The sequence below is a fragment of the Lactuca sativa genome, chromosome 9 (genome assembly GCF_002870075.4).
Source record: "Lactuca sativa cultivar Salinas chromosome 9, Lsat_Salinas_v11, whole genome shotgun sequence".
Classification (NCBI taxonomy): Eukaryota; Viridiplantae; Streptophyta; class Magnoliopsida; order Asterales; family Asteraceae; genus Lactuca; species Lactuca sativa.
The window spans coordinates 144,857,544-145,001,722 of record NC_056631.2 but is presented as its reverse complement, the minus strand read 5'-3'; the positions used below and the strand labels follow the sequence as shown (position 1 = coordinate 145,001,722).

Below are 144,179 nucleotides of genomic sequence, written 5' to 3'. Positions count from 1 at the left end.
TTAGCCGTTGCTGCATTTCATGACTATGAAATATGGAAAATGGATGTCAAAGCCGCTTTCTTTAATGGAAAGTTGGCTGAAGATGTTTACATGGTTTAGCCAAAGGGTTTTGTCAGTACAGAGTACCCTAATAGAGTGTGTAAGCTTGAGAAATCCATATATGGATTGAAACAAGCACCTCGCAGATGGAATCTTTGTTTTGATAAGAAAGTCAAAGAGTTTGGCTTTCCAAGATGCGAAAATGAATCTTGTGTATATGTCAAGGCTAGTGGGAGTATAGTTAGCTTTTTGGTATTGTATGTGGATCACATACTACTCATAGGAAATGACATCCCAAACTTTCAGGAAGTAAAGTCCTGGCTTGGGAAGTGTTTTGCTATGAAGGACCTTGGAGAAGCTACCTATATCCTAGGGATAAGGATTTTGAGAAACAGGAGTAAAAGACTAATTGGACTTAGTCAAAGCACCTATGTGGACAAAGTTTTGAAAAGGTTCAACATGCACAACTCCAAGGAAGGTGAGTTACCTATCCAGTGTAATGCCAGACTGAGTAAAACTCAGAGTCCGAGTACAGAGGCTGAGATAGCTAAGATGAGTCGAGTACCATATGCTTCCGCTGTAGGCTCGATCATGTATGCTATGACTTGTACTCGTCATGATGTTGCCTTTGCTTTGAGCATGGTTAGCAGATATCAGGGGAATCCTGGAAAGGCTCACTAGACAGCGGTAAAGAATATTCTCAAGTACCTGCAAAGGACTAAGGACTGGGTCCTTACCCTTGGCGGGAGTGATGACTTGAAAGTAGCAGGGTATAGTGATGCTAGCTTTCAGACTGACAGGGATAATTTCCGCTCTCAGTCAGGCTGGGTCTTTACCCTAAATGGAGGGGCAATTACTTGGAAAAGTTCCAAGCAAGATACAGTGGCAGATTCCACTTGTGAATCATAGTATATAGCAGCAAGCGAGGCAGCAAAGGAGTCTATATGGCTAAAGAACTTCATCAGAGACCTTGGAGTTGTACCAGCTATAAAGGAGCCAATGGAGATTTTCTGTGACAGCAATAGTGCGGTTGCCTTATCCAAGGAACCAAGAGATCATGGAAGATCCAGGCACATTGACAAAAAATATCACTTCATCAGACATCGAATAGAAGAAGGAATCCTTGTGGCAAAGAGGGTATCATCGGATGAGAACCCGGCAGATCCCCTCACGAAGGGACTGAGTAGGGTTAAGCATCTTCAGAATGCTAGGAGCATAGGGCTAAGAGATGATGTTAGTTTTTAGAAGTGCGATAATTTTGAAATTTGTAAAGTGTAATTGACATTTGATGATAAATAAAAGCTGTTATTTATGAGTAAAGTGTTGCTATCTCTTGTCACTCGTTTACTATTATTTCCTTTTGCATCTTTTGACTTCCAGAATAATTATGTTATGGTATATATCATATTATTCAAACTCTCCACAGTCGGTCATTTGTTGGAAGTAGATATAAATCAAGACTGTCATGGGTTGGCTTGTAGAGGTCTAAGATGTTAGACAAAGCAGGGCTACAACACTCATGAGTGCTCATAATGTAACATCCCAAAAATACAGACCAAAAATTTCATTTTTAAATACGTCATTATAAACCAACAGTGTAATAAAACATTCGTAATATCATGTCATGTAAAAACTAAAGTAGAAATAATCAAATGTGTTATCATAAAATAATATCAGAGTGTAATCCCAAAGATCTCATGTGTGGAAAACCATAGTGTGATGCGCTGCGATCAAGCCGGCTCCTTTCCTTTAAACACGAAGTACCTGAAACCAAAGCTGAAAACCGTAAGCACGAAGCTTAGTGAGTTCCCCCATCATACCACATACCACACAATCATGTAACATACATATACTGTCAGGCATATCTGGGTGCCCGACCTACCCCTTCGGTCCTCTCGACCGGATACTGTCTAGCATATCTGGGTGCTAGCCTCCCCTTCGGTCCTCTCGACCGGATACTGCCTAGCATACCTGGGTGCTGGGCTCCCCTTCGGTCCTCTCGACCGGATACTGCCTAGCATATCTGGGTGTTGGCCTCCCCTTCGGTATCTTTCAACCGGTAACCGGGGACTATTTCACCCCTAACACTACCACATAAAAGCATAACATAAACACATAAGTCATATACTGCCTAGCATATCTGGGTGCTGGCCTACCCCTTCGGTCCTATCGACCGGTAAGTGGGGGCTATTTCACCCCTACTACTACCACATAATATCATATCACATATATCATAATTTGTCTAGCATAGTTGGGTACTAATCTACCCCTTTGGCCCTTATCGACCGGTAACCGGGGACTATTTCACCCCCTACTACCACTATCACATAACATCATATCATGCTAGCACATAAACATAACATGTAGTAGCAAACATAGACAATTATCACAAAGACACTCATCTAACAACTCCTACTGGTGGGCCGACATTGTGGCCGTAGACCCACCGCTACAGGAAGGTAACTTACCCCACACTGCTGAAGTCCCGAAGACACAATCCCACACTTGCCGAAGTCCGGTAGACTCGACCCCAGCTACTGGCTGACAGATTCCCGAACTGTCAACACCAAAATAACACCCAATTAATAATTGGGTCCCAATACATAACCATACATACATTCGTTGGGTAATTACTACATTACCCCTCGCTTGGCTTATTCAAGCCCAAGGCCTAATCCGTAGGACCAAAGTCAATTACGAATCAAAGCCAAACACATGGCCCAATTTTACAAATTGGGCCTAGGCCTATACATGGTCTCATTCTGAGGCCCAACATCATATACTCATTAAGGCCCAAACTATGGCCCATCTATGGCCCAATTTTCTAAATTGGGCCCAAGCCCTAGGCCCATTAAATTGCTCTAGACCATTTGCTTGATCTTGGATAGCCCATTTGATATCCCAATCATTAAGGCCCAACAAAAAGGCCCAACCATAAACCAAAATGAAATTAGGGTTTCACATAAAATGATGATTAGGGTTAAGTTTCCTACTTAACCCATTAAGCACTTAATCCATTAAGGACTTAATCCATTAAGTACCATATTGCTTAGATTAGTCTTTGCCAATGATTATTATTTAATATCTCCAGTTATTAAATAATTCCCGTGTGTCCCGATTAATTCCCCCTAATTAGGGTTTCCAACCCAATACTAGTCCATTAATTAATTTGTTGGGCTTTTAAATCAATTAGGGATTTATTGGGCCTATTAAGCCCACTAGAATATCATTAAGCCCATTAGGGTTTTATTAGGGTCCATTAAGGTTTTATTAAGCCCATTAAGTCTTATTGGGTCCAATAGAGTCCATTAAGCTTCATTGGGCCCATTAGGGTTTTAGTCCTTTGTCCAATAATCCAAACAAGTCTAAACACCATCAAAGCACACCGCCACCCGACACGGCGGCCGGTGGCGGCAGGAGGCGGCAGCCACCACCTCACGGTGGTGGTTTCGAATTCCTTTCTCATTATTCCTTTTTGAGTTACAATTACAATGAAAATACCAAAGAAAAACACACACTAACTAAACTAAACATACACACACAAACCACCTTGAGGTGGCCGACGGTGGTGCATAGCGGCAGCCACCACCCTATGGTGGTGGTGATGCCTTTTCGAGCAATCCAAAAAACACCCACATGCATCATCACACCTTCAGTTTGGAAAGGGAAGCCAACCACCCATTTGGTGGCGTATGGCGGCGACATCGGTGATTTCACTTCGGCAGCCACCACCTCGTGGTGGTGGCGGTGGTTCCTTTGGGTTCCCAGTCGAACAGCCTCCCCCACACCCAAATCTTGAAGCGACATTACACCCACCTGAACTCACGAAAAACTATAGCAACGACTCATGGTGGCAGCCCGACTGGTCTCGGTGGTTTTGGCTAGAGCGAGTCGCCGGCGAAGGGGAAATAGCGAAGAACGGTGATGGCGATTTCCCGGAAGCTTGGCGGTACCGGTGATGTGGTTGAGGATGGAACCGCAGAGAAGAAGCGATCGAAGCTGCCACACACCCGATGGAACAGCCCAACAACGTCAACAACCGAGCGGCGATCGATCGATGGCGGCTCCATTTTCATCGGAAAGGCGCGACGACAAATGCAACATCGGGACTGGATGGTTGAATGCTCCCGTTGACGGCAACGCCATAGAATGGACTCAATCGTCTCTTGGCGGCCATGGGTGGTCGGAAGTAGGCGAAACCGATGATGGCGGCTGGAGGATACCCGTCGGCTGTGAATAAGAACTAGGTTTAGGGTTTTTAGCTTGGTAACGGGTGAAGTAAGGTTATACCTGGTGCTACTAAACATCCTGTCATATTAACAAAAACAGTCCCTCCTCATGACATTTCCTTTCAAAATAAGGCCCATATTTACCATTTAAACCCTCAGCATCAAAATCCATTACAAATTAAGTCCCATAAATTACCAAACAGCCCCCATCTCCTAAAATCTTTATAATTCAGCTCCCTATGTTACCCCTTTTTACCCCAATATCTTAATTATGACATATTCAGCCCTTCCACCTCTTTCACATTCAAATTAAATCCAAATAATTACCACGGAGCCCCTGTCTTCATAAATATTTACAAACTGAGTCCAGAATTCACACTTTTAACCCCCAACTTCTAAAATTATGACAATTAGCTCCTCGAGATCATCCTTTTATATATAATTATTTATTTAGAGTTACAAGCCATTCATTAATTTATTTATCTATTTAATAGATAAACGGGGTTTTACAACTCTCCCCCACTTAAATTAGATTTCGTCCTTGAAATCATTCCTTACCAATCCTTACATACCAAGCCACTCTAGAAACATAGTCATCTTCCCGAGCACACCCTAGCCTTCCCAGGGTAGCTGTGACCAATCTTCGCAAGGCCCTAATATCCTCATATGAACGAACTCCTCGCAACGGGATCACATCTACTTCGTCTGAATCTACTATCTCGAGATGGTCTGATTGCCTGACAGACCACTCATACTGAATCACTATCGATGAATCTAGTATGTTCATCCTTCAACTGACTACTTAACTTCTGATAGCATGTGGTTCCCTCCATAAACCTAGATGGCAAATCGAATTACCTCTACAGATCACTTATTCTCGGCTAAGGCTCAGCTAATCCCATTATGGGTGACTTGTCACTCCCCAATAAACCAGCTATTCCGTGCGCATATGCAACTAAAACAAACATACTATCACTGCCCAAACGTTGAAACTGCTTGAACACTGAACTGCCTGAAGCAGTATATGCTGCTACATAGCTGCTTTACCAAAAGATACCGAGACCTCCTGGGTCTCAATTCGCTTGCCAATCCTCTGAAATACTGGGTTTACACCCGACTGCGGAGCCAAAGGACTCACTACTTAGTCGCCTCACACGACTTCTGAACGAAAACCTTCTCTGGAACTAGTTGCCACTAGTAATCATGACACAATGGCTCAAACAACTTCCTGATCTACCCGATCGGGTCCATGCATCGCATCCTGTCATCATCCAATCGAAGACTAAAAGTGATTGCTACCTAACCAATGGTAGTCTTCATCACCAACGACCTTAAGCAGTCCATTGCTTCCCTGATCTCATATTTGTTGTAGCGCTCCTACAGTCTTATCATTGGCTCAACCAGATCTAATCCATCTGGGTAATACCGAAATCCAATATGTGAATTTCCATATCCTCACTGCTGCACCCGAACTGGTGGGTACTACTGTTCCTTTCGCATTCTAACAACACGCTCATGTCATCTAACACTATCTGCCAACCTGGTGAATGCTACGGCTACACCCGCAGAATTATAACACCCCCATGATAACTGACTGCTAGTGAATGCTATGGCTACCCCCGTAGTCTTACAACACTTTCCATACTAACTGACCACTAGTGAATGCTACGGCTACCCCCGTAGTCTTACAACACTTTCCAAACTTTCTGACTGCTAGTGAATGCTACGGCTACCCCCGTAGTCTTATAACACTTTCCATACTAGGTTGAACACGCACTCGACCTAACACACAACTGGACTTGAGTCCTAACCGGAACTCAAATCTGGTTCCCGAAACCTGTTATCACGTGACCCCATTGTATTAGTACCACACCCAAGCTCATGATCAAAGCGTCATAGTAAACCACAAAATCATCTACACCCTCTGGTAGGGTGAGAATCAGTGCCTCGCACAACCACTGTCTGAGAGTCTCGAAGGATGCCTGCTACTCAGGCCCCCAACGAAAGGCCACCGATTTCTTGGTCAGGCGGGTCAAAGGAACCGTAATCTCGGAGAAGTACCGTACAAATCTCCGGTAATAACCTGCTAGACCTAGGAAACTCCGAATCTCAGATGGAGACCTCGAAATTTCCTACCGCATCACGGCCTCTATCTTGGCCGGATCGACTAGAATACCCTTCTGGTTGACAAGGTGCCCAAAAGATTGCACCTCGGGTAACCAGAACTGTAACAGCCCGGAATCTCAGGTATTGTTAAAATTATGTTTTTGGGGTGTCTTAAGAGGGGACTCGGCGAGTTGGAGCCTAGACTCGCCGAGTAGGATCGCAGACCTGGTCGCGGGTTCGCGACTGGACTCGACGAGTCCGGATATGGACTCGGCGATTCTGCGCTGTTTAGCGAAAACCCTAACCGTTCAGGTTTGGGACGTATAAAAGGGACTTATTGGCCGTCATTGTTCATTTTAGCCTTCTGAGAGGAACCCTAAATCGATTGTGTGCATCTAGAGCAAGGTTAAAGGCCATTGGTGATTTTGAAGGAGTTGTTGTGCAAGGAAGAGAAGGGCTTGGCTAAAGGAACAGCAAGGGAGTCACGTTCTGAGTATTGGGGACACATAGAGTACATCATCCAGGTAAGAATTTGAGTATACTCTGCTATGTTGATGTGTTTATGGAATTAGGGTTTATGGAACCCTTTTATGACTAGATTGAATGTTACCCTAGTACCCCAAACGATTGTAACCCTGTATTGGGACCTTTGGAGGTCCAGAATGTCCCATGCCTGTGCATTTCAGGAATTGATGAAGGTTTTGGATTGGAATCCTTATGCCTTAGGTCAATATGTAAATTATAAGTCTTGGGGTGTATCATGAGCACCGAAATGAGGACCTTACGTGATGGATCAGTCTAGGAAGGCCAGACCTATGAATGGCCGGAGCAGTTCTGACCTTAGAAAGCAGTTTGAGCGGTTGCATGGCATGGACTCGCCGAGTTCGATGAACAGACTCGGCGAGTAGCTTGAAGATTAACTGGAACTCGTCGAGTTGTTCTTCAGACTCGGCGAGTTGAGTCGGGGTGGCCCCGCGATTCTTCCAGGAGTAACTCGTCGGGTCAAGGAGGATACTCGACGAGTAGAAGGGGAATCTTAGAGAATTGGAGGACGTCTAGACTCGCCGAGTCGCCATGGCACTCGCCGAGTCCGGTCAAGTTGACCGTTGACCAGAGTTGACCTATGTGTGGCTTCTTAGGGGCAATTAAACTTAGAAGATAAAAGTGTTAATAAGAGATATATGATGTTATAGGGAGGTTGTAGCTCGGCGGATCGAGCACGAGTGATTTCAGGATTTGCTAGCTTTCAGTATTCACGAGGTGAGTCTTCTCACTATACTGTACCCGGAAGGGTTTGACTGTGTGACCGGAAGGTCGGATATGATATGTGATATACGTGCTATATGTGGTAAGTTAATTGTTATGCGTGCTATGTATGTTTTTATGGGCCGGAAGGCGATTATGTTATGGGCTGGAAGGTGTTGTGTTGTGGACCGGAAGGTCAGGGCCTGGAAAGGCGTATGTGCGTAAGTTGTATATTGGGGAACTCACTAAGCATTTATGCTTACAGTTGTTATGTATGTGTTTCAGGTACTAGCGAGGACCGTGGGAAGGCGCCGGCGTGATCTGTACACACTGAAGGATGTTTTTATGATCTTGGGATTCAGACAATTTGTATTGGACATGACACTTAAATTATTTATGCCTAGTTTTGAATGGAAATACTTTATTTTTAAAAATGGAAAATTTGTTTCAAAATTTGCGTTGTTACAATTGGTATCAGAGCCTTGGTTTGAGGGATTCGGGTGCACCTTCGGGCGTAACTGAACTCAAACCGAGGATTTGAGGAAAACTTTTACAAATAAAGGCATAAACTTTTATGAATGATTTTGTGGTAAACAAGAAAGGAGCAGTGTGTACGATCAGTCAGCGCCCGAACGGTAAAGATCCCCAAAATACCTTACAATATTATATGATATGAATTGTTATGCATGCTAGAAGACTAGGTATTCATGATAGGACTAGAGTGGCCTGAATTGTGATACCTTAGTCTAGGGATGTTTGCCGATATGAGATGCTTTGCTAGTGTACGAGTAGATAGTGCATAACAGAAGTAGAGTACTCACTGTCCGGGGTTTGGGGAGGAAGACTTGGGATGAATGCTGATGCGGTGTGGTCGGTAGTATTGGGCCCGTACTACCGAAGACACCGGGTCAGTGGGAGACGCAAGTAAGAATCCCTGAATATCGGAGACTGAGTAAGGTTGCGTTATCGAGTGCGATTATACTCGATGGAGTCTCTGATAGTTCTATGTTGTATTTCAGAGACATCATGGTTAGACCACGCCACGGAGCGAGTTCGAGCGGTGTGAGTGACGAGGAGATTCGTCAGATGATTCACGAGGAGGTAGCTGCGGCGATCCGGGCTGAGATCCCGGAGATGTTTGGGTCTATTAAGACCACCCTGATGGAGACGTTTGAGGAGCGGTACGCCGCATTGACTGAAGCTGCAGCCGCTGCAGCTACCGCAGTTGTGGCCGCTGCCAGGCCACAGGGGGGTGACTCGTTGCTGTTCCGGGAATTCAGCAACACGAAGCCACCTGAGTTCGATGGGACGCAGGATCCGATTGCTGCGATGAGGTGGATCGCTGATATTGAGGGGTGCTTCTACACTTGTTCATGTCCGGAGCACCTGAGGGTACGGTTCGCTTTGAACCAGCTCCGTCTGGGAGCGAAGGATTGGTGGAAGTTCGTGACGGCGAACTTCACTTTGGCAGAGATTTCAGCAGTGACATGGGAGGGGTTTACTGCTATGTTCAGGGACGAGTACGTTCCCCCGGTAGAGAGGGAACGATTGGTTCAGGAGTTCTTGACCCTCAAGCAGGGTACTGATTTTGTTGCGGTGATCACGCGGAAGTTTCATGAGAGGGCGATGTTCTGCCCCGAGCTGGTGTCCACTGATCAGGCTCGGATGAGCCAGTACTTGGGTGTGTTGAGGAGGCATATCCGGGAGTTTGTGTCAAACTCCACCTACCATACTTTTGCTGAGCTTCAGGCGAATGCCAGGAAGCGCGAGATCGAGTTGGAGACCCAGGCCAGGGAGGAGGCCGAGTCTCAGCGGGTGGACCGGCGACCGGCTCAGTCCCAGCCGGCAGCCAAGCGGATAAAGTCCGCCGATTCGAGGACAGGAGGTTCAAAGGGCTGCACTTGCGGAAAGTGCGGCAAGGTTCATGATGGGGCATGTCGATCTGGTGCTTGCTACAAGTGTGGCAAGGAGGGGCACATTGCTAGGGAGTGCCCCAAGGGGTTTACGGTTTGCTTTCATTGCAACCAGACAGGCCATCGGAAGGCCGAGTGCCCTCAGCTTCTTCAGGGATCTTCACCTGCTGCCAGAGCTACTGCGACTCGACCGGTGAAGGCCGAGGCCCCGAGGGCTCGGCGAAGAGCCTTTCAGCTGACTGCGGAGGAGGTCCGCGCTGCGCCCGATGTTGTGGCAGGTATGCTATAATTCACGTAATTATTTAATGTCGAGATGTTATGCTTATGTTATTATACGCGTAGGTACTTTCCTTGTGAACTCTGTGTCTGCCTTAGTGTTATTTGACTCGGGTGCGAGTAGGTCCTTTGCATCTTTGGCTTTTAGTCAGCATATCAGCATTAGTCGTGAGTCGTTGAGTCGGCCTCTGAGAGTTTCTATAGCTGACGAGAGAGTGGTTTGTGCCACGGAGGTTCTTTGGGGATGCGTGCTAGAGATTTTCGGGGTTGAGTTCCCGATTGACCTGATTCCTATTGCGATGGGTGACGTCTGTGTCATCGTGGGCATGGACTGGTTGAGCCGATTCGGCGCCGTCATCGACTGTGAGCGTCAGCTGGTGACTATACGAGACCATAGTGGGGGAGTTCTTTCGGTGTACGGCGAGGGTACCCGTTCGGGATCAACTTTTTGTTCGGCCGCTAGGGCGAGGCAGTGGCTACAGTAGGGCTGTAAGGGTTTTGTGGCGTATGTGATGGATACGCGGGAAGTTTCTGAGAGACCGAGGTCAGTGGAGGAGGTCCCAGTGGTGCGTGAGTTTCCAGATGTTTTCCCCGAGGAGCTGCCGGGAGTACCTCCTGTGAGGCAAGTAGAGTTTGGTATCGATCTGGTTCCGGGGGCCGCGCCTATTGCTAAGGTGCCTTATCGTCTTGCACCTTCAGAGATGCAAGAGTTGTCCTCGCAGCTCCAGGAGTTGCTGGGGAAGGGATTCATTCGGCCGAGCAGCTCGCCGTGGGGAGCACCTATTCTGTTCATCAAGAAGAAGGATGGTTCACACCGGATGTGCATTGATTACCGGGAGTTGAACAAGTTGACGGTCAAGAACCGTTACCCGTTACCGAGGATCGATGATTTATTCGATCAGTTGCAAGGAGCATCTTGGTTTTCCAAGATTGATCTGAGGTCAGGGTACCATCAGGTGAGAGTGCGGGATGAGGACGTCCAGAAGACAGCGTTTAGGACGCGATATGGGCATTATGAGTTTGTGGTGATGCCTTTCGGGCTCACCAATGCCCCGGCTGTGTTCATGGATCTCATGAACAGGGTATGCAGGCCTATGTTGGATCGGTCAGTGATTGTATTTATCGACGACATCCTAGTGTATTCGAGATCTAGAGAGCAGCATGAGGAGCATTTGAGGGAGGTCCTTGAGGTATTGAGGTAGGAGAAGCTTTATGCAAAGTTCTCCAAATGTGACTTCTGGGTGCGGGAGGTCCAATTTCTAGGACATGTTGTTAATCAGGAAGGGATATTGGTCGATCCGGCCAAGGTTGAGGCTGTGATGAGTTGGGAGGTGCTGAAGTCACCCTCTGAGATCAGCAGTTTCCTTGGGTTGGCAGGGTACTATCGGAGATTTATTAAGGATTTCTCCAAGATCGCAGTGCCGCTCACCAGATTGACCTGGAAGGGTGTTGCATTCTCATGGGGACCCGAGTAGCAGACCTCCTTTGAGACACTTCGCCAAAGGTTGTGCGAAGCCCCGATATTAGCTCTCCCGGAAGGGATGGAAGATTTTGTAGTATATTGCGATGCATCGATCTCGGGACTGGGTGCAGTGTTGATGCAGAGGGGTCATGTGATAGCTTATGCGTCGAGGCAGCTGAAGCCTCATGAGGCGAGATATCCCACGCATGATTTATAGTTGGGGGCAGTAGTGTTCGCTCTCAAGATTTGGCGTCACTACCTGTATGGGGTTCGATGTACGATATACACGGACCATAAGAGCTTGAAGTATTTGATGGATCAGCCCAACCTAAATATGCGTCAGAGGAGGTGGTTGGATGTGGTCAAGGATTATGATTGTGAGATCCTGTACCACCCGGGCAAGGCTAATGTGGTAGCCGATGCATTGAGCCGCAGGGCGGAGAGCACTCCATTGCGAGATGTATGTTTGAGACTGACTGTGATGACTCTAGTATTGGATGCTATTCGTGGGGCACAGGCCGAGGCTGTGAGACCAGAGATGCAGAAGAAAGAGCGGGTCGTTGGGTTAATTTCAGAGTTCGTTAAGGATGGACGAGGGCTTCTGACGTTTCAGGGTCGGATTTGGGTACCGTTCGTGGGTGATACGCGTATTACTTTGATGGAAGAGGCTCATAGATCGAAATTCTCGATCCATCCCGGTGCTACGAAGATGTATTTGGATTTGAGGAAAGAGTATTGGTGGCCCTGTATGAAGAGGGACGTCGCATGGTTCGTTGAAAGGTGTGTGACCTGCCGTAGGGTTAAGGCCGAGCACCAGAGACCGCATGGCAAGTTGCAGCTATTGGAGGTTCCCGAGTGGAAGTGGGAACAGATCACTATGGATTTCATTACCAAATTGCCGAGGACTGCCAAAGGAGTCGATGCCATTTGGGTGATTGTGGATAGGTTGACGAAGAGTGCACACTTCCTTGCCATCAGTGAGGGTTCTTCAGCGGAGAAGTTGGCGGAGATATATGTGAGAGAAGTGGTATCTCGGCATGGGGTGCCGACCTCGATTGTTTCAGACCGTGATGTGCGCTTCACTTCCAGGTTCTGGAAGAAATTCCATGAGGAGCTGGGTACTAAGTTGCATTTTAGTACCGCATACCATCCCCAGACAGACGGTCAGAGCGAGCGGACGATTCAGACGCTGGAGGACATGCTTCAAGCGTGTGTGTTAGACTTCGGGGGTAGCTGGGATGCGTATTTACCCTTGGCAGAGTTTTCCTACAACAACAGCCATCATTCGAGCATTGGTATGCCACCTTTTGAGTTGTTGTATGGTAGGAGGTGTCGGACCCCCATTTGCTGGGGGAGAAGTGGGACAGAGAGTGATGGGCAGCACGGAGATCGTGCTCCAGACGACAGAGCAGATTCAGCAAGTTAGACAGAGGTTATTGACCGCCCAGAGCCGAAAGAAGAGTTATGCAGACAGGCGCCGATCCGAGCTTGAGTTTCAAGTCGGCGACTTCGTTCTCCTGAAGGTCTCTCCTTGGAAAGGGGTGATTCGATTCAGGAAGAGGGGCAAGTTGGGGCCCCGGTATATTGGGCCATTTCGTGTGATTGCAAGGATAGGCCGGGTAGCCTATCGTTTGGAGTTGCCAGCGGAGTTGGGGCAAATCCACGACACTTTTCATGTGTCGCAATTGAGGAAGTGCATAGCCGATGAGTCGGCAGTGGTTCCATTAGAGGATATTCAGGTGGATGCGAGCCTGAATTATGTTGAGAGACCAGTGGCCATCAGGGATCGGAAGATCAAGGTTCTGAGGAACAAGGAGGTACCTCTGGTGTTTGTTCAGTGGCAACACCGGAAGGGATCGGAAATGACTTGGGAGCCGGAACGTGAGATGCGGGAGCAGCATCCGGAACTATTTTCAGAGTGAGACTTCGAGGGCGAAGTCTAATCCTAGTGGGGGAGAATTGTAACAGCCCGGAATCTCAGGTATTGTTAAAATTATGTTTTTGGGGTGTCTTAAGAGGGGACTCGGCGAGTTGGAGCCTAGACTCGCCGAGTAGGATCGCAGACCTGGTCGCGGGTTCGCGACTGGACTCGACGAGTCCGGATATGGACTCGGCGAGTCTGCGCTGTTTAGCGAAAACCCTCACCGTTCAGGTTTGGGACGTATAAAAGGGACTTATTGACCGTCATTGTTTATTTTAGCCTTCTGAGAGGAACCCTAAATCGATTGTGTGCATCTGGAGCAAGGTTAAAGGCCATTGGTGATTTTGAAGGAGTTGTTGTGCAAGGAAGAGAAGGGCTTGGCTAAAGGAACAGCAAGGGAGTCACGTTCTGAGTATTGGGGACACAGAGAGTACATCATCCAGGTAAGAATTCGAGTATACTCTGCTATGTTGATGTGTTTATGGAATTAGGGTTTATGGAACCCTTTTATGACTAGATTGAATGTTACCCTAGTCCCCCAAACGATTGTAACCCTGTATTGGGACCTTTGGAGGTCCAGAATGTCCCATGCCTGTGCATTTCAGGAATTGATGAAGGTTTTGGATTGGAATCCTTATGCCTTAGGTCAATATGTAAATTATAAGTCTTGGGGTGTATCATGAGCACCGAAATGAGGACCTTACGTGATGGATCAGTCTAGGAAGGCCAGACCTATGAATGGCCGGAGCAGTTCTGACCTTAGAAAGCAGTTTGAGCGGTTGCATGGCATGGACTCGCCGAGTCCGATGAACAGACTCGGCGAGTAGCTTGAAGATTAACTGGAACTCGTCGAGTTGTTCTTCAGACTCGGCGAGTTGAGTCGGGGTGGCCCCGCGATTCTTCCAGGAGTAACTCGTCGGGTCAAGGAGGATACTCGACGAGTAGAAGGGGAATCTTAGAGAATTGGAGGACGTCTAGACTCGCCGAGTCGCCATGGCACTCGCCGAGTCCGGTCAAGTTGACCGTTGACCAGAGTTGACCTATGTGTGGCTTCTTAGGGGCAGTTAAACTTAGAAGATAAAAGTGTTAATAAGAGATATATGATGTTATAGGGAGGTTGTAGCTCGGCGGATCGAGCACGAGTGATTTCAAGATTTGCTAGCTTTCAGTATTCATGAGGTGAGTCTTCTCACTATACTGTACCCGGAAGGGTTTGACTGTGTGACCGGAAGGTCGGATATGATATGTGATATACGTGCTATATGTGGTAAGTTAATTGTTATGCGTGCTATGTATGTTTTTATGGGCCGGAAGGCGATTATGTTATGGGCCGGAAGGTGTTGTGTTGTGGACCGGAAGGTCAGGGCCTGGAAAGGCGTATGTGCGTAAGTTGTATATTAGGGAAACTAAATAAGCATTTATGCTTACAGTTGTTATGTATGTGTTTCAGGTACTAGCGAGGACCGTGGGAAGGCGCCGGCGTGATCTGTACACACTGAAGGATGTTTTTATGATCTTGGGATTCAGACAATTTGTATTGGACATGACACTTAAATTATTTATGCCTAGTTTTGAATGGAAATACTTTATTTTTAAAAATGGAAAATTTGTTTGAAAATTTGCGTTGTTACAATAACTCACATTTGGAGGACATTATAAAGAGTCTCTCCCCCACTTAGATTCGACTAAGTCTTCACATTACTTGAGAATTGAAGGATTCCCAATCCTTCTCGCTCTCTAATATCCCACTGATGACAACTTGTGCCTGCGAATGCTTACGTTTAATCGCCGATTAAACCTTGAGATCTCCCATCCTTAGAAGTATCGATAAGTACTCTTGAAATCTGATCCAGTCTGACACCTCAATCCATTTAACATGCTATCAATTGAAGACCTTAATCTTCACTCTAGCTGACGAATCCTCGTTCCCACTGCCAATCTTGCAGTACCACCGAACTCTAATCGAACACAGCCCATGCGAAAACACAATTCTCTTGAACATCCAGTGACCAACCACTTATGCATCTAACACCCGTGACTAACACTACCCTCTTCCTGTCACCAGTTCTGTCCTAGCAACGGTAGTACCTTGAACTCCAAAGTTCATCCATAAACAATTACCGACCATCCTGAACAATGATAGAACCTCTGAGCGCTGACTTCATTAGAGAACAATCACTCCAACCCTGATCGAGTATCCTCTTAATAATACTCCTGCATAGATCCCGACAAAGATCCAAAATGATAATGGTATGCGCGGAACCCACTCCACAAGACGCATCCCTCTTTGGGTTCATCAAGGACCTTTCGGCATGCAAGATGGCATATACGGTCCTTGATAACTGAACACTTGCAGAAAACTTACTCGAGATCCGAATTATCCAAACTCACTCGCGATCCCAAAGCGATACGTATTCCCAATATCCATCTAATAAGATGACATACCCGCAACATCTGGAGGAATACTAATCACCTTCTGTTGACATGATCAACCCTGCTACCCTGAAGTAGCCTAAATCCTTGGAGCAACAAACTCCCTTGTGTACATTATCATACGCGCTGCTCTAACTCAGGCCCTGCTGGCCTTTCACCCGATGATCAGAAGTCATGGGTCTCTTCCCGGGACCCTCTACTATACCCGCCTAGCACAACCCTCTCTTTCTAGGGTGCTCCAAATCGATCTCACATCTACAACCTCTTGGAAATCATATCCTTCAGGGTCTGACACCCTGTCACGCTCACTATCTCGCTTGCCAATGGCTAAGCTGCAACAACTGGAACATCCTCTGTTCCCAAACTGGGTCACAAACTCTTTCCTGAAGCTTCTTAGATTCTCCAAGTCTCTTACTGATTCGAGTATGGATCCTGTGCTTTCAGTAGTACGGGCCCAATACTACCTTCCACACCTATCCATACTTTCCTCAGCAATCCTCCCGGATCCTCCAAGTCACTTCCTCAACTAGTACACCCAAGTGTAACTAAGCCTCACTACTAACTCACTGAACTATATCCTAGGTTTCCCTAGGTTCCCGAGCCCACCCAGTCCTCAGCTGCTAAAAGATTCCAAGTAATGTCAACTAGCTACCTCATGAATATAGCCACATACAACCGAGATCAGATAATCCTTCGAGTAATAGACCCATCCCTAGAATGGTTGGACTCAAACAAGAGCTGCGCAATAGGGTCAAATCTATCACTCTGAGATTATCCAGCCTGTGCCACATGTGACTTAGCATATTCACTTAATAGTTAGCTCACATTACTAAAAGTCCCACAAAGCACAAAGCAAGCATCATTCAGACAATGGAAACTCTAACAATCATATTTCAATCAAATCATTCTATCCTCTAATCAGGAATCTGTACATGCAATTCAAAGGCTCATACAATCAGGCATAACCTAAACAGGCTATCCTATCACTGACTGATCTGTACTAGCATGCAAGTCTACAAGCACATACAGTAGGCATATAAGGCATCCTCCTAGATCCTTAGCCCTAATCTAGCATGCAGTTCTCATAATCATATCATATCATACCATAACATAACATGTATGGCTATCTTGGGTAAAACTTACTTGAGCTCGGCTGATTGCACGCACCACACACTTTGTTCTTCTCAAACTTCTTTTCTCTTTTTAGATTTTTTTTTCAAGCTCTTTTTATAAAATGGTTTTACTTTAGAAAATTTCCATACCAAGCCCTTAGTTTGAGTTCAGACACACCCGAGAGTATGTCCGAATCCCTCAAACCATGGCTCAGATACCAACTTGTAACATCCCAAAAATACAGGCCAAAAATTTCATTTTTAAATACGTCATTATAAACCAACAGTGTAATAAAACATTCGTAATATCATGTCATGTCAAAACCAAAGTAGAAATAATCAAATGTGTTATCATAAAATAATATCAGAGTGTAATCGCAAAGATCTCATGTGGGGAAAACCATAGTGTGATGCGCTGCGATCAAGCCGGCTCCTTTCCTTTAAACACGAAGTACCTGAAACCAAAACTGAAAACCGTAAGCACGAAGCTTAGTGAGTTCCCCCCATCATACCACATACCATACAATCATATAACATACATATACTGTCAAACATATCAGGGTGCCCGACCTACCCCTTCGGTCCTCTCGACCGGATACTATCTAGCATATCTGGGTGCTAGCCTTCCCTTCGGTCCTCTCGACCGGATACTGCCTAGCATACCTGGGTGCTAGGCTCCCCTACGGTCCTCTCGACCGGATACTGCCTAGCATATCTGGGTGCTGGCCTCCCCTTCGGTATCTTTCAACCGGTAATCGGGGACTATTTCACCCCCTAACACTACCACATAAAAGCATAACATAAACACATAAGTCATATACTGCCTAGCATATCTGGGTGCTGGCCTACCCCTTCGGTCGTGTCGACCGGTAAGTGGGGACTATTTCACCCCTACTACTACCACATAATATCATATCACATATATCATAATCTGTCTAGCATAGTTGGGTACTAATCTACCCCTTCGGCCCTATCGACCGGTAACCGGGGACTATTTCACCCCCTACTACCACTATCACATAACATCATATCATGCTAGCACATAAACATAACATGTAGTAGCAAACATAGACAATTATCACAAAGACAATCATCTAACAACTCCTACTGGTGGCCCGACATTGTGGCCGTAGACCCACCGCTACTGGAAGGTAACTCACCTCACACTGCTGAAGTCCCGAAGACACAATCCCACACTTGCCAAAGTCCCGCAGACTCGACCCCAGCTGCTGGCTGATAGATTCCCGAACTGTCAACACCAAAATAACACCCAATTAATAATTGGGTCCCAATACATAACCATACATACATTCTTTGGGTAATTACTACATTACCCCTCGCTTGGCTTATTCAAGCCCAAGGCCCAATCCGTAGGCCCAAAGTCAATTAGGAATCAAAGCCAAACACATGGCCCAATTTTCCAAATTGGGCCTAGGCCTATACATGGTCTCATTCTGAGGCCCAACATCATATACTCATTAAGGCCCAAACTATGGCCCATCTATGGCCCAATTTTCTAAATTGGGACCAAGCCCTAGGCCCATTAAATTGCTCTAGACCATTTGCTTGATCTTGGATAGCCCATTTGATATCCCAATCATTAAGGCCCAATAGAAAGGCCCAACCATAAACCCAAATGAAATTAGGGTTTCACATAAAATGATGATTAGGGTTAAGTTTCCTACTTAACCCATTAAGCACTTAATCCATTAAGGACTTAATCCATTAAGTCCCATATTGCTTAGATTAGTCTTTGCCAATGATTATTATTTAATACCTCCAGTTATTAAATAATTCCCGTGTGTCCCGATTAATTCCCCCTAATTAGGGTTTCCAACCCAATACTAGTCCATTAATTAATTTGTTGGGCTTTTAAATCAATTAGGGATTTATTGGGCCTATTAAGCCCACTAGAATATCATTAAGCCCATTAGGGCTTTATTAGGGTCCATTAAGGTTTTATTAAGCCCATTAAGTCTTATTGGGTCCAATAGAGTCCATTAAGCTTCATTGGGCCCATTAGGGTTTTAGTCCTTTGTCTAATCATCCAAACAAGTCTAAACACCATCAAAGCACACCGCCACCCGACACGGCGGCCGGTGGCGGCAGGAGGCGGCAGCCACCACCTCACGGTGGTGGTTTCGAATTCCTTTCTCATTATTCCTTTTTGAGTTACAATTACAATGAAAATACCAAAGAAAAACACACACTAACTAAACTAAACATACACACACAAACCACCTTGAGGTGGCCGACGGTGGTGCATAGCGGCAGCCACCACCCTATGGTGGTGGTGATGCCTTTTCGAGCAATCCAAACAACACCCACATGCATCATCACACCTTCAGCTTGGAAAGGGAAGCCAGCCACCCATTTGGTGGCGTATGGCGGCGACATCGGTGATTTCACTTCGGCAGCCACCACCTCGTGGTGGTGGCGGTGGTTCCTTTGGGTTCCCAGTCGCAACATCGGGACTGGATGGTTGAATGCTCCCGTTGACGGCAACGCCATAGAATGGACTCAATCGTCGCTTGGCGGCCATGGGTGGTCGGAAGTAGGTGAAACCGATGATGGTGGCTGGAGGATACCCGACGGCTGTGAATAAGAACTAGGTTTAGGGTTTTTAGCTTGGTAACGGGTGAAGTAAGGTTATATACCTGGTGCTACTAAACATTCTGCCATATTGACAAAAACAGTCCCTCCTCATGACATTTCCTTTCAAAATAAGGCCCATATTTACCATTTAAACCCTCAGCATCAAAATCCATTAAAATTAAGTCCCATAAATTACCAAACAGCCCCCATCTCCTAAAATCTTTATAATTCAGCTCCGTATGTTACCCCTTTTTACCCTAATATCTTAATTATGACATATTCAGCCCTTCCACCTCTTTCACATTCAAATTAAATCTAAATAATTACCACGGAGCCCCTGTCTTCATAAATATTTACAAACTGAGTCCGGAATTCACACTTTTAACCCCCAACTTCTAAAATTATGACAATTAGCTCCTCGAGATCATCCTTTTATATATAATTATTTATTTAGAGTTACAAGCCATTCATTAATTTATTTATCTATTTAATAGATAAACGGGGTTTTACACATAAGTTCGGAGTATTGGATTCAACCCACGCTCACTGGTATCACTTCATGGAATTTATCTCGAGTTATCGTGAGACGGTAATATCATATAAGTCTTCAAACCTAGAGATATGATTTGTTGCCTATGAGTTGGTTATGCATTGAATACACGAAAACGCATTGGTAACTCGATGTTATAAATTGTGCCTTTGTGTGTAATTCAACAAGTAGTAGAGCAAACATATGAGTCGAAGTTTATTTGTTCCTTCTAGGATTAGAATCGATATCTGGGCCCCTCGATGATTTTGTTTTGACCTATGTATCGGGCCTGATCAAAACTAAATTGATGTGTTCAGTTAAGTTCTGTGTCAAACAAATCAGAAATCGAGAAACAAATGTTGGACCATAAGCAAGACCATGTTCCATGTATTTGTCCGGCTGATATCTAGAATAGAGGATTATATGATCACTTATCTAAAATGGCGCTTCATAGTTCAACAGAGTTTTAAGAGCTACGATTGTTGATCGGATCCTGAAGTCATACTTGCAACTATAGATATTAGACTTATCCAAGTGGGAGACTGTTGGATATGGTGTCTAAGTCCATAACTATATTTGGTATGTACTTGACCCGACCCGGCATGGTCCATTTGGGTTGCACTTCACCCGAACAATGTATGGATAATCTTTTGAGAATAGTATAAGTTATGATTTACTAATATATTATAAGTTCTAATATATTAATATAAAATCATATTATTTAATTAGTGTTGATCTATAATTAATTTAGAGATCAAAAGTATGACTAATTAAATATGGGATCTTGTAGTTATATAGTGTGGGCTAATGCTTATTTGGAATGAGCTAGGCTTGCATGGAAAGTCCATGGATACTCCATGGAGCTTTAACCCATGGACCTCATGGAAATGAAAAGACATGGGTATTAGGGCTTACATGAATGTAACCCTAATCCACCACGCTATATAAAGGAGGCTTTGGTTCTTGAAAAGTGACTAGTTGATGTGTGTAAACTAAGAGGGCCGATTTCAAGAAGGTCGTAACTATTCTCTCAAGTTTTCCAAGTTTGTGGTGATTTGTGACTTCCATTTGAGGCATCCACATTATTGGTGCTAGGCTCTCAAACTCCAAGAAATCAACTATTACTACAAGGTAAGTAATTCTACCAGCTTTATTTGATTCTAGTACCCCATGCCATGCTAGTTAGGATAAGAACCTTGGAAAAATAATTATTTGCATGTATCTTAGTCAAACATAGATCCAAGGTTTCTAGAGTTGCATGTACACCATAGGAGTGTTAGAATGTTCAAAACCCATCAGGAACAACATACACAAATTGACCAATAGTCAAATCAGCTGGAACTAGATATCTAAAACAAAAACATTAAATTATTACCATTTTGTGGGTCCCATCACATTCATATCTTTTTATATAAATGACACCATAAAAAGAAAATGTAAAAAATGTAGTGATGTAATCAAATCGATGAAAGTAGTTTGTTGTTTCTTTCATATAATCCTATATAAACTAATATAGATACAACAAATGGGAAAGGTCAACATTCACGTACTTATTTTTGTCTATGTCAGGAATGTCAGATTTTTTAGCTTTCTCAACAATCACCTGAAACCAAAATTTTACTCAAGAGCTAAGACACAAATAGAATAGCATAAAATTTGATTGATAAAGAAACAAAATGTCTTAATGAAACTCTATCTGGATACTTCTCTCTGATGCGAGAGAATTCCGATTTCCTCTTCTCTACATAAATAAAAAGGAGAAATTCAGGTTTAGCAATTGATCTTATTATCTAATTGCACATCTTGATGCAATAATCGTTTAGAAAACAGACATCGAAACACCCAATTAAACAAATATTATTATCTAGTGATCAAGAATGAAACAAGAAAACCGCAAAAGAAAAGGAAATTGTGATTGAAGGCACAATACCCAATGGGTGTTCAAGCTTGAACGAGCATTTAGCCATATCTGCACTCTGATTGCTTTCTGCAGATTTCAAACAATTGAAAAACATTACAACAAAACCCACAACAACTGAATTGAACGCTTAAAACACGATTAAAGAAGAAAACAAGGTTATCGCAGAAAAAAATACATGAAACATGACAGAGTTGCTTCTTTAAACCCAATGAAGAATGCAACGACAAGAAATTAAAATTGATGGGTTTACCTGTCAAAATTAAGAAAAGAACAGAGAGAATGATTAGTATAATCCAACTTTGTAAGGCTTCTTTAAAGGAGAAATTAAGTACAAGGAAAGGGGCGGGATTCTTGATTCCAACACAGAAGGAGATGAATTTTTTTTTGGGTTTTCCCAACTCTACACAGAATCTGTGCGTTGCTGATGAACAGATGAAGGGGTAGAAAGGGTCGACGACTAAAGAGTAGACGACGGACACTGTAGTGAGGATGGACGACGGACTCAAGGGCTTACGGCGACGGCGTGAAGGTCGTCTGATGGGGGCCGAAGGTCAATGAAAACGGGAGGGATACGATTGTGTGGGTGTCGATTGAAGAGGCAATAATGTTTTAAATAAAGTAATTTGCCTAAATTAAAGGGTAGATGATTTAATTAATTATTTGTTAAAATTAAATAATACTTGATCAATTTGTTTTTCCCTACATCCACACAATATTTGTTAATCCACATTTGAACATACCTCTCTCGCTGTCTCTCTCTGTCTCTCTCTCTCTCTCTCTCTCTCTCTCTATATATATATATATATATATATATATATATATATATATATATATATATATATATGTATATATATTTCCCTATTGTAATAAATCAATAGTTTTAATCTCCTTTTGCCAAGTGCCATTTTAATACAACTCCTCATTAATATGTCATGTGTCATGTAGATATATTAGGCAACTCATTTCAAAATTCAAATTTATATTTTTTTAATTATATGTTAAATTTGAAGCTCTAATAACTTAAAAAATTTGATATATTTCTTAATTAATAATTTATTTAAAATAACTGATTAACAATTATAAGTTTTAATTATAAAAGTTTAAATAATCTTATAACCATGGTTCTCATGAGTTATATATATATATATATATATATATATATATATATATATATATATATATATATATATATATATATATATATATATATTCTTTCATTGGAAGGTAATGATATTTTGTAAAATAAAAAATAAGTTTTTGTTAAATAAGGTTGTTGCCACTTTTTTTATCTTTATATATATATATATATATATATATATATATATATATATATATATATATATATATATATATATATATATATATATAAAAGTTTTTGTTAAATAAGGTTGTTGCCACTTTTTTTATCTTTATATATATATATATATATATATATATATATATATATATATATATATATATATATATATATATATATATATATTCTTTTATTGGAAGGTAATGAGATTTTGTAAAATAAACAAATAAGTTTTTGTTAAATAAGGTTATTGCCACTTTTTTCTCTTTAAATAAATGATTGGTTTATAAGACTAGCTGAATAGGCCAATACTAATAATAATAATAATAACAACAAGAGACATGTCACTTGTAGTGTTTGTTGACTTCATTTGCATCACAACATCATCTATATCTGCCAATTGAAACGGACGTCACAGTCCTTGTGGGCATCTTATAATCAACTATATTTTTCGCATTACATGAATTGAGATAGCGACAAGACTAATCTTTAAAGAAAAAGGTAGTAGATGATATGATACTCTAATCTTGATATAGAGTAAATTACAGTTTTGGACGTTTTGGTACATGTGATTTTTGCATCCTTCGCAGTTTTTATTAAACTTTTGAATATTTTACATTGCTCTCTATTTAAAAATAACATGCATGTTCCGTAAGGTTGATACCATCTAATATTCTCCGTTATATACGTATAAAATGATCAGTATACCTTATAAAGTGTTCATGCTATTTTACAATTTACATCAAATTCAAGGACCATGATGAAAACAATCGAAAATAGAATAAAAGACTTAAAGTAGCAACCATGATCACACTTTCATCAGTTTCTCTCCACCTGTACCCCCACCGATATCTGACATTGTGGTTATTAGACACATCCACCATCTCCTTCACACTAACACGCCAACTTGTCTCCTCCCATGTACCTCCCATGTACCGAAGGTAAAAGATTCATCTCGTTCCGGAGAAGAAATAGTTGGTCATGATATTCTTTTAAATGTTATTTTGTTTTTTGATCATGTTAGAAAAAAAAGACAGGAAAAGATGTATGGTTTTAATTTTAATAGTTCTCATATTTGTGAATTATTCAAGTAAAAACTTAAATTTTGATTTTGTTTAAATGTTCGGTAGTTTTTAGATGGTTTCAAGTTATTTATAACACAACACAATTTTGTTTTAATTTTATGGCTCATCTAAGCATTTTATTCCAATATTATTTTTTTGTTTTTTGTGGTATTAAGTTAGTTTCAATTTTAAGATAATTGTTGGTAATTATCATGAGGTTTTAATATGTTTAGAACAAGGGACAACTTTTTCGTAATTGTTATGATGGTGATGCTACTTGTGATTGGTTATTGGTGTTTGGTTTTCCATCGATAAGTTGGTGGTTGTGTGGTACCATTGGAGATGGTCTCATTTAATTTAAATTATTTGATTTTCTCGAGTTATCTACCTAATATTTTGATTTAATAAATAAAAGGAAATTATCTATTAAATGTAATATTAAAAAAAAAAAGATTACATAACATAACAATTATCTTACATACATATTTGATACATGTAAATCTTTTCTAATAAATAAGTGTTTTTTTTGTCACATGTCTTCTTCTCTTTTATTTTTGTCGCATGACCTTTTTTGGGGGTTTTTTTTTCATTCTTATTTTTCATTTATCATTTTTTTGAGGTTTTTCATTTTTTACATTAAATTTTCAGAATTTACGGTTCATATATGGAGTGTTCTCATTCTATTAATATAAGATTATCATTTTATTAATTTGAGAATAAATTCAAATAAATGTTACAAACTCATTGATTTATTTTTTTTTTTAAAATTATTTTACAAAATGTTTAATGTTTACACACTAATATTAAAATTTTTATGTTTAATAAACTCGTGTAATATACGGGTTTCACACAGTATGTAATATATCTTATATATGATATACCATTGTCTTTTTTTTTTTTAATTAATAAAGATCAGACAATATAACAATTATCTTACATATTTGATACATGTAAATATGTAATATATATATATATATATATATATATATATATATATATATATATATATATATATATATATATATATATATACTATTGTCTTTAGTTTAAATAATAATTTTATTTATAATGAACTGGTATTGTTAGATTAAATAAAAATAATGATTCGATAACTCAGCAAAACTAATATATTTCTACAAATTAAAACAATTAAAAAATCTATGATGAATCTATAACGTTGTCAATTTTGATATAGGTGTTACTTGTTTTGGAAGTGGTTAAATGTCTTTTGTTTTTTTTCCATGTTTGCGGAAAAATACATGCACTTGAGAAACGTCTACATGCCAGAAGGAAAAAAAATGCTCAAAAAATATTTTTGTAGAAAAACAAACAAGCCATAATGCAGCTTAATTCGATTGTAATGTTACCGGTTAATAATACATCTAAACAGAAAATAACATTCTGAAATTGAACGTGAACCCACCATAAAATGATAATTGAGACCTTTTAATCCTAAAATAAACTCATATATAATATCACGTGAACTTGTCTAAGTCCCACACACTGATATTTATTTAACTTTACATAATTAAGTGATAATTTGTTAATAATCGATGAATATATATATATATATATATATATATATATATATATATATATATATATATATATATATATATATATATATATATATATATATATAAATAAGTATGTTCAATCAAGAACATTTTTACTTGTCTAAGTCCCACACACTGATATTTATTTAACTTTACATAATTAAGTGATAATTTGTTAATAATCGATGAATATATATATATATATATATATATATATATATATATATATATATATATATATATATATATATATATATATAAAAGTATGTTCAATCAAGAACATTTTTTATTATGAGAACAAATTTTGACTATTAATTTTTAAATGTTGAAATTTTAATGATATGTTAAAAAAAATATTTTAATTTTATAAAAACATAATTACTACTTTATTTTTATTTTTATTGACATTCTCTCTATTCTTTCTCTCTCTACCTATCTCTCTCATCTTTCTCTCTCTATGTATCTCTCTCTTATTTCTCTCTTCTATTTCTCTCTCAGCATATCTTTCTCTCTCTACATATCTCTCTTCCGTTTCTCTCTTTACATATCTTTCTCTCTCTACACATCTTTCTGGGTAATTTGAACCAACATCACCATTGACGGAGCTTATCATTAACTATATCTCTCGCAAGTCTCAATCGACAGTGAAGTTGATCTCTACAAAGACGGTCTATGAGAGCTTCCAGGTAGTAATTTTTTATTCTATACACCTGCGTTTTTTCAACCTAAGTTGACTCGATTTCTCACGAAATTCATGAAATTAAGCTTATAATGAACGACTAATCGATGTCTAATACTTGATTTCACATCATATAAGACGTTCAACTTGAAAATTTCCTTTATGTTTTCATGTTGTTGATGAATTACGAACTTGCTTGTTCATTTGCTTGTTTTTGTGTTGTTTTTATTGAAAATTGTAAGCTCTATGGGCTAAATTGGAGTCTATTAGAGAGTTGATGGTCACTGTAGGATTTCAAACACACTAGGTGTTTATCATATTGTCTGAAAAGAACATAATAAGTGTGAAAGTGGCATTTTATGTGAAAATCCTTAACTTTAAACCCTCATTAAGCCAAGCAATAAGGCCTTTAGTTTAAATTGAATTTCACATCTCTATAGCCTAATAAGTAACCAAAAATCATGTTAAAAGTGATAAACTTAAGGCTTAACCATTAATTACTTAATAGAACACCAAAAGTGATCTATTTTCCCAAATCTGTCCTCCAACTTCTAAAATTCGTGCAGGTCAATAAGATCGTCTAAAAATCATGAGACTTAGTTTTCTAGAAATATTAGTGTGTCTAGTTTCTTCAAACTTTGAATCACATTTCGAAATTCCGACTCCTTGAGGGGTAAAATTGGCAATCTTCTCAGGCTCGTCCATGTTGTCACAGATTTCATGCATTGTCTTAGAAAAATCATAATAAATTCATCAGAACTTCAAATACTAAAATTCCAAAGCCTATAGTTAGATATGGATGTATAGTTTCCCACATATAAAGAAAACAATGTAATTTTTAGTAGATTGGTACAGTTTATTCCAAGAGTGTTGAGTGGTCCGGAAAGTGACAACTTAATGTTACTAACTTGTAATATTAAGATAAAATCAACCAAAAATCTTTAGAATGAGATATTTATATTTATGAATAGATGAAAGGGCTTACTTTACCAATGCTATTTTATTTAATGGGTTGAAAGAATTGGTTTTGCCATCCAGAAAGGGCTGGCGGAGCAGCTTGTTGCCCGTTTGCCTTCAATCGATATGTATTGAACTTTGAAATATATATATATATATATATATATATATATATATATATATCTTTATAGTTGTTCTCATGTATTTTATCTCATGTGATTATATGTATAATTGTATATGATTAAGTACATGAGCACAACTATTGAATCGAGAAGGAAAAAATGAATCTTGTCCACCTCAAATCATATGTGATTATATACATATAATCACATGTGACTAATTACACAAAATCAATTATTCAATCGAAACCACAAAAAAAATATTATCTACATAAATCATATCTGATTAAATACATATAATCACATGTGATTTTATGTATCCAATCATATATGATTTTTGTGGATAAGATTCATTGTCACATTCTCAATTTAGTAATTGTTCTTTGTCAACTGTAATCATATGTGATTAAATACGTATAATCACATGTGATTATATATATCTAATCACATATGATTTATATGGACAAAAAATAATGATGTCTATATAAATCATATGTGATTAGATACATGTAATCACATATGATTATATACACGAGAAAAACTATTGAATCAAGAACACAAAGATAAATATTGTCCACATATATCATATGTAATTAAACGCATATAATCACGTGTGATTATATGTATCTAATCACATAGAATTTATGTGGAAAATATTCATTTTTGCGTTCTCGATTAAGTTGTTGTTCTTGTGTATTTAATTACATGAGATTATGTGTATCTAATAAGATATGATTTATATGGACAATATTGATTTTCGCATTCTCGTTCAATAGTTGTTCTTGTATATTAGTTACATATGATTTCGATACACAAGATTCATTTTCATATTTTTGATTCAATAGTTTTTCTTTTTCCACATTATTCATATGTGATTAAATACATACAATTACATACGATTAAATACATAAGAAAAAATATTGTATCAAAAATGGGAAAACGAATATTATCAATATAAATCATATGTGATTTGATACATATAACCACATGTGATTAACTACATGAGTACAACTATTGAATTGAGAAATAAAAAATGAATCTTGTCCACATAAATCATATGTAATTAGGTACATATAATCACATGTGATTATATGTATTTAATCACATATGATTTTTGTGGACAATATTCATTTTTGCGTTTTTAATTCAATAGCTGGTCTCATGTATTTAATCACATACGATTTATGTGAAAAAGATTTGTTTTCACGTTCTTGATTCAATAAATCATATGTAAGGTAATATATATATATATATATATATATATATATATATATATATATATATATATATAATCACATGTTATTATATACACGAGAACAACTAGTGAATCAAGAACATTAAAACAAATTTATGTCCACATTAATCATAAGTGATTAAATACTTATAATCACATGTGATTAAATATATGAGAAAACTATTAAAATCAAAAGTCAAAAATGAATATAGTTCATTTAAATCATATGTGAGTGGATACATATAATCACATGTGATTATATGTATCTAATCACATAGAATTGAAAATATTCATTTTCGCGTTCTCGATTTAGTTGTTGTTCTTGTGTATTTAATTACATGAGATTATATGTATATAACCAGATATGATTTATATGAACAATATTCGTTTTCATAATATCGTTAAATAGTTGTTCTTATACATTTAGTCACATATGATTTATGTACACAAGATTCATTTCCGTGTTTTCGTTTCAATAGTTTTTCTTTTTCCACATTAATCATATGTGATTAAATAATTCTAATCATGTGTGATTATATGAATCTAATCACATATGATTTATGTGGACATAATTCATTTTTTCTTTGTCTATTCAATAGTTGTTCTCATGAATTTTATGACATGTGATTATATTTATAATTGTATGTGATTAAGTACATGAGCACACCTATTAAATCAAGAAGGCAAAAATGAATCTTCTCCACCTCAAATCATATGTGATTATATACATATAATCACATGTAATTAAATACACAAAATCAATTATTCAATCGAAACCGGAAAAATATATATTGTCTACATAAATCATATTTGATTAAATACATATAATCATATTTGATTAAATACATATAATCATATGTGATTATATGTATCCAATCAAATATGATTTATGAGGATAAGATTCATTGTTACATTCTCGATTCAGTAATTGTTTTTGTCAACTGTAGTCATATATGATTAAATACATATAATCACATGTGATTATATGTATCTAATCACATATGATTTATGTGGACAAAAAAATAAAGATGTTTATACAAATCATATGTGATTAGATACATATTATCACATATGATTAGATACAAGAGAACAACTATTGAATCGAGAACAAAAAGATAATGATTGTCCATATATATCATATGTGATTGAACGTATATAATCACATGTAATTATATATATATCTAATCACATAGATTTTATGTGGAAAATATTGATTTTCGCTTTCTTGATTTAGTTGTTGTTCTTGTGTATTTAATTACATGAGATTATATGTATCTAATAAGATATTATTTATATGGACAATATTCATTTTCGCATTCTCATTCAATATTTCTTGTACATTTAGTCACATATGATTTTTGTACACAAGATGTTTGATTCAATAGTTTTTCTTTCTCCACATTAATCATATGTCACTAATTACATACAATCACATACGATTAAACACATAAGAAAAAATATTGAATCAAAAATGGGAAAACGAATATTATCAATATAAATCATATGTGATTTGATATATATAATCACATGTGATTAAGCACATGATTACAACTATTGAATAAATTAATCTTGTCCACATAAATCAGATGTAATTAGGTATATACACTCACATGTGATTATATGCATTTAATCACATATGATTTTTGTTGACAATATTCATTTTTGCGTTTTTAATTCAATAGTTGGTCTCGTGTAATTAATCACATACAATTTATGTGAAAAAAGATTTATTTTCATGTTCTTGATTCAATAAATCATATGTGATGAAATCTATATAATCACATGTTATTGTATACACGAGAACAACTATTGAATCAAGAACATTAAAACAAATTTATGTCCACATTAATCATAAGTGATTAAATACTTATAATCACATGTGATTAAATATATGAGAAAAATTATTGAAATGAAACATCAAAAATGAATATTGTTCATGTAAATCATATGTGATTGGATACATATAATCACATGTGATTATATGTATCTAATCACATAGAATTTATATGGAAACTATTCATTTTTGCATTCTCGATTGAGTTGTTGTTCTTGTGTATTTAATTACATGAGATTATATGTATCTAACAAGATATGATTTATATAAACAATATTCGTTTTCAGAATATCGTTAAATAGTTGTTCTTTTACATTTAGTTACATATGATTTATGTACACAAGATTCATTTTCGTGTTTTCGATTCAATAGTTTTTCTGTTTCCACATTAATCATATGTGATTAAATAAATCTAATCATGTGTGATTATATTAATCTAATCACATATGATTTATGTGGACACAATTCATTTTTGCTTTATCGATTCAATAGTTGTTCTCATGTATTTCATCACATGTAATTATATGTGTAATGGTATGTGATTAAGTACATGACCACAACTATTGAATCGAGCTGGAAAAAATAAATCTTGTCCAACTCGAATCATATGTGATTATATACATATAATCACATGTGACTAAATACATAAAATCTATTATTCAATTGAAACCGCAAAAATAAATATTGTCTACATAAATCATATCTGATTAAATACGTATAATCACATGTGATTATATGTATCAAATCGTATATGATTTATGTGGATAAGATTCATTGTCACATTCTCAATTTTTTAATTTTTCTTTGTCAACTGTAATCATATGTGATTAAATACATATAATCACATGTGATTATATGTATCTAATCACATGTGATTATATGTATCTAATCACATATGATTTACATGGTCAAAAAATAATGACGTATATATAAATCATATATATTTAGATACATATAATCACATATGACTATATACACGAGAAAAACTATTGAATCGAGAAGACAAAGATATGTTTTGTCCGCATATATCATATGTGATTAAACGCATATAATCACATGTGATTATAGGTATCTAATCACATAGAATTGATGTGGAATATATTCATTTTTGCGTTCTTGATTAAGTTATTGTTCTTTTGTATTTAATTACATGAGATTATATGTATCTAATAAGATTTGATTTATATGGACAATATTCATTTTCGCATTGCCGTTCAATAGTTGTTCTTGTACATTAGTCCCATATGATTTATGTACACAATATTCCTTTTCGCATTTTTGATTCAATATTTTTTTCTTTTTCCACAGTATTCATATGTGATTAAATACATACAGTCACATACGATTAAATACATATGAAAAAATATTGTATCATAAATGGGAAAACGAATATTATTAATATAAATCATATGTGAATTGATACATATGTGTTGGAATAGTGTCTAAGGCTGCAACTATATTAGGCAAGTATTTGACCCGGTTGTGCATGGTCCTTTTGGGTTGCCTTCACCATAGCAACTTGACAGGATGATTTGTGATGAGAGAAGAAATATTATTAATATATTATGAGAATAATATAAGGAATAATAATATTGTTATTTGATTAATATAAGTCATAAATTAATTAGGAATTAATTTGGTGACTTAAAGAGATTAATTGAATAAAGGGACATAAACTGTCAATTGTATGATAGTTGTACTTTGGGCTATAATCCCTTATGGATAAGGGGTGGACGGTTTCTAGGGACTTAGGATAGGCTTAGAATTCGTCCAAGGCTTATCATTAGGGTATTGGATTGCTTAGGGCCTAAGTTATCCAATTAGGTTTTAAGGGTGAAACCCTAGGAGCCTCACTAGTATAAATAGACCCTAAGGGTCAAAGAAAATCGGCACCTATGCTCTAGAAGAAACCCTAGCCGATTCTTGATCCCCTCTCCTCTCTCTTCAATCATCCTCTTGCTAGTTGGTGTTTGTAAGCCATTAGAGGAGTGACAATTGTGACTCTAAAGCTCCAAGGACAAGAAGATCAAGCAAGTGATTCAAGGTAATCTTCTAATTCTGATTTCTTATTGTTATTATACTAGATTTACCATTAGAAGTCTTAGATTCTATGCATGCTCAATTAGAGAAACCTAGATCCAAGCATTAGGGTTTGTATGTGCACATATGATTATTCAGATGGCTAAAACCCATCAGTGGTATCAGAGCCTAGATTGGTTTCTATTGACTTGATGCATTGGTTGCTTGTTTGATTCTTGCAAAATTCGAATTTTGTGTGTCTGCCTGATGAACTCGGCGAGTCCCATAGTGGACTCGGCGAGTCCATTGTGGTACTCGACGAGTCCGAGCGTCAGAAAGAGCTAATTTCGGGATTTCTTGTTGTTTATCTTTTAGATACTTACCTTTATCATATTAGGTCAATATAAAGACGATTTTAAGATATATTTGAGTATATTCTTGACCTAATTGAAGATATTTATCAATTAATAAAATATTTATTTCTTTATGTGATAATTGATTAATTATTTTAATTAAATTGGTAAATTGTTTTGCAAGAAATAATTAAATAAATCAAATATGGATAATTATGTGATTAAATGTTAATTTAAATTGAATTGATGCAATCCCATGAAATTACACTTTGCACCCTTGACAAGAAGTTAGTGGAGCGTGTGTGGTTTACCGGCACACTAATTGGTTCTAAGCATAGCTGGCAAAGGGTGATTCATTGTTTATCATAGTTCGATGGAGCGCGTGTAGTTTACCGACACATCGAATAGGTGATTTTTACAATGAAGGCACCATGTGAATTTGCATGGTAATTCACACCCACTTTGTGATCCTCGGTATCCCAGTCACAAACGAGAAGGGCATATCGAGATTTAAACATGCCATTGAATAGTTTCAATGAATCTCATCCAAACCTAGGAATTCTCAATACATTTAGAACTTAAAGTTATGTTTTCATGGTGGAGAATTAGTGAATCGTCATTCACTTACCTTCAAATTGTTTGCATGTTAGATTACGGCATCCCTTTTCTAATATGTAAATATTGTTGTTGGATCCTAGCCCTAATTTTTCTTATTGGGTGATAATTAGGGATTCAAATTCTAATCTATCTTTGTCCTTTCTATTTGTAGATGTCAAACGCGAACAACGCTGCTGCTAGCTCGTTCACATTGATGAGCCTTTGCCAAAAGGTGACTTTCAATGGGACGAACTTTAGTGAATGGATAAGATACATTCGCACAATTGCTCGCTACAAGGATAAGGAGTATGTCCTCGATGAGAAGCTCGAGAAGATCAACCCAGAAATCGCTACTCCGGCTGAAATGACTGCTTTTGAGACTCATGAACGTGATGCAACGAAGGCTCATTGCATCATGATAGCCACAATGAACGCCGAATTCCAAAAGTCCTATGAGGACATGTATCCGTATGAAATGCACCAAGACTTGTTGGAGAGATACCACCAAAACGCGAGGCAGGAGCGTTACGAGATTTTCACTAACATGACCTATGCCAAAATGGGTCATGGAGAATCTCTAACCGTGCACCTGATAAAGATGCAAAGGTATGTCGATCGTCTTCGCAAGTTGAATGTTGACTTTGGGGAAGACTTGGCGATCGACATGGTGCTTCACTCTTTGCCTCCGTGTTACAATCAATTTAGGATGACCTACCACATGAACAAAGAAGAGGTCACCCTAAGTAAGCTCCAAGGTCTCCTTAGGGTTGCTGAAAGCAACCTCAAGGACAAGTCTATTGCACCCACTCCCAATCCACCCGCTGCTCCTGTTTTGGCCATTGGGCAAGGAAGAGGCAAGAAGAGGAAGGCTCCGTGTAAGAGCCACCGCAAGGGAAAGTCCCGAGATGGTTCTTCTTCTAGTGGGACCAAAGTTGATCCCGCTAAGCCTAACCCTAACCCAAAGGAGGCAGAGTGCCACCACTGCCACAAAATAGGGCATTGGAAGAGAAGTTGCCCAGACTACCTGCAAGCCATCAGGGAAGGAAAGATCAAGCCGTCTTTCGCAGGTATATACATAATTAAATCTAATGATTCATCTCATGCTATTTCTTGGGTCCTCGATACCGGGTGTGGTTACCACATTTGTTCTGAATTGCAGGGACTAAGAAGAAATAGGGATGTGGAGCATGGAAGAATAAATCTAATCATGGGGAACAGAAGATCGTCGCCTGTGACCAAGATTGGAGTGTATTCTCTAGTGCTTAGGAATGGTTTATGTTTAGATTTGAACAATTGTTTCTATTCGCCAGAAATGGCAAGAAACATCATTTCATTTCATGGTTTGTTTAGACAAGGATTTAGATTTTCTTTTAATAATGAGAATGGTTGTATTTGTGCTTATCTAAATGGTGTCTTATATTTTGATGCAATACCATGTAATGGAATTTATGAAACTGTTATGATCGTAGATAACCTAGGAAATGATGTTTTATGCATGGATTCTTCCAATAGTATGGATAGAGCATCCTTGTGGCATTGTCGTCTTGGACATGTCAACAAGAAGCGCATAGCCCAACTCCAAAAGGATGGAGTGTTGGAGTCATTCGACCTTAGGGAAGATGACACATCCGAGTCTTGTTTGCTTGGAAAGATAACCAAGTCACCCTTCACTAGTACATGTGAAAGGAGTGAGGGTCTATTGGACCTCATACATAACGATGTATGTGGACCGTTTAGATCAACCACGAAGGATGGAAAACGCTTCTATGTGACTTTCACCGATGACTATAGTAGATATGGGTATATCTACTTAATTAAACAAAAGTCAGAAACATTTGAAAAGTTCAAAGAGTTCAAGAATGAAGTGGAGAATCAATTAGGCATGAAAATCAAGATGCTTCGATCCGATCGAGGAGGAGAGTACCTAAGTCTTGAATTCCACGACTATCTCAAGGAGTGTGGAATAGTTTCACAATTGACGCCACCTAGGACACCGCAATTGAATGGTGTGGCAGAAAGGCATAATCGAACCTTGTTAGACATGGTCCGCTCTATGATGAGTCGTGCTTCACTACCTATCTCATTCTGGGGGTATGCCTTAGAGACTGCCGCCCATATCCTTAACCGAGTCCCTACTAAGAAGGTTGCCAAAACACCTCACGAGATGTGGACAGGGAAAGCTCCCCCGTTAGCACATATCAAGGTTTGGGGTTGCGAGGCTTTCGTAAGACGAGATACTCATGCCAAGCTCGAACCTCGTATTGAGCGATGTATTTTCATCGGCTACCCTCAAAAATCCTTTGGATATCTCTTCTATAGACCGAAGGACAATGTTGTCTTTGTTGCGAGGAGAGGAGTTTTCCGAGAGCGAGAACTCATAAGCCAAGGAGACAGTGGGAGGCAAATCGAGCTTGAAGAGATTCAAGAGTCGATAGATGATGGAACCTCTACCGCTGGCATTCAACCCGAGGAGGAAACTCCGGTTGAACCGATTGACGAGTCCTTACCTCTAAGACGTTCCGAAAGAGTTAGAGTTCAACCCCAGTTTTATGGTTTTCATATTACTACCGAAGGGGATACGTATATTAGTGATGGTACACTAATAAATCTAGATGAACCTAATAGCTATAAGGAAGCCATGGCAGGCCCGGAGTCTGCAAAATGGAAAGAGGCAATGGACAACGAGATCCAGTCCATGTATGACAACCAAGTTTGGAATATGGTTGATAATGTGCCCGGATGTAAGACCGTTGGGTGCAAGTGGATCTTCAAGAAGAAGACCGACGTGGATGGAAATGTACACACATATAAAGCGCGATTGGTTGCGAAGGGATTTACTCAAACTCCCGGAGTTGACTATGATGAGACCTTCTCACAAGTTGCGAAGATAAAAATCTATTAGAGTGATGCTAGCAATTGCCACATTTCATGATTATGAGATTTGGCAAATGGATGTCAAAACCGATTTCCTTAATGGGAAGTTGGCTGAGGATGTTTACATGGCTCAGCCAGAGGGTTTTGTTGATCCAAAGCATCCAAATAGAGTGTGTAAGCTTGAGAAGTCCATTTATGGACTTAAGCAAGCGTCTCGCAGATGGAATCTTTGCTTCGATGAGAAAGTCAAAGAGTTTGGATTTGTACGAAGCGAAGATGAATCATGTGTATATGTCAAAACCAGTGGGAGTATAGTAAGCTTCCCCGTTCTGTATGTCGATGACATACTACTCATAGGAAACGACGTCCCGACTCTGCAGGATGTTAAGTCCTGGCTCGGGAAGTGCTTCGCTATGAAGGACCTCGGAGAGGCTTCCTATATTTTGGGAATAAGGATAGTGAGAGAACGAAGTAAGAGACTAATAGGACTTAGTCAGAACACTTACTTAGATAAAGTACTAAAACGTTTTAGTATGAAAAATTCGAAGAAGGGAGAATTATCGATACAAAGTAATGCCAAGTTGAGTAAGAATCAAAGTCCGAGTACCGAAGCTGAAATAGCAGAAATGAGCCGAGTTCCATACGCTTCCGCAGTTGGCTCAATCATGTATGCTATGACTTGTACTCTCCCTGATGTAGCCTTTGCTTTGAGCATGGTTAGCAGATATCAAGGGAACCCTGGAAGATCCCATTGGATTGCGGTCAAGAATATCCTTAAGTACCTTCGGAGGACGAAGGAATGGTTCTTAGTCCTTGGAGGGAGTGATGACTTGAAGGTGCGAGGGTATAGTGACACCAGCTTTCAGACCGACAGGGAAAACTACCGTTCACAGTCGAGCTGGGTCTTTACCCTGAATGGAGGAGCAATAACATGGAAAAGTTCCAAGCAGGAAACAGTATCTTATTCAACATGTGAATCAGAGTACATTGCAGCGAGCGAAGCGTCGAAGGAGGCAATATGGTTGAAGAACTTCATCAGTGATCTTGGAGTTGTACCTACCATAAAGGAGCCCATGGAGATTTTCTGTGATAATGAAGGAGCGGTTGCCTTGACCAAGGAGCCGAGGGATCATGGTAGATCTCGACATATCGACAGAAAATATCACTTTATTAGACATCGTGTAGAAGAAGGACAACTCGTAGTTAAGAGGATATCATCAGAAGATAACCCAGCAGATCCGTTTACGAAGCGACTGAGCAGGGTTAAGCACTTGCAGCATGCTAGGAGTATTGGGCTGAAGGATGATATTAGTATAGATTAGATAGTATAAGAAACGTGTAATAGATAAATGTAATTAACATTTGATGATTAAATAAAAGAGTATTATTTATGAGTAATGTTACTGTCTTATGTTAATTGTTTAACTATTGTTTCACTTTGCATGTTTTGACTTCCAGAATAGTTGAGTTTATTAAGAATAATCGAATTATTCGAATTGTCCACAATCGTTCATATGTTAGAAGTAGGCATGAATGAAGATTGTCATGAATTGGTGTGTAGATTGTCTAAATGGTATTAGACATAGTAAAAGTTTGCTGCAACGTTCATGAGTGCTTATGAACCAGCTTTGAGCATTGGAACAAACCCGCGCTTGCTGGAATCACCTTATGGAATGTAATAAAAAGGTGATCGCAAGACGATAATATCATATAGTATTAAAACCTAGATATATGGTTTGTTATTTGTTAATTGATTGTTCATTGATAATACGAAACCGCATCAGTAACTTGATGTTATAAAACGCATTGTTGTGTATAGTTGATTAATGAATAAGTAAATGCATATAAGTTGAAGTTTATCTGTTACTTTTATCCTAAGAGGGTAAAAGCGATATCCCGGCCACTCGATGATTTGATTTGAATTATGTGTCGGGCCCGGTCAGAACTGAGTTGATGTGTTCAATTAAGTTCTATGTCAAATAAATCTGAAATCGAGAAACCAAGTGCTAGCGAATTAGTTCCATAAAATTGTCAGCATGATATCTAAACAGAGGACTGTACGATCCCTTATCTGAAGGACAAGATTGATTAGATCAGAGTTTGACAACGTCTTTGAGAGCTACGATTGCTAATCGGATTATACTTGTGTATATAGTTACTAGACTTATCCAAGTGGGAGACTGTTGAAATAGTGTCTAAGGCTGCAACTATATTAGGCAAGTATTTGACCCGGTTGTGCATGGTCCTATTGGGTTGCCTTCACCATAGCAACTTGACTGGATGATTTGTAATGAGAGAAGAAATATTATTAATATATTATGTGAATAATATAAGGAATAATAATATTGTTATTTGATTAATATAAGTCATAAATTAAGTAGGAATTAATTCAGTGACTTAAAGAGATTAATTGAATAAAGGGGCATAAACTGTCAATTGTATGATAGTTGTACTTTGGGCTATAATCCTTTATGGATAAGGGGTGGACGGTTTCTAGGGACTTAGGATAGGCTTAGAATTCGTCCAAGGCTTATCATTAGGGTATTGGATTTCTTAGGGCCTAAGTTATCCAATTAGGGTTTGAGGGTGAAACCCTAGGAGCCTCACTAGTATAAATAGACCCTAAGGGTCAAGGAAAATCGACACCTATGCTCTAGAAGAAACCCTGGCCGATTCTTGATCCCCTTTCCTCTCTCTTCAATCATCCTCTTGCTAGTTGGTGTTTGTAAGCCATTAGAGGAGTGACAATTGTGACTGTAAAGCTCCAGGGACAAGAAGATCAAGCAAGTGATTCAAGGTAATCTTCTAATTCTGATTTCTTATTGTTATTATACTAGATTTACCATTAGAAGTCTTGGATTCTATGCATGTTCAATTAGAGAAACCTAGATCCAAGCATTAGGGTTTGTATGTGCACATAGGATTGTTCATATGGCTAAAACCCATCAATATGATCACATGTGATTAAGTACATGAGTACAACTATTGAGTTGAGAAAGAAATAATGAATCTTGTCCACATAAATCATATGTAATTAGGTACATATAACCACATGTGATTATATGTATTTAATCACATATGATTTTTGTGGACAATATTCATTTTTGCGTTTTTAATTCAATAGTTGGCGTTGTGTATTAAATCACATACTGTTTACGTGAAAAAGATTTGTTTTCACGTTCTTGATTCAATAGATCATATGTGATGAAATATATATATATATATATATATATATATATATATATATATATATATATAATCACATGTTATTATATACACGAGAACAACTATTGAATCAAGAACATTAAAAAGAATATATGTCCACAATAATCATAGGTGATTAAATACTTATAATCACATGTGATTAAATATATGAGAAAAATTATTGAAATGAAAAATCAAAAATGAATATAGTTCATGTAAATCATATGTGATTGGATACATATAATCAGATGTGATTATACGTTTCTAATCACATATGATTAAAGTTGACAAAAAATAACTACTGAATCGAGAACGCAATAATGACATATGTGATTAAATACATTTAATCACATTTGATTAAATATATCTAATCACATGTGATTATATGTATCTAATCACATGATTTATATGGACAAAAAAGAATACTGTTCATATAAATCATATGTGATTAAATACAAATAATCACATGTGATTATATACACATAATCATAGGTGATGGTGGTGTGTAGTGATGTTTGGTCCTGGTAGGTGGTAAGTGGTGGTGGTTGTGAAGGGTGGTGGGGTGACATGTAGGGTGTTGAGCATAGTGGGTGGCAGGTGGTGATGGCGAGTGGTAGTGGTGGTTGGTGGAGACAAGTAAAGGTGATAGGTGGTGGTGGGTGGGTAGCGGTTGGTGGTGAGGATGGTGATCTTGTATGTTGGTTTTTGTGGGTGATGGGTGGGGTGGTGATGGGTGGTGAAGGCTATTGCTAGTGATAGGTGGTGGGTGGTAGTGATAAGTGGTGGTGGTCGGTGGTGATGGGTGGTGGTGGTGGGGGTGGCAGTGATGGATGGTGGAGGCAGGTGGTGGTGATGGGTGGTGTGTGGTGATTGGTGGTAATGACAGGTGGTGGTTATAATGGTAGGTAGTAGGTAGGTGGTGGAGGTGGGTGGGGTTGAAGGGGAAGGTGGTGGTAGGGGTGGTGGTGATAGGTAGTGGTGGTTGGTGGTGATGGATGGTGGTGGTGATGGGTGGTGGGTGGTGGCGGGTGCTTGTTTTGGTGCATGGTGAGTGGAGGTGGTGGTGACGAATGGTGGTGATAGGTGGTGGTGGTGGTGGGTGGTTATGGGTGGTAATAGGTGGTGATGGGTGATTAAGGTGGTTGAAGAGGTAGTGATGGGTGATGGAGGTAGGTGGTAATAGTGGTGGCGGGTGGTTGTTTTTGTGGGAGAAGGGTGGGGGTGGTGGTAGCAGGTGGTGGTAGAGGTGGGTGCTGGTGATGAGTGGTGGTGTTCGGTAGTGATGAGTGGTGGTGCATGGTAGTGGGGGGTGTGGTGGTTGGTGGTGGTGGCGGGTGGTGGTGATGGGTGTGGAGGTGGTGGTGGGTGGTAGGTAGTGGTAGCGGGTGGTGGTGGTGATGGTTGTGGTGGGTGGTGGTTTTAGTGGGTGGTGGGTGGAGGTGGTGGTGGTGACGGATGGTGGTGATGGGTGGTGGTAGTAGGTGGTGATATATGGTGGTGGTGGTTGGTGGTTGGTGGTGGTGGTGGGTGGTGGTAATGGGTGATTGAGGTGGGTGGGGTGGTGGTGATAAGTGGTGGAGGTAGGTGGTGATGGTGGTGGTGGGTAGTGGTTTTGGTGGGTGATAGGTGGGGGTGGTGTTAGCGAGTGGTGATGGTCGTGGGTCGTGATGGTGGTGGCGGGTGGTGGTTGGTGGTGTTGGTCGGTAGTGGTGATAGGTGATTGAGGTTGGTAGGGGTGGTGGAGGTAGGTGGTGATGGTTGTGGCGAGTATTGATTTTGGTGGGTGATGGGTGGGGGTGGTGGTAGCGGGCGGTAGTGAAGGTGGGTGGTGGTGATGAGTGGTGGTGGTCGGTAGTGATGAGTGGCGGTGCATGGTGGTCGGTGTGGTGGTTGGTGATGGTGGCGGGTAGTGGTGGAGATGGTGGTGGGGTTGTAGGTATGTAAGTCCCTAATCTGCTTGTGTATCAATCAGATCCGTTTGATGGTGCGGAATCCCAATCAACCGGATGATGTCAGATCAAATAGAAGAGAAGGAGAAGAAGAAGAAGATGATGAATCTGATGGGTTTTGGCTATAAGAACATCCTATGTGCTCATACAAATCCTAATGCTTGGATCTAGGTTTCTCTATTGTACATGCAATTTATCCAAGACTATAAACCCTAGATCTAGCATATGATAATCAATATAACATATAATTAGGGTTTAGATCATACCTTGATTGTTATGTAGCAATAACAATCTCAAATCCTCCTTGTAATGACTTTAGAAAGCTTAGAGTCACAAATGTCACTCCTCTAATGGTTCACAAACACCAAGAGCAAGAGGATGAAGAAGAGAAGAGAAGGAGGCCCTCAAAAACGTGTGGAAACCCTAGATAATTTGTTCACCACGTTTTTGGAGCATAAGGTTTCTATATATAGTGAGGCTATTAGGGTTATCTAACAAGGAAACCCTAATTTGGATGCTTAAGCCCTAAGCAACCCATGGACTCCTTTCCTTAAAGGCCTTGGACGATTTCTAATGGGTTTCCCCATAGAATTTGTCCAACCTTATAGTATATAAGGCAATCCATAGCCCAATTGCAATTATCTTATAATTACAATTCCAGTCCCTTAAGTTTAATTAATCTCTTTTAGTCACAAACTTAGTTCTTATTAATTCTTGACTAATATTAATTAAACAATATGATTTCTCCTTTAATATATTATTCCCATAATATATTAATAAATCATATTTAATCCTTTTTCTCCATAATTCATCCTATCAAGTTGCTTTGGTGAAGGCAACCCAAAAGGACCATGCACCATCGGGTCAAGTACATACCAAAATAGTTATGGACGTAGACACTAATCCAACAGTCTCCCACTTGGATAAGTCTAATAACTATTCTGCGTATGACTTCAGATCCTGATCTGTAATCGTAGCTTTCAAAAGTCGTTGTCAACTCTGATCCTATCAGATACGCGTGTCCTTTAGATAAGGGATCATATATTCCTCCATTCTAGATATCGTATAAGACATGATTTCTAATCATTCTCTCTGTACCATTTCTCGACTTCTGATTTATGAAGACTGACTAATTGAACAAATCAAATTAGCCCTAGCCCGGCCGAGCATTTACGTTTGTCGTCACTAAATCATCGAGGGGCCCAAAGATATCGCTTTTATCCTTCTTTGGATAAAAGGAACGGATAAACTTTGATTCAATGCTCGCTTGCACTCACTCATCGAATCACACACAACAATATGTTTTATGACACCAAGTTACTGGTGCGTTTACATATTATCAATGTGCAACCGATTTGCAAGATACAACTCACACATCTCGGTTTCAAGAATATAAGATATTATCGTCTCACCAATCACTGGTGATACAATTCATGGAGTGATCCAAGTGAGCGTGGGTTTAATCCAATGCTTAAATCATATTCATAGGCACTCATGAACGTTGCAGCAAACATTTGCTTATGTCTAATACTCTTTAGACAATCCACACACCAATTCATGACAGTCTTTATTCATACCTACTTCCAACATATGAATGACTGTGGCCCGTTCGAATAATTTGATTGTTCTAAACCAATTAAATTATTTAGGAAGTCAAAACATGCAAAGTGAAACACAAGGATAATACTAATCCCATATGGCCTCAAACCTTTGAGTATAAATAAAACACCTTTTATTTATCACCATATCGATTACTCATTATTTGTTGTTTCGGGTAATCAACTTTTTACTTGAATTATTACAACACTTGTCCCATGCTCTTAGCATGCACACAATGTTTACCTATGATTCTTGCTTTGTGAAATAGATCAAATGAACACATTTCCAATTATACTCATTTCACAACTCCAAATCCTTTTTCATAAATGAAAGAATATCAAATTCTTGCCACTTATAGAATATGTTAGATTCTAACATTTTATGCAATGATCCTTTTCGTAATGTCATAGCACAAAAAGTCACAAAGACTATTGCCAACGATATTACAAAGTCCTCTATCGGAGATTGTTACAATACAATTCCTTAGATATGATGTCTCTCACTCAAAGTACATTCCTTTGAACATCCTTTTGCATAAAAGTTTCTAATCTAGACATATATTTTCAATATTCAATTCCCAATATGGACACGTTTCCATATTTTCCATATGACAACTCATTCTTAATAGAATCTTTTCTATTCATATCGATATGGTCCATTCAATACTATACTTCCAACTACCCACAAGCGACCAATCCTCGGCGAACTTTGGATTGTCCTTTGATAGTTGTTTAATTATCTTAGTCAAAACCGATTCTTGTCCTTTTTCCCTCTAAATGCGCTAGACATTTGGAAAATTTTAGAATGGTCAAATATTATGGCATTTGCAATCGATCCTATACCCAAAGCGTATTGGACACGATGCTAATGTCTTACATGAAGATTTAATACTTTATTAATCTTCTGCCATAATATGCTATGTGCTACGTTCTCAACATTCAAACTATGAATAGGAATATTGTAATCATAATCGAAATTTGAGAACACACTATGTATCCTTGACTAAATTATTAACATTCCACAACCTAAGACTTTAGATTTGAAATGAAGCATAATATTCTCTCCCTTAATTATAGCAAAACAACTTTTCAACTATTGCGACTTTGCAAAGTATAACTCTTGTTTTCTATAATTAATATTGCTAACTTGCAATACTTTCCATAATAATCATACTCTATCATAACATTTATGCTCTCACTATCATGATGATTATTATAAACATAACACTTATGCTCCCACTAGCTTTGACATATATTCAGAAACCAGCTTAACTTCCAAAAAAACAATACTTGTTGAATTTCTTAAGTTCATGTTTCTAATACCTAATGCTTTGATAATCCTTTATCTAAGCTTATACACCTTTCCTTTAGATAGCTCATATGTGTGTCTAAACAATTCAGACTAATTGCCAAATCTCACAATTCGAATCATAGAAAGGGATGCCGTAACCATAATCGAATTCGAGAATTCAGTTCCACAATCACTATCTTCTTAAAATCTTTCTTAGTGAAAGCATTTCCTCACAGTCACTTTCATGAAGGAGGGAATCTTATGACAGTTAGATTTTAATGGTGTATGTCTTCCTATCCATGTGAATTTGTCAAAACCAAAGTTTACGACAAATTCAGACTTATATGGACCGAACTTTCTTAATCTTGATTTCTTGCCTTATGGTAGCACGTGTCACACCCCCCACTACAAGAAAAAGACCCTTTTACGACGTGCAAACCACGACACTCGTTGATTTATGTTATGCAAAGGAGAGTGACATTAAAAAAAACGTCATCTCTTCAAAAAATTTAAGGATAGAAGACACGCATTATTGCGTGCCCTTAAATTAGTGTTTAAAAAAAAACACGGAGAGCACCTATAATAAAATGCGCGTCGTCTAAGGATGTCGCTTTATATTTTTTAATGGAACGCGCGTTCCATAGTTTGGGAAAGGGGGAAATGAAATTCTGAAAAAATTAAAAACCCCGCCTTCCTTTTTTTCTCTTTTCCCTCTTGCCCAAATTATGAACGCTCCTTCCTTACTACCGCCTACTTCTTCCCCCACTTACTTCTACCCACTAGAACCAGCATATCTCCCACTCGATGTTGAAATTGTTAGAAAAAGCCCTAATTATATTCTCAAGTCTCAATATTAGGAATGTGAATCTTAATTCTCGTTTGTTTCAGATTCCCCACAAATAAATCGAAAAACACATAGACGAAGAACCGTAACTTTACTCCATTAGCTTCCCGATTGCATCTCGTCATCACCTTTGGAACTTCTGCATTAGAGACCCAGGTAATCAATTTATTTTTCATTTCTTCACATATCTTTTTCTAGTTTTGAATGATTTGTTGCTGTTTGGGAAGGAATAACGAATTCATCCTCTCCACCAGCCGAGAACCTTCACTCTCTCCTTCTCCTTTCCTCTGTAAACCCTAATCCGCCTCCATTACTACTGAATCCCTTTTGTTTATCCTAAAGGAATAACGCAACCAAGCTCGTATCTCAGATCAAGTACTCCGGTGTGGAGTTAAGAATTGAGGGCCCACTTCAGGCTTACATCCTCGTTGACGTACATCACGTGATATTCCTCCGGTGTGGAGTTAAGCATTTGGGGGTTTCTTTCAAGAAGCAAGTACAATGTACAGCAACTAAAGTTTACTTGGTCTCAAATTCTTCTTGCCCAGGTTGTTTTTCTGCTCTCATTTTACTTTTAGTTTTCCTGCATCTTCTTATAGTTCCAAGATGCTTTCCATGTGCTTATAAGCTTGCTGGTGTTTACAAACTTATTGGAACGCATAAACTCATTTATATCTTGTAATCAGCTTCATGTTTAATAAGAATATATATTGCGCATTTTGATTGTAGTCTGAGGCTTGTAAGGTTTTCAGGTCATATTGAATCAAAACTGCAGAGGCTAAGTTGATGATCTGTTGTGAAGTGTATGTTGCTTTACGCTAATATATGTTTATGTTTTCAGCTTCCAATGGCTCCAAAACAGCCAAACACAGGACTCTTTATGGGTCTAAACAAAGGGCATGTTGTCACCAAGAAGGAATTAGCACATCGTCCTTCCGACAAAAAAGTGGTAAGTAACAAATCATGATATCTAAATTGTGTTGAGTTTCTTTTGGTTAAATTAATGGTTGTGTTTCTTTGGATTATATATAGAAAACAAGCATAAGATCACACTTCGTGAGAAACCTTATCATGTATATTTGAGATCTTTTGTCGTTAAAATAAAGGGCTTTGAATACATAGACCAAAAGCAGTTTTTTCTACCTACCAAGATTAATAACACACTGCCTGAATTCGTCAACTTCAGAAAACTCAAAACTACATGTCTGATAGAACCCTGAGTGTATTTTACTGGAGCTTAAAGAACATGACATTTTAATTGATATGGATAATGATTCAGAATTTGTCTAACTGCTTGTTAAACCTAGCAAAACGGGTCTTTGTCTTTCAGGCCAGCAATGCATCTATATCCTCTCATGTTCAAGTAATTTTTGTATATACTCATATGATGCACATCAGCTAGGTGATTAGATTATTCAGGGCTAGAGAGAGTGTCTTTGGTGTAGCTCATCTGAATCAATTGTATGTTTGTGTATAAGGATTCATTAAGAGGAAAAAATGTTAGAGCTCTGATAAGTGTTGATTCTTTAAGCCTCTATGAAAAAGCTAAACTTTATTTTATGTCAACCAACACAAAGTGTGATCACTAACACCTTAGTTGGGTGTCTGAATACTATAGGCTGAGACAGATAGGGAAGCAGGAGGAAACAAGGGTGTCTTTGATAAACAAATTCGTTTAAAGAATTTTTCACCTAATGTACTTGACATTACCCTTGTGGATTTACCTGGTACAACAAAAGTTCCTGTTGGAGATTAGCCATCAAACATTGAAGCTCGTATTAGGACAATGATAATGTCATACATTAGGCTTCCCAACTGTTTAATCCTAGTTGCCACACCCGCAAATGTTGACCTTGCCAACTCAGATGCACTTCAAATCGCTGGAAATGCAGATCCTGATGGTAGGCACTGATTTCATTGAGTGATTTTGGTACAAAAACTAGAAATAGAATGAAAGTTCATCTCTTTAACATGGCTTCTTTTCTTTTTGTGCCGTTAGGTTACATGACAACTTTGTAGCCAATTTATTATGTGATTTATTAGTTATATATTATGACTTTTTCAGGAAATATTAATGGATTGGTAGCAAGGAAGAAGTTAGCACAAGCTCATTGGTTAGTGGGGTATTGGATTACTTACAATTCAAAGATGTAGATATGGTTATAGAGGTATGATCTTTTAAAAAAAATCAATACTATTTGTTTTATGTCCTAATAGTTTAATCACTAGAGAAAATAGTCAAATGGCTAAATTAATAAAAACATAAAATATGAACACATAATTTGACAACTCTATTGATGAGCCCAAACAAATGTTGGTTTACCAAAGGAAGAGAAACAAAGCACGCCAAGGGGCAGCCCAATTCACAGGACATAATCCATGAGAATCACAGAGGGGCAGTTTAATCTTTTTTACTTTTTTATTGTTGTGCACACTTTAGTTTTCCTTTTGTGGTGTTAGCACTATCTGTGTTCAGACAGGCCTTTTGGGGATCACTACCTGTCTTTGAGTATTTAACCCTTTTGTTCCCTGGTTGTCAAGGGCAGAGAATATTGTCGTTATCTTTTTGATTTCTGGAGAGTTTCATTCCTCTCGAAAGAATGAACCATTATCTTTGAATGCAATTTTTTTTATTCCATTCTGCTGTGTTAATAGTTGGATCTACTGTTTCATTGTTATCCCAGTTTCTTATCATCTATTTGTGAATGCAGGCTGTAATTGAGAACATTCCATTGAAGCAAAAAAATCTTCAGTGAAATTGAAAACATTTGTCCTCCTCAATGCATTTTAGCAACCAGCACATCCACCATTGACCTCAATTTAATTGGATAAAAAATCAAATCTCAAGATCGAGTTATCAGGGCAAATTTCTTCAGGTTAAACAAAATAATCCACATCTTTATCTTAAGATTATTTAACATTTTCAACTAATAATTTCTTGTTTTATTAAATGAAATGATTACAATCCAGCTCATGTGATGCCACTACTGGAGATAGTTAGAACAGAAAAGACATCTGCACAAGTGATTCTTAACCTAATGACAGTTGGAAAAGTCATAAAAAAAAAGCGCCTGTTGTTGTGAGGAGTTGTACATGTTTTGCTGTTAATCACATGTTTTTTCCATACACACAGGAGGAGCAAGACTACACATTTTCACCTATTAATATTTAACGCCCAAATCCCTTAGTTTGCAATAAATATATTTAATCAATCGAGTTACTGTTGTAGGAAGTTGACCCTTGTGAGGACTTGACTGATGATGACATCAGAAATGCCATACAAAATGCAACAGGCCCTAGATCTGCATTATTTGTACCTGAAGTAAGTCTTATTTTTATAACCTCTCACTCACAAGTCACATCTACATACTTTTTATAACTTAATATTTTGTTACACAGGTTCCATTTGAAGTTCTAATTAGACGACAGATTGCTTGTTTACTAGATCCAATCCTTCAATGTGCAAGATTCATATAATTGGACACTAAGCTGACTGATTTGTTCATGTTTTAGATGGGCCATCGATGTATGGTGAATGAGTTACAGAGATTTCCTGTTCTCAGAAAGAGAATGGATGATGTCATAGGGAATTTTTTAAGTGATGGTCTTCAGCCTTCTGAAACCATGATTGGGCACATAGTTGAAATGGAGGTAGGTATCATTATCTCTATTTTTTATTTTTATCGTTACATGGCTGAAAATATTGCTTTTTTGGGTAGATGGATTACATAAACACATCACACCCGAATTTTGTGTGTGGGAGTAAAGTTGTGGAGGTTACCTTGCAGCAAGTGAAATCTTCTAAGCTTGCAACAACAGTGTCGAGGCAAAAGGTGTGGTTAATATATCGTTAATAGCTATAATATTATGTTTTATTGTAAGTTTTGTGGTTTTGCATGTTTACTTATATATTTTTCTTGATTGATGTTGTATTTTGTAGGATGGAGTTGAGTATGAAAAAGCTCCATAATCTAAAAGGGGTATAAAGTCACGCGCAATTCTTTCTAGGCCTGTTAATAGAATTGTCATAGAACATGTTCTCTTTTTTTCATTTAACTTTTAAACACGTTTTACCATTGTTGTTGGATAATATCTTAGAGAAGCAGATTCTTTTTCTAAATTAAAAAAAAAAAAAAAAGTTAACATAGCTTTCCAATGGCAAAATAATATCACGTTTTGTTCTTCTTTCTACCTTTGAAACTGCAAGAGATGCTGGAGCCCTTAGAGAACCTAAGAACAAAATGGAGAAGTGAGTTGAAGAGCTGACATGGAGATTAGACTTTGAAAAGCATTTGAGGGTATTTTTTTGATATTTCTTGTATCTACTTAGTTTGTAAATTTTTGTTACAACTATTGATTTGTTTTATCTTTCCATGAAATGTTACATTTGACTACTATTGGAAGGATTATTTGTATGACATTAAATTTTGTGCAATGTATTGTATTTTTTGTATATGGTATTTTATTTTTTATTATGAAAATGCAAATTTAATTTGAAAATTAGCAAATCTATAAATAATTTAAAAAAAAAAATTAAAATAACGATACGCAAAAATGTGTGTCGTCTTTATTTATGACATGGCCTTTCTTGACACGGGCTTCCTTGATACGCATTGTGTGTCATAAACATGCGCGTCGTCAGATTACGACACGCAAATGTGTGTCGTCTTCCTTTATGACAGGGCCTTCCTTGATACGCATTGCGTGTCATAACCGCGCGTCGTAAATGCGCGTCATAAATGCGCGTCGTAAATGGGCGTCGTCTCTCTTTATGACAGGGCCTTCCTTTACGCGCATTTGCGCGTCGTCTGAGCGTTTTACGACGCGCAATGAGCGTCATAAAAGGCTATTTTTCTAGTAGTGCCCGAACCAGACGGCGGAAACGTCCGAGGGCTATTGTGACTTAATTGAATACCATCACAATGATTATACATGAATCATAACATCATTCATCACCATGCATTGAAATATTACAACTGATATTGTTTACATTCAGTACATTGTTCTAAACATTACATTTCCATCACATAAACCGTTCGATACTAATTTAAACAAATCACCATGACATCACTGGATACATATTCTTCGGTTTACTTGTTACCTGAGAATACAAGTATTTTGGAAAAACGTCAACATATGAAATGTTAGTGAGTTCATAAGTAATATTTGAAAAGAAAATGATTTTTGTGAAGTTTGAAAACCCAGAAAATCCGATATTTTCTGAAAAGAGTATTGTATATAAGAAAAAGTGTGAAGATCCATAAGTATGCTTGTCGATTTTTGTAAACGTGTATAATTGTTAAACTTTGTATACATCACATAGGTAAAAGTGTTGAACTTCCCGGGAAAATCCGATGTTTTCCCAATACATAAAATTACATGTCTTAGTTATTGTTATACCGATACGACGATTGATTATGATTACCCAGGTGACATTGGATTAATTATGGGTTGTGAGTTGTTATAATCACGCATTAATGAAAATGGCTAGTTTATAACTACCAAATACAAACAATCCCTTAGGCGTCGTCCGTACTACTCACTTAATCCAACCACCCTGACTTCTCATAGCCCCACAACCAAGGAGAAAGGAGGGTACGAAGCCCCCGTTATTTCCATAAGTCGTTCAAGGCTATCGGGAATGCGAAAGGCACTTGGCCCGACTCATATTTGACTTCTCGACTTTGCTAGCAGTACCAATGGAACCTTGGGGCCCAACAGCACAATAAAGCTATTGAAAGTCCTTTTACATGGAATTAGGTCATAGAAGGCCCAATAACATGTAACCGCGTTCCCTTCGGGCCTAAAGATCATGTTATTGGGCTAGCTAGGACCAACAAGCACGATTTGAAACTTTCAAGCCCAAAGATTGAATATTGACTTATCGTAAATTTCGCGTGTTTATTGAAGTACTATTGTTTATTGATTTTTTATTCGTTATTGATTCAAGACCGAATCAATTTGTTTGGTAACGATATTGGTATTGAAAGTGTATTTGTTATTACATTTCGCCGGTAGTTGTGGTGCTCGTATTTTATCTTAAGGGATTTATTTGTTTAAAAGTAAGAGTTTACCTTTTTACGACCCTTCTTGGATAAAATTTACACTTTCAGTCCTTTATATAAAAGAATTTCCATTTTAGTCCTCAAACCATTTTTCTTGACACTTTTGTATCAAAACTTATTGAAAAGATATTTTCAGCCCAAATTTACTTGATAAACAGCTTAAGTCCCTCAAAAATGAAATTTTCTCAGTTGGAACCCCCATTTTCGCAACCTTTACAGTTTTGGCCCAAAATGGAAAAATTTTGTATTTTTGATCCCTTTTGAATTTGAAAAGCATTTTTGACCTTTGAAATGGTTTTAATACACTTGTAATCCCCTGTTTTACAGAAACTTGCATTTCCGGCCCCTCAATTTCAAAAATTTCGCAATTTGGGGCTTATTGGGCCGAAAAGCCCATTTTAGCCCATTATGTTCAAATTTTACATTTTAAGCCCCTCAAAAGTGTTGATATTCAGAAAAATTATATTAGAAACTGTTTGGACCCTTTTCAACCTCCAGGAATTATTATTTGTCGTATTGGGCCCTTAGTTTTGTATTTTTGACAATTCAAGCCCAAAAATGAGTTTTATGTCCAAAAATGTTCATCCTAACCAAATAAACTATTTTTCTAGACTTGATTAGTGTAAAGTGGTGTAAGTTATGTTTATTTCATTCCTCATATTGTAGATCTCGGTTTTTAGGTACTTTTTGGCTAACATATTCATCACAAAACACATAAATCATACACACAAGCATAAAAATCACACAAGGCATACATTTATTCATAGATCTACACAATTTCTTGTATTCTCCACCATAAAACTCATAAAAACCGAAAAAGAGGGGGTATGAAGCTCACCTTGAGTTGTAATTTCAGTTTTGAAGAAGATTGGAAAGAGTTTGATGTTGTTTTCGGCCCTAATAAGCCTTCCTTTGTTGAGTTCGAACTTAGAGGGTTTCTAAGAGAGTGATCATGATTTTTACATGGATTAGAAGGAGATTTTTGATAAAACAAAGAACCTAGATCATAGATCCAAGCATGATCTTACCTTAGATGAAGAATTTGTGGAGATGTTTTCTTGAAAGCTCCTTAGATCTCGAAAGTTTTGGAGAGGAATGGAGAGAGTTTATTTGAGATTTTTGTGTGAAGTGTGTGTGTGGGTGTTGTTTCGGCCGAGAGAAAGAAAGAGAGGGGATAAGAGAGTGAATGATTGGATGGTGCATGGAAGTATGAGTCCTCTTGCATGGAAATCCCTTGAATAATTGTGAGGTGGCACACACACAAAGTCAACTCTTTTTCTTTGTGGGCTTGGGCCGAGAATGGAGAGGGAAAAAGAAGATTTTTGGGATTTTTGTCCTTAAGCCCATATTATAGTTAAGTTAGATGATGCTTGACTCAAATGAATGAAAGTATAATTTTTATTACCTATTAGGGCTAAATTAGGTAAATTATGGCCCAAAATGGTTCATATAATTAATTTATTTCATTCTAGGCCCAATATGGCCCAAAATATTGAAATAAATGGAAGTGGGTCCAATTAGAACCCATTTAAGAGCTCTAAGCCCAAGATGGTCAAATTGGAAGCTTATTGGTCCATTGGGCCCAATAAGGAAGTCCTAGTCCAAAATGGACTTAAACAAGAACTTCTAGGGTTTCCAATTGCTTATTGACTACTTGAAATGCTTGCATGGGGTGTTTGATTGAAATTTTGTTGTCATACAGTATGCATCATACATGCTCTTATGTCTTTGATTCATAATTTGGCTTAAGTGTTGTAGTTACAAGGCACAAAAATTTCTACTTGTGATATCATCCCCCCGTTAGAGGGAATTTCGTCCCAAAATTCTTTTGAAAGCTAGATTTGAGAATGCTAGAATAGGTGAGGGTACTTTTGCTTCATTTGGTCTTCGCGTTCCCATGTGAATTCTGGCCCATGCTTCGCGTTCCACCGTACTTTCACGATCGGGATGCGACTTTGTTTAGTACGCTTCACCTCCCTGCCCATGATTTCGACTGGTTCTTCAACGAACAGGAGATTCTCGTTGATTTCAATCTCGTCAAGGGGAATGACGAGAGTTTCATCTGATAGGCACTTCTTTAGATTGGAAACATGGAACACGGGGTGTACACTGCTTAGCTCAGCGGGTAGCTGCAGTTTGTACGCCACTGGACCTATTCGGGAACGATCTCGAAAGGTCCAATGTATCGTGGGTTCAGTTTTCCCCGTTTTCCGAAACGAATGACTCCTTTCCAAGGTGAAACTTTTAACAACACTCGATCGCCGACCTGAAACTCTAAGGGCTTTCGCCGTTTATCAGCATAGCTCTTTTGTCGGTCGCACGATGCTTGTAGTCTGGCTCTGATTTGAACTATCTTTTCCGTGGTTTCACGTATGATCTCCAGTCCCGTTAACACCTTGTTCGATTCCAGTTTCTTTGCTAGCTGGGTGTCGCCCACCTCAGTCCAACACAATGGTGATCTACACTTATGTCCATATAGTTCTTCGAAAGGAGCGACATTGATGCTCGAATGGTAACTGTTGTTATATGAGAATTCAACTAAGGGTACGTGGGTATCCCAAGACTTCCCAAAGTCTATCACACATGCGCGAAGCATGTCTTCGAGCATCTAGATGGTTCGTTCGCTTTGACCGTCCGTTTGTGGGTGATAAGCGGTGCTCATGTCGAGATGGGTTCCAAGTGCTTTCTAAAGTGATTGCCAAAAACGTGAAGTGAATCTACTGTCTCTATCTTAGATGATAGACACTGGTACTCTGTGAAGTCTCACAATTTCTCAAATGTATAATCGTGTCAGTCTCTCCATCTTGTAGGATTCTTTTATTGGCAGGAAATGAGCGGATTTCGTCAGTCGGTCAACTATTACCCATATAGTGTCTAATCTGTCCGACGTCTTGGGTATCTTGGTCACAAAGTCCATGGAAATCCCTTCCCATTTCCACTCGGGGATCACCGGTTGTTGTAATAACCCGGAGGGCTTCTGGTACTCCACCTTTACTTTGGCGCAAGTAAGGCATTTGCCGACATATGTGGCAATTTCTGCCTTCATGTTAGGCCACCAATAATGTTGTTTAATATCCAAGTACATCTTGTCCGAACCTGGATGGATGGAGTATCTCGTCTTGTGAGCTTCATTCATGACTACCTCCCTAAATCCTCCGAGTTTAGGGACCCAAATACGGTTCATGAAATAGTATACTTCGTCCTCTTTTACCTCTAGATTATTCTCCATTCCGTGTAATGCTTCACTTGCTCTGTTTTCCGTCTTCATGGCATTTGACTGGGCTACCCCGATCTGAGTGGTTAGGTGAGATTGGATGGTTATTGAGAGAGTTTTCGCACGACGATTAAAGTACTCCTTCCGGCTCAATGCATCAGCTACCACGTTGACCTTGCCTGGGTGGTACTTGATTTCACACTCGTAATCGTTTAATAGTTCAACCCATATCCATTGCCTCATATTCAACTCTTTCTGATTCAAGATGTGCTGGAGACTTTTGTTGCCCGTGAAGGTGGTGCACTTCGTACCATAAAGGTAATGCCTCCAAATCTTCAGAGCAAAGACCACTACTCCCAATTCCAGATCATGGGTTGTATAATTCACTTCGTGTGTCTTTAGTTGGCGGGATGCGTAAGCTATCACTCTTCCACGCTGCATGAGAACGCAACCTAAACCCTGATTTGACGCGTCACAGTAGACCACGAAATCTTCCGTTCCCTCTGATAGAGATAGTACCGGGGCACTGCAGAGGGCTTGCTTCAGGGTTCGGAATGCAACTTCTTGTTTGTCCGTCCATTTGAATGGTACGCCCTTTTGTGTAAGCGAGGTAAGTGGCTTGGCGATCTTAGAGAAGTTTTGAATGAACCTCCTATAGTAGCCTGCTAGGCCTAAGAATTGGCGAATTTTTGTGGGTGTCGTCAGGACTGTCCATCCTTCGACGGCTTTAACCTTAGAAGGATCTACATAAATTCCTTCCCGACTAACAACATGACCTAGGAAGTTCACGCTACGGAGCCAGAACTCACACTTAGAGAGCTTCGCGTATAGCTTTTCCGTTCGCAGGGTTTCCAGGATTTGTCGGAGATGTTCGCCATGCTCTTCTTCGCTTCGGGAATAGACTAGAATGTCGTCAATGAAGACGATAAAAAAGTTGTCGAGGAATGGTCGACAGATTCGGTTCATCAGGTCCATAAATGCGGCAGGGGCATTCATTAGACCGAAGGGCATGACGACAAATTCATAATGCCCGTAACGAGTTCGGAAAGCGGTTTTGGGAATATCCTCTTCCCGGACCTTGAGTTGATGGTACCCGGACCGTAGATCTATCTTAGAGAAGTAACTAGCCCCTTGGATCTGGTCAAATAGATCGTCGATTCGTGGGAGTGGATAAGGATTTTTGACAATGAGTTTGTTTAACTCTCTATAATCGATGCACATTCTAAAAGATCTGTCCTTCTTTTTGACAAAGAGGACCGGAGCTCCCCATGGCGAGTAGCTGGGTCGGATGAATCCCTTGCCTAGGAGTTCGCTGAGTTGGCTGGACAATTCCTGTATTTCAGTAGGAGCTAGCCGGTAAGGCGATTTAGCGAGAGGGGTTGCTCCTGGAACGAGGTCAATTCGGAATTCAACTTGTCTCTCTGGGGGTACTCCAGGAAGATCTTCAGGAAATACGTCTGAGAATTCACGTGCTACTGGAATGTCTTGAATGTTAACCTCTTCCTTGGTTTTATCCACTATGTGAGCCAAGAACGTCAAATCTTTCTTTCGTAGATGCTTCTGTGTCTGGACGCACGAGATGAGGCGCAGGCTCGTGCTAGGTTTGTCTCTGTAAATAACTAGGGTTTCGTGATTGGGAAGGCGAAGGCGAACGGCCTTCTCGTGACACATAATTTCAGCATGGTAGGGGCTTAACCAGTCCATGCCAATAATCACATCGAAACTCCTAATGGAAACAGGCATTAAGTCTATTCGAAAGACGTGTTGGTTCAGGGTTAGGGTACATCCGATGTAGATTTCCCCAGTGGATTCGGTTTTCCCATTGGCCATTTCCACCATAAAGGTTTCATTGAGCTTCTGGGGTTGTTGTTTTAACAAATGTTTAAACTTATTGCTCACAAAACTTCGCTCTGCTCCGGTGTCAAATAGGATGCATGCATAAGAACAGCGGGATCCTGAATCACCTCCCCCTGCCCCATGGTCAGTACCCTTCCTGTTCCTGCATTTCCGGGATTGTTGTTGTTAGGGCAATCTCGACGGAAATGCCCAGTCCTTCCACACCCATAGCAGGTGTGGCTAGGTCCTACATTGTTGCCGCCGGTGTTGGTGTTATTGTTGTTGCGGTTGTTGTTGTTGCTTCCCTGTTGTTGATTTTGAGGAGGGTAAGTCCTACAATACCTTGCCGTGTGCCCTTTCTGATTGCAACTGGTGCACTGCATCTCCCTGCATTTTCCATTGTGATGGAGACCGCACTTGTTGCACTTGGGAAGATTACCGGAATAAGGTCTAGGAGCATTTGGAGCAGCTGAGGCTGGAGCATGTGGTGTGGGCGGAACTTGCGCAGTTGCAGCATTAACCGCCACTGTTTGCTGCTTCTTAGAAGATTCGGAACCTTGACGCCCCTTTCTCTTGTTGTTCTTCCCCTTCTTGCTATCATTTTCCTTCTTGGCTTCAGTGTCCGCTGACTTCTCACCTTGAAAGACCCTGTCTAATGGTTTGGTCTAGGTATACTGATTAGTGGTAGTGATTGTGTAAAAAGTCAATTTTGTCTAGTTTACGGTTGGTATGTGTTTACGGTCGTAAACTCCTTACGGCCATAAACTCCTTGCGGTTGTAAGTCTTGGCTATAAATAGGGCGTTGTGTCAGACTTTAAAGGTTGTTGATGCCTTCGTGTTTTCTCCAAGTTGTATCTGACATTTTATTGCTTTAAGGCGTATGCAAGCTTGGTTCGTTTTGTTATATTGCTTATTGTTTCATCTTTGCTTCTGTTATTCGTCTTTGATCATTGGTAGATCTATTTTTCGGGCTTTACAATTGGTATCATAGCCAGACAGTGTCAAAGACGTCCTACAGTTGCGTTTTTGCTCAAAACGATATTCGCAACGAAAGAAGCGTTTTATTCCAGTCGATTTTCATGTGTTTAAGAGTTCACGGTCCGAGCTTACGGCCGTAAACTCCAAGTTCACGGCCGCAATCTATTCAAGGCTCATACACCGCAATCGAATCTACTCTACAGCACATCGAGTTCCCGACTTAAGGCTTTCAGAATAATATTTCATTGCATTAAAATTTTCAAATAAAATAAATTTTTTTAACAGATAATTGGTCGTAATCATTGGCCGTAAACTCGGAGATCTTTAAAAATCATTGGCCGTAAATCGATTATCAGATAATCGACTTTAAAAAATTGCATCATCAATTTCTTTGTTCCAGAATTCAAATTTTTCACGGGCCGTAAACAGTTCTCGACAGTAAACCTTTTCTCGGCAGTAAACTCGTTTTTTAAAATCTTAATTAATTAATTTTCGGAGTTCATAACAGTAAATTAATTAATTAAAATTTTTGTCTTATTAAATAAATAATTAACTTTAAATATGGAATCACAAAGTCCTAATCAATATCAAGAACTCGATGCTGTGATGGGAACAACCACGCGCATTCCAAGACTCATGTCGGCTGATGGTTTCCCCGAGTGGAAATATAGAATTGAGAAATATATAAAGATGAAGGACTTCAAGATTTGGAAATGTGTTATAAAGGATCCAGTCAGAATCACCACTACAGTTGGGGGGCAGGTGGTTGACAAGAAAATTGAAAACTACACTGATGAAGATTTTGAGAGTGTAGAAGAACAAGAAAAGGCAGTGGCCATTTTGACTATGGCCTTATCTCCAGACATTGCTCAAGGATTCAGAGAGTATACTTTTGCTAAAGCACTGTGGGAAGCCCTTATTGAAGTATATGAGGGAAATGAAGACATGCGAGAAAGCCGCCAATATATGTTGAGGCAACGCTTCAACATGTTTAATTATGTTCCCGGAGAGACTCTCAAAGCTCAACTTCAGCGATTCACAACTCTCAACACAGAGATGACTGTGGCAGGGATCTTCTATACAACGTCAGAAATTAATAAGAAGCTACTAAATGCTCTCCCAAAATCTTGGGACATGAATGTAGCTGTGATTAAGAAGACTAAGGATCTCAATCGCCTTTCTCTAGCTGAAGTGATGGCTGTCATCAAAGCGTGTGATATTGATGACAAGCAGCGAGAGATCAATCATGTGAACTCCTACTCAGCTGCCAATCTTGGCATTTCAACTAATAATGCTCTTTCTTCTTTCTCTTATACCCCTGCAGGTTCATCTTCTTCTGCACCGGTCATTCCCTACCCACAAAGTCAACCTCTCGTGTCTACCCAAACTGCTCCATCCTCAAACGTGGCTTCCTCTTCAAAAGGAAAGGAGGGTGATGAAAACCTTGTCTTTGCAGCAGGGCTTGTGAATTGCTACAATGCTCTTGTAGCTGGGGAACTTCCGCCTCAATTGTCATTTGCAGATCTTGATCAAATCCATCCGGAGGACGTTGAGGAAATGGACATCACATGGCAAATTGCCATGGCTGTATTTAGGGCAAAACAGTTTGCCAAAAAGACAGGGAAGAACAATTGGGGAATGAGCGCTGACAAGAAGGTTGGATTCAACAAAGGAAAGCTTCGGTGTTTCAATTGCCACGAGCCAGGGCATTTTGCTCGTGATTGCCCACACCCCGATAGAAGGGTTAATAATGACAGAACAATGGTTGCAGTTGGGAACAACCGAAGAAGTGGTCAAGAAAACAATGAAAAGGCTATGGTTGCACAATCTTTTGACTGGGATGATCAAATACAAGCTCTCAATTTGTCTGGACCAGAAAATGCTCATCTAGCACAAGTAAGGGATGACTCTTTAGCAAGGATTGTAGCAGCTGAAGACAATGTGATGAAGCTACAATTTGGCTTGATGGTATCCTCTTCCCATGAACCTAATTCGTCCAAGGTAAGTCTCCCATCACGCTCTAAGGCTTGTATAGATTATGTGAAAACTTTACAGGATAAAATTGAGACATTAGGCAATGAAGTAGAAAATCTTAGGATTCTTCGTGAACTCAATGACAAATTAATTAGAGACGTAGAAGACCTTAGATATGAAGGGTACCGACTTCGAAAAGGACAAAAACCACTTAAAGCTCAACTAGAATAAAAAATTAAAGACTTTAGGAGACTCCAGGAAGACTACAGCAACAAATGTGAAAACTATGATTATGTAGTCAAACAAAATGTTGAGCTAGTGGCTGAAGTTGAATCTTTGAAAGGAAAATTTGAGACCGCCAAACTTGATGTTAGAAAATATGATTTCTCAAGTGAGGTGGTTGCAAATATGATAGACCAAAGTATGCAGTTTAAAAGGAATCAATCAAAAGGTCTACGGTATAATCATGTACCCCCTCCTTTCAATCATTCTTATGTGTCCAAGCCTTTGTCCAAAGAAGAGATTGTCAATGAATCATTTATGATTTATGGCAAGCCCTCCGGTTTTGTTTCGGGAGGATTTATTAATGTTGAAAGTACTAACATTTCTACTTCTCCTGCAGATCAATCCATGAATCAGTCAAACCACAAAGTTGAAGGATGTGTTTCTGAAAATAAAATCGAGTCCAAACCTGAAGCTTTCATTTTAAATAAAGACAATTCTTTTTCAAATGTTTTAATTGACAATATTTCTTGTGGTGTTTTTAATTTTTCTGATACAGTAGCTGCTACCTCTGATACAGTTTTGAGTGCTTCTAATATGTCTGATAAATTTTTGAACAATTTGGTTGACAATTTGAATGTTTGTGATAAAAATGTTGAGACACCACTAGTTTCACAACCCTCAATAAGTATAGCACCCTCACTTGCCTCACAACCTAATAATATTGCATGTTTCTATGAGACAAGCAAGGGTGTTTGTAGGGAAAACGAATCTGATAAATGCAGCACAAGTTCTAACAATAACAAGCAGATTTGTTTTAATTGTGGTACTAGTGGTCATATTGCTAGAAATTGTCTTAATCGAATGTTTGTGAGTCATAATTTTCCAAGAGGGGAGACCGAGTTCAGAGGAAGGTCTTTAAAAAGAAATTCCTCTAGAAGTCGCTCTCGAAATGATGATTGGGCAGATGAAAGAAATAGAAAAAGGAATATTTTTCACAGACATAAAAAGGTTTTTAATCACCTTGCTCCAAACAGTCTGCCAAAAAGGAGCATAGCCACGCCAAGGTCTAGCTCATCCCAAAGCAATAGTGGATCTTCAACCAATTCTGGTAGAAGTAACACATGCTTTAAGCAGATTGTTAAGCATAAAATGACAAAGTTGACTGAATTTTTTAGAAAACCTAATTATAATGGAGGCCCAAATCTGTGTCCTCAGAGAAGTTTAAGTGCAATAAATGTGAAAAGGCATCGGGATCACCCAGGAAGATCATGACCTAGGTGCCCAAATCTAATTAAACCCGCACATTTTGCAGGGACAGTTGCGGGGAAATATCGTCAGACCCTGGTTTGTCGACAGTGGTTGTTCCCGGCATATTACGGGAGATATCACCCAACTGCGCAGCATTCAATCATTTAATGGGGAGAGGGGGTATGTCTCTTTTACGGGAGGAGATGGAGGGAAAATCACTCAAAGGGGAACCGTGTCAAATGGAGTTCTAAGTTTCGAAAACGTAAATTTCGCTCCCGAGTTGAAACACAGTCTGTTAAGTGTTTCTCAGATCTGTGACAAGGGCTATTCTACGCATTTCACTGACAAGGAATGCATGGTCTTAAAGCCAGGCTTTGTCATCCCTGAAGAATGGATTCTCGTAAGATCAAAAAGGGATGGGAACGCCGATATTATTGATATGAATAGCAATCTCCCAGAACAAGTTACTTGTCTATTCTCCAAGATCTCCGAGCAAAATGCAATGCTGTGGCACCGAAGATTAGGTCATGCTAACGCCAAGAATGTAAATCGTCTTGCGAAAAATGAGATGGTCCGTGGATTGCCCGTCAAGGACTTCATTACTTTTGAAAAATGTGTGTCATGTGCTCAAGGAAAGCACCATCGAAAGTCGCACCTGCCAAAACAGGTTAACTCAATCAGTCAGGTTCTCCAATTACTTCACATGGATTTATTTGGTCCAGTGAACGTGCTAAGTATCAACAGAAGTTCTTACTGTTTAGTTGTAATTGATGATTTCTCTCGATTCACGTGGGTTTTCTTTCTATCCAACAAAGCTGGCGTCACTAAATTGATCAAAAAGTTCATCATACTTGTTGAGAATCAGACCAATCAAAGGGTGAAGGCGCTTCGTACCGACAATGGAACAGAGTTTAAGAATTCTGTTCTCAATCACTTCTGTGCTGAAAAGGGTATCGTGCGTCAATTTAGTTCAGCTCATACACCTCAACAAAATGGTGTTACTGAAAGGCGAAACAGAACACTCAAAGACGCTGCAAGAACGATGTTGTGTGACTCCAAGCTACCTATTTTCTTTTGGGCGGAGGCGATAAATATTGCTTGTTATGTTCAGAATCGAGTGCTCATCAACAAACCTCAAATGAAAACCCCGTATGAAATTTACTATGGTCACAAGCCATCAGTCAGTCATTTTCGAGTATTTGGCTGTCCTTGCACCCTACTTCACCTAGATGCCAATCTGAAGTTCAATGTTAAAGTCGATGACTGCTATTTTGTTGGGTATGCTGCACGTACCGCTTATAGAGTCTATAACAAGAAAACCAAATAGATTGTGGAATCCTATGACGTGCGTTGGTTGGAAGAGAATGAGACAGACGCAAGAGTGGGTCCGGACTGGTTGTTTGATTACACGACACTTTTCAAATCCTTAAACGTGTATTCAAATGATGTATCTAGAACTGATTCGCATTGGAAGAGTATCTCTGAAGATGAAGACGAAGAAGTCGTATACAAGCCTGTATCTAAACCTTCTAATTCATCGAAAGGAAAGTCTAAAGCTTCACCCGAATGGGAGTCCTCTGACTCGCGCAAGGGAGAATCTTCTGTTGCATCTGAGGGGGAGCCTTCTACTTCATCTGAGGGGGCGCCTTCTGCTGCAATTGAGGGGGAGTCTTCTGCAATATCTTCGGAAAAGTCCTCTGCTACTCCTCAGGGGAGGCCGTTCTTGGAACATGACACTCCTCAATCAGACCACTCGGATTCTTCTGATGCTGAATCGAGACCTCACATTTCTTTAGAGAAAGAGTTAGTTCCAAATGATGCTTCCGCTGTCTCTTCAACCCTGATGGAATTACTCTTTCCTGACCTTATTGCAGATGAGTATGTTGCAGAACCATCTGGTACTACTCAACAAGCAAATGAAGGAGGTCTTAACATTCACACTCTACCTGTCTATATCAATGACATCAGCCAAGAAATACCTTCTAGAGTTCAACGGGATCATCCGATCGAAAACGTTATCGGCCAGCTAGATGGTGGTGTTAAAACTAGAAGTCAATGTGGAGACGTGAATACATGTTTGTATTCTTGCTTTATCTCTCAAATTGAGCCCAAGAATGTAGAAATGGCTCTAAATGAACCTAGCTGGGTGGATGCAATGCATGAATAATTGCATCAATTTGAAAAACTCGGTGTTTGGAAATTGCTTGAGTTACCGAAGGGCAAGAAGTCTCTTGACACACGATGGGTCTATCGCAACAAATAGGACGATTCAGGGGTTATTGTGCGAAACAAAGCCAGACTGGTAGTACGTGGGTTTCGGCAAGTCGAGGGTCTTGACTACACTGAGGTTTATGCTCCAGTAGCTCGCTTGGAGGCCATTCGTATCTTCCTAGCGTATGCTTCGTATATGAACTTTACTGTCTTTCAAATGGATGTCAAGACTGCCTTCTTGTATGGCAAGGTGAAGGAAGAAATCTACATTGATCAACCTCCAGGGTTTGTTGACTCAAAGTATCCTAATCATGTCTACAAGTTGGACAAAGCGTTATATGGGTTGCATCAAGCTCCTAGAGCATGGTATGCAACCCTAACAAAGCATCTACTCGAACACGGTTACACTCGCGGCACTATTGATCAAACATTGTTCATAAAGCATGTCGACAAGGACCAGATACTCGTGCAAATATACGTCGATGACATAATCTTTGGATCAACAAGCCAAAAGCTTTGCAAAGAGTTCGAAAGTGCAATGAAGAAAAGATTTGAAATGAGTTCGTTGGGAGAAATGACCATGTTTCTGGGGCTTCAGGTTAAACAGAATTCAACCGGAATCTTGCCACATCAGGCCAAGTATGTGGAGGATATTCTTGAGAAGTTCGCACTTCACGATGCTAAATCTGCTTCTACACCGATGGCTGAACGACCTCTCCTGGCTCCAGATCCAGAAGGCGAACCCGTAGATCAAACTCTCTATCGATCGATGATCGGATCGCTGACGTATCTTACTGCAAGTCGACCTGCCATTATGTTTGCAGTTTGTCAATGTGCTCAATATCAGGCTAATCCTAAACTCTCTCATCTTATTGCTGTTAAAAGAATTTTTCGGTACATCAAAGGAAGCCCTAAATTGGGTCTTTGGTATCCGAAGAATTCTGAATTTAATCTTTATGCTTTTACTAAAAGTAATTATGGAGGATGTGAGCTTGACAGGAAATCAACTTCAGGAGGATGTCAATACCTAGGTGACAGATTAGTTTCATGGCAATGCAAGAAACAGCACACTGTCTCGACTTCAACGGCAGAGGCGGAATATGTTGCTGCATCAGCTTGCTGCTCTCAAGTTATCTGGATCCAACATCAGCTGTTGGACTACGGTTTGAATTACATCGAAACCCCTATCTATTGTGATAATGAAGCGGCAATTCAAATAGCTAAAAACCCAGTCCAACACTCTAAAACCAAGCACATCGACATTAAAATTCACTTTATCAGAGACTGTTATGAACGATCTTTAATTCGAATCGAACAAGTCCACACTGATAACAATGTGGCGGACTTGTTCACAAAGCCTTTTAACAAAGCTCGTTTCGATGTGCTTGTTGGATTTCTGAAAATGATACGTTTTGAGGATTAAGTTTTTCTTAAGTTTTTTTTCTTTTTCCTTTTCTTTTTCATCTCAATTTATTTTTGGTTGTCTTAGTTTATTTTTTTAATTTCTGTTTCAGAATGGTTTAAAATTTGCGCATTATTTTGTTTCGTATTCTCACCCATGCATAAATTTAGGAGGAGAAATAAAAATCCAAAAACAACAACAAATTACAAAAATCCAAAAATAGTGTCGTTTCTGTTCAGTTTTTCTTTTAAAAATTGTTGTTGACAACCTCGGTTGTAAGTACTATGATGGGAAATGATATTAACAAGTGATAAAGGGCAACCTGAATCGGCGTAACGTACCTAAGTTGAATCGTCTACGCTCTGTACTCGATGTGCTGGTAGGCACGAAAGATTTTAAAATGGACTTGACTAGGAAAGTTGAACCTAATGAATTTGAGGACTCGACAAACTTTGACCTAGTTAGATCCGTTTAACCTGATGTCACGACGCTCGGATAGGTTGAGCAGGGAGATAAACATGAGAATCTACTCGTCACATTAATTGAACCCGTACTTGGAACCGTGGCTTAACTTTTCCTCGATGTGCGGATTTTGTCCTTAATTCCGGTTGGATGGGGCGACTGGTAAATTCCGATAAATTAGGTCTGTAGAATATCATTTTCTTTCTTTCCTTCTGTTAGTCATATGTTGTCTCCTTTGCGCGACTTCTAATCCGACCTGGTACACAACATATGCGACTCTATTTCTCTGTAGGATATATATATATATATATATATATATATATATATATATATATATATATATATATATATATATATGTGTGTGTGTGTGTGTGTGTGTGTGTGTGTGTGAAATACTTCTCATCTATTAGCCATATGATGTCTCTTTTGCGCGACTTCTAATCCGACCTGGTACACAGCATATGCAACCTTCTTCTTCTCAACCTCTCTGAAGTAGTTAGCAATAGAATTCTGAATATCTTCTCTCTCTGAATGGTTGTCTGCTCACCCGGTGTAAGGAGTACTCTAGAAGTTCTTGACGGCTGGGCCATATCAGGAAGCGGGAAACACGTTCCAGTACCCTTAAAATTGAACTCATACAGATTGTCTGTAGATCTCACTGCTCGATTTAGGTGGACAACAATATCCATGGTTGTAGTTAGTTAAATGGTCATAAGGTGAATTTATTTAAGATTTAGGAGTTCCCATAATTACAGAAATTTAGAATTAGGTATATGCCTGAATTATGTCAATGGTAAAATGTCCAAAAATGTTACAAATCTTGCGTGCTTAAGTGGACCACAATACTGGCAATCGGTCAGACGAAGATGTGAAGGTAAGGGTACCGGCAAGCGGAATAAAGCCGTCCAACAACTTTGATCCAAGCATCACAAAGGTTAAAGTGGTTGAATTTGGTGTGTAAAATACATATATATATATATATATATATATATATATATATATATATATTAGTTAAAATATTTTTCTCTCAATTTTTATTTTATTTTTTAACTTAATTTTCTTTTAATTTTATTTTTATTTTATTTTTGAAAGAATGTTAACTTTGACTTTGATTTTTAATTTCTACTCTTATTTTTGTGGTTTTTGATATCTCAATTTTAATTTTATTTTATTTTATTTTTAGTTTATAATGGTTTGGTCTAGGTATACTGATTAGTGGTAGTGATTGTGTAGAAAGTCAATTTTGTCTAGTCTAGTGTTGGTATGTGTTTACGGTCGTAAACTCCTTACGGCCGTAAATTCCTTGCGGTTGTAAGTCTTGGCTATAAATAGGGCGTTGTGTCAAACTTTAAAGGTTGTTGATGCCTTCGTGTTTTCTCCAAGTTGTATCTGACGTTTTATTGCTTTAAGGCGTATGCAAGCTTGGTTCGTTTTGTTATATTGGTTATTGTTTCATCTTTGCTTCTATTATTCGTCTTTGATCATTGGTAGATCTATTTTTCGGGCTTTACAAAACAACAAAAAATTACAAAAATCCAAAAATAGTGTCATTTCTGTTAAATTTTTTTAAAAAATTTGTTGTTTGACAACCTCGGTTGTAAGTACTGTGATGGGAAATGATATTAACAAGTGATAAAGGGCTACATGAATCGGCGTGACGTACCTAAGTTGAATCGTCTACGCTCTATACTCGATGTGCTGGTAGGCACGAAAGATTTTAAAATGGACTTGACTAGGAAAGTTGAACCTAATGAATTTGAGGACTCGACAAACTTTGACCTAGTTAGATCCGTTTAACCTGATGTCACGACGCTCGGATAGGTTGAGCAGGGAGATAAACATGAGAATCTACTCGTCACATTAATTGAACCCGTACTTGGAACCGTGGCTTAACTTTTCCTCGATGTGCGGATTTTGTCCTTAATTCCGGTTGGATGGGGCGACTGGTAAATTCCGATAAATTAGGTCTGTAGAATATCATTTTCTTTCTTTCCGTCTGTTAGTCATATGTTGTCTCCTTTGCGCGACTTCTAATCCGACCTGGTACACAACATATGCGACTCTATTTCTCTGTAGGATATATATATATATATATATATATATATATATATATATATATATATATATATATATATATATATATATATATATATATATATATGTGTGTGTGTGTGTGTGTGTGTGTGTGAAATACTTCTAATCTGTTAGCCATATGCTGTCTCCTTTGCGCGACTTCTAATCCGACCTGGTACACAGCATATGCAACCTTCTTCTTCTCAACCTCTCTGAAGTAGTTACCAATAGAATTCTGAATCTCTTCTCTCTCTGATTGGTTGTCTGCTCACCCGGTGTAAGGAGTACTGTAGAAGTTCTTGATGGCTGGGGCATATCAGGAAGCGGGAAACACGTTCCAGTACACTTAAAATTGAACTCATACAGATTGTCTGTAGATCTCGCTGCTCGATTTAGGTGGACAACAATATCCCTGGTTGTAGTCAGTTAAATGGTCATAAGGTGAATTTATTTAAGATTTAGGAGTTATCATAATTACAGAAATTTACAATTAGGTATATGCCTGAATTATGTCAATGGTAAAATGTCCAAAAATGTTACAAATCTTGCGTGCTTAAGTGGACCACAATACTGGCAATCGGTCAGACGAAGATGTGAAGGTAAGGGTACCGACAAGCGGAATAAGGTCGTCCAACAACTTTGATCCAAGCATCACAAAGGTTAAAGTGGTTGAATTTGGTGTGTAATATATATATATATATATATATATATATATATATATATATTAGTTAAAATATTTTTCTCTCAATTTTTATTTTATTTTTTAACTTAATTTTGTTTTAATTTTATTTTTATTTTATTTTTGAAAGAATGTTAACTTTGACTTTGATTTTTAGTTTCTACTCTTATTTTTGTGGTTTTTGATATCTCAATTTTAATTTAATTTTATTTTATTTTTAGTTTATAATGGTTTGGTCTAGGTATACTGATTAGTGGTAGTGATTGTGTAGAAAGTCAATTTTGTCTAGTTTAGGGTTGGTATGTGTTTACGGCCGTAAACTCCTTACGGCCGTAAATTCCTTGCGGTTGTAAGTCTTGGCTATAAATAGGGCGTTGTGTCAAACTTTAAAGGTTGTTGATGCCTTCGTGTTTTCTCCAAGTTGTATCTGACGTTTTATTGCTTTAAGGCGTATGCAAGCTTGGTTCGTTTTGTTATATTGGTTATTGTTTCATCTTTGCTTCTGTTATTCGTCTTTGATCATTAGTAGATCTATTTTTCGGGCTTTACAAAACAACAAAAAATTACAAAAATCTAAAAATAGTGTCATTTCTGTTAAATTTTTTTAAAAAATTTGTTGATTGACAACCTCGGTTGTAAGTACTGTGATGGGAAATGATATTAACAAGTGATAAAGGGCTATCTGAATCGGCGTAACGTACCTAAGTTGAATCGTCTACGCTCTGTACTCGATGTGCTGGTAGGCACGAAAGATTTTAAAATGGACTTGGCTAGGAAAGTTGAACCTAATGAATTTGAGGACTCGACGAACTTTGACCTAGTTAGATCCGATTAACCTGATGTCACGACGCTCGGATAGGTTGAGCAGGGAGATAAACATGAGAATCTACTCGTCACATTAATTGAACCCGTACTTGGAACCGTGGCTTAACTTTTCCTCGATGTGCGGATTTTGTCCTTAATTCCGGTTGGATGGGGCGACTGGTAAATTCCGATAAATTAGGTCTGTAGAATATCATTTTCTTTATTTCCGTCTGTTAGTCATATGTTGTCTCCTTTACGCGACTTCTAATCCGACCTAGTACACAACATATGCGACTCTATTTCTCTGTAGGATATATATATATATATATATATATATATATATATATATATATATATATATGTGTGTGTGAAATACTTCTCATCTGTTAGCCATATGATGTCTCCTTTGCGCGACTTCTAATCCGACCTGGTACACAGCATATGCAACCTTCTTCTTCTCAACCTCTCTGAAGTAGTTACCAATAGAATTCTGAATCTCTTCTCTCTCTGATTGGTTGTCTGCTCACCCGGTGTAAGGAGTACTGTAGAAGTTCTTGATGGCTGGGGCATATCAGGAAGCGGGAAACACGTTCCAGTACACTTAAAATTGAACTCATACAGATTGTCTGTAGATCTCGCTGCTCGATTTAGGTGGACAACAATATCCCTGGTTGTAGTCAGTTAAATGGTCATAAGGTGAATTTATTTAAGATTTAGGAGTTATCATAATTACAGAAATTTACAATTAGGTATATGCCTGAATTATGTCAATGGTAAAATGTCCAAAAATGTTACAAATCTTGCGTGCTTAAGTGGACCACAATACTGGCAATCGGTCAGACGAAGATGTGAAGGTAAGGGTACCGACAAGCGGAATAAGGTCGTCCAACAACTTTGATCCAAGCATCACAAAGGTTAAAGTGGTTGAATTTGGTGTGTAATATATATATATATATATATATATATATATATATATATATATATATATATATATATATATATATATATATATATATATATATATATATATATATATATTAGTTAAAATATTTTTCTCTCAATTTTTATTTTATTTTTTAACTTAATTTTGTTTTAATTTTATTTTTATTTTATTTTTGAAAGAATGTTAACTTTGACTTTGATTTTTAGTTTCTACTCTTATTTTTGTGGTTTTTGATATCTCAATTTTAATTTAATTTTATTTTATTTTTAGTTTATAATGGTTTGGTCTAGGTATACTGATTAGTGGTAGTGATTGTGTAGAAAGTCAATTTTGTCTAGTTTAGGGTTGGTATGTGTTTACGGCCGTAAACTCCTTACGGCCGTAAATTCCTTGCGGTTGTAAGTCTTGGCTATAAATAGGGCGTTGTGTCAAACTTTAAAGGTTGTTGATGGCTTCGTGTTTTCTCCAAGTTGTATCTGACGTTTTATTGCTTTAAGGCGTATGCAAGCTTGGTTCGTTTTGTTATATTGGTTATTGTTTCATCTTTGCTTCTGTTATTCGTCTTTGATCATTGGTAGATCTATTTTTCGGGCTTTACAAAACAACAAAAAATTACAAAAATCTAAAAATAGTGTCATTTCTGTTAAATTTTTTTAAAAAATTTGTTGATTGACAACCTCGGTTGTAAGTACTGTGATGGGAAATGATATTAACAAGTGATAAAGGGCTATCTGAATCGGCGTAACGTACCTAAGTTGAATCGTCTACGCTCTGTACTCGATGTGCTGGTAGGAACGAAAGATTTTAAAATGGACTTGGCTAGGAAAGTTGAACTAATGAATTTGAGGACTCGACAAACTTTGACCTAGTTAGATCCGATTAACCTGATGTCACGACGCTCGGATAGGTTGAGCAGGGAGATAAACATGAGAATCTACTCGTCACATTAATTGAACCCGTACTTGGAACCGTGGCTTAACTTTTCCTCGATGTGCGGATTTTGTCCTTAATTCCGGTTGGATGGGGCGACTGGTAAATTCCGATAAATTAGGTCTGTAGAATATCATTTTCTTTCTTTCCGTCTGTTAGTCATATGTTGTCTCCTTTACGCGACTTCTAATCCGACCTAGTACACAACATATGCGACTCTATTTCTCTGTAGGATATATATATATATATATATATATATATATATATATATATATATATATGTGTGTGTGTGTGAAATACTTCTCATCTGTTAGCCATATGATGTCTCCTTTGCGCGACTTCTAATCCGACCTGGTACACAGCATATGCAACCTTCTTCTTCTCAACCTCTCTGAAGTAGTTAGCAATAGAATTTTGAATATCTTCTCTCTCTGAATGGTTGTCTGCTCACCCGGTGTAAGAAGTACTCTAGAAGTTCTTGATGGCTGGGGCATATCAGGAAGCGGGAAACACGTTCCAGTACACTTAAAATTGAACTCGTACAGATTGTCTGTAGATCTCGCTACTCGATTTAGGTGGACAATAATATCCCTGGTTGTAGTCAGTTAAATTGTCATAAGGTGAATTTATTTAAGATTTAGGAGTTATCATAATTATAGAAATTTACAATTAGGTATATGCCTGAATTATGTCAATGGTAAAATGTCCAAAAATGTTACAAATCTTGCGTGCTTAAGTGGACCACAATACTGGCAATCGGTCAGACGAAGATGTGAAGGTAATGGTACCGACAAGCGGAATAAGGTCGTCCAACAACTTTGATCCAAGCATCACAAAGGTTAAAGTGGTTAAATTTGGTGTGTAAAATATACATATATATATATATATATATATATATATATATATATATATATATATATATATTAGTTAAAATATTTTTCTCTCAATTTTTATTTTATTTTTTAACTTAATTTTGTTTTAATTTTATTTTTATTTTATTTTTGAAAGAATGTTAACTTTGACTTTGATTTTTAGTTTCTACTCTTATTTTTGTGGTTTTTGATATCTCAATTTTAATTTAATTTAATTTTATTTTTAGTTTATAATGGTTTGGTCTAGGTATACTGATTAGTGGTAGTGATTGTGTAGAAAGTCAATTTTGTCTAGTTTAGGGTTGGTATGTGTTTACGGCCGTAAACTCCTTACGGCCGTAAATTCCTTGCGGTTGTAAGTCTTGGCTATAAATAGGGCGTTGTGTCAGACTTTAAAGGTTGTTGATGCCTTCGTGTTTTCTCCAAGTTGTGTATGACGTTTTATTGCTTTAAGGCGTATGCAAGCTTGGTTCGTTTTTTTATATTGGTTATTGTTTCATCTTTGCTTCTGTTTTTCGTCTTTGATCATTGGTAGATCTATTTTTCGGGCTTTACAAAACAACAAAAAATTACAAAAATCCAAAAATAGTGTCATTTCTGTTAAATTTTTTTAAAAAATTTGTTGATTGACAACCTCGGTTGTAAGTACTGTGATGGGAAATGATATTAACAAGTGATAAAGGGCAACCTGAATCGGCGTAACGTACCTAAGTTGAATCGTCTACGCTCTGTACTCGATGTGCTGGTAGGCACGAAAGATTTTAAAATGGACTTGACTAGGAAAGTTGAACCTAATGAATTTGAGGACTCGACAAACTTTGACCTAGTTAGATCCGTTTAACCTGATGTCACGACGCTCGGATAGGTTGAGCAGGGAGATAAACATGAGAATCTACTCGTCACATTAATTGAACCCGTACTTGGAACCGTGGCTTAACTTTTCCTCGATGTGCGGATTTTGTCCTTAATTCCGGTTGGATGGGGCGACTGGTAAATTCCGATAAATTAGGTCTGTAGAATATCATTTTCTTTCTTTCCTTCTGTTAGTCATATGTTGTCTCCTTTGCGCGACTTCTAATCCGACCTGGTACACAACATATGCGACTCTATTTCTCTGTAGGATATATATATATATATATATATATATATATATATATATATATATATATATATATATATATATGTGTGTGTGTGTGTGTGTGTGAAATACTTCTCATCTGTTAGCCATATGCTGTCTCCTTTGCGCGACTTCTAATCCGACCTGGTACACAGCATATGCAACCTTCTTTTTCTCAACCTCTCTGAAGTAGTTAGCAATAGAATTCTGAATATCTTCTCTCTCTGATTGGTTGTCTGCTCACCCGGTGTAAGGAGTACTCTAGAAGTTCTTGATGGCTGGGGCATATCAGGAAGCGGGAAACACGTTCCAGTACACTTAAAATTGAACTCGTACAGATTGTCTGTAGATCTCGCTGCTCGATTTAGGTGGACAATAATATCCCTGGTTGTAGTCAGTTAAATGGTCATAAGGTGATTTTACTTAAGATTTAGAAGTTATCATAATTATAGAAATTTACAATTAGGTATATGCCTGAATTATGTCAATGGTAAAATGTCCAAAAATGTTACAAATCTTGCGTGCTTAAGTGGACCACAATACTGGCAATCGGTCAGACGAAGATGTGAAGGTAAGGGTACCGACAAGCGGAATAAGGCCGTCCAACAACTTTGATCCAAGCATCACAAAGGTTAAAGTGGTTGAATTTGGTGTGTAATATATATATATATATATATATATATATATATATATATATATATATATATATATATATATATATATATACATATATATATATATATATATATATATATATATATATATATATTAGTTAAAATATTTTTCTCTCAATTTTTATTTTATTTTTTAACTTAATTTTGTTTTAATTTTATTTTTATTTTATTTTTGAAAGAATGTTAACTTTGACTTTGATTTTTAGTTTCTACTCTTATTTTTGTGGTTTTTGATATCTCAATTTTAATTTAATTTTATTTTATTTTTAGTTTATAATGGTTTGGTCTAGGTATACTGATTAGTGGTAGTGATTGTGTAGAAAGTCAATTTTGTCTAGTTTAGGGTTGGTATGTGTTTACGGCCGTAAACTCCTTACGGCCGTAAATTCCTTGCGGTTGTAAGTCTTGGCTATAAATAGGGCGTTGTGTCAAACTTTAAAGGTTGTTGATGGCTTCGTGTTTTCTCCAAGTTGTATCTGACGTTTTATTGCTTTAAGGCGTATGCAAGCTTGGTTCGTTTTGTTATATTGGTTATTGTTTCATCTTGGCTTCTGTTATTCGTCTTTGATCATTGGTAGATCTATTTTTCGGGCTTTACAAAACAACAAAAAATTACAAAAATCCAAAAATAGTGTCATTTCTGTTAAATTTTTTTAAAAAATTTGTTGATTGACAACCTCGGTTGTAAGTACAGTGATGGGAAATGATATTAACAAGTGATAAAGGGCTATCTGAATCGACGTAACGTACCTAAGTTGAATCGTCTACGCTCTGTACTCGATGTGCTGGTAGGCACGAAAGATTTTAAAATGGACTTGGCTAGGAAAGTTGAACCTAATGAATTTGAGGACTCGACAAACTTTGACCTAGTAAGATCCGATTAACCTGATGTCACGACGCTCGGATAGGTTGAGCAGGGAGATAAACATGAGAATCTACTCGTCACATTAATTGAACCCGTACTTGGAACCGTGGCTTAACTTTTCCTCGATGTGCGGATTTTGTCCTTAATTCCGGTTGGATGGGGCGACTGGTAAATTCCGATAAATTAGGTCTGTAGAATATCATTTTCTTTCTTTCCGTCTGTTAGTCATATGTTGTCTCCTTTACGCGACTTCTAATCCGACCTAGTACACAACATATGCGACTCTATTTCTCTGTAGGATATATATATATATATATATATATATATATATATATATGTGTGTGAAATACTTCTCATCTGTTAGCCATATGATGTCTCCTTTGCGCGACTTCTAATCCGACCTGGTACACAGCATATGCAACCTTCTTCTTCTCAACCTCTCTGAAGTAGTTAGCAATAGAATTCTGAATATCTTCTCTCTCTGAATGGTTGTCTGCTCACCTGGTGTAAGAAGTACTCTAGAAGTTCTTGATGGCTGGGGCATATCAGGAAGCGGGAAACACGTTCCAGTACACTTAAAATTGAACTCGTACAGATTGTCTGTAGATCTCGCTACTCGATTTAGGTGGACAATAATATCCCTGGTTGTAGTCAGTTAAATTGTCATAAGGTGAATTTATTTAAGATTTAGGAGTTATCATAATTATAGAAATTTACAATTAGGTATATGCCTGAATTATGTCAATGGTAAAATGTCCAAAAATGTTACAAATCTTGCGTGCTTAAGTGGACCACTATACTGGCAATCGGTCAGACGAAGATGTGAAGGTAAGGGTACCGACAAGCGGAATAAGGTCGTCCAACAACTTTGATCCAAGCATCACAAAGGTTAAAGTGGTTAAATTTGGTGTGTAAAATATACATATATATATATATATATATATATATATATATATATATATATATATATATATATATATATATATATATATATATATATATTAGTTAAAATATTTTTCTCTCAATTTTTATTTTATTTTTTAACTTAATTTTGTTTTAGTTTTATTTTTATTTTATTTTTCAAAGAATGTTAACTTTGACTTTGATTTTTAATTTCTAATCTTATTTTTGTGGTTTTTGCTATCTCAATTTTAATTTTATTTTATTTTATTTTTAGTTTATAATGGTTTGGTCTAGGTATACTGATTAGTGGTAATGATTGTGTAGAAAGTCAATTTTGTCTAGTTTAGGGTTGGTATGTGTTTACGGCCGTAAACTCCTTACGGCCGTAAATTCCTTGCGGTTGTAAGTCTTGGCTATAAATAGGGCGTTGTGTCAAACTTTAAAGGTTGTTGATGCCTTCGTGTTTTCTCCAAGTTGTATCTGACGTTTTATTGCTTTAAGGCGTATGCAAGCTTGGTTCGTTTTGTTATATTGGTTATTGTTTCATCTTGGCTTCTGTTATTCGTCTTTGATCATTGGTAGATCTATTTTTCGGGCTTTACAAAACAACAAAAAATTACAAAAATCCAAAAATAGTGTCATTTCTGTTAAATTTTTTTAAAAAATTTGTTGATTGACAACCTCGGTTGTAAGTACAGTGATGGGAAATGATATTAACAAGTGATAAAGGGCTATCTGAATCGACGTAACGTACCTAAGTTGAATCGTCTACGCTCTGTACTCGATGTGCTGGTAGGCACGAAAGATTTTAAAATGGACTTGGCTAGGAAAGTTGAACCTAATGAATTTGAGGACTCGACAAACTTCGACCTAGTTAGATCCGATTAACCTGATGTCACGACGCTCGGATAGGTTGAGCAGGGAGATAAACATGAGAATCTACTCGTCACATTAATTGAACCCGTACTTGGAACCGTGGCTTAACTTTTCCTCGATGTGCGGATTTTGTCCTTAATTCCGGTTGGATGGGACGACTGGTAAATTCCGATAAATTAGGTCTGTAGAATATCATTTTCTTTCTTTCCGTCTGTTAGTCATATGTTGTCTCCTTTACGCGACTTCTAATCCGACCTAGTACACAACATATGCGACTCTATTTCTCTGTAGGATATATATATATATATATATATATATATATATATATATATATATATGTGTGTGTGTGTGTGTGTGTGTGTGTGAAATACTTCTCATCTGTTAGCCATATGCTGTCTCCTTTGTGCGACTTCTAATCCGACCTGGTACACAGCATATGCAACCTTCTTCTTCTCAACCTCTCTGAAGTAGTTAGCAATAGAATTCTGAATCTCTTCTCTCTCTGATTGGTTGTCTGCTCACCCGGTGTAAGGAGTACTCTAGAAGTTCTTGATGGCTGGGGCATATCAGGAAGCGGGAAACACGTTCCAGTACACTTAAACTTGAACTCATACAGATTGTCTGTAGATCTCGCTGCTCGATTTAGGTGGACAACAATATCCCTGGTTGTAGTCAGTTAAATGGTCATAAGGTGAATTTATTTAAGATTTAGGAGTTATCATAATTACAGAAATTTACAATTAGGTATATGCCTGAATTATGTCAATGGTAAAATGTCCAAAAATGTTACAAATCTTGCTGGCTTAAGTGGACCACAATACTGGCAATCGGTCAGACGAAGATGTGAAGGTAAGGGTACCGACAAGCGGAATAAGGTCGTCCAACAACTTTGATCCAAGCATCACAAAGGTTAAAGTGGTTAAATTTGGTGTGTAAAATATATATATATATATATATATATATATATATATATATATATATATATATATATATATATTAGTTAAAATATTTTTCTCTCAATTTTTATTTTATTTTTTAACTTAATTTTGTTTTAATTTTATTTTTATTTTATTTTTGAAAGAATGTTAACTTTGACTTTGATTTTTAGTTTCTACTCTTATTTTTGTGGTTTTTGATATCTCAATTTTAATTTAATTTAATTTTATTTTTAGTTTATAATGGTTTGGTCTAGGTATACTGATTAGTGGTAGTGATTGTGTAGAAAATCAATTTTGTCTAGTTTAGGGTTGGTATGTGTTTACGGCCGTAAATTCCTTGCGGTTGTAAGTCTTGGCTATAAATAGGGCGTTGTGTCAGACTTTAAAGGTTGTTGATGCCTTCGTGTTTTCTCCAAGTTGTATATGACGTTTTATTGCTTTAAGGCGTATGCAAACTTGGTTCGTTTTTTTATATTGGTTATTGTTTCATCTTTGCTTCTGTTTTTCGTCTTTGATCATTGGTAGATCTATTTTTCGGGCTTTACAAAACAACAAAAAATTACAAAAATCCAAAAATAGTGTCATTTCTGTTAAATTTTTTTAAAAAATTTGTTGATTGACAACCTCGGTTGTAAGTACTGTGATGGGAAATGATATTAACAAGTGATAAAGGGCTACCTGAATCGGCGTAACGTACCTAAGTTGAATCGTCTACGCTCTGTACTCGATGTGCTGGTAGGCACGAAAGATTTTAAAATGTACTTGGCTAGGAAAGTTGAACCTAATGAATTTGAGGACTCGACAAACTTCGACCTAGTTAGATCCGATTAACCTGATGTCACGACGCTCGGATAGGTTGAGCAGGGAGATAAACATGAGAATCTACTCGTCACATTAATTGAACCCGTACTTGGAACCGTGGCTTAACTTTTCCTCGATGTGCGGATTTTGTCCTTAATTCCGGTTGGATGGGGCGACTGGTAAATTCCGATAAATTAGGTCTGTAGAATATCATTTTCTTTCTTTCCGTCTGTTAGTCATATGTTGTCTCCTTTGCGCGACTTCTAATCCGACCTGGTACACAACATATGCGACTCTATTTCTCTGTAGGATATATATATATATATATATATATATATATATATATATATATATATATATATATATATATATATATATATATATATATATATATATATATATATATATATATATATGTGAAATACTTCTCATCTGTTAGCCATATGCTGTCTCCTTTGCGCGACTTCTAATCCGACCTGGTACACAGCATATGCAACCTTCTTCTTCTCAACCTCTCTGAAGTAGTTAGCAATAGAATTCTGAATATCTTCTCTCTCTGAATGGTTGTCTGCTCACCCGGTGTAAGGAGTACTCTAGAAGTTCTTGATGGCTGGGGCATATCAGGAAGCGGGAAACACGTTCCAGTACACTTAAAATTGAACTCGTACAGATTGTCTGTAGATCTCGCTACTCGATTTAGGTGGACAATAATATCCCTGGTTGTAGTCAGTTAAATGGTCATAAGGTGAATTTATTTAAGATTTAGGAGTTATCATAATTACAGAAATTTACAATTAGGTATATGCCTGAATTATGTCAATGGTAAAATGTCCAAAAATGTTACAAATCTTGCTTGCTTAAGTGGACCACAATACTGGCAATCGGTCAGACGAAGATGTGAAGGTAAGGGTACCGACAAGCGGAATAAGGTCGTCCAACAACTTTGATCCAAGCATCACAAAGGTTAAAGTGGTTAAATTTGGTGTGTAAAATATATATATATATATATATATATATATATATATATATATATATATATATATATATATATATATATATATATATATATATATATATATATTAGTTAAAATATTTTTCTCTCAATTTTTATTTTATTTTTTAACTTAATTTTGTTTTAATTTTATTTTTATTTTATTTTTGAAAGAATGTTAACTTTGACTTTGATTTTTAGTTTCTACTCTTATTTTTGTGGTTTTTGATATCTCAATTTTAATTTAATTTTATTTTATTTTTAGTTTATAATGGTTTGGACTAGGTATATTGATTAGTGGTAGTGATTGTGTAGAAAATCAATTTTGTCTAGTTTAGGGTTGGTATGTGTTTACGGCCGTAAATTCCTTGCGGTTGTAAGTCTTGGCTATAAATAGGGCGTTGTGTCAGACTTTAAAGGTTGTTGATGCCTTCGTGTTTTCTCCAAGTTGTATCTGACGTTTTATTGCTTTAAGGCGTATGCAAGATTGGTTCGTTTTTTTATATTGGTTATTGTTTCATCTTTGCTTCTGTTATTCGTCTTTGATCATTGGTAGATCTATTTTTCGGGCTTTACAAAACAACAAAAAATTACAAAAATCCAAAAATAGTGTCATTTCTGTTAAATTTTTTTAAAAAATTTGTTGATTGACAACCTCGGTTGTAAGTACTATGATGGGAAATGATATTAGCAAGTGATAAAGGGCTACCTGAATCGGCGTAACGTACCTAAGTTGAATCGTCTACGCTCTGTACTCGATGTGCTGGTAGGCACGAAAGATTTTAAAATGTACTTGGCTAGGAAAGTTGAACCTAATGAATTTGAGGACTCGACAAACTTTGACCTAGTTAGATCCGATTAACCTGATGTCACGACGCTCGGATAGGTTGCGCAGGGAGATAAACATGAGAATCTACTCGTCACATTAATTGAACCCGTACTTGGAACCGTGGCTTAACTTTTCCTCGATGTGCGGATTTTGTCCTTAATTTCGGTTGGATGGGGCGACTGGTAAATTCCGATAAATTAGGTCTGTAGAATATCATTTTCTTTCTTTCCGTATGTTAGTCATATGTTGTCTCCTTTGCGCGACTTCTAATCCGACCTGGTACACAACATATGCGACTCTATTTCTCTGTAGGATATATATATATATATATATATATATATATATATATATATATATATATATATATATATATATATATATATATATATGTGAAATACTTCTCATCTGTTAGCCATATGCTGTCTCCTTTGCGCGACTTCTAATCCGACCTGGTACACAGCATATGCAACCTTCTTCTTCTCAACCTCTCTGAAGTAGTTAGCAATAGAATTCTGAATATCTTCTCTCTCTGAATGGTTGTCTGCTCACCCGGTGTAAGGAGTACTCTAGAAGTTCTTGATGGCTGGGGCATATCAGGAAGCGGGAAACACGTTCCAGTACACTTAAAATTGAACTCGTACAGATTGTCTGTAGATCTCGCTACTCGATTTAGGTGGACAATAATATCCCTGGTTGTAGTCAGTTAAATGGTCATAAGGTGAATTTATTTAAGATTTAGGAGTTATCATAATTATAGAAATTTACAATTAGGTATATGCCTGAATTATGTCAATGGTAAAATGTCCAAAAATGTTACAAATCTTGTGTGCTTAAGTGGACCACAATACTGGAAATCGGTCAGACGAAGATGTGAAGGTCAGGGTACCGACAAGCGGAATAAGGTCGTCCAACAACTTTGATCCAAGCATCACAAAGGTTAAAGTGGTTAAATTTGGTGTGTAAAATATATATACATATATATATATATATATATATATATATATATATATATATATATATATATATATATATGTATATATATATATATATATATATATATATATATATATATATATATATATATATATATATATATATATTAGTTAAAATATTTTTCTCTCAATTTTTATTTTATTTTTTAACATAATTTTGTTTTAATTTTATTTTTATTTTATTTTTCAAAGAATGTTAACTTTGACTTTGATTTTTAATTTCTAATCTTATTTTTGTGGTTTTTGCTATCTCAATTTTAATTTTATTTTATTTTATTTTTAGTTTATAATGGTTTGGTATAGGTATACTGATTAGTGGTAATGATTGTGTAGAAAGTCAATTTTGTCTAGTTTAGGGTTGGTATGTGTTTACGGCCGTAAACTCCTTACGGCCGTAAATTCCTTGCGGTTGTAAGTCTTGGCTATAAATAGGGCGTTGTGTCAGACTTTAAAGGTTGTTGATGCCTTCCTGTTTTTTCCAAGTAGTATCTAACGTTTTATTGCTTTAAGGCGTATGCAAGCTTGGTTCGTTTTGTTATATTGGTTATTATTTCATCTTTCCTTCTGTTATTCGTCTTTGATCATTGGTAGATCTATTTTCGGGCTTTACAAAACAACAAAAAATTACAAAAATCCAAAAATAGTGTCATCTCTGTTAAATTTTTTTAAAAAATTTGTTGATTGACAACCTCGGTTGTAAGTACTGTGATGGGAAATGATATTAACAAGTGATAAAGGGCAACCTGAATCGACGTAACGTACCTAAGTTGAATCGTCTACGCTCTGTACTCGATGTGCTGGTAGGCACGAAAGATTTTAAAATGGACTTGACTAGGAAAGTTGAACCTAATGAATTTGAGGACTCGACAAACTTTGACCTAGTTAGATCCGTTTAACCTTATGTTACGACGCTCGGATAGGTTGAGCAGGGAGATAAACATGAGAATCTACTCGTCACATTAATTGAACCCGTACTTGGAACCGTGGCTTATCTTTTCCTCGATGTACGGATTTTGTCCTTAATTCCGGTTGGATGGGGCGACTGGTAAATTCCGATAAATTAGGTCTGTAGAATATCATTTTCTTTCTTTCCTTCTGTTAGTCATATGTTGTCTCCTTTGCGCGACTTCTAATCCGACCTGGTACACAACATATGCGACTCTATTTCTCTGTAGGATATATATATATATATATATATATATATATATATATATATATATATATATATATATATATATATGTGTGTGTGTGTGTGTGAAATACTTCTCCTCTGTTAGCCATATGTTGTCTCCTTTGCGCGACTTCTAATCCGACCTGGTACACAGCATATACAACCTTCTTTTTCTCAACCTCTCTGAAGTAGTTAGCAATAGAATTCTGAATATCTTCTCTCTCTGAATGGTTGTCTGCTCACCCGGTGTAAGAAGTACTCTAGAAGTTCTTGATGGCTGGGGAATATCAGGAAGCGGGAAACACGTTCCAGTACACTTAAAATTGAACTCGTACAGATTGTCTGTAGATCTCGCTACTCGATTTAGGTGGACAATAATATCCCTGGTTGTAGTCAGTTAAATGGTCATAAGGTGAATTTATTTAAGATTTAGAAGTTATCATAATTATAGAAATTTACAATTAGGTATATGCCTGAATTATGTCAATGGTAAAATGTCCAAAAATGTTACAAATCTTGCTGGCTTAAGTGGACCACAATACTGGCAATCGGTCAGACGAAGATGTGAAGGTAAGGGTACCGACAAGCGGAATAAGGTCGTCCAACAATTTTGATCCAAGCATCACAAAGGTTAAAGTGGTTAAATTTGGTGTGTAAAATATATATATATATATATATATATATATATATATATATATATATATATATATATATATATATTAGTTAAAATATTTTTCTCTCAATTTTTATTTTATTTTTTAACTTAATTTTGTTTTTATTTTATTTTTGAAAGAATGTTAACTTTGACTTTGATTTTTAATTTCTACTCTTATTTTTGAGGTTTTTGATATCTCAATTTTAATTTATTTTATTTTATTTTTAGTTTATAATGGTTTGGTCTAGGTATACTGATTAGTGGTAGTGATTGTGTAGAAAGTCAATTTTGTCTAGTCTAGTGTTGGTATGTGTTTACGGCCGTAAATTCCTTGCGGTTGTAAGTCTTGGCTATAAATAGGGCGTTGTGTCAGACTTTAAAGGTTGTTGATGCCTTCGTGTTTTCTCCAAGTTGTATCTGACGTTTTATTGCTTTAAGGCGTATGCAAGCTTGGTTCGTTTTGTTATATTGGTTATTGTTTCATCTATGCTTCTGTTATTCGTCTTTGATCATTGGTAGATCTATTTTTCGGGCTTTACAAAACAACAAAAAATTACAAAAATCCAAAAATAGTGTCAATTCTGTTAAATTTTTTTAAAAAATTTGTTGTTTGACAACCTCGGTTGTAAGTACTGTGATGGGAAATGATATTAACAAGTGATAAAGGGCTACCTGAATCGGCGTAACGTACCTAAGTTGAATCGTCTACGCTCTGTACTCGATGTGCTGGTAGGCACGAAAGATTTTAAAATGGACTTGACTAGGAAAGTTGAACCTAATGAATTTGAGGACTCGACAAACTTTGACCTAGTTAGATCCGTTTAACCTGATGTCACGACGCTCGGATAGGTTGAGCAGGGAGATAAACATGAGAATCTACTCGTCACATTAATTGAACCCGTACTTGGAACCGTGGCTTAACTTTTCCTCGATGTGCGGATTTTGTCCTTAATTCCGGTTGGATGGGACGACTGGTAAATTCCGATAAATTAGGTCTGTAGAATATCATTGTCTTTCTTTCCGTCTGTTAGTCATATGTTGTCTCCTTTGCGCGACTTCTAATCCGACCTGGTACACAACATATGCGACTCTATTTCTCTGTAGGATATATATATATATATATATATATATATATATATATATATATATATATATATGTGTGTGTGTGTGTGTGTGTGTGTGTGAAATACTTCTCATCTGTTAGCCATATGTTGTCTCCTTTGCGCGACTTCTAATCCGACCTGGTACACAGCATATGCAACCTTCTTCTTCTCAACCTCTCTGAAGTAGTTAGCAATAGAATTCTGAATTTCTTCTCTCTCTGATTGGTTGTCTGCTCACCCGGTGTAAGGAGTACTCTAGAAGTTCTTGATGGCTGGGGCATATCAGGAAGCGGGAAACACGTTCCAGTACACTTAAAATTGAACTCATACAGATTGTCTGTAGATCTCGCTGCTCGATTTAGGTGGACAACAATATCCCTGGTTGTAGTCAGTTAAATGGTCATAAGGTGAATTTATTTAAGATTTAGGAGTTATCATAATTATAGAAATTTACAATTAGGTATATGCCTGAATTATGTCAATGGTAAAATGTCCAAAAATGTTACAAATCTTGCGTGCTTAAGTGGACCACAATACTGGCAATCGGTCAGACGAAGATGTGAAGGTAAGGGTACCGACAAGCGGAATAAGGTCGTCCAACAACTTTGATCCAAGCATCACAAAGGTTAAAGTGGTTAAATTTGGTGTGTAAAATATATATACATATATATATATATATATATATATATATATATATTAGTTAAAATATTTTTCTCTCAATTTTTATTTTATTTTTTAACTTAATTTTGTTTTAATTTTATTTTAATTTTATTTTTCAAAGAATGTTAACTTTGACTTTGATTTTTAATTTCTAATCTTATTTTTGTGGTTTTTGCTATCTCAATTTTAATTTTATTTTATTTTATTTTTAGTTTATAATGGTTTGGTCTAGGTATACTGATTAGTGGTAATGATTGTGTAGAAAGTCAATTTTGTCTAGTTTAGGGTTGGTATGTGTTTACGGCCGTAAACTCCTTACGGCCGTAAATTCCTTGCGGTTGTAAGTCTTGGCTATAAATAGGGCGTTGTGTCAGACTTTAAAGGTTGTTGATGCCTTCCTGTTTTTTCCAAGTTGTATCTAACGTTTTATTGCTTTAAGGCGTATGCAAGCTTGGTTCGTTTTGTTATATTGGTTATTGTTTCATCTTTCCTTCTGTTATTCGTCTTTGATCATTGGTAGATCTATTTTCGGGCTTTACAAAACAACAAAAAATTACAAAAATCCAAAAATAGTGTCATCTCTGTTAAATTTTTTTAAAAATTTTGTTGATTGACAACCTCGGTTGTAAGTACTGTGATGGGAAATGATATTAACAAGTGATAAATGGCAACCTGAATCGGCGTAACGTACCTAAGTTGAATCGTCTACGCTCTGTACTCGATGTGCTGGTAGGCACGAAAGATTTTAAAATGGACTTGACTAGGAAAGTTGAACCTAATGAATTTGAGGACTCGACAAACTTTGACCTAGTTAGATCCGTTTAACCTGATGTCACGACGCTCGGATAGGTTGAGCAGGGAGATAAACATGAGAATCTACTCGTCACATTAATTGAACGCGTACTTGGAACCGTGGCTTAACTTTTCCTCGATGTGCGGATTTTGTCCTTAATTCCGGTTGGATGGGGCGACTGGTAAATTCCGATAAATTAGGTCTATAGAATATCATTTTCTTTCTTTCCTTCTGTTAGTCATATGTTGTCTCCTTTGCGCGACTTCTAATCCGACCTGGTACACAACATATGCGACTCTATTTCTCTGTAGGATATATATATATATATATATATATATATATATATATATATATATATATATATATATATATATATATATATATGTGTGTGTGTGTGTGTGTGAAATACCTCTCATCTGTTAGCCATATGTTGTCTTCTTTGCGCGACTTCTAATCCGACCTGGTACACAGCATATGCAACCTTCTTTTTCTCAACCTCTCTGAAGTAGTTAGCAATAGAATTCTGAATATCTTCTCTCTCTGATTGGTTGTCTGCTCACCCGGTGTAAGGAGTACTCTAGAAGTTCTTGATGGCTGGGGCATATCAGGAAGCGGGAAACACGTTCCAGTACACTTAAAATTGAACTCATACAGATTGTCTGTAGATCTCGCTGCTCGATTTAGGTGGACAACAATATCCCTGGTTGTAGTCAGTTAAATGGTCATATGGTGAATTTATTTAAGATTTAGGAGTTATCATAATTACAGAAATTTACAATTAGGTGTATGCCTGAATTATGTCAATGGTAAAATGTCCAAAAATGTTACAAATCTTGCTGGCTTAAGTGGACCACAATACTGGCAATCGGTCAGACGAAGATGTGAAGGTAAGGGTACCGACAAGCGGAATAAGGTCGTCCAACAACTTTGATTCAAGCATCACAAAGGTTAAAGTGGTTAAATTTGGTGTGTAAAATATATATATATATATATATATATATATATATATATATATATATATATACATATATATATATATATATATATATATATATATTAGTTAAAATATTTTTCTCTCAATTTTTATTTTATTTTTTAACTTAATTTTGTTTTAATTTTATTTTTATTTTATTTTTGAAAGAATATTAACTTTGAATTTGATTTTTAGTTTCTACTCTTATTTTTGTGGTTTTTGATATCTCAATTTTAATTTAATTTTATTTTATTTTTAGTTTATAATGGTTTGGTCTAGGTATACTGATTAGTGGTAGTGATTGTGTAGAAAGTCAATTTTGTCTAGTTTAGGGTTGGTATGTGTTTACGGCCGTAAACTCCTTACGGCCGTAAACTCCTTGCGGTTGTAAGTCTTGGCTATAAATAGGGCGTTGTGTCAAACTTTAAAGGTTGTTGATGCCTTCGTGTTTTCTCCAAGTTGTATCTGACGTTTTATTGCTTTAAGGCGTATGCAAGCTTGGTTCGTTTTGTTATATTGGTTATTGTTTCATCTTTGCTTCTGTTATTCGTCTTTGATCATTGGTAGATCTATTTTTCAGGCTTTACAAAACAACAAAAAATTACAAAAATCCAAAAATAGTGTCATTTCTGTTAAATTTTTTTAAAAAATTTGTTCATTGACAACCTCGGTTGTAAGTACTGTGATGGGAAATGATATTAACAAGTGATAAAGGGCTACCTGAATCGACATAACGTACCTAAGTTGAATCGTCTACGCTCTGTACTCGATGTGCTGGTAGGCACGAAAGATTTTAAAATGGACTTGGCTAGGAAAGTTGAACCTAATGAATTTGAGGACTCGACAAACTTTGACCTAGTTAGATCCGTTTAACCAGATGTCACAACGCTCGGATAGGTTGAGCAGGGAGATAAACATGAGAATCTACTCGTCACATTAATTGAACCCGTACTTGGAACCGTGGCTTAACTTTTCCTCGATGTGCGGATTTTGTCCTTAATTCCGGTTAGATGGGGCGACTGGTAAATTCCGATAAATTAGGTCTGTAGAATATCATTTTCTTTCTTTCCTTCTGTTAGTCATATGTTGTCTCCTTTGCGCGACTTCTAATCCGACCTGGTACAATACATATGCGACTCTATTTCTCTGTAGGATATATATATATATATATATATATATATATATATATATATATATATATATGTGTGAAATACTTCTCATCTGTTAGCCATATGTTGTCTCCTTTGCGCGACTTCTAATCCGACCTGGTGCACAGCATATGCAACCTTCTTTTTCTCAACCTCTCTGAAGTAGTTAGCAATAGAATTCTGAATATCTTCTCTCTCTGAATGGTTGTCTGCTCACCCGGTGTAAGGAGTACTCTAGAAGTTCTTGATGGTTGGGGCATATCAGGAAGCGGGAAACACGTTCCAGTACACTTAAAATTGAACTCGTACAGATTGTTTGTAGATCTCGCTGCTCGATTTAGGTGGACAATAATATCCCTGGTTGTAGTCAGTTAAATGGTCATAAGGTGAATTTATTTAAGATTTAGAAGTTATCATAATTATAGAAATTTACAATTACGTATATGCCTGAATTATGTCAATGGTAAAATGTCCAAAAATGTTACAAATCTTGCTGGCTTAAGTGGACCACAATACTGGCAATCGGTTAGACGAAGATGTGAAGATAAGGGTACCGACAAGCGGAATAAGGTCGTCCAACAACTTTGATCCAAGCATCACAAAGGTTAAAGTGGTTAAATTTGGTGTGTAAAATATATATATATATATATATATATATATATATATATATATATATATATATACATACATATATATATATATATATATATATATATATATATATATATATATATATATATTAGTTAAAATATTTTTCTCTCAATTTTTATTTCATTTTTTAACTTAATTTTGTTTTAATTTTATTTTTATTTTATTTTTGAAAGAATGTTAACTTTGACTTTGATTTTTAATTTCTAATCTTATTTTTGTGGTTTTTGTTATCTCAATTTTAATTTTATTTTATTTTATTTTTAGTTTATAATGGTTTGGTCTAGGTATACTGATTAGTGGTAGTGATTGTGTAGAAAGTCAATTTTGTCTAGTTTAGGGTTGGTATGTGTTTACGGCCGTTAATTCCTTGCGGTTGTAAGTCTTGGCTATAAATAGGGCGTTGTGTCAGACTTTAAAGGTTGTTGATGCCTTCGTGTTTTCTCCAAGTTGTATCTGACGTTTTATTGCTTTAAGGCGTATGCAAGCTTGGTTCGTTTTGTTATATTGGTTATTGTTTCATCTTTGCTTCTGTTATTCGTCTTTGATCATTGGTAGATCTATTTTTCGGGCTTTACAAAACAACAAAAAATTACAAAAATCCAAAAATAGTGTCATTTCTGTTAAATTTTTTTAAAAAATTTGTTGATTGACAACCTCGGTTGTAAGTACTGTGATGGGAAATGATATTAACAAGTGATAAAGGGCAACCTGAATCGGCATAACGTACCTAAGTTGAAACGTCTACGCTCTGTACTCGATGTGCTGGTAGGCACGAAAGATTTTAAAATGGACTTGGCTAGGAAAGTTGAACCTAATGAATTTGAGGACTCGACAAACTTTGACCTAGTTAGATCCGTTTAACCTGATGTCACGACGCTCGGATAGGTTGAGCAGGGAGATAAACATGAGAATCTACTCGTCACATTAATTGAACCCGTACTTGGAACCGTGGCTTAACTTTTCCTCGATGTGCGGATTTTATCCTTAATTCCGGTTGGATGGGGCGACTGGTAAATTCCGATAAATTAGGTCTGTAGAATATCATTTTCTTTCTTTCCGTCTGTTAGTCATATGTTGTCTTCTTTGCGCGACTTCTAATCCGACCTGGTACACAACATATGCGACTCTATTTCTCTGTAAGATATATATATATATATATATATATATATATATATATATATAGATGTGTGAAATACTTCTCATCTGTTAGCCATATGCTGTCTCCTTTGCGCGACTTCTAATCCGACCTGGTACACAGCATATGCAACCTTCTTTTTCTCAACCTCTCTGAAGTAGTTAGCAATAGAATTCTAAATATCTTCTCTCTCTGAATGGTTGTTTGCTCACCCGGTGTAAGGAGTACTCTAGAAGTTCTTGATGGCTGGGGCATATCAAGAAGCGGGAAACACGTTCCAGTATACTTAAAATTGAACTCATACAGATTGTCTGTAGATCTCGCTGCTCGAATTAGGTGGACAATAATATCCCTGGTTGTAGTCAGTTAAATGGTCATAAGGTGAATTTATTTAAGATTTAGGAGTTATCATTATTACAGAAATTTACAATTAGGTATATGCCTGAATTATGTCAATGGTAAAATGTCCAAAAATGTTACAAATCTTGCGTGCTTAAGTGGACCACAATACTGGCAATCGGTCAGACGAAGATGTGAAGGTAACGGTACCGACAAGCGGAATAAGGCCGTCCAACAACTTTGATCCAAGCATCACAAAAGTTAAAGTGGTTAAATTTAGTGTGTAATATATATATATATATATATATATATATATATATATATATATATATATATATATATATATATTAGTTAAAATATTTTTCTCTCAAATTTTATTTTATTTTTTAACTTAATTTTGTTTTAATTTTATTTTTATTTTATTTTTGAACGAATGTTAACTTTGACTTTGATTTTTAATTTCTAATCTTATTTTTGTGGTTTTTGCTATCTCAATTTTAATTTTATTTTATTTTATTTTTAGTTTATAATGGTTTGGTCTAGGTATACTGATTAGTGGTAGTGATTGTGTAGAAAGTCAATTTTGTCTAGTTTAGGGTTGGTATGTGTTTACGGCCGTAAACTCCTTACGGCCGTTAATTCCTTGCAGTTGTAAGTCTTGGCTATAAATAGGGCGTTGTGTCAGACTTTAAAGGTTGTTGATGCCTTCGTGTTTTCTCCAAGTTGTATCTGACGTTTTATTGCTTTAAGGCGTATGCAAGCTTGGTTCGTTTTGTTATATTGGTTATTGTTTCATCTTTGCTTCTGTTATTCGTCTTTGATCATTGGTAGATCTATTTTTCGGGCTTTACAAAACAACAAAAAATTACAAAAATCCAAAAATAGTGTCATTTCTGTTAAATTTTTTAAAAAAATTTGTTGATTGACAACCTCGGTTGTAAGTACTGTGATGGGAAATGATATTAACAAGTGATAAAGGGCAACCTGAATCGGCGTAACGTACCTAAGTTGAATCGTCTACGCTCTGTACTCGATGTGCTGGTAGGCACGAAAGATTTTAAAATGGACTTGACTAGGAAAGTTGAACCTAATGAATTTGAGGACTTGACAAACTTTGACCTAGTTAGATCCGTTTAACCTGATGTCACAACGCTCGGATAGGTTGAGCAGGGAGATAAACATGAGAATCTACTCGTCACATTAATTGAACCCGTACTAGGAACCGTGGCTTAACTTTTCCTCGATGTGCGGATTTTGTCCTTAATTCCGGTTGGATGGGGCGACTGGTAAATTCCGATAAATTAGGTCTGTAGAATATCATTTTCTTTCTTTCCGTCTGTTAGTCATATGTTGTCTCCTTTGCGCGACTTCTAATCCGACCTGGTACACAACATATGCGACTCTATTTCTCTGTAGGATATATATATATATATATATATATATATATATATATATATATATATATATATATATATATATATGTGTGTGTGTGTGTGTGTGTGTGTGTGTGTGAAATACTTCTCATCTGTTAGCCATATGCTGTCTCCTTTGCGCGACTTCTAATCCGACCTGGTACACAGCATATGCAACCTTCTTCTTCTCAACCTCTCTGAAGTAGTTAGCAATAGAATTCTGAATCTCTTCTCTCTTTGAATGGTTGTCTGCTCATCCGGTGTAAGGAGTACTCTAGAAGTTCTTGATGGCTGGGGCATATCAGTCAATGCTAAAATGTCCAAAAATGTTACAAATCTTGCGTGCTTAAGTGGACCACAATACTGGCAATCGGTCAGATGAAGATGTGAAGGTAAGGGTACCGACAAGCAGAATAAGGTCGTCCAACAACTTTGATCCAAGCATCACAAAGGTTAAAGTGGTTAAATTTGGTGTGTAAAATATATATATATATATATATATATATATATATATATATATATATATATATATATATATATATGTTAAAATATTTTTCTCTCAATTTTTATTTTATTTTTTAACTTAATTTTGTTTTAATTTTTATTTTTATTTTATTTTTGAAAGAATGTTAACTTTGACTTTGATTTTTAATTTCTAATCTTATTTTTGTGGTTTTTGCTATCTCAATTTTAATTTAATTTTATTTTATTTTTAGTTTATAATGGTTTGGTCTAGGTATACTGATTAGTGGTAATGATTGTGTAGAAAGTCAATTTTGTCTAGTTTAGGGTTGGTATGTGTTTACGGCCGTAAACTCCTTACGGCCGTAAATTCCTTGCGGTTGTAAGTCTTGGCTATAAATAGGGCGTTGTGTCAGACTTTAAAGGTTGTTGATGCCTTCGTGTTTTCTCCAAGTTGTATCTGACGTTTTATTACTTTAAAGCTTGGTTCGTTTTGTAATATTGGTTATTGTTTCATCTTTTCTTCTGTTATTCGTCTTTGATCATTGGTAGATCTATTTTTAGGGCTTTACAAAACAACAAAAAATTACAAAAATCCAAAAATAGTGTCATTTCTGTTAAATTTTTTTAAAAAATTTGTTGATTGACGACCTCGGTTGTAAGTACTGTGATGGGAAATGATATTAACAAGTGATAAAGGGCAACCTGAATCGGCGTAACGTACCTAAGTTGAATCGTCTACGCTCTGTACTCGATGTGCTGGTAGGCACGAAAGATTTTAAAATGGACTTGACTAGGAAAGTTGAACCTAATGAATTTGAGGACTCGACAAACTTTGACCTAGTTAGATCCGTTTAACCTGATGTCACGACGCTCGGATAGGTTGAGCAGGGAGATAAACATGAGAATCTACTCGTCACATTAATTGAACCCGTATTTGGAACCGTGGCTTAAGTTTTCCTCGATGTGCGGATTTTGTCCTTAATTTCGGTTGGATGGGGCGACTGGTAAATTCCGATAAATTAGGTCTGTAGAATATCATTTTCTTCCTATCCGTCTGTTAGTCATATGTTGTCTCCTTTGCACGACTTCTAATCCGACCTGGTACACAACATATGCGACTCTATTTCTCTGTAGGATATATATATATATATATGTGAAATACTTCTCATCTGTTAGCCATATGCTGTCTCCTTTGCGCGACTTCTAATCCGACCTGGTACACAGCATATGCAACCTTCTTCTTCTCAACCTCTCTGAAGTAGTTAGCAATAGAATTCTGAATCTCTTCTCTCTCTGAATGGTTGTCTGCTCACCCGGTGTAAGGAGTACTCTAGAAGTTCTTGATGGCTGGGGCATATCAGGAAGCAGGAAACACGTTCCAGTACACTTAAAATTGAACTCATACAGATTGTCTGTAGATCTCGCTGCTCGATTTAGGTGGACAACAATATCCCTGGTTGTAGTCAGTTAAATGGTCATAAGGTGAATTTATTTAAGATTTAGGAGTTATCATAATTACAGAAATTTACAATTAGGTATATGCCTGAATTATGTCAATGGTAAAATGTCCAAAAATGTTACAAATCTTGCATGCTTAAGTGGACCACAATACTGGCAATCGATCAGACGAAGATGTGAAGGTAAGGGTACCGACAAGCGGAATAAGGCCGTCCAACAACTTTGATCCAAGCATCACAAAGGTTAAAGTGGTTAAATTTGGTGTGTAAAATATATATATATATATATATATATATATATATATATATATATATATATATATATATATATATATATATATATTAGTTAAAATATTTTTCTCTCAATTTTTATTTTATTTTTTAACTTAATTTTGTTTTAATTTTATTTTTATTTTATTTTTGAAAGAATGTTAACTTTGACTTTGATTTTTAATTTCTAATCTTATTTTTGTGGTTTTTGCTATCTCAATTTTAATTTTATTTTATTTTATTTTTAGTTTATAATGGTTTGGTCTAGGTATACTGATTAGTGGTAGTGATTGTGTAGAAAGACAATTTTGTCTAGTTTAGGGTTGGTATGTGTTTACGGCCGTAAACTCCTTACGGCCGTAAATTCCTTGCGGTTGTAAGTCTTGGCTATAAATAGGGCGTTGTGTCAGACTTTAAAGGTTGTTGATGCCTTCGTGTTTTCTCCAAGTTGTATCTGACGTTTTATTGCTTTAAGGCGTATGCAAGCTTGGTTCGTTTTGTTATATTTGTTATTGTTTCATCTTTGCTTCTGTTATTCGTCTTTGATCATTGGTAGATCTATTTTTCGGGCTTTACAAAACAACAAAAAATTACAAAAATCCAAAAATAGTGTAATTTCTGTTAAATTTTTTTAAAAAATTTGTTGATTGACAACCTCGGTTGTAAGTACTGTGATGGGAAATGATATTAACAAGTGATAAAGGGAAACCTGAATCGGCGTAACGTACCTAAGTTGAATCGTCTACGCTCTGTACTCGATGTGCTGGTAGGCACGAAAGATTTTAAAATGGACTTGACTAGGAAAGTTGAACCCAATGAATTTGAGGACTCGACAAACTTTGACCTAGTTATATCCGTTTAACCTGATGTCACGACGCATGGATAGGTTGAGCAGAGAGATAAACATGAGAATCTACTCGTCACATTAATTGAACCCGTACTTGGAACCGTGGCTTAACTTTTCATCGATGTGCGGATTTTGTCCTTAATTCCGGTTGGATGGGGCGACTGGTAAATTCCGATAAATTAGGTCTGTAGAATATCATTTTCTTTCTTTCCGTCTGTTAGTCATATGTTGTCTCCTTTGCGTGACTTCTAATCCGACCTGGTACACAACATATGCGACTCTATTTCTTTGTAGGATATATATATATATATATATATATATATATATATATATATATATATATATGTGTGTGTGTGTGTATGTGTGTGTGAAATGTATGTGTGAAATACTTCTCATCGGTTAGCCATATGCTGTCTCCTTTGCGCGACTTCTAATTCGACCTGGTACACAGCATATGCAACCTTCTTCTTCTCAACCTCTCTGAAGTAGTTAGCAATAGAATTCTCAATCTCTTCTCTCTCTGAATGGTTGTCTGCTCACCCGGTGTAAGGAGTACTCTAGAAGTTCTTGATGGCTGGGGCATATCAGGAAGCCGGAAACACGTTCCAGTACACTTAAAATTGAACTGATACAGATTGTCTGTAGATCTCGTTGCTCGATTTAGGTGGACAACAATATCCCTGGTTGAAGTCAGTTAAATGGTCATAAGGTGAATTTATTTAAGATTTAGGAGTTATCATAATTACAGAAATTTACAATTAGGTATATGCCTGAATTATGTCAATGGTAAAATGTCCAAAAATGTTACAAATCTTGCGTGCTTAAGTGGACCACAATACTGGCAATCGGTCAGACGAAGAAGGTAAGGGTACCGACAAGCGGAATAAGGCCGTCCAACAACTTTGATCCAAGCATCACAAAGGTTAAAGTGGTTAAATTTGGTGTGTAATATATATATATATATATATATATATATATATATATATATATATATATATATATACATATATATATATATATTAGTTAAAATATTTTTCTCTCAATTTTTATTTTATTTTTTAACTTCATTTTGTTTTAATTTTATTTTTATTTTATTTTTGAAAGAATGTTAACTTTGACTTTGATTTTTAATTTCTAATCTTATTTTTGTGGTTTTTGCTGTCTCAATTTTAATTTTATTTTATTTTATTTTTAGTTTATAATGGTTTGGTCTAGGTATACTGATTAGTGGTAATGATTGTGTAGAAAGTCAATTTTGTCTAGTTTAGGGTTGGTATGTGTTTACGGCCGTAAACTCCTTACGGCCGTAAATTCCTTGCGGTTGTAAGTCTTGGCTATAAATAGGGCGTTGTGTCAGACTTTAAAGGTTGTTGATACCTTCGTGTTTTCTCCAAGTTGTATCTGACGTTTTATTGCTTTAAGGCGTATGCAAGCTTGGTTCGTTTTGTTATATTGGTTATTGTTTCATCTTTGCTTCTGTTATTCGTCTTTGATCATTGGTAGATCTATTTTTCGGGCTTTACAAAACAACAAAAAATTACAAAAATCCAAAAATAGTGTCATTTCTGTTAAATTTTTTTAAAAAATTTGTTGATTGACAACCTCGGTTGTAAGTACTGTGATGGGAAATGATATTAACAAGTGATAAAGGGCAACCTGAATCGGCGTAACGTACCTAAGTTGAATCGTCTACGCTCTGTACTCGATGTGCTGGTAGGCACGAAAGATTTTAAAATGGACTTGACTAGGAAAGTTGAACCTAATGAATTTGAGGACTCGACAAACTTTGACCAAGTTAGTTCCGTTTAACCTGATGTCACGACGCTCAGATAGGTTGAGCAGGGAGATAAACATGAGAATCTACTCGTCACATTAATTGAACCCGTACTTGGAACCGTGGCTTAACTTTTCCTCGATGTGCGGATTTTGTCCTTAATTCCGGTTGGATGGGGCGACTGGTAAATTCCGATAAATTAGGTCTGTAGAATATCATTTTTTTGCTTTCCGTCTGTTAGTCATATGTTGTCTCCTTTGAGCGACTTCTAATCCGACCTGGTACACAACATATGCGACTCTATTTCTCTGTAGGATATATTTATATATATATTTATATATATATATATATATATATATATATATATATATATATATATATATATGTGAAATACTTCTCATCTGTTAGTCATATGCTGTCTCCTTTGCGCGACTTCTAATCCGACCTGGTACACAGCATATGCAACCTTCTTCTTCTCAACCTCTCTGAAGTAGTTAGCAATAGAATTCTGAATCTCTTCTCTCTCTGAATGGTTGTCTGCTCACCCGGTGTAAGGAGTACTCTAGAAGTTCTTGATGGCTGGGGCATATCAGGAAGCAGGAAACACGTTCCAGTACACTTAAAATTGAACTCATACAGATTGTCTGTAGATCTCGCTGCTCGATTTAGGTGGACAACAATATCCCTGGTTGTAGTCAGTTAAATGGTCATAAGGTGAATTTATTTAAGATTTAGGAGTTATCATAATTACAGAAATTTACAATTAGGTATATGCCTGAATTATGTCAATGGTAAAATGTCCAAAAATGTTACAAATCTTGCGTGCTTAACTGGACCACAATACTGGCAATCGGTCAGACGAAGATGTGAAGGTAAGGGTACCGACAAGCGGAATAAGGCCGTCCAACAACTTTGATCCAAGCATCACAAAGGTTAAAGTGGTTAAATTTGGTGTGTAAAATATATATATATATATATATATATATATATATATATATATATATATTAGTTAAAATATTTTTCTCTCAATTTTTATTTTATTTTTTAACTTAATTTTGTTTTAATTTTATTTTTATTTTATTTTTGAAAGAATGTTAACTTTGACTTTGATTTTTAATTTCTAATCTTATTTTTGTGGTTTTTGCTATCTCAATTTTAATTTTATTTTATTTTATTTTTAGTTTATAATGGTTTGGTCTAGGTATACTGATTAGTGGTAGTGATTGTGTAGAAAGACAATTTTGTCTAGTTTAGGGTTGGTATGTGTTTACGGCCGTAAACTCCTTACGGCCGTAAATTCCTTGCGGTTGTAAGTCTTGGCTATAAATAGGGCGTTGTGTCAGACTTTAAAGGTTGTTGATGCCTTCGTGTTTTCTCCAAGTTGTATCTGACGTTTTATTGCTTTAAGGCGTATGCAAGCTTGGTTCGTTTTGTAATATTGGTTATTGTTTCATCTTTTCTTCTGTTATTCGTCTTTGATCATTGGTAGATCTATTTTTAGGGCTTTACAAAACAACAAAAAATTACAAAAATCCAAAAGTAGTGTCATTTCTGTTAAATTTTTTTAAAAAATTTGTTGATTGACGATCTCGGTTGTAAGTACTGTGATGGGAAATGATATTAACAAGTGATAAAGGGCAACCTGAATCGGCGTAACGTACCTAAGTTGAATCGTCTACGCTCTGTACTCGTCTACGCTCTGTGCTCGATGTGCTGGTAGGCACGAAAGATTTTAAAATGGACTTGACTAGGAAAGTTGAACCTAATGAATTTGAGGACTCGACAAACTTTGACCTAGTTAGATCCGTTTAACCTGATGTCACGACGCTCGGATAGGTTGAGCAGGGAGATAAACATGAGAATCTACTCGTCACATTAATTGAACTCGTATTTGGAACCGTGGCTTAACTTTTCCTCGATGTGTGGATTTTGTCCTTAATTTCGGTTGGATGGGGCGACTGGTAAATTCCGATAAATTAGGTCTGTAGAATATCATTTTCTTCCTTTCCGTCTGTTAGTCATATGTTGTCTCCTTTGCGCGACTTCTAATCCGACCAGGTACACAACATATGCGACTCTATTTCTCTGTAGGATATATATATATATATATATATATATATATATATATATATATATATGTGTGTGTGTGTGTGTGTGTGTGTGTGTATGTGTGTGTGAAATGTATGTGTGAAATACTTCTCATCTGTTAGCCATATGCTGTCTCCTTTGCGCGACTTCTAATCCGACCTGGTACACAACATATGCAACCTTCTTCTTCTCAACCTCTCTGAAGTAGTTAGCAATAGAATTCTGAATCTCTTCTCTCTCTGAATGGTTGTCTGCTCACCCGGTGTAAGGAGTACTCTAGAAGTTCTTGATGGCTAAGGCATATCAGGAAGCAGGAAACACGTTCCAGTACACTTAAAATTGAACTCATACAGATTGTCTGTAGATCTCGCTGCTCGATTTAGGTGGACAACAATATCCCTGGTTGTAGTCAGTTAAATGGTCATAAGGTGAATTTATTTAAGATTTAGGAGTTATCATAATTACAGAAATTTACAATTAGGTATATGCCTGATTTATGTCAATGGTAAAATGTCCAAAAATGTTACAAATCTTGCGTGCTTAAGTGGACCACAATACTGGCAATCGGTCAGACGAAGATGTGAAGCTAAGGGTACCGACAAGCGGAATAAGGCCGTCCAACAACTTTGATCCAAGCATCACAAAGGTTAAAGTGGTTAAATTTGGTGTGTAAAATATATATATATATATATATATATATATATATATATATATATATATATATATATATATATATATATATATATATATTAGTTAAAATATTTTTCTCTCAATTTTTATTTTATTTTTTAACTTCATTTTGTTTTAATTTTATTTTTATTTTATTTTTGAAAGAATGTCAACTTTGACTTTGATTTTCAATTTCTAATCTTATTTTTGTGGTTTTTGCTATCTCAATTTTAATTTTATTTTATTTTATTTTTAGTTTATAATGGTTTGGTCTAGGTATACTGATTAGTGGTACTGATTGGGTAGAAAGTCAATTTTGTCTAGTTTAGGGTTGGTATGTGTTTACGGCCGTAAACTCCTTACGACCGTAAATTCCTTGCGGTTGTAAGTCTTGGCTATAAATAGGGCGTTGTGTCAGACTTTAAAGGTTGTTGATGCCTTCGTGTTTTCTCCAAGTTGTATCTGACGTTTTATTGCTTTAAGGCGTATGCAAGCTTGGTTCGTTTTGTTATATTGGTTATTGTTTCATCTTTGCTTCTGTTATTCGTCTTTGATCATTGGTAGATCTATTTTTCGGGCTTTACAAAACAACAAAAAATTACAAAAATCCAAAAATAGTGTCATTTCTGTTAAATTTTTTTAAAAAATTTGTTGATTGACAACCTCGGTTGTAAGTACTGTGATGGGAAATGATATTAACAAGTGATAAAGGGCAACCTGAATCGGCGTAACGTACCTAAGTTGAATCGTCTACGCTCTGTACTCGATGTGCTGGTAGGCACGAAAGATTTTAAATTGGACTTGACTAGGAAAGTTGAACCTAATGAATTTGAGGACTGGACAAACTTTGACCTAGTTAGTTCCGTTTAACCTGATGTCACGACGCTCAGATAGGTTGATCAGGGAGATAAACATGAGAATCTACTCGTCACATTAATTGAACCCGTACTTGGAACCGTGGCTTAACTTTTCCTCGATGAGCGGATTTTGTCCTTAATTCTGGTTGGATGGGCGACCGGTAAATTCCGATAAATTAGGTCTGTAGAATATCATTTTCTTTCTTTCTGTCTGTTAGTCATATGTTGTCTCCTTTGCGCGACTTCTAATCCGACCTGGTACACAACATATGCGACTCTATTTCTCTGTAGGATATATTTATATATATATATATGTGTGAAATACTTCTCATCTGTTAGCCATATGCTGTCTCCTTTGCGTGACTTCTAATCCGACCTGGTACACAGCATATACAACCTTCTTCTTCTCAACCTCTCTGAAGTAGTTAACAATAGAATTTTGAATCTCTTCTCTCTCTGAATGGTTGTCTGCTCACCCGGTGTAAGGAGTACTCTAGAAGTTCTTGATGGCTGGGGCATATCAGGAAGCAGGAAACACGTTCCAGTACACTTAAAATTGAACTCATACATATTGTTTGTAGATCTCGCTGCTCGATTTAGGTGGACAACAATATCCCTGGTTGTAGTCAGTTAAATGGTCATAAGGTGAATTTATTTAAGATTTAGGAGTTATCATAATTACAGAAATTTACAATTAGGTATATGCCTGAATTATATCAATGGTAAAATGTCCAAAAATGTTACAAATCTTGCGTGCTTAAGTGGACCACAATACTGGCAATCGGTGAGACGAAGATGTGAAGGTAAGGGTACCGACAAGCGGAATAAGGCCGTCCAACAACTTTGATCCAAGCATCACAAAGGTTAAAGTGGTTAAATTTGGTGTGTAAAATATATATATATATATATATATATATATATATATATATATATATATATATATATATTAGTTAAAATATTTTTCTCTCAATTTTTATTTTATTTTTTAACTTAATTTTGTTTTAATTTTATTTTTATTTTATTTTTGAAAGAATGTTAACTTTGACTTTGATTTTAAATTTTTAATCTTATTTTTGTGGTTTTTGCTATCTCAATTTTAATTTTATTTTATTTTATTTTTAGTTTATAATGGTTTGGTCTAGGTATACTGATTAGTGGTAGTGATTGTGTAGAAAGTCAATTTTGTCTAGTTTAGGGTTGGTATGTGTTTACGGCCGTAAACTCCTTACGGCCGTAAATTCCTTGCTGTTGTAAGTCTTGGCTATAAATAGGGCGTTGTGTCAGACTTTAAAGGTTGTTGATGCCTTCGTGTTTTCTCCAAGTTGTATATGACGTTTTATTGCTTTAAGGCGTATGCAAGCTTGGTTCGTTTTGTTATATTGGTTATTGTTTCATCTTTTCTTCTGTTATTCGTCTTTGATCATTGGTAGATCTATTTTTCGGGCTTTACAAAAAAACAAAAAATTACAAAAATCCAAAAATAGTGTCATTTCTGTTAAATTTTTTTAAAAAATTTGTTGATTGACAACCTCGGTTGTAAGTACTGTGATGGCAAATGATATTAACAAGTGATAAAGGGCAACCTGAATCGACGTAACGTACCTAAGTTGAATCGTCTACGCTCTGTACTCGATGTGCTGGTAGGCACGAAAGATTTTAAAATGGACTTGACTAGGAAAGTTGAACCTAATGAATTTGAGGACTCGACAAACTTTGACCTAGTTAGTTCCGTTTAACCTGATGTCACGACGCTCAGATAGGTTGAGCAGGGAGATAAACATGAGAATCTTCTCGTCACATTAATTGAACCCGTACTTGGAACCGTGGCTTAACTTTTCCTCGATGTGCGGATTTTGTCCTTAATTCCGGTTGGATGCGGCGACTGGTAAATTCCGATAAATTAGGTATGTAGAATATCATTTTCTTTCTTTCCGTCTGTTAGTCATATGTTGTCTCCTTTGCACGACTTCTATTCCGACCTGGTACACAGCATATGCAACCTTCTTCTTCTCAACCTCTCTGAAGTAGTTAGCAATAGAATTCTGAATCTCTTCTCTCTCTGAATGGTTGTCTGCTCACACGTGTAAGGAGTACTCTAGAAGTTCTTGATGGCTGGGGCATATCAGGAAGCAGGAAACACGTTCCAGTACACTTAAAATTGAACTCATACAGATTGTCTGTAGATCTCGCTGCTCGATTTAGGTGGACAACAATATCCCTGGTTGTAGTCAGTTAAATGGTCATAAGGTGAATTTATTTAAGATTTAGGAGTTATCATAATTACAGAAATTTACAATTAGGTATATGCCTGAATTATGTCAATGGTAAAATGTCCAAAAATGTTACAAATCTTGCGTGCTTAAGTGGACCACAATACTGGCAATCGGTTAGACGAAGATGTGAAGGTAAGGGTACCGACAAGCGGAATAAGGCCGTCCAACAACTTTGATCCAAGCATCACAAAGGTTAAAGTGGTTAAATTTGGTGTGTAAAATATATATATATATATATATATATATATATATATATATATATATATATATATATATATATATATATATATATATATTAGTTAAAATATTTTTCTCTCAATTTTTATTTTATTTTTTAACTTAATTTTGTTTTAATTTTATTTTTATTTTATTTTTGAAAGAATGTTAACTTTGACTTTGATTTTAAATTTTTAATCTTAATTTTGTGGTTTTTGCTATCTCAATTTTAATTTTATTTTATTTTATTTTTAGTTTATAATGGTTTGGTCTAGGTATACTGATTAGTGGTAGTGATTGTGTAGAAAGTCAATTTTGTCTAGTTTAGGGTTGGTATGTGTTTACGGCCGTAAACTCCTTACGGCCGTAAATTCCTTGCTGTTGTAAGTCTTGGCTATAAATAGGGCGTTGTGTCAGACTTTAAAGGTTGTTGATGCCTTCGTGTTTTCTCCAAGTTGTATATGACGTTTTATTGCTTTAAGGCGTATGCAAGCTTGGTTCGTTTTGTTATATTGGTTATTGTTTCATCTTTTCTTCTGTTATTCGTCTTTGATCATTGGTAGATCTATTTTTCGGGCTTTACAAAAAAACAAAAAATTACAAAAATCCAAAAATAGTGTCATTTCTGTTAAATTTTTTTAAAAAATTTGTTGATTGACAACCTCAGTTGTAAGTACTGTGATGGCAAATGATATTAACAAGTGATAAAGGGCAACCTGAATCGGCGTAACGTACCTAAGTTGAATCGTCTACGCTCTGTACTCGATGTGCTGGTAGGCACGAAAGATTTTAAAATGGACTTGACTAGGAAAGTTGAACCTAATGAATTTGAGGACTCGACAAACTTTGACCTAGTTAGTTCCGTTTAACCTGATGTCACGACGCTCAGATAGGTTGAGCAGGGAGATAAACATGAGAATCTACTCGTCACATTAATTGAACCCGTACTTGGAACCGTGGCTTAACTTTTCCTCGATGTGCGGATTTTGTCCTTAATTCCGGTTGGATGCGGCGACTGGTAAATTCCGATAAATTAGGTATGTAGAATATCATTTTCTTTCTTTCCGTCTGTTAGTCATATGTTGTCTCCTTTGCGCGACTTCTATTCCGACCTGGTACACAGCATATGCAACCTTCTTCTTCTCAACCTCTCTGAAGTAGTTAGCAATAGAATTCTGAATCTCTTCTCTCTCTGAATGGTTGTCTGCTCACACGTGTAAGGAGTACTCTAGAAGTTCTTGATGGCTGGGGCATATCAGGAAGCAGGAAACACGTTCCAGTACACTTAAAATTGAACTCATACAGATTGTCTGTAGATCTCGCTGCTCGATTTAGGTGGACAACAATATCCCTGGTTGTAGTCAGTTAAATGGTCATAAGGTGAATTTATTTAAGATTTAGGAGTTATCATAATTACAGAAATTCACAATTAGGTATATGCCTGAATTATGTGAATGGTAAAATGTCCAAAAATGTTACAAATCTTGCGTGCTTAAGTGGACCACAATACTGGCAATCGGGTAGACGAAGATGTGAAGGTAAGGGTACCGACAAGCGGAATAAGGCCGTCCAACAACTTTGATCCAAGCATCACAAAGGTTAAAGTGGTTAAATTTGGTGTGTAAAATATATATATATATATATATATATATATATATATATATATATATATATATATATTTTAGTTAAAATATTTTTCTCTCAATTTTTATTTTATTTTTTAACTTAATTTTGTTTTAATTTTATTTTTATTTTATTTTTGAAAGAATGTTAACTTTGACTTTGATTTTAAATTTTTAATCTTATTTTTGTGGTTTTTGCTATCTCAATTTTAATTTTATTTTATTTTATTTTTAGTTTATAATGGTTTGGTCTAGGTATACTGATTAGTGGTAGTGATTGTGTAGAAAGTCAATTTTGTCTAGTTTAGGGTTGGTATGTGTTTACGGCCGTAAACTCCTTACGGCCGTAAATTCCTTGCTGTTGTAAGTCTTGGCTATAAATAGGGCGTTGTGTCAGACTTTAAAGGTTGTTGATGCCTTCGTGTTTTCTCCAAGTTGTATATGACGTTTTTTTGCTTTAAGGCGTATGCAAGCTTGGTTCGTTTTGTTATATTGGTTATTGTTTCATCTTTTCTTCTGTTATTCGTCTTTGATCATTGGTAGATCTATTTTTCGGGCTTTACAAAAAAACAAAAAATTACAAAAATCCAAAAATAGTGTCATTTCTGTTAAATTTTTTTAAAAAATTTGTTGATTGACAACCTCGGTTGTAAGTACTGTGATGGCAAATGATATTAACAAGTGATAAAGGGCAACCTGAATCGACGTAACGTACCTAAGTTGAATCGTCTACGCTCTGTACTCGATGTGCTGGTAGGCACGAAAGATTTTAAAATGGACTTGACTAGGAAAGTTGAACCTAATGAATTTGAGGACTCGACAAACTTTGACCTAGTTAGTTCCGTTTAACCTGATGTCACGACGCTCAGATAGGTTGAGCAGGGAGATAAACATGAGAATCTACTCGTCACATTAATTGAACCCGTACTTGGAACCGTGGCTTAACTTTTCCTCGATGTGCGGATTTTGTCCTTAATTCCGGTTGGATGCGGCGACTGGTAAATTCCGATAAATTAGGTATGTAGAATATCATTTTCTTTCTTTCCGTCTGTTAGTCATATGTTGTCTCCTTTGCGCGACTTCTATTCCGACCTGGTACACAGCATATGCAACCTTCTTCTTCTCAACCTCTCTGAAGTAGTTAGCAATAGAATTCTGAATCTCTTCTCTCTCTGAATGGTTGTCTGCTCACACGTGTAAGGAGTACTCTAGAAGTTCTTGATGGCTGGGGCATATCAGGAAGCAGGAAACACGTTCCAGTACACTTAAAATTGAACTCATACAGATTGTCTGTAGATCTCGCTGCTCGATTTAGGTGGACAACAATATCCCTGGTTGTAGTCAGTTAAATGGTCATAAGGTGAATTTATTTAAGATTTAGGAGTTATCATAATTACAGAAATTCACAATTAGGTATATGCCTGAATTATGTGAATGGTAAAATGTCCAAAAATGTTACAAATCTTGCGTGCTTAAGTGGACCACAATACTGGCAATCGGGTAGACGAAGATGTGAAGGTAAGGGTACCGACAAGCGGAATAAGGCCGTCCAACAACTTTGATCCAAGCATCACAAAGGTTAAAGTGGTTAAATTTGGTGTGTAAAATATATATATATATATATATATATATATATATATATATATATATATATATTTTAGTTAAAATATTTTTCTCTCAATTTTTATTTTATTTTTTAACTTAATTTTGTTTTAATTTTATTTTTATTTTATTTTTGAAAGAATGTTAACTTTGACTTTGATTTTAAATTTTTAATCTTATTTTTGTGGTTTTTGCTATCTCAATTTTAATTTTATTTTATTTTATTTTTAGTTTATAATGGTTTGGTCTAGGTATACTGATTAGTGGTAGTGATTGTGTAGAAAGTCAATTTTGTCTAGTTTAGGGTTGGTATGTGTTTACGGCCGTAAACTCCTTACGGCCGTAAATTCCTTGCTGTTGTAAGTCTTGGCTATAAATAGGGCGTTGTGTCAGACTTTAAAGGTTGTTGATGCCTTCGTGTTTTCTCCAAGTTGTATATGACGTTTTATTGCTTTAAGGCGTATGCAAGCTTGGTTCGTTTTGTTATATTGGTTATTGTTTCATCTTTTCTTCTGTTATTCGTCTTTGATCATTGGTAGATCTATTTTTCGGGCTTTACAAAAAAACAAAAAATTACAAAAATCCAAAAATAGTGTCATTTCTGTTAAATTTTTTTAAAAAATTTGTTGATTGACAACCTCAGTTGTAAGTACTGTGATGGCAAATGATATTAACAAGTGATAAAGGGCAACCTGAATCGGCGTAACGTACCTAAGTTGAATCGTCTACGCTCTGTACTCGATGTGCTGGTAGGCACGAAAGATTTTAAAATGGACTTGACTAGGAAAGTTGAACCTAATGAATTTGAGGACTCGACAAACTTTGACCTAGTTAGTTCCGTTTAACCTGATGTCACGACGCTCAGATAGGTTGAGCAGGGAGATAAACATGAGAATCTACTCGTCACATTAATTGAACCCGTACTTGGAACCGTGGCTTAACTTTTCCTCGATGTGCGGATTTTGTCCTTAATTCCGGTTGGATGCGGCGACTGGTAAATTCCGATAAATTAGGTATGTAGAATATCATTTTCTTTCTTTCCGTCTGTTAGTCATATGTTGTCTCCTTTGCGCGACTTCTATTCCGACCTGGTACACAGCATATGCAACCTTCTTCTTCTCAACCTCTCTGAAGTAGTTAGCAATAGAATTCTGAATCTCTTCTCTCTCTGAATGGTTGTCTGCTCACACGTGTAAGGAGTACTCTAGAAGTTCTTGATGGCTGGGGCATATCAGGAAGCAGGAAACACGTTCCAGTACACTTAAAATTGAACTCATACAGATTGTCTGTAGATCTCGCTGCTCGATTTAGGTGGACAACAATATCCCTGGTTGTAGTCAGTTAAATGGTCATAAGGTGAATTTATTTAAGATTTAGGAGTTATCATAATTACAGAAATTCACAATTAGGTATATGCCTGAATTATGTGAATGGTAAAATGTCCAAAAATGTTACAAATCTTGCGTGCTTAAGTGGACCACAATACTGGCAATCGGGTAGACGAAGATGTGAAGGTAAGGGTACCGACAAGCGGAATAAGGCCGTCCAACAACTTTGATCCAAGCATCACAAAGGTTAAAGTGGTTAAATTTGGTGTGTAAAATATATATATATATATATATATATATATATATATATATATATATATATATATATATATATATATATATATATATATATATATTTAGTTAAAATATTTTTCTCTCAATTTTTATTTTATTTTTTAACTTAATTTTGTTTTAATTTTATTTTTATTTTATTTTTGAAAGAATGTTAACTTTGACTTTGATTTTAAATTTTTAATCTTATTTTTGTGGTTTTTGCTATCTCAATTTTAATTTTATTTTATTTTATTTTTAGTTTATAATGGTTTGGTCTAGGTATACTGATTAGTGGTAGTGATTGTGTAGAAAGTCAATTTTGTCTAGTTTAGGGTTGGTATGTGTTTACGGCCGTAAACTCCTTACGGCCGTAAATTCCTTGCTGTTGTAAGTCTTGGCTATAAATAGGGCGTTGTGTCAGACTTTAAAGGTTGTTGATGCCTTCGTGTTTTCTCCAAGTTGTATATGACGTTTTATTGCTTTAAGGCGTATGCAAGCTTGGTTCGTTTTGTTATATTGGTTATTGTTTCATCTTTTCTTCTGTTATTCGTCTTTGATCATTGGTAGATCTATTTTTCGGGCTTTACAAAAAAACAAAAAATTACAAAAATCCAAAAATAGTGTCATTTCTGTTAAATTTTTTTAAAAAATTTGTTGATTGACAACCTCGGTTGTAAGTACTGTGATGGCAAATGATATTAACAAGTGATAAAGGGCAACCTGAATCGACGTAACGTACCTAAGTTGAATCGTCTACGCTCTGTACTCGATGTGCTGGTAGGCACGAAAGATTTTAAAATGGACTTGACTAGGAAAGTTGAACCTAATGAATTTGAGGACTCGACAAACTTTGACCTAGTTAGTTCCGTTTAACCTGATGTCACGACGCTCAGATAGGTTGAGCAGGGAGATAAACATGAGAATCTACTCGTCACATTAATTGAACCCGTACTTGGAACCGTGGCTTAACTTTTCCTCGATGTGCGGATTTTGTCCTTAATTCCGGTTGGATGCGGCGACTGGTAAATTCCGATAAATTAGGTATGTAGAATATCATTTTCTTTCTTTCCGTCTGTTAGTCATATGTTGTCTCCTTTGCGCGACTTCTATTCCGACCTGGTACACAGCATATGCAACCTTCTTCTTCTCAACCTCTCTGAAGTAGTTAGCAATAGAATTCTGAATCTCTTCTCTCTCTGAATGGTTGTCTGCTCACACGTGTAAGGAGTACTCTAGAAGTTCTTGATGGCTGGGGCATATCAGGAAGCAGGAAACACGTTCCAGTACACTTAAAATTGAACTCATACAGATTGTCTGTAGATCTCGCTGCTCGATTTAGGTGGACAACAATATCCCTGGTTGTAGTCAGTTAAATGGTCATAAGGTGAATTTATTTAAGATTTAGGAGTTATCATAATTACAGAAATTCACAATTAGGTATTTGCCTGAATTATGTCAATGGTAAAATGTCCAAAAATGTTACAAATCTTGCGTGCTTAAGTGGACCACAATACTGGCAATCGGTCAGACGAAGATGTGAAGGTAAGGGTACCGACAAGCGGAATAAGGCCGTCCAACAACTTTGATCCAAGCATCACAAAGGTTAAAGTGGTTAAATTTGGTGTGTAAAATATATATATATATATATATATATATATATATATATATATATATATATATATATATATATATATATATATATTAGTTAAAATATTTTTCTCTCAATTTTTATTTTATTTTTTAACTTAATTTTGTTTTAATTTTATTTTTATTTTATTTTTGAAAGAATGTTAACTTTGACTTTGATTTTAAATTTTTAATCTTATTTTTGTGGTTTTTGCTATCTCAATTTTAATTTTATTTTATTTTATTTTTAGTTTATAATGGTTTGGTCTAGGTATACTGATTAGTGGTAGTGATTGTGTAGAAAATCAATTTTGTCTAGTTTAGGGTTGGTATGTGTTTACGGCCGTAAATTCCTTGCTGTTGTAAGTCTTGGCTATAAATAGGGCGTTGTGTCAGACTTTAAAGGTTGTTGATGCCTTCGTGTTTTCTCCAAGTTGTATATGACGTTTTATTGCTTTAAGGCGTATGCAAGCTTGGTTCGTTTTGTTATATTGGTTATTGTTTCATCTTTTCTTCTGTTATTCGTCTTTGATCATTGGTAGATCTATTTTTCGGGCTTTACAAAAAAACAAAAAATTACAAAAATCCAAAAATAGTGTCATTTCTGTTAAATTTTTTTAAAAAATTTGTTGATTGACAACCTCGGTTGTAAGTACTGTGATGGCAAATGATATTAACAAGTGATAAAGGGCAACCTGAATCGGCGTAACGTACCTAAGTTGAATCGTCTACGCTCTGTACTCGATGTGCTGGTAGGCACGAAAGATTTTAAAATGGACTTGACTAGGAAAGTTGAACCGAATGAATTTGAGGACTCGACAAACTTTGACCTAGTTAGTTCCGTTTAACCTGATGTCACGACGCTCAAATAGGTTGAGCAGGGAGATAAACATGAGAATCTACTCGTCACATTAATTGAACCCGTACTTGGAACCGTGGCTTAACTTTTCCTCGATGTGCGGATTTTGTCCTTAATTCCGGTTGGATGCGGCGACTGGTAAATTCCGATAAATTAGGTATGTAGAATATCATTTTCTTTCTTTCCGTCTGTTAGTCATATGTTGTCTCCTTTGCGCGACTTCTATTCCGACCTGGTACACAGCATATGCAACCTTCTTCTTCTCAACCTCTCTGAAGTAGTTAGCAATAGAATTCTGAATCTCTTCTCTCTCTGAATGGTTGTCTGCTCACACGTGTAAGGAGTACTCTAGAAGTTCTTGATGGCTGGGGCATATCAGGAAGCAGGAAACACGTTCCAGTACACTTAAAATTGAACTCATACAGATTGTCTGTAGATCTCGCTGCTCGATTTAGGTGGACAACAATATCCCTGGTTGTAGTCAGTTAAATGGTCATAAGGTGAATTTATTTAAGATTTAGGAGTTATCATAATTACAGAAATTTACAATTAGGTATATGCCTGAATTATGTCAATGGTAAAATGTCCAAAAATGTTACAAATCTTGCGTGCTTAAGTGGACCACAATACTGGCAATCGGTCAGACGAAGATGTGAAGGTAAGGGTACCGACAAGCGGAATAAGGTCGTCCAACAACTTTGATCCAAGCATCACAAAGGTTAAAGTGGTTAAATTTGGTGTGTAATATATATATATATATATATATATATATATATATATATATATATATATATATATATATATATATATATATATATATATATTAGTTAAAATATTTTTCTCTAAATTTTTATTTTATTTTTTAACTTAATTTTGTTTTAATTTTATTTTTATTTTATTTTTGAAAGAATGTTAACTTTGACTTTGATTTTCAATTTCTAATCTTATTTTTGTGGTTTTTGCTATCTCAATTTTAATTTTATTTTATTTTATTTTTAGTTTATAATGGTTTGGTCTAGGCATACTGATTAGTGGTAATGATTGGGTAGAAAGCCAATTTTGTCTAGTTTAGGGTTGGTATGTGTTTACGGCCGTAAACTCCTTACGACCGTAAATTCCTTGCGGTTGTAAGTCTTGGCTATAAATAGGGCGTTGTGTCAGACTTTAAAGGTTGTTGATGCCTTCGTGTTTTCTCCAAGTTGTATCTGACGTTTTATTGCTTTAAGGCGTATGCAAGCTTGGTTCGTTTTGTTATATTGGTTGTTGTTTCATCTTTGCTTCTGTTATTCGTCTTTGATCATTGGTAGATCTATTTTTCGGGCTTTACAAAACAACAAAAAATTACAAAAATCCAAAAATAGTGTCATTTATGTTAAATTTTTTTAAAAAATTTGTTGATTGGCAACCTCGGTTGTAAGTACTGTGATGGGAAATGATATTAACAAGTGATAAAGGGCAACCTGAATCGGCGTAACGTACCTAAGTTGAATCGTCTACCTAGTTAGATCCGTTTAACCTGATGTCACGACGCTCGGATAGGTTGAGCAGGGAGATAAACATGAGAATCTACTCGTCACATTAATTGAACCCGTATTTGGAACCGTGGCTTAACTTTTCCTCGATGTGCGGATTTTGTCCTTAATTTCGGTTGGATGGGGCGACTGGTAAATTCCGATAAATTAGGTCTGTAGAATATCATTTTCTTCCTTTCCGTCTGTTAGTCATATGTTGTCTCCTTTGCGCGACTTCTAATCCGACCTGGTACACAACATATGCGACTCTATTTCTCTGTAGGATATATATATATATATATATATATATATATATATATATATATATACATGGGTGTGTGTATGTGTGTGTGAAATGTATGTGTGAAATACTTCTCATCTGTTAGCCATATGATGTCTCCTTTGTGCGACTTCTAATCCGACCTGGTACACATCATATGCAACCTTCTTCTTCTCAACCTCTCTGAAGTAGTTAGCAATAGAATTCTGAATCTCTTCTCTCTCTGAATGGTTGTCTGCTCACCCGGTGTAAGGAGTACTCATACAGATTGTCTGTAGATCTCGCTGCTCGATTTAGGTGGACAACAATATCTCTGGTTGTAGTCAGTTAAATGGTCATAAGGTGAATTTATTTAAGATTTAGGAGTTATCATAATTACAGAAGTTTACAATTAGGTATATGCCTGAATTATGTCAATGGTAAAATGTCCAAAAATGTTACAAATCTTGCGTGCTTAAGTGGACCACAATACTGGCAATCGGTCAGACGAAGATGTTAAGGTAAGGGTACCGACAAGCGGAATAAGGCCGTCCAACAACTTTGATCCAAGCATCACAAAGGTTAAAGTGGTTAAATTTGGTGTGTAAAATATATATATATATATATATATATATATATATATATATATATATATATATATATATATATATATATTAGTTAAAATATTTTTCTCTCAATTTTTATTTTATTTTTTAACTTAATTTTGTTTTAATTTTATTTTATTTTATTTTATTTTTAGTTTATAATGGGTTGGTCTAGGTATACTGATTAGTGGTAATGATTGTGTAGAAAGTCAATTTTGTCTAGTTTAGGGTTGGTATGTGTTTACGGCCGTAAACTCCTTACGGCCGTAAATTCCTTGCGGTTGTAAGTCTTGGCTATAAATAGGGCGTTGTGTCATACTTTAAAGGTTGTTGATGCCTTCGTGTTTTCTCTAAGTTGTATCTGACGTTTTATTGCTTTAAGGCGTATGCAAGCTTGGTTCGTTTTGTTATATTGGTTATTGTTTCATCTTTGCTTCTGTTATTCGTCTTTGATCATTGGTAGATCTATTTTTCGGGCTTTACAAAACAACAAAAAGTTACAAAAATCCAAAAATAGTTTCATTTCTGTTAAATTTTTTTAAAAAATTTGTTGATTGACAACCTCGGTTGTAAGTAGTGTGATGGGATATGATATTAACAAGTGATAAAGGGCAACCTGAATCGGCGTAACGTACCTAAGTTGAATCGTCTACGCTCTGTACTCGATGTGCTGGTAGGCACAAAAGATTTTAAAATGGACTTGACTAGGAAAGTTGAACCTAATGAATTTGAGGACTCGACAAACTTTGACCTAGTTAGATCCGTTTAACCTGATGTCACGACGCTCGGATAGGTTGAGCAGGGAGATAAACATGAGAATCTACTCGTTACATTAATTGAACCCGTATTTGGAACCGTGGCTTAACTTTTCCTCGATGTGCAGATTTTGTCCTTAATTCCGGTTGGATGGGGCGACTGGTAAATTCCGATAAATTAGGTCTGTAGAATATCATTTTCTTTCTTTCCGTCTGTTAGTCATATGTTGTCTCCTTTGCGCGACTTCTAATCCGACCTGGTACACAACATATGCGACTCTATTTCTCTGTAGGATATATATATATATATATATATATATATATATATATATATATATATATATATGTGTGTGTGTGTGTGTGTGTGTGTGAGTGTGTGTGTATGTGTGTGTGAAATGTATGTGTGAAATACTTCTCATCTGTTAGCCATATGCTGTCTGCTTTGCGCGACTTCTAATCCGACCTGGTACACAGCATATGCAACCTTCTTCTTTTCAACCCCTCTAAAGTAGTTAGCAATAGAATTCTGAATCTCTACTCTCTCTGAATGGTTGTCTGCTCACCTGGTGTAAGGAGTACTCTAGAAGTTCTTGATGGCTGGGGCATATCAGGAAGCAGGAAACACGTTCCAGTACACTTAAAATTGAACTCATACAAATTGTCTGTAGATCTCGCTGCTCGATTTAGGTGGACAACAATATCCCTGGTTGTAGTCAGTTAAATGGTCATAAGGTGAATTTATTTAAGATTTAGGAGTTATCATAATTACAGAAATTTACAATTAGGTATATGCCTGAATTATGTCAATGGTAAAATGTCCAAAAATGTCACAAATCTTGCGTGCTTAAGTGGACCACAATACTGACAATCGGTCAGACGAAGATGTGAAGATAAGGGTACCGACAAGCGGAATAAGGCCGTCCAACAACTTTGATCCAAGCATCACAAAGGTTAAAGTGGTTAAATTTGGTGTGTAAAAATTATTTTAGTTAAAATATTTTTCTCTCAATTTTTATTTTATTTTCTAATTTAATTTTGTTTTAATTTTATTTTTATTTTATTTCATTTTATTTTGAAAGAATGTTAATTTTAACTTTAATTTTTATTTTCTAATTTTATTTTTGTGGCTTTTGCCATCTCAATTTTTAATTTTATTTTTATTTCGTTTTTTTATTATTTATTTTATTTTGTTTTATTTTATTTTTCAAAAATTAAATTAATCCTCAAAGTTTTTTTGGAAATACTGAGTAATTATCAGGTAAGAGGGTAAGTGAAAGTAAAAGGGGTAAAAAGGAGTTCACTGCCGGAATCTCCTCATTCACGAGTTTCCGACCGCAAACTCTCTCTAAACCCTCTCAAAAAGGCAAAAAAAAAATTCTTTGATTTTCAGAAAACCGCTTACATCATCGCAAAGGTAATCATCTCTAGATCACAAATATGTAATTTGTTTTGTGTTTCACCGTGTCATCATGCCGGAAATCGCAAAAAAACGATTCGACGGAGCATACGGCCGTAAACTCCGAGCACTTGAATTTTGGACTTGTTCTTAATTTATATTGGTGCCTTAGTCATGTACATTCACGTATCTTCAAGTCTTATGAGCTAATTTGAAGTGCAGAATCGATTTTTGGGGGTTTTTCCACTGAGAGTTCTTAGGCCGTAAACTCCGAGTTTACGGCCCAGGAACAATGTGTTTACTGCCTTCGTTTCGAGTAAAATAAGTAAAGAAATATTGTGTGTTGATTTTCAAAACAATTCTTAGACCGTAAACCTCAAGTTTACGGCCCAAGAACAGGGTCTTCAGTCGTCGACCGTAAACACATAATCACTCGATTTCCTTTAACATTTTGGCATTAAACTTAATGTTATGAGATGTTGTTTTGGTCAAAATGATTTTTTTTTGGTTTCTTACAGTTGTGTTTGAGTGCAGAAAATGGCGAACCTAAAATTTGTAGATATGCACAACCTGGCGATTGTACTCGCAGACCCTCCAGCTGCTCACTCGGATATGCGTTCGATGATTCATCGATTGCGTGAATGCTGCTTAGCATCCGCAATCACTATATCCGGTGGTTTATCAAAGTCTGATACGCGAGTTTTGGGCGACTGCAGAGACAAACATGGATGATGATGGCAATTTTACTGTGAAGGCGAAACTGCAGGATCGAGAAATCATCATTGATGAAGGCTTTATTCGTGAGGCGCTGCTAATTGATGATCAACCCAATTTCCCGACAGAGATTGGAATCGAAGACGTTCAAAGGGTTCTATGAAGAATGAGTTACGAGGGAACCTTTCTGCCGACATTGAAAAAATTGCTACACCCATACTGGAGGTTCTTGGGCCATGTTTTTGTGAGTTGCATCTCAGGAAGGAGGTCTGGGGCAGACGAGATCTCTCAACGCACAACCGGTGCTTTGGTATCTCTTGCTGCTGGGTTTCGATTCAATTTCTCAAAGTTCATCCTTGAGGAGTTTGTTATTAACATCAGAGCTTCTACTCAGGATACTTTTCTGTTGTATCCCTGCTTCGTACAATTGTTCATCAACATTCAATTTCCAAACGTGAGAAAGACGGCAGAGACATTAGATATGAAGTCCTTAGGTCCCCACACGGTGGGACTCATCAAACAAAATCGGAAAGGCAAAGTCATATTTCGAGGACTATATCCTCCTGAAAAGTTTGGTAAATTCACTGAACTGGATGAGACTCCTAAGTCATTTGAATCGTCTGAGCAAAGCTCCTCAGAGCAGACATCTTCTGAAAAGTCAACGCCAAACAACATTGTTATAGATGTATCCGAAGATGAGGAAACCGAAAAGGAAGATTCTCAAACTCCAAAAGTTCAAACTGTCTCAGAACATAAAAAGGAGTTAAGTGATGATCAAGTTGGTGGAGAAATGAGTATTGGTGAAGAGAGAAATGACTCGTTTGATGATCTAGATTTGACTGGTTTTGATCTTGATGATATTGCAGCTTCGTTGGCAAGCAGTGCTAATGCTGTGTCTCATGAAAATCTTGACACAATTTTCTATAATGTCGATGATGTTGGTCTTTACACAACTGAGACAAGGAAATCGAGCGAGACGTTTGATGCGGGAACTCCTACTTCAAAGCAAATGGTGTCAACTTCTATTCCTATGGAGATGGTTATGGGATGTTCCCCTCCTGTGTCTGTTTCTCCTACTTGCGAACCGTTTGTGAGTGTGTTTTCTCCTGAAGCTGACCAACAACGATCTAAAAGAAGAAGAATTGATGCAAGACAATCTGAACTAATCACAAGTTTGGTGAGTGGTCTTCCTACCCCACCTTTCACTACTACTACTACAAGGCTAACCACTACAAAGATGTTTCCAACTGGTCTGAGTTCAACATTTGATGTTGGTGGTTCTTCTGCACCGCCTGGTTTCTCAGTCCCTAGATATCGTCGAGATGTTGCTTCTGAAAGGCTGCCGTTGCACCTGGCTGAAGAACAAATTGCATTGCCAGATCCTCGAGGAAAGGGAGTTTCCATTGAAGAAGGTGGTGTGAGGGATGACAATCTTACTCTTGCTGGTCTGCAGAAAGAAATTTCGATTCTCAGCCAGAAAAATATTGAGCTTGATATTCAGGTGGCAGAGCTTTGTGCCGAGAATATCGATCTTCGCGGACAACTGGCTGGACTTAAGAAGGATAAGAAGGTGAAAAGCAAACATATCTTCAATTTACAAGATCATTTTAATCTGCTGACTTCGAGTTATTTTGAGTTAAAGAAGAAACTTGAAGTTGATTTTGGTGAGAAATATCAGACATCCGTTGAAGAACAAAGGATTAATCTTCACGTATAGGCTTTTCCGGTTGACCTACCAGTCGGTCAGTCTTCTGGTACTGCTGAGCGTGTTGTTGTTGAACCTCCATTGGCTCCACACATTCAAGAACTTATTAGTCGTAATCAAGAAGATGATGTTCAGAAAGGACAACTGTTGTTTAAACGGAATGTTAATCATAATACATTTCGGAGCGAACCCTTAATAACTGTTACTGATCTTGAGGTTGTTAGGTTCCGAGATACATTTGGAGATAGATCAAGAGTGGCTTCCTGGGGATTTCATGATGCTCTCAGAATGTGGATTGTCATTCGTAAGAGTGGTAATTCAGAATTGTATAAGAATATTCATGCGTTTAGGTCGTTCACGAGAATTTATCTAACGGAATTGTCTCAAGCTCCATTTATCAATCTTTTTAACACTCCTCAGGTTACTCAGTTTAAACACTTTCTGGATGATCAAGTGAAGAAAGGATTTCCATCGATGCCGACACCAGAGTCAGTTGTAATTGAACACCCAGATGTCTTGGAACCATCTACTGACAAGCCGTTGCAGGTAGTGATGTGGCCAGCAACTAAACAAGTCAAGCAGTTTCCTGTACTTCAAGGCTTTCAAGATGGATCTCTCAGTTCTTTGGAATGTTGGGTCTATGATGAAAACACATCGGGAGCTGTTATCAAGCTTAGGAATGGGTGTATTCGTTTGTACGATCGTAGAGACTTGTTGCAGTTCAGGAAATGGGATATTCATTATCTTAGCAACTTTCAAATTAAAGTTGTTGAAGATATTTACGAGGAAGGAGCCATGGGGTACACAACGATGATCGCGGAGATTCTAAGCAAGAGAATGTGGAATGGAGCGATGGGCCAGATGGACGTGATGATTGTCAACAAAGGAATGGGCTCGAGCTAGTCCAAACCAAGGGGGAGATTGAAAGACCCTGTCTAATGGTTTGGTCTAGGTATACTGATTAGTGGTAGTGATTGTGTAGAAAGTCAAATTTGTCTAGTTTACGGTTGGTATGTGTTTACGGCTGTAAACTCCTTGCGGTTGTAAGTCTTGGCTATAAATAGGGCGTTGTGTCAGACTTTAAAGGTTGTTGATGCCTTCATGTTTTCTCCAAGTTGTATCTGACGTTTTATTGCTTTAAGGCGTATCCAAGCTTGGTTCGTTTTGTTATATTGCTTATTGTTTCATCTTTGCTTCTGTTATTCGTTTTTGATCATTGGTAGATCTATTTTTCGGGCTTTACACACCTTTCTTGTTGTTGTGGTCATACAGCTTCTTCGCCAATCTCTTAGCACTATCGAAAGTTTCGGGATTTGCCGCTATCACGTTTCCTTGGATCGGGGAGGTTAGTCCCCAGATGAATCGCTCGATCTTCTTTCCTTCTGAGGTGATCATGCCAGGACATAACAGAGACAGTTCACTAAACCTTGATATGTAGGCATCTATATCAGCATTCCGGACAGTGACGTTCCACAACTCTTGTTCCGTTTTCTAAATTTCACCACGAGGGCGGTATTCGGCCATCAGCATTTCCTTCATTTCTGCCCATGGCATGGAATTGGCTACGGGGAGTGTCATGGCTTCCACGTGTCCGTTCCACCAAGTGAGCGCTTGGTCAAAAAAAGTGCATGCAGCAAACTTCACCTTCATCTCTTCAGGGCAATCACATATCTCGAACACCGATTCCACCTTCTCGATCCATCGTTTCAGGGTGATCACTCCTCCAGTGCCGTTAAAGGTTCGTGGTTTGGCGTTTGTGAAGTCTTTGTAGGAACATGTTTTGGTGGGTCCTTGATTCATTCCGTTGTTCGAACTCCCGGCCCCTTGTCCGTTGACTCCTCCATTGTTCCCTTGGTGCATTTGTGCCATTGCTGTAGTGACCACAGCAGATACTGCTGCCTGGAATGCAGTTGAGTCAACTTCGGGTAGGGTTGGTCCAGGGTTTCCACGAGTGGGTCTTCGAGGCATCTTTCTGCCAAGGAATAGAAAGATGTTGAGTATCTGTGCTTTTTTTTGGTGAGAGCGTGATCCTATGAGCTAAGTGTGGCACTAACTTGGGTACTTTCACAATTTGGCACACAATCATGGATTCGTACACATAGCAGATTACAACATCAAGGTATAACACATAAAAGTTTACTAATATTATTCGCATTTGATACATGAAAATTTTGCTCGAAAGAGCATACATAGGTGATATTAGTTCGATAGCATAACAGCTCTATGAGTAGTGTAGTCACTTAAACATAGAGTCGGGGTACATAGCATAGATCCTAATAGCCTAGTAAGATAAGTCCATCCCTAATCGCGATGAGCTGTGCTCGGGTGTGGTGCTGAGAAAGTGGATGCTCCCTGAAGGTGAGCCACCTGTCGTTCTGCGTCCAGGAGTCGAGACTCCCACCTCACCTGCCTCATATGGAACTCTCGAAGAACGTCACGTGTCTCCTGCTCTGCACGCTCGACCCTAGTCCACAGCTGGCATACCTGGTCGACGGTGCTCTGAGCGAGGTCGCCGGTGTTCCGTAACCATCTCACCATGACCGGAAGGGCTCGATCGGCCGGTCCTCCATCCGTCAGGTCAAGGAACTCGCGTGACATGCCGAACGGGGGTCGTTGTCCCTGCTGTCTACTCCATCTCCAAAGATCAATACCCTAGTGGGGTGTAGGACCAGTGGGGCCCACCCGGTAAGCGGGCACCCTAATCGGGTAAGGGGGGTTGATGACTTCGGACTCCGCGTCCGAATCACCCCCTTCACTGTCGTCGGGTTCCTCCTCAAAGTTTCCTTCATCTTCTTCCTCCTCCTGTTCTTCTTCTGGTTCGGCAGGCTCGCCCTCGACTCCTGCCTCCGGTTCCCCGTCAGATTCCTCCTCGGGGTCTTCCTCAGGCTCTTCTTCAGGCTCTTCGTCTAACCATCCGTTATTTCCTTGGTTAGGGAAGTAAGGATCTCCGGGGTGATGGAAACCAGCCATGCTGTCTGCGAGAGTGTGTAAATATGTTAACATTATTCCTAGGATGCTACAACTATTATACAGACTAAATGGATGTTCTCTTTTTGGTGATAAAGGGGTATGTTTTTAGGTTCCCTAGCTATCACGATCTCCTCAGGACGTGTGATAGTTATACCTTGGAGGGAATGTAGTTGATCAGGCTACATCCGCTCCTTGATACAACTAAGAACAGTCCTGGATTAACCGAGATACTAGCATTATCTTGTTTGGTTTGGTGTTAGGTTCTTGTTCCTAATACAAGCAAGGGTGTCTTATTGTTATGTTTTACTTGTTTTGTTCAGAGTTGTATTAGTCCCTCTTTTGGTTTATAGTTGCATATCAATGTGTGGTTAGATATGCTAGTTCACTATAAATAGAGCTCTGATACCAACCTGTCACACCCCCGAACCAGACGGCGGAAACGTCCGAGGGCTATTGTGACTTAATTGAATACCATCACAATGGTTATACATGAATCATAACATCATTCATCACCATGCATTGAAATATTACATTGTTCTAAACATTACATTTCCATAACATAAACCGTTCGATACTAATTTAAACAAAACACCATGACATCACTAGATACATATTCTTCGGTTTACCTGTTACCTGAGAATACAAGTATTTTGGAAAAACGTCAACATATGAAATGTTGGTGAGTTCATAAGTAATGTTTGAAAAGAAAATGATTTTTGTGAAGTTTGAAAACCCAGAAAATCCGATATTTTCTGAAAAGAGTATTGTATATAAGAAAAAGTGTGAAGATCCGTAAGTATGCTTGTCGATTTTTGTAAACGTGTATAATTGTTAAACTTTGTATACATCACATAGGTAAAAGTGTTGAACTTCCCGGGAAAATCCGATGTTTTCCCAATACATAAAATTACATGTCTTAGTTATTGTTATACCGATACGACGATTGATTATGATTACCCAGGTGACATTGGATTAATTATGGGTTGTGAGTTGTTATAATCACGCATTAATGAAAATGGCTAGTTTATAACTACCAAATACAAACGATCCCTTAGGCGTCGTCCGTACTACTCACTTAATCCAACCACCCTGACTTCTCATAGCCCCACAACCAAGGAGAAAGGAGGGTACGAAGCCCCCGTTATTTCCATAAGTCGTTCAAGGCTATCGGGAATGCGAAAGGCACTTGGCCCGACTCGCATTTGACTTCTCGACTTTGCTAGCAGTACCAATGGACCCTTGGGGCCCAACAGCACAATAAAGCTATTGAAAGTCCTTTTACATGGAATTAGGTCATAGAAGGCCCAATAACATGTAACCGCGTTCCCTTCGGGCCTAAAGATCATGTTATTGGGCTAGCTAGGACCAACAAGCACGATTTGAAACTTTCAAGCCCAAAGATTGAGTATTGACTTCTCGTAAATTTCGCGTGTTTATTGAAGTACTATTGTTTATTGATTTTTGATTCGTTATTGATTCGAGACCGAATCAATTTGTTTGGTAACGATATTGGTACTGAAAGTGTATTTGTTATTACGTTTCGCCGGTAGTTGCGGTGCTCGTATTTTATCTTAAGGGATTTATTTGTTTAAAAGTAAGAGTTTACCTTTTTACGACCCTTCTTGGATAAAATTTACACTTTCAGTCCTTTATATAAAAGAATTTCCATTTTAGTCCTCAAACCATTTTTCTTGACACTTTTGTATCAAAACTTATTGAAAAGACATTTTCAGCCCAAATTTACTTGATAAACAGCTTAAGTCCCTCAAAAATGAAATTTTCTCAGTTGGAACCCCCATTTTCGCAACCTTTACAGTTTTGGCCCAAAATGGAAAATTTTTGTATTTTTGATCCCTTTTGAATTTGAAAAGCATTTTTGACCTTTGAAATGGTTTTAATACACTTGTAATCCCCTGTTTTACAGAAACTTGCATTTTCAGCCCCTCAATTTCAAAATTTTCGCAATTTGGGGCTTATTGGGCCGAAAAGCCCATTTTAGCCCATTATGTTCAAAATTTACATTTTAAGCCCCTAAAAAGTGTTGATATTCAGACAAATTATATTAGAAACTGTTTGGACCCTTTTCAACCTCCAGGAATTATTATTTGTCGTATTGGGCCCTTAGTTTTGTATTTTTGACAATTCAAGCCTAAAAATGAGTTTTATGTCCAAAAATGTTCATCCTAACCAAATAAACTATTTTTCTAGACTTGATTAGTGTAAAATAGTGTAAGTTATGTTTATTTCATTCCTCATGTTGTATATCTCGGTTTTTAGGTACTTTTTGGCTAACATATTCATCACAAAACACATAAATCATACATACAAGCATAAAAATCACACAAGGCATACATTTACTCATAGATCTACACATTTACTTGTATTCTCCCCCATAAAACTCATAAAAACCGAAAAAGAGGGGGTATGAAGCTCACCTTGAGTTTTAGTTTCGGTTTTGAAGAAGATTGGAAAGAGTTTGATGTTGTTTTCGGCCCTAACAAGCCTTCCTTTGTTGAGTTCGAACTTAGAGGGTTTCTAAGAGAGTGATCATGATTTTTACATGGATTAGAAGGAGATTTTTGATAAGAAAAAGAACCTAGATCATAGATCCAAGCATGATCTTACCTTAGATGAAGAATTTGTGGAGATATCTTCTTGAAAGCTCCTTAGATCTCGAAAGTTTTGGAGAGGAATTGAGAGAGTTTATTTGAGAGATTTTTGTGTGAAGTATGTGTGTGGGTGTTGTTTCGGCCGAGAGAAAGAAAGAGAGGGGATAAGAGAGTGAATGATTGGATGGTGCATGGAAGTATGAGTCCTCTTGCATGGAAATCCATTGAATAATTGTGAGGTGGCACACACACAAAGTCAACTCTTCTTCTTTGTGGGCTTGGGCCGAGAATGGAGAAGGAAAAAGAAGATTTTTGGGATTTTTGTCCTTAAGCCCATATTATAGTTAAGTTAGATGATGCTTGACTCAAATAAATCAAAGTATAATTTTTATTACCTATTAGGGCTAAATTAGGTTAATTATGGCCCAAAATGGTTCATATAGTTAATTTATTTCATTCTAGGCCCAATATGGCCCAAAATATTGAAATAAATGGAAGTGGGTCCAATTAGAGCCCATTTAAGAGTTCTAAGCCCAAGATGGTCAAATTGGAAGCTTATTGGTCCATTGGGCCCAATAAGGAAGTCCTAGTCCAAAATGGACTTAAACAAGAATTTCTAGGGTTTCCAATTGCTTATTGACTACTTAAAATGCTTGCATGGGGTGTTTGATTGAAATTTTGTTGTCATACAGTATGCATCATACATGCTCTTATGTCTTTGATTCATAATTTGGCTTAAGTGTTGTAGTTACAAGGCACAAAAATTTCTAGTTGTGACAGCACGGCTGCCCACCATGTTTTCCAAGTAGTCAAGCAGCTCACCTTTTCCTATCAATGTACTTTTCATTGATCAAGGTCCTTGCCTTTTATGCATTCAAATGAGAACTCATAGGGCTCACATGCAAAATTAACTCAATTGGAATGGTACAGAAACAATATAGTGTCAACACGATAGGTTGTAAACCTCAACTCGTGTGCTAGTGATGATCAATGAGGTCTAATTTGATTTGTTCTTGAAACCTATCAAGACCATTAAGACTCCCACTGACTCCTCGACATATAAGATTCTCTTGTCAATAAACATTTCTTGACAAATATTCAAGAGTTAGTGTAGTTTTTTTTTATCAAAACACTTCATAAATAGGTCCTAGTTGGTCTTTGTCTTATCCAAGACATCACAACTTTCCTCATTTGATGAATGTTATAAACCTTCTTAATACTTATCACTCAATGTCACAATCTTAACTCTAACACTTGTTTTTGGAACGAAGTATGATTGACTTCTTGATTTAACCATTTCTTCAATTCTTGATTCCTCTTCTTAGTCATACAATTGTACTAAGACTCACTTAGGGGATCAATTAAGATATGGTTCTTAATCATTAAGACCTATCATAAACCGTAAAAGGTACTCTCCCTTCTTCTTAGAATGGAGAAACTCTTATCTTTCTGCCTACTTTATTCTTCTTATTCGTTCTGCTATTGATTTAAACCTTTTCAATCAATTCAGAATTACACTTAATCTTATAAGTATAATCATATTTACTAAACCTTTAGTAAATCATGACGAATATTTCGTTACTCTTATGGTGGACTTTGATCAACACACAAATTTGTGTACTCGATTTCCTAGTCCTTCATTTGACACTTTGTCAATGAATTAGTCTAATTTCCAAATATGAAATTTCTCATTCATCGTGCAACCAAGTTGCATGATTCCAAGTTTCTGTCCAATTGAAACTTGGGCGATGAGGAACTCTCCATATTTGGTAAATTCTCGACATTTCCACAAACAACATAACTAAGAATCAAATCCATTTTTGCTAATATTAGAAACCTTCAAACATCAATTTTCATGCATGCCATTGCAAGGATAAATAAATAATATAAAATTAAATTTTAATTGCGGAAAAATTTGTCCTTACAATGCAATTCATTGAAAAACTATGCTAATACATATTTCTTAGCAATCTAATTCTAACTCTAAGTAGTAGCTCAAGAATCTAATCTTCAAGTAATGCGATCGAAATCTATTTCTTTACGGTTAGATTCTGCTCACTTCTTCCCTTAAGCTTCCTCTCTTTTCTTCGATCCTACAAAACATCAATTGTAATCTTATCACATTATGTATTAAGGATCTAGAACAGGAGCTTAAAAGAGTTAGTCAATGGATTTTACCTAAAGCATAGCCATACGTTTTGACTCTCCCATCTCTTAGATCTCTTAGGTAAATAGGGCAGCTTCGCCTCCAATGCCCCTTTTCTTGGCAATAAAAGCAAATTGACTCTTTTGGAACAGGACATGGAACTACTTCAGACATTGTCCTTCTCTTATGATCAAACTTTTCGATCATAGCATGTCTTTCGTTGCCATTGTCTATATCCATAGAGGTCTTGAAGGTAGATTCACCAATCAACTTTGCTTTTCTATTGCGCCAAACCATTGCTGATTCAGCAACAATAAGCATATAGGTGAGATCTATAAGGGTCACGTCGCAGTTCATCATATAGTACTCTCTTAGGAACTCACTATACGAGTTAGGAAGTGACTGAAGAACCAAATCAACAGCCATCTCCTCACAGACAACGGATCCCAACATTCTTAACCTATCAATGTGTGACTTCATCCCTAGGACGTGTGCACACACCGACTCTCCTTCTTTATGTTTACTTGCCAAAAGGGCTTGAGTGAGGTTGAAATTTTCAAGCCTTCGAACTTGTGGGTTAGGGAGAATAATTAGAGGAGGTGGAGGAAGTGAAGCATGATCTCTTGTTCCTCGATCGAATCGTGGAATATCATCTTCATGTGGAAATTTTGTTCCACGGAATTTGGGAAGACCATAGTTGTCAAACTTGACATCTACAATACGGGAGAAACAAATTCAAGTTAGTTGATTGATTGAGTCCTTAGTAAATCACCCAAATGAGATACTAAGGCTAGGACCCAACACAATACGCTACAACCTAGAAAAGGGATGTCGTAATCTAGTTGCAGAATATTAGAAGGTAAGTGAATGACGATTCACTAATTTCCACCACGAAAAACGAAAAAGAAATTTAAGTTTTAAATCTATGAAAACTCCTAGATCCTTTGAGATTCATTGAACATTTCAATGGCATGTTTAAATCTCGATATGCCCCTCTAGTTTGTGACTGGGATGCCGAGGATCACAAAGCGGGTGTGAATAACCATGCAAACTTACATGGTGCCCTCACATGTTACAGTCACCTATTCGATGTGCCGGTAAACCACACACGCTCCACCGAACTATGACAAACATTGAGTCACCCTTTTCTACCTTTGCTTAGAACCATTTAGTGTACCGGTAAACCACACACGCTCCACTAACGTCTTCGCAAGGGCACAAAGTGTAATTTCATGGAATTGCATCAATTCACTTTTGCCTAAGTAACTAAGATATTGGGAATTTGTAAAACATTTAGTTACTTTTGTACTTCATTATACTTATAATGGAAGGTTTTGTCCTATCCTACCCGTTCGGCAAACGACCCGCCACTAGTCAAGAGTGCGGTGGGTAAGAGTGGATACCCATTCAATCGCCATTTTATAGGCAATTTCCTTAAACACCCCTTATAGACCAGCTTCGTGAATGAGGCCTACTAACGGTAAGACTGACTTTACTCATACATATATATAATGTTAGACTTTTAATGTTATATATAGTATAGGGTGTATTTTACACTTTTAAAATACTAGGTGGTCAAATTTAACGATTATACTTCTAATTCAATTAAATGTAAACCAAAACTTTTATGGATTTATTAAACCTCTTTTAATTATACACCTTAATTAATTAATAAAACCATAAGGGTGTGATTTGAACTTTTCAAAACAATATTAGGGTTTTAAAATTTAACATTCCTAGATTAAACTTTTAATCAACTTTTAAATTCCAAAACTTGAGGGCAAGTTTTGAAACATTTCAAAACATTTAGGTTTAGAATTTAAATATACATCAAAATTAAACTTTTAATCAAAATTTAAATTCAAAAACTTGAGGGCAAGTTTTGAAACCTTTTCAAAACATTAGGGTTTCAACTATTTAAATTTCAAAACTAAACCTTTGAGTTCAAATTTAAACTATAAAACCTAAAGGGGAAAATTGAAACTTTTCATAACACAAGGATCAAATAACAAATAATATAAATTAAACAATTAATTTCATCATTATCTATATTTGACTTAATTTCAATTTCTTGCAAAATAAGTTACCCAATTAATACAAATAATTCAATCTTTATCATATAAGTGTTGGAATAGTGTCTAAGGCTGCAACTATATTAGGCAAGTATTTGACCCGATTGTGCATGATCCTTGTGGGTTGCCTTCACCATAGCAACTTGATAGGATGATTTATTATGAGAGAATAGATATTATTAATATATTATGAGAATAATATAAGGAATAATAATATTGTTATTTGATTAATATAAGTCATAGATTAATTAGTATTAATTTGGTGACTTAAAGAGATTAATTAAATAAGAGGGTATAAACTGTCAATTGTTGATAGTTGCACTTTGGGCTGTAAATCCTTAAGGGATAAGGGTTGGACGAATTCTAGGGCTTGGGATAGCCTCAAATTCGTCCAAGGCATTATCATGGAAAGGATTTGGATTGCTTTAAGGAAAGATTATCCAACTAGGGTTTAAGGGTGAAACCCTAGGAGCCTTACAAGTATAAACAGACCCCTAGGGCAAGGGAAATCAGCATCTCTTCAAAAGTAAAGTACCCCTGGCCGATTTCTTCCCTAACCTCTCTCTCAAATCATCCTCCTTGCTAGTTGGTGTTTGTAAGCCATTAGAGGAGTGACAATTGTGACTCTAGAGCTCCAAGACAACAAGATCAAAACAAGAGATTCAAAGGTAAACTTCTAGATCTGATTTTGTATTGTTCTTATACCTAATTAGTCATTAGAAGTCTTGGATTCAAAGTATGTTTAATTAGAGAAACCTAGATCCAAGCATTAGGGTTTGCATGTGCACATAGGAATGTTCATATGGCTAAAACCCATCAATAAGGAAGTTATTATCTAATCAATTGGTAATTATTTTGTGTTTTGGCAAGGATATTCTTTAAGAAACAATAAAATTCGTATTTAAAAGGTTTAAAATGAATATGGTAATTATCCTTAAGTAAAACAGCAACAAAATCCGAAATTTCCTCTGTCTGACGCTCCGACTTGCCGAGTCACACTCTAGAACTCGCCGAGTAGGGCTAACTCGCCAAGTCCAAGTAGTGACTCGCTGAGTCCGGTCGAACAGTAAGCCAGATTTCGTTTTTCAGCTACATAATGCATCAATACAATAGAAACCAATCTAGGCTCTGATACCACTGATGGGTTTTGGCTATAAGAACATCCTATGTGCTCATACAAACCCTAATGCTTGGATCTAGGTTTCTCTATCGTACATGCAATTTATCCAAGACTATAAACCCTAGATTTAGCATATGATAATCAATATAACATATAATTAGGGTTTAGATCATACCTTGATTGTTATGTAGCAATAACAATCTTAAATCCTCCTTGTAATGACTCTAGAAAGCTTAGAGTCATAAATGTCACTCCTCTAATGGTTCACAAACACCAAGAGCAAGAGGATGAAGAAGAGAAGAGAAGGAGGCTCTCAAAAACATGTGGAAACCCTAGATAATTTGTTCACCACGTTTTTGGAGCATAAGGGTTCTATATATAGTGAGGCTATTAGGGTTATCTAACAAGGAAACCCTAATTTGGATGCTTAAGCCCTAAGTAACCCATGGACTCCTTTCCTTAAAGGCCTTTGACGATTTCCAATGGGTTTCCCCATAGAATTCGTCCAACCTTATAATATATAAGGCAATCCATAGCCCAATTGCAATTATCTTATAATTACAATTCCAGTCCCTTAAGTTTAATTAATCTCTTTTAGTCACAAACTTAATTCTTATTAATTCTTGACTAATATTAATTAAACAATATGATTTCTCCTTTAATATATTATTCCCATAATATATTAATAAATCATATTTAATCCTTTCTCTCCATAATTCATCCTATCAAGTTGCTTTGGTGAAGGCAACCCAAAAGGACCATGCACCATTGGGTCAAGTACATACAAAAATAGTTATGGACTTAGACACTAATCCAACAGAATCTATGTATGATACGATTAGAATGAAGATCCGGATACAAAGATTCACACACACAAAACTTCTCTTTGTCCGTAAACTCTCTTCGTGTTCATCAATCTCTACTCCTTACCCTAACACCTATATATATACAAGGGGAACATGGGTCGTAAATGCGTTTACGGCCGTACACACCAAGTTGTTTATGGTCCAAGACACAAAAAATATATTTTTCTAGAAAAGTAAAGTATAAACCATATTTTTGACCCAACAATCTCCCCCTTGGTTTATAACTTTCTTTTCTTAATTGACCCAACAAACTCCCCCTAAAAAGTAGCTGGCTTTTCTTGTTAATCTTCAATGGGAGCTTTGGCTTCAGCTTTAATCTTCGATGACTTCACGGCTTCAAGATGAACTTGATGAATCTTCAATAAATGACTTCATCTTGAGCAGTTGGGAATTTCTTCAGAATTTGACATTGAACGTACGTTGGGTGAGGAGGCTTCTTGTACTGATTCTTGAAAGATGGCGCTTTCAGCTTGAGAATCTTCAGAGAGAACATCAGAGAGAAATAATCTTCTGGATCGCTTCAGCAGGTTTAAGATAGCAGCAGACTGATTGAGGAGGCTTCAATGCAATCCGTCACATAATCTTCAATTTCAGCTTCACCTTGCTTCTGGGGTTGAAAGATTGAATTTGAAAGAATAATCTTCATTTCTTGCTCCTTCGAATGAGAATTCTTCGATGCTCACGGACGAAGCCTTTGGCTCAGAAATCTTCGACACAAACTCCATGAGTTTCATCTTCACCCGAATTTACTTTTCAAAACAAAACAAAACTAAAAGAAAACTTAGCACACAAATTAAAACAAAAACAAAAATATTTTTGGATTTTTCATATTTTCTGAAAAGAAAATAAAACATAAATAACACAATTTTTTTTAAATTTTTTTAATTTTCTGATTTTTTTTTTTTTAATTCTCCCCTAATATTTAAATTAGAAGAACACTATGAACAAACTTAACAAAAACAAAGATAATAGGTAACTTTAAGAGTGATTTGGGATCAAAGTTTTTAGACAGCCTTTATCCGCTTGTCGGTACCTTCTATCTTCACGTCTTTGTCTGTTCGATCGCCAGTATTGTGGTCCACTTAAACACGAAAAATTTGTGACAATTTTGGACCATTTACCAATGACATGATACATGCATATATCTAATTATAACTTTATTATCATGATTGACCCTAATTCTTAAATAGATTTTTCTTATGACCATTTAACTGACTACAACCAGGGATATTTTTTTCCACCTAAATCAAGCAGTGAGATCTACAGACAATCTGCATGTGTTCAATTTTAAGTGTACTAGAACGTGTTTCCGCTTCCTGATATGCCCCAGCCATCAAGAACTTCCAGAGTACTCCTTACACCAGGTGAGCAGACAATCATTCAAAGAGAGGATAGATTCAGATTGTGATAACTTATTGTTTCAAAGGGGTTGAGAAGTAGAAGGTTGCATATGCTGTGTTCCAGGTCGGATTGGAAGTCACGCAAAGGAGACAGCATATGGCTAACAGATAAGAGGAATTTCATACATATAACATGCAGAGAAATAGAGTTGCATATGTTGTGTACCAGGTTGGATTGGAAGTCACGCAAAGGAGACAACATATGACTAATAGACAGAAAGAAAGAAAACGATTTTCTACAGACCTAATTTATCGGAATTTACCAGTCGCCCCATCAATACTGGAATTAAGGACAGAATCCGCACATCGAGGAAAGGTTAAACCACGGTTCCAAGTACGGGTTCATTTAACGTGACGAGTGGATTCCCATATATATCTCCCTGCTCAACCTATCCGAGCGTCGTATTGTCAGGCTAAACGGATCTAACTAGGTCAAATTTTGTCAAGACTAAGAATTTCTTAAGTTCAAATCTGCTTAGTCAAGTCCATTTAGAATCTTTCGTGCCTACCGACGCATCAAACCAGAGCAAAGACCCTTCAATTTTGGGTACGTTACGCAGACTCAGGTTTCCTGTTATCACTCGATTATATCACTTCCCAAAAAATCTCCCTCAAGCACACTTCATAACCAACATATTTTTGATTTTCTAAAATTTTCTAATTTTTGTTTTGTTTTTATTTCTCCCCCTAAATTTGTGCATATAAGAGAAACAAAAGTAAAATGCGCAAATTAATACTATCCTAAAACAAAAATTAGTCTTTAAAGCGAATCAGCTTAAGATAAAATCAGAAGTATATAGATGAAAACTCAAACCGTAAGTCACCGATTGAATTTGCATCCAGAAGGTCTGAGAACAGCAAGCGTAAACTCAGAACAGATCCACAAATTCTTCATGTCGTTAAGCACAAACCTCGTGAGTGATCACTTCTTTTCTTCCCTTCCCACAAAGGACACATTCTCCCAAACAATGTTCTGAGTGTTGTACAGTTGTACAGTTGAGAGATGTCTCCTAATAAGTGCCAGGAACAGCCACTACCAACAAACCAATGTTTGATGATATGCCTCCATAGCTGCTCCGACACAGAGTAGGATTAGTTGATCTTTGGAACCCAATCCATTTTGAAACTGGGTTGACCTTTTTCATCCTTGCACGGTACTTTCTCCCAAGACATATCCTGTTTATCACAAACAGAAGATGTAGAAACGTTAGAAGCATTAGGAGATTTGGGAGAGTCAGCCTTTGGAACCCATTTGTAGTTGGGTTTAACCCATTTCTTTTTCGATCTGATGGGTGGCTCGGTACTTGCTTTTGATCTTGATGTCAGTCGTTGAGATAACTTTGATTTTGGCTTCACGGGAGCATCTCTTGGGTTTGGCTTCTTGGCCGACATTCCCTTCTTGCCCTTGGGATTCTGATTCTTGTCCTTTCGAGTTTGATTCTTGGCCTTGGGAGTTGAATTCTTGGCCTTGAGAGTTGCATTCTTGGATATCTTGGCATTCCAGTCGTCAATGTCTGATCGTGATCTCGAGGGGTATCTTTTGGAGTATCTCCCTATTGGCGTGTTCTGCCAGCCTTGTGCGTAGTAAGGAACGTATGCACGATTTGGACAATTTCGGGCAATGTGACCAGGTGTTCCACATTGAAAACAAGTCCTTTTCTTCACTGGGAAATTGTTTCTTCCTGCCCCTAGTGGCGTATCCTTGACTTGTCTCTTGTTGTACCCACATGCACATTTGCAACAAGAACTCTGTTGCGTTGGAATTGGTGGCCTGTATTTCTCAACGGCAGGTTGATTAGAAGTAGTTGAGTTCGAAGCAACAGATTCATATTTCAAGGAGATGTTAGTTTGTTCAATGGTGTTCTTCTTGTTCTCATCTTCTGTTACTTTACCTGCACATGAAGCAGAAACATTAGTATTTTCAACCTGAATACCTCCTGACACAAATCCAGCTGGTTTGCCATATCGAAGATGTGCCTCCCTGTCAATTTCTTCCTGTGTCATTAGGATGGATGTGTAGTTATGATTGAAAGGTGGAGGAACACTATCATACCCTAGACCCTTGTTTTGGTTATCTTTGAATTTTAATTTGGTTTCAAATATGGACTCGACTGTCTGACTTGACGCAGTATAATTTTTAAAACTAACGTCTGTTTTTCCACCCTTGTTTTTTAAAGCGTCAAGTTCTTCAGTTACAACAGCAAGTTGTCTCTTAATATAGTTATAATTTACACACTTGTTGCTATACTCTTCCTGAAGTTTCCTAAAGTCTTTGGTTTTTGCTTCTAATTCAGCCTTCAGGGGTTTCTGTCCTTTCCTGAGTTGATATCCTTCATATCTTAGGTCCTCAACTTCCCTTTTTAATAAATCAATTCGATCCCGAAGAAATTTAACTGTATCTTCACATGATTGAGAACATGAAACTTCACATGAATGAGAACATGACACTTCATTGACCGGAAGGTTTGCGGAACTCATTGTTTTTCGACAATTCAAAGCGTCAAGTTCTTCAATTATATCAGCCAGACTAAGACGATTGAGATCTTTTGTCTTCTTGATGTCAGCCATGTCCATATCCCACGATTTTGGAAGTGCATTCAGCAGCTTTTTGTTTATCTCAGATTTGGTCAAGAAGATCCCAGCTATATTCATCTCAGTAATGAGTGTGGTAAATCGCTGCAGCTGAGCTTCTAGGGTTTCTCCAGGGATATAATCGAACATGTTGAAATTTTGTCTTAACATATCCTGACGATTCTCTTTCATGTCTTCAATTCCCTTGTCGACCTCAAAAACCATTTAAAAACACAACTAGAAGTTAAAAGTCAAGCTTAAATTTAAAATTGCCCTTTGACTATAAACCTCAAAAGTCAACCTTAAAAGTCAAATTTAAACAGTCAAACAAAAAAGTCAAACTTAAAAGTCAAACTTAAAAGTCAAACCGAAAAGCTAAATTTGAAAATTTAAAAGTCAAACGAGAAAGTCAAAGCTTAAGGTCAAAGGTCAAATTTTAAAAGTCAAAGTCAAAAATTTAAGTAAAAAGTCAAAAATAAAATTAAAAAATTAAAAAATTAAAATTTTTGGATGAAAAAGAAATTTAAAAATGAAAGAAATTTGATTTTTTTGGGGTTAAAAGTGTTAAAATGCAAAATTTGGTGCGACTGGGAGTGGTTTTAAGTTAAAATCGAAAGGCATGTAACAAGTTGTTGGTTGGTTCAACTGGTAAAACATGTTGCTGATGAACCAGAGGTCGCGGGTTCGATCCCCGGCACCCTCAAATTCGCCTCTGATTTTTTTTAATGTGCGAAGACGAAGACTGCAGCTTGCTGAACGAGATGCGAGCCGAGGCTCCTGAACGAGGCGAGGTGCGATGTGCTGATGCGAAGCTTGGCTTGCTGCTGTTGAGAAGTGTATAAAGTTTAAACAATCAAACTATTTGACAAGTTCCCTTGTAGCTCAACTTGTTAAGGCATGTGGTTTGAAGTGTTGGAGGTCCCGAGTTTGAACCTCGGCCCCTTTAAATCCCCTTTCTTTTTATAATAAAGAGCTGTTGATGCGAGGACGAGGCCGCGAACTCCGAACCGTGAACACGTTTACGGCCGTAAACTCCGGCGACCGTGAACACGTTTCCGGCCGTAAACTTCGGACCGTAAACCCTTCAAAGACCGTAAACTCTTCAAATATCGTTGTTCTTGACGAAAAACAACGTTTTTTCACCCTTTTACTCCAAAACTCGATCAAAAACTCGTTTTTACGAAAAACGTGAAGAACAAACCCCCCTATTTTTGCAAGATCTATCCAAAAACGCAAGAATCTTTCCAAAATAAGATCAAATCGGCTCCAGATCTGACAAAGATGAGTGATACAAACCAAGCTCTGATACCAATTGTAAGTCCCTAATCTGCTTGTGTATCAATCAGATCTGTTTGATGGTGCGGAATCCCAATCAACCGGATGATGTCAGATCAAATAGAAGAGAAGGAGAAGAAGAAGAAGATGATGAATCTATGTATGATATGATTAGAATGAAGATCCGGATACAAAGATTCACACACACAAAACTTCTCTCTAGTTTCTCTCTAGCCGTAAACTCTCTTCTTGTTCATCAATCTCTACTCCTCACCCTAACACCTATATATATACAAGGGGAACATGGGCCGTAAATGGTTTTACGGCCGTAAACACCTTACAACCGTAAACACCAAGTTGTTTACGGTCCAAGACACAAAAAATATATTTTTCTAGAAAAGTAAAGTATAAACCATATTTTTGACCCAACAAGGTAGTGGTGATGGATGGTGTTGGTTGGGTGGTGAGTGGTTTTGGTTAGTGGGTTTTGTAATTGTTTGTAACAATTGATTGATTTTTATGAATATTATTTTATAGTTTTAATTCAAAAAAATTATGTGGTCCAAATTTGTCTCAAATATTCTCGCAATAAGAATGTTCTCGATTGAACGTTCATATATATATATATATATATATATATATATATATATATATATATATATATATATATATATATATATATATATATATATATATATATATATATATATCCTTATTCTAATAAAAGAATAGTTTTAATCTTTTTTTGACTTGGGTCATCCTATTAGGCCTCCTAATTAATACATATTTTACTAGTTTATAACTAGTGTGAACCACGGTTACAAAATTAATTAAATTTTTATAGTGAAAACTCAAAATTATAATTAATTATTTTAAATAAATTATTAATTAAGAGATTTTTTTAGTTATATAAAATTTAAACATTGATTTACATAAATATGTGAAATTATATCATTTTATAATTTGTATTAATTTTATTTTAAATTTTATTCTAATGTTATTAATTTAATGTAATTAGAGTCGAAAATTTGAATTTTGAAATTTGAAATAGAGTTGACAAGTTGCATGCATTAATTAGGAAACATAATAAGGTGACATATGACAAAAGGAGAATAAAATATACATTAATTTGGAGGCCTAATTTGATGATACATGTTGAATAGAGAATAAAACTATTCTTTTATTAGAATATGAATTCTTCTTTTGTCATGTGTAACCCTATTAGGCTTCCTAATTAATGCATGCCACTTATCAACTTATTAATTCTCAATTTAAAATTTTAAATTTTAAATTTCCCACTCTAATTACATTATGTAACGCCCGTATTTCTGGGTTAAGCATTAATGACGGTGTAATAGTCTAGGTCAACCATTGGTACTCGTTTTGAAGTAATAAGAATGAATTGTGTGCTTTAAACTTAATTATTATAATTAAGTGTAAAATAAGCGTCGAAAATTAATATAAGATAAATCCGATATCTATGAAGAAAGTTGTAGTGATTGAAACAAGGATTCCGAAGATGTAAAGAATACCGAAATCTGAGTTATAACGAAGAAGTTATGACTTGTCGAAGTTTCGCGACAGAACTGACACAACGCTGTGCGACGTAAAAAGTGAATTTATGATAAATTGCTTTTTAGCACTAGTGATCTAAATGAAAGTGGTAGTATACATTAAACCGAGAACGTGCATAAAAAGAATGTCCAAATCTGATTTTGTATGAGGAAGTTATGAATTTTATAAGATTTGGCATAGCAGTATAACTTTAAAAATAAAGTCAAAATTAGCTAACAGAGTCTAAACAAAAGTTGTAGAACATAATTTCACCTACGTGTGGATATAAAGAACTTCAAAAATGGAGTTCGTATACAAAAGTTATGGATTTTTGAAGTTTGGAAAATGGGAGTATGCCCAGCGTACAGGAGTGGAAAGTGGGAGTACGCCCAACGTACTCGTGTGTGTGTACTGGAATTGGCCACGTCGCCCAAACCCTCACATGCGACACATATCATATGGATTCAACATGTCCGGAGCCACGTATCAGAGTACGCCCAGCATACTGAGCCGCAATGCATTACGCCCCACGTACATGAGAATTACGCTCAACGTAATTCGTGTTTCAGCCCCTTTAAATAGAAACCAATGGCTTCCGTAATTTTGTTTAGAATTCTCTCATTTTCCACCCCCTACTCTCTCTCAATTTACTCTAACACCCCCCCGAAATCCTGGTATCATCCCCAACACCGAAGAGAGTCCCGACGCCCCGAAGATCCCGAGACAAGAGTTTTTCAAGACAAAATTATGCCCGCATGAAGCCCTGTTTTTGAGAAATCATCCCGAATTCATCAGAAAATATTATTTTAAGAAACGAGGTGTTGCCCAATTATCGTCAAAACAAGTAAGTGTATAGTCACTTTCACCTTACACATAGATATGAAGTAATTTATATAAAATACGTGCTATGTGTATATATATGTATTGTTTGTTTAATTGAGATGGATGTTGAGTGATTGTTTTATACATGTTTAAAATGATTTAAATATATATATATATATATATATATATATATATATATATATATATATATATATATATATATATTATCTACAAATATGTTGGATGAAACATGGGTAGATGAAAGAATGTTTTATATAGATTTTAAAATGTATATGTATTTTACATCTACAAATATGTTGGGTAAAACATTGGTAGATAAATAATAAAGAATGAAAGTATGGTATAGATGTATGTTGATAGCTATGAATTTAGTACGGTATAGATGTACGTTGGTAGCTATGGATTTAGTACCTTGGCAACTATGGACTTAGTGCTTGTTGTATAAATTTCGGGTAGCGATGGACTTCGTGCCTATCCCTTTGATTACCTTGGCAACTATGGACTTAGTATTTGTTGTATATACCTCAGGCAGTGATGGACTTCGTGCCTATTCCTCAGAATAAATAATAATGTTGGTAGCTATGGATGTAGTACCGTATAGATGAACATTGGTAGCTATGGATTTAGTACCTTAGCAGCTATGGACTTAGTGCTTGTTGTATAAATCTCGGGCAGCGATGGACTTCGTGCCTATTCCTTAGGAATGAATGAATGGAGGACAGATGATTCTTAAGGTCCTTATGAATAAAGGAGATAATGGGAATGGAAAATTGGGTTGATTGGTTATTGTTTAAACATAATAAATTTATTTATTGTGGGTTGAAAACCCTATATGCTCACCAGGCTCTCAAGCCTGACCCACTCAGCTTTTTATATTACAGGTAGTGGACCTAGAGCATATTTGGACGATGGCGATGAATTTTGTATTAAAGGCCAGTAGATACAAATAACTGTTTTAATGCCTATACTGTACTGTTTATGCTTTTGGTTTGTATCGATGTGGACATCCCGAGTTTTGTAATAAAATGAAAAATACATCTCTTTAAGAAATGCTTTGATAAATTTTTATCATATTTTGTTTTGGGGACAAATTCTGCAACACCTTTTGAAAGATTACTCTGATTTTATTTTAAAAGCATAAACGAAATCAGTATTTTATTGCCGAGAAATTTGGGGATGTCACACATTAAATTAATAACATTAGAATAAAAATTAAAATAAAATTAATACAAATTCTAAGGTGATATAATTTCACATATTTATTTAAATTAACGATTATAATTTTATATAACTAAAAAAATATCTCTTAATTAATAATTTATTTAAATTAACTGATTAATAATTTTGAGTTTTCACTATAAAAGTTTAATTATTTTTGTAACCGTGGTTCCCACGGGTTATAAACTAATATATATATATATATATATATATATATATATATATATATATATATATATATATATATATATACATATAACAACTATTGTGCAGACATGTGGACAAATGATATTCTATGAGAATTATTAAGAGAATAGGTTGTTTAATAATGTGAATATGTTCAACCTCACATAAGTATCGTCATTTTCATGCAATATCAGTATTTCTTATTTATTTTTGTTCTCACGCATCATTTTTCACTCATTTTCATTTTTACAGAATATGACTCAATAAACATTCTGACAACATTCTGACAGAATGAGAATAATAATAAAAAGTCTATAATAACCTCATAGACAATTTAATTAGTGAGAATATGTCATAATGACAATAGTTATGGGAGATTGAAGGTATTTATATTATCAAACAACATATTTTCTTTGTCATGCTCACATAATAGGATTGTGCACACGTCTGCACAATAGATGTCAATCCACATGTGAACCTTGTTCTCTCTCTCTCTCTCTCTCCATATATATATATATATATATATATATATATATATATATATATATATACACTCTTGCGTAAATTTTGGAGATAGTAAAGTACATGTTTGGTTCTAGAGGTTTACTAAATATAATAGAGAAAATATTACTACAGCATAATAAATTTTTATTATTTGTCCGATTTTATTGGTAATGTTGTTTTACACAATGGACCATTTAACTTTTTATAACCAGTCAATTAAACCATTTTGGTCGAATTTAATAGGTTAACCGATGACAAATGTGATATGACACTTCTTATAAGGAAATAATTATTATGTGGCACTGATGTAGCATGCCATATAATGTAACATTTCAAAAATACGAGGTAATAGTTTTGTTTTTAAATCAACTAAATCATTCATTCATTACCTTCAAAAGATAGTTAGAGTATCAAAAAGTATTTCCAAAGAAGATCAGCGTACTAACAAAATCATAAATGTGGAATCTCCAGTGGATGCGATGCAATCTTACCGGAACCTTCCCTTTGGAACCAGAAGTACTTGTAACATTTAAACATAAAACCGTAAAAAAGAGTTTAGTGAGTTCTCCAAAATACCACATATCATACACAACCATAAACATGCAACAAGGCATGCAACAACCATCAAGCCTATTTCATCCCACGGGAAATTCTATGGGCCAAATCATAGACTTACAATCACTCCTGACGGTCTATTTTAGCTAACAGGCCTATTTCATCCCAAGTGAATGCTACATGAAAAACTTGTAGTATTACAACACTCCTGCCATTTCCATGGCCTTCCCCATGGGTTTTCATGCAAACATAACAACAAGAGTCATAAAGACAACAAACTCTCAACGACATACAACCTCTTACATAGTATAATGAGAAAACTCACCTCATGGACGCAATCAACAATTAACAACCTCGTACCGTCAGAAAGAATGTTGCACACTTCTTACGGAAACATAAAAGGTAATCCCTTAGTCTACCTTCTAAAACTAGCCATTGACTAAAAGTCAAAATAGGTCAAAACGTCAACGATTAAAGTCAACTTCAGTTGACCTCCATGTCGTGGCCAGTCCATGATCACGCCGTAGGCATCCGACACATTCACGATCATAATCAGCTACTAAAGAGCTTAGATCTAAAGGAAGAACTCAACAAGATGAAAGCTTGAGAACTTACAAATGGTCCAGAAAACACACACAAGAGATAGAGGCGGATTGCTTGCTTGTTTCTTGCATTAAACCTACTTATACATCCTTCAAAGACTTCAAAGGCACCAAAAGTGACCTCAAATCTTTAAAAGGAAGCTAAGGTTTAGGTTTCTGAGTTTGGAGAGTAATGGAGGCTCAGAGTAGACAAAATCCTAGCCATCATTTCCTTTAAATAGGGCTCAAGGCCCAAAAATTTAGGGTTTTCCATAAAACAGCCGCCATGTAACATCACCAAAAGGAGGTATAACTTCTCAGACCTTAACCTTATATATATGTCAATATTGGTCCTTATGTTGAAAAAGGTGGTATTCGAGTACGCATGGCGTACGTATGAGTACACTCAGTGTAATCATGCACTTAGCATTGTCGTAGAGGCCACTTAGTATGTTGGGCATACCAAAGTGTATGTTGGGCGTACTAGGCTCGGTCAGAAACCCTAATATTTTCTTGTGCCCCTATTTAAGGAACATGATGGCCTCATTTCCAGACATGATTATTAGCCTCCAACCTCCTCAAAATCCTAATCTTGTCCCTCTAGCTTGTGTGGGTGTTAATGGATCATTTGAGTGTTCTTGTGAAGCTTTTGGTGGAGAAGAAGCCTTGAAGGAAGGATAGTTGGTGTTTCTAGCTCTTGGATCTGAGTTCTACTTCAGTTGGTGCATCTTCTAGAGGTATCAAGTTCAAAACTTGTTCATTGTTTGTTCTGGTTCTTGTTTTGGGTCCTTTTAGGGTTTTATGTCCCAAGTATGGAACTTTGTAAGTTTGGTGAACTCCATAGCTATTCTTTTGTCCTTTTATGGATCTTAAAGGAAAGTTGTAGTACTCGTTGAGAGCTACGCATGGAAAAAAGAATATAAAAATGGAGCTCGTATGAAGAAGTTATGGAATTTACAAAATCAGCGTTTTGCCCCTGCGCGGTTTGCGCTTCTAGAAGGTGAAAACACTGACCACGAAGAGCCTAACATGTGGCACAAAGCGGCTGGGGAGACGTAGCCTTAATATGCATGACATGCACCCTTTTTTCATGCCATTCACCCCCAAATTTGGGTATAAATACCTCATTTTTTCTCCTTTCACTCACCACATTTCCTCTACAACTCTCTCTCAATTTCCTTCGGTTCTAGGCCATTTTCTCTTAGTTTTAGCCTTCGACGAAGCCCTGTGATCCCTGAAGTAGTAATACCTAGCAAGTAAAAGCTCTGCTAGTGAAAGTTCTAGATTTTTGTCCAAGAAATCTCTGTAATTTAAGCTACAATCTAGTCTTTTTAGTGTAACATATATTTATAGTCATAATTCGTTATTATGAACCTATAAATAGGATATATCAGTAAATCCATGTCATTATACTGGTTGATCTACTTACGGGAGAAATGTCTAGAATGGTCACGTTTGCTTGCTTCTTCGATTTCATAAAAGTTATTATGCCAAAATGATCCTGCCTCCCAATTGTCCTGCCTGGTTGATCCTTACTTGATAGTTCTTGATGTATACATTGGTTTTATTGAGGAATCTAGACTATAATTATTATAGTTATAGGGATTATGAAACTAGACTAAAACTTAGTGTTATACATTTAGGTCATTGAAAGTGCAGAGGCGAGGTTCTGCCCAAATTCCACAACATCCTCTTTTATCAGGTGAGTGGATAGTCGTTTTCTTGAACATGATTTTAATACAAGTATTAATTAAAGCATTAAGTATATGTTAGAAAGTTTGTGTGAGCTATATGCTTATTGTTTGGTTTATGTGTTAGAAATTTATTTAACGATATATGGCATGCAAACCAGATATGGTTCTACATATGCTAAAAAGGTATATGTCTATTTTCGCATGATAAAAATAATAGAAATATCATTAGGGAAATAGAAAACAGTATATTAATACTTAGAATACTCTACGATATATATATATATATATATATATATATATATATATATATATATATATATATATATATACACACACAGTAAGATAGGATATTCTTATCTAGACAGAGTTCATATTAGAGGTTTGGTAGCTATATCTGTTAATAATATCAGCCTAATTTAATCATGTTTGATATTGGGTAGTCTTATTCAGGACATGTGTGTATAAGTCAAGAACAGAGAGTAGAATTCTTTTCCTTGACAATTTCCGGTGTTGATGTATGGTATCTCCATACGGGAGTACGATATAGTGTTCCCCTTGGGATGACCAAATATGTAACGCCCGCAAATTCGGGCTAGTCAATTTAGAGGCTATAAGCGTCAAAAATGACTTTTTGATGGAAGATTATTTAGAATGAATAATATTAACCAAGTTATAGTATATGTCACAAGGGTTCCTTACATATAAAGAACGCCGACATCCGAGTTATAACGAAGAAGTTATGACCCGTCAAAGTTTTATGGCAAAATCGGCGCAACACCGGGTATCGCAAAAGTAAGTTTGTGATAAAATACTTTTTACCCTTACTGATCTAAACAAAAGTCATAGTATACGTTAAACCGAGAACGTGCATAAAAAGAATGTCCAAATCTGACTTCGTATGAGGAAGTTATGATTTTTCTAAGATTTCGCATGTCAGTATACAACCCGAAAATCGAATTTAGATCGGGCGATTTTTACCCAAAACAACCTAAATGATAATTGAAGATCTCATTAATAGGAGTTCAATGATAAAAAGAAATTCGAAAACAGAGTCCGTATGTAAAAGTTACGAATTTTACACGGTCGTTAACAGTGTAATCTTCTCATAGTGTTAAATTTAAAATTAGTCGAGAATTGGCCGATTGAGTCAAAAGGAGAGTTGTAGATCATGTTAATACCTATACGTGGATATAAAGAATGTCGAAAATGGAGCTCGTAAGCGAATGTTACAGAGCTTAGAACACGAAAGGGTGTTGTTGCAAAGTAGGTGACGTGGCGCGATCTGAGCCATTGTTTTCTCCCCATGCCTTGTCACCAGATGGTGACATGTGGCACCAAATCGATGAGTTGGAGGCCAAAGCTCGACAAGTTTGACCCAATTCCAACCTACAAATACCATGCGATAGTTCCTTCATTTTTCACACCAAAACCCCTTCACTTCTCTCTCTAACTTCTCTCTAAGCCTCCCAAAAATCTCCCAAAGCCCTAGTAACCTCAAGGTGATAGAGAAAAAGCCCAGAGCACCCAAAGGCTCTGAGAAAAAGAGCTTTTCGGTTCGGAAGTTCTGCCCCGTAGAGCCTGGTTCCTCGCTAAACCCCCTATAAGTTGAGTTATGATTACCGTACTGTATGTATAACTTATGTTTAAGTTCATTATCGTTAAACAAGATTTATCAGTGATTCCAAGTCATTATACTGATTGCTCTACTTACGGGGATGATGTCTAGGCTGTGATTTAGCGAGGTGTTTAAAGTGGGATTTCCAAACAGTATACTTCGTATACCAAATGGACCCTACCCCAGATATGATCCTACCTGGTTGTTCCTTACTTGAAAGATCATGAAACTAGACCTTGAGTTAATGATGAATCTAGACTAATCATTAGTCACAATAAAGATTAGAATAAAACTTAGTGATAATAATGTTAGGTTTCGTCGAAGGAAAATAGAATCCTTAGAAGCGAAGAGCTGCCTGAGTTTGGAATCATCACTCTAACAAGTGAGTGCATAGTCCCTTTCATGAACATGATGTTAATACAAGTATTAATTAATGTATTAAATATTTGTTAAAGAGTTAAATATATGTTAAAAAGTTTATGTGTGAATGTATAGTCCCTTTCATGAACATGATTTAAATACAAGTATTAATTAATGTATTAAATATATGTTAAAGAGTTAAATATATGTTAAAGAGTTTATGTGTGAGTGCATATTTTAATACAAGTATTAATTAATGTACTAAATATCTGTTAAAGAGTAAAATATATGTTAAAGAATTTATGTGTGAGTGCATAATCCATTTCATGAATATGATTTTAATACAAGTATTAATTAATGTATTAAATATATGTTAAAGAGTTAAATATATGTTAAAGAGTTTATGTGTGAGTGCATAATCCCTTTCATGAACATGATTTTAATACAAGTATTCATTAAAGTATTAAATATATGTTTATGTGTGAAGTATTTGATATTGTCTGAAATACGTGTTAAGAGCATATTTGATAATATATGATGATTTAGGATACAAAGTAAACCTAAATTAATTAAGAGGAATATTGGGTTGTATGTCCTTATGAGTACGAGTGAGATATACATGGAGGGTAGAACTGTAAGATTTGTCATCGATCAGAGAGTATGGATTAGACATAGTCATTTGTCCTTAGTCCAAGAGCATGGAGAGGACATAGTTATTTGTCATTAATCCAGGAGTATGGATTAGACATAGTCAGTTGTCCCTAGTCCGAGGGTATGGAATGGGTATAATTATTGATTTGGGAGCATGGATTAGACATACCCAATCCGGGAGTATGGATTTGGTAAAGAGGTTAATTTTAGATCCGAGAGTATAGATTGTGTTATTGAGGATCGATGGGATGGGGTATAATTTCTTATATGAGGTGAAATTGTATATATTGTAAGTTCATATATATATATATATATATATATATATATATATATATATATATATATATGATATAATATTATGGGATTGAAATCCCTATGTACTCACCAGGTTTCCCAACTTGATCCACTCAGTTTATTTGTATCACAGTGTAACGCCTCGTTTATTTAAATAAACTAGTAAATGTGAGTCTCGGACTAATTTGTGAAGAATTTTAGAAGTCGGGGGTTAAAAGAGTTAGTTCGGGATTAAATTGAAAAGATTTGAAGGATGAAGGGTTTATTGGTAATGCAGGGATCTATTATGAAAGAAATTTATGGGATTGGGACTTAAATGTAAGTTTTGGATTCAGTTTGTAAAGATTTCGGAAGGCAGGGTTAAAAGTGTAAAATATGAACTTATTTTGAAAGAAAAGAAGGAAGGAGGGACCAGGATTTTAATTATGGGAAAGTTGTAATAAGGACCGGGTATATATATTCCGATGACTCATTTGTGAACCCTAACCCTAAAGAAGTGTCGGCCGCCACCCCTCCACTCCTCAAGCTGTCGTCACCGGTTTCCCTCTTGCGCTCCGACCAGATGGAGTTCCAACGCTACCACCTACTGCCATTCCAGTCGCTGGTTTGCCGCCACAACAGCCAAGTCGCCGGAGGCATCGTGCACCCGAAAGAGCCACTAAAGTCCGATGCGGGAAGCTATGGGCATCGTCGTTACGTGAGTTGTGAACGATTCACCTTTTCTGCTCACGACTCCTACTTTTCTTGCTGGCATTTCACCAAGTTGTTGTGGTCGTTGCATCGCTTCAGTGAGACAGAGACCGCTGCCGTTGCTGCTGCCGTAAGAGTCGGTGTTTTCGCCGATGGTGCTTCTGTTGTTGTTGTTATGCACCGCCTAGTGGTGGTTGCGCCCCGATTCTGAGCAAAGACGAGTTTGGGGGAAGTTGCTGCTTTCCGGGGAAACAAAAGAAGTCTCCGCCACTACCGTGAGCTGGTGGCTACCATCCCAAAATGATTTCTGACGCCGCCTTGAGCCGCCAGGTGGGTGGCTGGACCATTGTATGCAGTTTGAAGTATATGAGTGTGTGCCTTGTTTAGCCGGAAAGTCGTGAATAGCCACTGCCACCACCGTGAGGTGGTGGCTGCCACCAAGCGCCACCGCCGGCCGCCATGGTGTGGTTGTGTGTGTATTCGTTAGTGTATGTGTGTTAGTGAGTGTGTGTATTTTGGATTAAAGCCTTGTAATTGTAATTAGCAAATTGAATAATAAAAATAATAACCACCACCGTAAGGTGGTGGCCACCGCCGCAAGTCGCCATTGACCACCACTACCCGAAACGGTAATGGGTGGTGCCCCACATGCAAACCCTAATGGACTTAGAGATTGGTTTTGGGCCATTGGGCCATGTTTTGGTGGAAAACCCTAATTATGAGTATTTGGGCCTTAGACTTATTGGACCCACTTTTGGGCCATTGAGATTGGACTGAATATTAAGCCCAATTATTCCATGTCATTTAGCTAGTAGTGTAAATGACTTAATGGATTAAGTCCTTAATGGACTAAGTGAGAAAATCCTAATCTTTGAGGATTTAATAAGTGAAATATTAAATAATAATCATTGGCATAAATTAATCTAAGCAATAATGGACTTAATGGATTAAGTCCTTAGTGGATTAAGTCCTTAGTGGGTTAAGCCCTTAATGGGTTAAGTGAGAAACACTTAACCCTAATTGTCATTTTATGTGAAACCCT

At 36.8% G+C, this 144,179-nt stretch overlaps 1 protein-coding gene across 1 annotated transcript; it reads right to left on the bottom strand.

Moving 5' to 3' along the window:
- Positions 1-21,145: 21,145 nt before the first annotated feature.
- Positions 21,146-21,875, bottom strand: LOC111878226 (autophagy-related protein 8C-like). Its single transcript, XM_023874732.1, has 4 exons — positions 21,791-21,875; positions 21,534-21,601; positions 21,411-21,463; positions 21,146-21,209 (listed from the first exon to the last, which is right to left on the bottom strand). The coding sequence occupies exons 1-4, from the start codon at positions 21,873-21,875 to the stop codon at positions 21,146-21,148; spliced, it is 270 nt and encodes an 89-aa protein (XP_023730500.1).
- Positions 21,876-144,179: the final 122,304 nt, after the last annotated feature.

Excerpts from the sequence above, each read along its gene's own strand:
- LOC111878226 (XM_023874732.1), bottom strand. The coding sequence starts at position 21,875 with ATGTTTTTCAATTGTTTGAAATCTGCAGAAAGCAATCAGAGTGCAGAT. Across the intron at positions 21,602-21,790 it reads CAAGCTTGAACACCCATTGG|AGAAGAGGAAATCGGAATTC; the intron begins GTATTGTGCCTT and ends TTATTTATGTAG. Across the intron at positions 21,210-21,410 it reads CCTGACATAGACAAAAATAA|ATATCTAGTTCCAGCTGATT; the intron begins GTACGTGAATGT and ends TTTTTGTTTTAG.